The sequence below is a fragment of the Ptychodera flava genome, chromosome 15, assembly GCF_041260155.1.
Source record: "Ptychodera flava strain L36383 chromosome 15, AS_Pfla_20210202, whole genome shotgun sequence".
NCBI classification, from domain to species: domain Eukaryota; kingdom Metazoa; phylum Hemichordata; class Enteropneusta; family Ptychoderidae; genus Ptychodera; species Ptychodera flava.
This window is the reverse complement of record NC_091942.1, coordinates 11,510,032-11,654,210: the sequence shown is the minus strand read 5'-3', so window position 1 is coordinate 11,654,210 and position 144,179 is coordinate 11,510,032. Positions and strand designations below refer to the sequence as shown.

Sequence of the window (144,179 nt, the reverse complement as noted above, 5' to 3'; positions counted from 1 at the left end):
ATCCCACGGTACATTAAATTATCATGAATTGTACATATACCACACGTCGAAGTCATGAAAACCTGCTATTTGTTCCGAAATTTAGCGAGGATTTTCATTGATTTGAGAACGTCTTTTATCTCTCATTACACATTTGAATTAATTGCAAAAGCTGAGTTTGTCAGAAGAGAGCAATTTTGTGAAAGTCGTATTGTATTGTAGACTGTCAGATAACAAGGTCAACAAAAATCACGAAACCTTTTACAACTGTTTTGCCAATATGAAGAATATAAACAGTTTTGAATATATTCAACAAAGGATGTTTACATGTAAGATCCCCAAAGACGATGGTTTTGAGCTGAAATGGTAGCTCAGTCTGTGCTGGAGAAGTATTCAATAGTTATCTGAAATCTTGTGTGTACAAATCAAGGAGACATGCAGGCGATTTACAGTGCTAAGGATGCGACCGAATTGTCTTTTCGCTGTAACAGCAGGTACTTTAGCTAACACGTCGAAAGCGTACAATATTAGATAACGTTTTGGATCACTGGCTGATGTTAATTTTGTTCCAATTTTAAGATTTCCTATGGGCATTAAAATACAAAACCATATGCCAATTATTCTCGTTTATTATTCCTAAAAATTCGCCTTTATTTTCTATTAAAAATCCATAGAAGAGTTATCCGTGTTGTCTGACTAACGTATTTTCACCATGGAGACCATAGGGTAGGATGGTACACATGTGTACAATGCATGTGACAATTTGAATACATAATACCGTTGTATCGGCTTATGGTATTAAACCATGCTGCATACAGAAAGACAGACCTCAAGCAAAAATACCTCCCTAGAGGGTTTAGGCGTATTTGATAACAATTCGCTGCTCCATATGTGAAAACTATGCTTTAAGTGTTTCTTTTAGTTAACATCTTTCTTCTCTTATCGTAATCTTACATGAAACTACAAAATTGAATCTGGAGAGCCTTGGACGAAAACAAAAGGGACTTGTACTTATACCTTTTATTCTGTTGGTTTTGTTGCTATTGATGATGATGATGATGATGATGATGATGATGATGATGATGATGGCGTTGACGAATATTAATGTGAGCTTTTGCTTCAAATTCAAATTAATCTCGAGGATCCACGTCTCGTACTAACATATATCGTTAACAAGTATATTAAAGTTTCCTCAAACATGCCACATAAGTCAGCAGGAATCTTTAACAACTGCAGCGCGAGCCCCAAACACATGCACACACGCACATAGCACATAGAAAACAAAGGGCACAATAACACTTGAATTTTGAATTTGCTGAGATAAGGTTAGTGGGCTTTGAAGAGAATACTCTCAATATTAGGAAGTGGGCAGAAATATGATAGACTTTTCCATATCATCTACATGTGGGTATTTCAATGCTGAAACATTCTGTTTTAAATTGGCATATTTTTGTGAATTCTCTAAAGGACACCACAATTAAGACCTTTGCCACTAACCAGTATCATCCGGTAAAGCGTGGAATTTTGTGTTGTTCTTAAATCACATTTGGCGATTTATTCAAAGAACGTAGATGGTTGTATCTCTAAAACTTTAAACTGTAGCTGGTAGTGCATTATGACTGAAACCTGACGTTTAACGTCAAAGCTTCGTTGCTAAATGGATGCTGACATCCTAGACCTCTTTCTAACAATTGAGTTATCAGCAATCAAGTGACCGGAACCACACATGGTTCTCTACTGCGTCTAGTGTCACCATTGTCCCCATGAATGGCGTCCAGAAATTATAGAACCATAACAGAAAAGGGCTTGAGAACTGTGAGTTGTAATTTATTTATCAGAAACTACGAAGAGTAACTTGCTTTAAATATGTGAACGAAGGGTCATCTTGTATTGCCATTCAATTACGACAACATTCTTACATGCAGTAGATATATTGCTTGAATGTGGAATGGCACTCGATTCTCCTTTTGATTATGGAATGGCACTCGGTTCGCTTAAAATCGATTTAGTGTCTAGAAAGAACTTCAGTCAACTCTATTTGTATGTCTACCTAAACATTAAACATATCTATACACTGGCATAATATTATTTTGTTCGCCATGTAACTGTGTAATTATACTCTCCGATCAAACACTACTAGCACATATTGAAACCAAACCTCAAAATTTGACATTTATAGCTTAGCACCCGAACTTTCCTTTTGTTATGATATTAAAACTTCTCCATCGGACACTCACAGACTGCATGATACATTTCACGCCAAGGAACATTGTCACATCCGTTGTTCTACGAATTTGTGCAATATACCATGTTCACATCAACGGGATAAAGATGCAATTTGCATTAATAGCTATAAAGGTGGCAAGACACACTCACCTCAGATATACATATCACGCTTGAACGCCGTATGTTCACCTTTATCACCATAAGCTGAATATGCACATGCGCATTTCGGTTGTGAAAGAACACAAGTTACTGTATGTAGGGCGTCCATTTGGAACGACACGTTGATTTTATAAGTTATGAATACCAACCACTTATAAAACTGAAAGAATCAGTTGCCACTTTGTGATATTTTAATTAAAACAACCGGTTACAAGGGATCACGCTACTGCAGTGTGACGCAAAACAACGAGTATTATTGAAACGGTGAACACGGACGTCGACGACACTTCGGTTTCGCTCGCAGCTTTTTAAAATGGAATGTTCATCTTGCTCCTGTATGTAACCTTTACATACCCATACAAAATCAAAATGTCGATCTTTCTAAGAACGTAAACAGTGAAAAGGCTCGCAAATTGAGATAATTGTTTCGCGGTTAGAATGAAATAGAAACGGGCGCATTCATTTTCGATTGACTATTGCGGAACCGAGATTTAGTGCAAACGTAACCGTTGGGAATTACAATGAGTGATCTGTACGCAAATTTGACATGACTCTCCTCAATAACACAAACACATCGCGTTTGCTATACACTCATCCCGTGTAAACGATGATGCCAACTTGTACATTCTAGAATATTGCCTAAAACTTCCCCATTTGCTGTGTTTGCCACGCAAAGCCGCATACAGCATTGGCTGAAATCCCAATGGAAGACATCATCATTATTAGAAAACTAAATTGGGTTCAGGATACGCGAATTCGATGGCAATCTTGCTACTTTTCATCGTAAATTTAAGGGATTTCAATGATTCTGGGCCCTCTCCCGGGCGAACAAGACAACTCAAATACTCTCGCATTCATCAACAGCAAACGAAGCCGGGGATCGAATGCCAACGTTAATCCTGGCGTAACTGTCAGGGCACAATCAAGTACGTATTTTGACCATTCTTAGGAGGCGAAATGTGCTTGAGCACATTTTTACTGCACTGTGAACGCAAAACACCAATATGAAGCACTATACAACGGCCACTCAATAACATGACGTTTTTAATACAACCATGCTCGTGTTTGTAGTAAATTTCTATTGAAATCAGAGTCCGTGTCAGATATCAACATCACAGGGAAGGCAAAACTCGGCTGGAGTGTACATTTACATGAAGTGTAGCATGGCCATGTTTCCTAATTTAAATATGTTGAATGCTGCCGTAAATGTCATTCGTTGATTACTGATATGCACATTGTCACATCGACAATAAAGTGTCAGACCAATTAATCCTTTAAAAATGTTCCCTGTGGATAATTACTTGTAAAGGACATAGTTTCTCGTCATGCCACGATTGTTCTGCTAAAAGCATTATCAAATCAACAACAAGGTGATCAATGATTCTTATTCAAATTCAGCGTGACACCAAAATGTTGTCACCTCTATAAATTTAATGATCTCCACTTACTGTAACGCCAACCATATTAGTAATAAAATGCAACAACAGATGTGATATCGTCGACAAATGAAAGGAAAATTCCCATAAACGTAATGAAAACACCGACCATGATTGTAATAATATTGTAACCATAAATGTAATAACAAAAGCAACTGTAAATGTAACGCTAATCAACCATAAATGTACTTTTAAAGTATATAAATAAATAATAATAATAATAATAATTCTTATATAGCGCACATATCCACAATACTACATGTGATCAAGGCGCTTTTTACAATTATTATTACCCCTGGTCACTGGACCTAATATGATACCACTCAACTCCCTGGGGAGCAAGCAACAGCTCACATGTGCAGCCAATAAGCGCAGCAGAGCTAAACATACACATTACAACCACTGTCCTACCAGGTACCCATCACTCCTGGGTGGGGAGAAGCAATGAGGAATAAAGTGCCTTGCCCAAGGACACAACACCATAGCCATGCCGGGGCTCGAACTCGCCATCCTTTGATCGTGAGTCCATTGCTCTGGCCACTGGCCCATGATGCCTCCTCAACACGATCGTCATCGTCACTGAAGAATCTGCTCTTAATGTCTACTTATCAAAGATATAAATGTGTAGATAGTTTTAGTTTCGGTCAGTTAATCGGCATTGCACATACTCAGTAAACACGATCGGAACTAATTTGGGATAATTGGACGGTGAAGTAATGTCGATTTAATCTGCAAATGTGATCTGCAAAATGCTATTCTTTTTACGTTACACGCTTGTTTTTATGAGTAATTTGCAATATTGCAACATTCAGCTATACGGCACCTAACAGTTTTTGAGAAATTTGAAAAATATGAAAATCCAATCATCCCAAATTAGTTTCCATCTTGTTAGTACATAACTTTGATAATATACATCTTTCTAGGTCCATATGGATCGATTAGTAAACAAACTTCACATTTGTAGGATGCATGGGAAATGCATATTTCTCATCTGAATAGCATTCTTCCTGTTTTCAATCAAACGTTTTGATCTGGCATTGAAATTTTTTCTAGTTAAGAACTCTACTTGATAGATTTTTTCGAGTTCGGATAAGTTTTTGACAATTAACTTTGTCTGTCCTTTTGGAATCTCGCTTATTGTTTTGTTTCCCAAACTGAATGACCCATTGAATCTTTGTGTTGCTCATTTGTGCGGTGGTAATATAGACTGAAATTATATACAGAATGTTGTAAAAACAAATCCGCGCTGCGGGAAAGTATGCAATATTAATCGCCACGGTAGTCATATTGCTGTGTTTGTTATTTGCTCAGTTTGTTATTTGCTTAGGTCATTGACAAACAAGTGATCAAATCCAGATTTAAGATTATTTCATTTATAGTTAACTTTTATCACATTAATCGTTAATTTGTGTATTATACATGTATTTAGCGTTGGGTGCAGTTACATTTATGGTTAACTGCTTTAATACATTTATGGTTGATTTCATTAGAACTATGATTAATGTTTTTGTATTACATTATTACATTTCTGTAGAGGTTACAAATGTCTCGGTGAAACCAAAGTCGCTAAGCTTTAAGTCATGTACAACAGTCGGACAATGCTGACCAGCACTCGTAACTGTAAGGAAGTTCATGTCTGAAAATATAAACGCGATGCATGACTTTGCGGTCTGACACCTGTTATTTTCATAATTTCATAAAGTAATCTGAGAAATATATACCTCCAATAAAACATCTACTTATGACTATCCTTCGTTATCAATCGAATACTTGGGGAAATGTCACTCTAAGTGAATCAGTCTACAAAGTTAAGGAAGTTTATCTCGTACATGTATTTAAAAATAAGTTTCATGGATGAAATGGATTCCCGGACCTCTAATATCTGTATTGTTTGCGTTACTATTGTGTTTGAGCGGTTTGATGACGTTACCTTGGATTTATAGCCGCCACAAATTGTTGTGCATCGGTATATAAAGGAACTCAGATAGCATCTTCTAATCCACTTTGCTAAAATCGTTTTTTGTACGGTGAAAAATGCACATCTGCATACCCCAAATTTAACCTCGAAATTTATGAGTAAATGGCAAACGACATCACTGCAACACTTTTTTTCGGATCAATGCATTATCTCAATGGCTTTAGGTATGACCTTTTCAGTAACCTTTCCGCTGTAAGGCTGGAACAATGTTTTGTAACGTCGATGTTTTACCACAAATAAGTGCATTCGATGACATCTGTGGAAAGAGATTGCATAACACTGCTAGCGTTAATGGAAAGTGTTTTGCGCAGACACAATAGCGACCTTTAGGACAGGTTTGAAACAAAAACAACAACGTCACGTTTGCTATTATTGCCCGCAAGCCCCACGAAAGTATGAATAGTGTGTAGATAATGCGTAGATTTAGGTGCAATAACGTTGAATTCCATGCGCAATAGAGCTGGAGTCTCTAAATAATGAAAAGAAGAGATAAATAACTATTCTTACGACTAAAAGGAAAAAAAATTGAACATTTCATAAACTGTAATATATCTGGGGCTTCCCTACCATATTGCCCTGGCGGCGTAGCAACCTTTTGTTGTTAAGTGACCAAAATCGTGTTATACAAATATTTTGACTTCAACAATAAGAGCACTTAAGCAATATCAATAGAAACATCATTGTCCCATACCTATTTTTAAGAAATTCAGGATAATTTGAAAATTCAAAGTCATAGTCTGCAGAATTATGCATTCCCTTTAACATTAAAAACACAGCCACATGTTACACATTTACATATTACCTTAAAGTGATATTTATAGGAGACCTTGAGGTTGACGGGATATAGGATAATTAACTGACAAATTGTATTAATCTAAAATCGGGCTAAATTACTTAACATGTATAACGGACATTACGGCCTTCAAAAGAGATGGTTTTGTCTTCACTACAAAAAAGGGACATTCTCTTTAAATAATTTATTGCTCACAAATTACGATTATAAACTTAATCTATGATCAAAAAATCTACGAGGTAAGGCACAACGGTGACCACACAGTATGGGTCCCGGTCACAAGATCAAAAGCGAAACCAGACATCCTTTACCAGAGATGTTATTTATCTAATGAGGTCCGATCACGCTTTTTACAACGTTGTAACAGATTAATGACTGCGTGCAGAAATGTACATGTCATCTCCCATCGGATAAATATATATTAGTCCGACCTCATCTTCGACGGGACTCGCTTGAGATACATCGCAAACAAATATTCATTCGGAAATGCTCCAGAGCACCTTAACAGAGAGAAAACATGTTGTTTCAATTACTTGAAAAATCTCATGGAAGGTAATTATCAACCAGTTGACATTACTTCGTTGCTCCATACCACCGAAAAGCTGAAACAATTACCTGAGGGAGCGTCATAATTTATGGCATGGGTGCCTGCTGATTTTATTGACCACCCTGCCTCAATCGAGATATATTAGTACCCGTGATGCCCGCGTCTGACCCCTGCAAATATTAACTTTACGTAAACAGAAGGATAACAACTTTTGTATTTGACTTTCGAAATTTGATGGAATACAGCAATATTAAAGAAGCAGTATCTATAATATTTTTGTGCCTTTGTGATATGTGATATACTTCTGTTCTTCTCCTACAGTGTGTTGAATAGTCTAGTATATGACTTTTCAGACAGTGTAAGTGTATGCATGTATGTGTATATATATATATATATATATATATATATATATATATATATATATATATATATATATATATATATATATATATATATATATATATATATATATATATATATATATATATATATATATATATATATATATATATATATATATATATATATATATATATATATATATATATATATATATAGATATATATAATGAGCTGATTCAATTAAAGAAGGTTACTGGTATACTATATTCAAATAAATCGTATACTTCACATTTAGGTAACAAAAAATAACAATAACATTTTAAGTTTTTGTAAATGGCTGTGTTGAAATCTGAATGGCTTGACAAACTTCACAGATTGCTTAACATGAATCTATTGTTGTCTAACTCATCATGTCAAAATTCCGAAAGATAATGATACTTTCCTTTTATTTGATGTTGATCTATGATACATTGTGTGGTTAACATTTACACGTCCATTGCCTATGCTTGTGACTAAAAGTGGCTCAGAGTATTGAAACATTCAAGCTACGGGATTTAGTGATTTCTTGAACTGATGGAGTATCGATTTATTAGTGATCAGAGATTAGCTGGTGTCAGAGTGTCGCGGTTTGTCTAACGCTTTTGTTACCTAAATCACATTGATTACTTTGATGGGTATTTCAATAGAAAATCTGGAATAAGCAACAGAGTGCAAATATCAATGTCGATTCCCACCAGAACTCATGACAGAACCAGGGATTGAGAACTTTGATAACGTTCAGCAAACGAGACATTGTTCCTGAGTCTGATTTATTAGTTGTAGTGAAGATTGAACTTCAGTGTCTCAAATACAGGCTGATTTTCAACTGGTTACTGTTCAGAGTTAAATTGCTTATGATGATGATGATAATGATGATGGTGGTGGTGGCGGTGAGGAGGAGGAGGATAATGCCGATGATGATGATGATGATGATGATGATGATGATGATGATGATGGTGTTGATGATGATGGCGATGATGATGATGATGATGATGATGATGATGATGATGATGATGATGATGATGACATATTGTACATCAGTAGCTTCCTTTTAATCTTGTTCATGTCAAAGACGCAAATTCAAAGTGTTTGTCTATATTTTATTTGCATGTTATGTTTATGTAACATGATGATAAACATTGTAACTTTGACTCACGTGATTCACGTGGTCGAATGTTTGCTTTCTATTCGTTTATCCCTATCTCTTTTGGTTGCCGTTTTTAATGGTTATTGAAACTTTCATTCGTTTTCTGACTCTGCCCGAAGTCCTCCGCCCCAAGGACCATAAATAAGGACGATACCCTAGGTTTTATAAACCCGCGAGAGCATGCCGTTGAATGTCACGTGGTACCATCAACATTTTCAGCTCAAACACACACAAAAAGAACAATGTTACTTCAGTGTTTACTTCCAACAGTCTGACCTATGTTTAGTATGAGTTATTGCTTTAAATGTTATTACAGCTGGTGAGTGTTTACAGTGTTCGAGAAAGATATAGAGATTGAGTCAAAACCATGCTAGGGAATATAATTTCACCAGTTTGGTCATAAATTTACATGTGTCACGAGAAGTCACGTATTGTAACAACAGCTCGATAGTTTGCCGTCTCTATAAACAGCAGAGAAAAAAACTTTCATCGCCGCTTACCGATTGTAAACTTCAACCAGTATAACATCAAAAAACTATGACCCTGGTCTATTTTAAAGTAAGTTTGAATTATTTGAGATACTATTATTAACCTGACTTCATATTAAGTACCCTTCGATTTTACATCGATGGTTTATCTGTAACATATTAAATGTTATGATAAATGTGAAAGTACGGATATTTGGCATCACATTATATGATTTTCTGCATTATTTTCCTGTTTCACATCCTTGATATTGCGTAGTCACTGAAACTCACCATCATCACTGTCCAATTTTTATGGAATGGATATAGTTAGCTTATACATACTTACGTGCGATATAGAAAAAATACCATGCTTTTTACCTATCGTGTTTAAGAAGTTCCTTAGTGGGTGATTTTTTCGCAAGAGAGGGTTATATTGTTCTGACAATAATGGCATGACCTTCTGTAAAGGTGTCAACTCAGTTTTCAAATACTCCGATTAAAGACTTGTTTAGCTGTCATTACTCAAAATACGGTCGTTTCGCCCTGCCATTTGTGCACTTTGCCCGCTTACTTTTCATTCTTGCCCTGGATCTAACGTGCAAGCAATTGAAAGAGATCGTTTCATCGAAGGTAACCTTTGTGATACTGACGACGATTTTAGACTATCCGGTCCCTGACATCGCTCAGATCTTCGTCGAGCACATACCGCCTGCAACAAAGCGAAGACTCTACTCGATTGGACACCTTCAAGTTGACAACAGACTTCGATGCTGCTGCGCGATCTTACCAACTAATAATGAGGTCCCTGTTTTGACAGACTTTTAAAATAATCAGCAGTCAGACATACTGATAACTTCGAGAAACAGAATCGATGATTCGTCTACGCAAAGAATTTTTAAAATGCGTGCATAACACGTTTAGGAGACATAAGAGAAATATTTAAAGTTTGTACGCGCGAGGTGTAAAAAATTATTCGGCTCACTCGATAATTATAACGGAGGTTTATTCCTTACCTCAGTATTCAAAGGTGTTAGCTTGAGTTTCGCACACTTCTCCCTTGATATTTCCAACACAATTACGGCGTTACGTTCCTAACGAGCAGCCGGCGACCAGTGCGAGGCTCTAACTAAATCCAAAATGAGGTCCTACGAGTTGTTGCCGCCAATTAGGTCGGATACACAGGCAAACAAACAGCTCGCCGGCGAGGCGTGAATGTATTACATTTCGTCACGTGATGGACGCAAGTACCGCTGCACGGGATCAAATGTTAATAAGAACAGGTTAGCTATACCTGAAGCAGATAATTTAGCAATTACCTTGTTTTCAGGTGTCAGCCGTGTGTGGCATCAAGGGGTTTGGTTTCAATCTGAGCGGTCAATTAGGAGTTATATGTATACTGATTTCGACGGCATATCTTCTAACTCCAAGAAATGATCGGACATAATGACTTTACGCAACTTCTAACAAATGAAGTTGCACTCAATTGTCATTCAAGAACATCTCATTTTAAGTTTCAAGCCGACGGAGCTCGTCTTGAGCGCTTTATAAGTGGTTGCTGGAGAACCATTAACTTTTTTAAAAGACATTATCTCTGAAGTATGGAATAGATCCTTTGTCTTTGTCGGGCTTTAATTTGATGAACACCTTGATAGAAGCTTTGTCATCATGGATCGTGGATTCAGAAGCGAAGTTGACTTTTACATACAGCGAATCACATTAAAGTTGAATTCATATTGAATGAATTCTGAATTTTTGACGTTACGTATTAGTAATAGTTGTCTCTAGGCTTATTAATATCTTTTACGTCAGAAGAGTAAAATTTAAGGAAGAAACTTTAAAAATGTCTTTATTTCGATGATGGTATTTTATCAAATCTGGGCGAGCCTGATTACCGCATCCCCCGGGCAAGATACAAAATGAAAGATTACAACGTAGGTTCCACCAGAAGTAGGTTCCACCAGAAAACTTTGCAGTTTTACTGGATACTTAGGGGTTCCATTATGTATTCTGGTGCTGGATGACAATGAACACTTTCATGGATTCTACTGCATGTTGTAAGAATCCATAAAAAAAGATTCTGCTATAGCTCTCAGGATACGGAACATTTCACATAGGGGAAATGTATAATAAAAATCAGCAACCATATAAAAATTCTCGGTAAAAGAATTGATAAAAGTCTCTACAGACTATTAAAAACAGTAAAACGAAGACAGCAAAATTAACGTATAAAAAAGCACATTGCGACAAATATTGCGTACGTGCCTTCTTTAAAACATGCATCTTGAATGTTTGTGTAATATCGTCAGTTGAGTTTCACTGTCTAAGTTCAGTCGAAAAACTATCCAATAACTAATGTCAAGCACATGTATGCCTGGTGATTGCAGATCCATGAAACATAAGTAACAGATCTTATTACTTTGTACCTAAAGTAAAATTTTTTAATATATGTGTACACACACACACACACACACACACACACACACAAATATATATATATATATATATATATATATATATATATATATATATATATATATATATATATATATATATATATATATATATATATATATATCGGTGCAGAATTACAGTGCTCGATGCTAAAGCAGAGAGTTATAAATAATAACACAATTACTTCAAGTACAAAGTAATGATATCTGTTACTTATGTTTCATGCATCTTGCAATCTTCGGACAGAAGAAGGTTGCAAGATGCATGGAACTTAAGTTATAGATATCATTACTTTGTTCTTGAAGTAATTTGTGTTATTATATATATATATATATATATATATATATATATATATATATATATATATATATATATATATATATATATATATATATTATATATATATATATATATATATATATATATAATATATTATATGTAAAAACAGACATGTACTGAACAATCTCTAAAAGTCACAACATTGAATTTATCTTATATCTTCACTTACTGCGTGCATATGGAATTGATATGACAATATGCATGCGTAAGAAAATAAATAGGTCATGATCTATCATTTACTGCTGCGCAGAGCCTCGATTTTAGATGAGAATCAGACAAGGTGAGGCTTTGCAAAAACATCGCCTCCCCTATACATCAACCAACAATCAGTGCTAGAGCTGTCTCTATGATAAGCTCTTTGAATCTAACTCCGGAAATATACGTCGTGTTTATTGTAAAGCTTCAGAGTTATTCCGCCAAACAGGAAGCTTTTTAACTTATCTTGCAACGGGCAGTATACATCCATTGCTTATCTTGTCGGGCAGTTTTTAAGGCTTCTCATGACCTGTCGGTGCAGAATAGGGAGTAGACATCATATCAGGCGATGAGTCATCACTAACGGTGTTGTCTTGGAGCTTTTTACCCCATTATGATTAATCGCCCGTCAAAGATTTGAGAAAAAATTCTTTACGAAGAAGCTACAAAGAATCTTTGACAGCCGTTTCTTGCAAAGCCTAGTATCTACATGTACGTAAGCTACAGGGTAGCACTGCGGGTTGAACTTGATATCATGACAGACATACGTCCCGATGACGATAGGCACATCGACAAGACAGAAGGTCGACAAACGTTTCTGTCCTTGTTTTTGAATTAAATATAACAACCAGAAATCGACACATGATAACATTAATTTCACTTTTTCTGTAAACTTCTCAGTAAGTTCGGCCATTATGACGCACAGCTATTGTATAGAAACTATGATTACTTGACCCTCTGGCGTTAGTAAATAAAAGCTAATTGAACATCTAAATCTGTATGTTGCAAAACCAGTTGTCAATAAAAAACTAAATTATGTTTTAATAAATGACAACAAAAATTAAACGATGACTATGTATGTGTAAGAATAGACAATAAACAAGGTCAACATTTGGATGAACCTGTGTCCTGAATTTACCCTTTTTTGACTTGATTTAAAACCCATCAGTTGCAACTGAGGTAACCCGTTGGTATACCGTATTGTTCAATCAGAGGTCTGGACCAAAAGAAGAATTTCGTAATCGTTGTTATATTATACGACTGTCAAACTAAGTCTTGTTTGTGTTTTAATAGGTTTACGGTGGCTTCGCCGTGTTTATTCTGAGTATATATTTAAATCGTCAACGGAATTTCTTCAATCCTTCGAGTCCAGCAAGTGGCAAAAACTTTTTGATTGCACTAACATCCACTCTTCTGTTCCCCGATATCTTAAGCCTTCTTTCGTTCAGCAGTGGCAGCAGCACAAGCCTAAGAACGCTTTGGACTTCAAAGGGATTTACCGCCACTTACAGGCGCACCAGTCAGCTTACCATACCAACGCGTTTAATTCCACTGGATTTCAGTGACCGAGCAGACGCGTTCACGAAGAGACCTCAGGACCGACCTCAGATTACAGACTAGCATTGCAGATGGTGAGGTTATGTTTTAATCTAGGGCAAAGTTCAAAGTTTAAAGAAACAAATAATGACGGTAAAATGGATTTAACAGGCGGTGACGTTAAAAATATATCAAGATGCGAAATTGTGTCTTCTGACTAATTCACAACCTCCGATGTGGTTAAAATTCTGTGCTATTATTTTGACTTTAAAGGAAGGAACTTGGAATGTTATTATTGTGTAGCAATACAAATGTGGCCCATCATAACGGACAGCCCTCTACAGATGAAGTTGTGGCAGCGAAAACGTCACAAGTTGAGTCCTGCGCCATTTCATTACGGATACGTCTTTGCTGCGGACAATTTACCATCCAAAGTGTGTCCTCAACTAGATTTACAAGCTCTCTCTCTCTCTCTCTCTCTCTCTCTCTCTCTCTCTCTCTCTCTCTCTCTCTCTCTCTCTCTCTCTCTCTCTCTCTCTCCCCATCATCACTATTATCACCGTCATCATCATCGTCATCATTGTCATCATAGTCATCATTTTCATCATCATCATCATCATCATCATCATCATCATCATCATCATCATCAACAACAACAACAACAAAAATAGCAACAACAAGACATCAGGATTTCCATAAACAGCTTTGTCGACTTCGCGTTTATTAAACCTATACGCATCTTGTGTAAGTGCAAGTCGGGCTCCTTCGCATTCACTAAAGTGAAAAAACAACGATAAAAATCTTCTGCGCAATAAACATGGATGGAGTATTTTCCCCGAAACCATCTTTGCAGACAGGTCATCGTTTCGATGTACTTTTTGATGCGCCTGGTAACACAGTCAACATATGCGTTACTATATTTAATCTCAGTTCACGTTTGCCTCAGAGTACTATACGTATACTATATATAATACTGAGAAATTTAGATCTTAATATTTTATTTAAATGATGGAAAACTGCAACCCAGCCATGATATGTAAACAAAGTTACATGCACTTACATTTAAGTTTATTTCATCCCTGTTTAACATTATTGAAGGATCAAGGGGAAAATATGAATAAAAGACTGCGACACAAGTCAATAGTAAGTTAAACCCAAACGACCGAGGAGATATAATTACGTACATCCAGGTTGGATTACAAGACGTTTTTACCGCAATTGATCGTAATTGTATCTTTCTATTCGGTGTTATCAATCGCTATCATATTGAACCGCACATTTTGAGATGTCATAGAAAGTTGAAAATTTGACCCTTTTCTCTAAATACCTTTTGTCTCTGGCAATTTTAGTTCTTGTGACCTGTGGAACGGATTATGCATCTACTCTTAGTCTCCCACAGCAACTTTTTGTCTGCTGTATAAGGTTATGTTCGTGCTGAAATTGACAACACTTACCTGCAAACAGCCACGGACCGTAGTACAACGCTATCGCCCTGTGTTAAAGTGCAATGTTTCTCGGCACAGTAAGCCACGCCCACCGTCGCACGCAGGTAAGTTTGGAAAAAGACTTTATATAGATTATGCGGAAAATCAACACCAAATGTATTTTGAATTTTCTAGCCATAACTGCATCAATCGCTGATTTGACCGGCAGGTGTATGCGGAGCAGCAATCATAGCCATATTATGACTGGGTACGATTATTTCCAAACCAAACGCCTGCGGCAAGGTAATTCCAAAGACAATGTTTACTGCTGTCAGACAATTCAAATTTATGATTCCTGGTCTACGAAATCTTTTTGGTTTATTGTTTAAAACATTTAATAAAAAAATTTCATTGGCATTTTAGAATAAGAAGAGTAAATCCGTAATTGCACGAATGAACGGCTGCCGTTGATTTTTCATGTCTTGTTTGTAGATAGCGAATGTGTAGAAACGAACAGCTAAATTAGTTTTTACAGTGCAGCTATTATATCTTTCACCTCGCAACTGAGCTAATGCCACCTTTCGTCAGTTCATGACTTGTCAGCCGAAAATTTCAACAAAAATCTCAATTGTTCGAGTTTGTGGTGAAAACAAGGTAACGGCCATATCAAACAGAAATAGCTTTCTCTAATTTTTTAATGTTATATATGAACACTATGTAACTCGACAGAGGAACTCTAGAATATGCGATTGGTAATATGGGAATGGATTTGTGGAATTTTATCACGTACAAATAGTCGCCCGGGTTGCCTTAGAATCTTAGCTATAGTGTAGCGGAGCAATTTGAAGGTTGTTTGTCGTGGGTGGTACCTTTCTTGATTTTGCGATTTTACACTCGGTGATGAAAAACCACTCGTCACGCATTTAACGTTGGCTTCACGGATATCCCGGGTAGGAACCTCCCCCGAGCAGATTATCGCCATTATTAAGGATACATCTTGAATACGAACATTCAGTGTTCAGAGCATTGCGCGCTGGTTTGACAGTTGATGTGTTTTGAATGAAGGGATTTTACGCTTTTTGTCATTGGTATTAAACTGCAGCTTAAAGTCACGAATTTATGGCAGAATTATTCCGCCCCTGGGTGACGATTTAACTCGTGTTGCGTTTTTTTTTCTGTCCGTGCTGACGCTAATCATGTCGCATCGGTTCTGAAATCATGGGACAGCAGCAATGAAAAATATTTATTTAAAAGGATTTCTCAACTTAATTCTGATGTCGCTACTGCATTCGTCGCATAATAACCCTCTCAGTACGGTAGAATGCACCTCGGGGACAGATATTTGGACTCTCGATGAACATTACTTCTCGGGTCTATCAACTGTGGGGATCATTTTAAAGCTCATGGAGTATGACACTTAAGTTTCGACGGGTTTATTTTAGTGGAAATCTGAAATTGCATTTTCCCTCCGTAGAGTTCAGTAACACAGGCATGACGGCCATATTGAATTTCAATAGTCTATAAGTATTGGGTAATAAATATTTGTGTCTTTACAACTTACTTTCGTCCAGTGACCCCTGATTGTTATTCTTGATTTCAAAAGGGGAATGATTGAAAGTTCTCTTACTGAACGTTAGAGCAAAAGTTTAGAACTCTCAATTTCCAGGCGCGTACGTAACATAGAGTTGCCGTGCATTAAAACCCCTAATGCCATTTAGGCCAAGAAATCTTGGCTAAAACTTCGATCATACTTGATCGAACTGATCGTTGCCAAACGTTCAGATTTCTGTCATTTCCGAAAAGCAAAGAGTTATGGAGATTTTCAGCTGAGAGAAATTTTATCCGTCGTGAGTCACCTGGCGATAAATGATGACAGATGCTCGTAAACAAAACAAAGCTTTGATCATCTCACTGACAAAACATGGTCGACATATGTGGTTAGTATTTATGTTGCAGCAGTCACATGGTCTTGTTTGAGCTCGTGTTCCCTTGCGTTAGGGGCAGGTTAGAAGACACTCGCGCGCGAGTGATAAACAATGGAAAAATTATTGACTCGGATATTTTAGTGAAAAAGTACAACATACTGTGAATAATTGGGCAGCTAATGTCGTAAGTTTGCACTAAAATCAACGTTTTAAAAATCATTATTTGATAATCTGGAGTTTACAAATTACAAGGTAAATTGACGCTATGACAGCCACTGTCAATTTCTGATGGCGTCACTTACAAATCTGTGGCCAGTGGTGCATGATTATGACTTCGATAATTTTATCGCTCATCTATCGTCAGTCACGGTAATTACACAAGTGTTACCCCGCACAGCTTTTCACTTCAATCGGCCTCATCGAATGCGAGTGCCACACTGTACATCCAAAAGACTTAAGCTTGTGTCAAAGTGCAAGTTAAATTTGCCCTATGAGGCAGGCATTCAAGCGGCCAAGACTGTGAATCTAATGACCAATGTCTGAAATATTGTCTTCATGTTTAATGTATATTTTATGTAGATTTCAACGCAAAAAATATCTAGGCTGAAAGTAAATCCACTTTTACTGTAAAAACGAGTCAGCCTCCTAATCTTGATATCAACCCTTTCAGAGTGGACAGACTGGCTTTGGTTCTAGGACACAGAAAACACTTAAGGTCGACTAGCCTCAGGTTAATGTGTAAATAAATGGGACAGTATGTTGTCTTAGGTGACAGTGTAAACAATTCTTTACTCCGTTGTGATAGATGACTAGGATATGAAATCAGATAGACAATGCCCTCATCAACGGCACTGAGCATGAACTCCCCCACGAGGTCCCGACTGTCCAAAACTGTTTTCTTGCGCCGGGAAGAGCAAGTGACTGGCATAAGTTATTATAACTTAGTACAAAATGTTAATATTCTTGGAAGTACTTATTATTGAAACGTTATTTCTAATGCATTTTGTCCGATTACTGAGAACGACGGGGTCATTTCTAATACATAGTACAAGCCTGGCTAGGCTAAGACTTCTGTGTGACGGTTGCACCTGGTTTAAGTCTGTTGCTATCGTATATCAAGTTGTTTTATAAGAAATGTTTAGCAATGAAACCCTAAGTTGAAATAGTCACTTTTGTCAGGAAGCCTGAAATTAACGATAGTAAAACAAGTTGGTGAAAATCATCACGGTCAAAGCCGACAAAAAATCAACATCGCCATGAACTGTGTTTCTGAATCGCTCATGATGTCAACACAGAAAAAACACTGGTGCGAATTTCCAACGTTAACCTGTAATAGCGAACTCCGCATAAGAAAAGAGTTAAAAGAAATGTTTAAAAAGTCGTCGAGGACCGCCTTAAGATTAGGCCTCCGTGTGTATAACATCATGAGCCTGTTTCAAGGAGAGCAAGTTTTCAGTTTTGTTTATGGTCAAGCTAAATCTTCTTTGAAACGAAGAGGGTCCCCTGCATGACTCCTGCTGTGCTGTCCGCTAGCACTGTTCTGTCTTATCTGGTGCTTAGTCTAGCGAAAAAAGGTCGATCTGAAGAGTGATATTTATAAATGCAAATTCTGCCGGTCACGTAAAACTGTTGTTAAAAATGCCATCGTGAATACATCCGATATAAGGTAACTAAAATACATACATAAACGGGGCTAAAGACCAGTCCATGAGCCCTTTAAGCATAATACTCTGAATATGGAGTGTTAATTTCTACATCTACATTTTAGTGGTCGTACTAAAGTACCATCCAGTTAAACAAAAGATAGTTATCATGTTATATCCCATAATACTCCCTGAATTTAGAAGTCTTAAGACACGTGCACCCATCCGTCAACTTCCTTGTGACGGCGCAAGTGGCAATTTCAATGGTAGGGGAATGAGTGAACGACTGCATCGATTGAGTGTACTCCGCTGGGTATCGTTAAATCTGATTCTTGTATGTCATTTACTCCGTCAAAACTGAGCTGACATGTAATCCCCCTGTAGGTGTTTTACTTATAATAATATTTGCACTTCAATTCAACTAATGACATTCATTGGATTTCTGATTAAAGGCGATTTAGAGAGAGCGTCTCGATCAATATCGCCGAGCGGGGATTCAATAATTGGCTACGATGACACCTCGATTGGTGTAGGAGAAAAGCGCCTTATCTATATTGTACTTCATCTCTTCCTCTTCAGAGTGCCAGGTGCTTGCTTAAATTTCAGATATATAGTGTTATATGCGCCTGTACTTACTATATGTATGTATGTATGTATGTATTATGTATGTATGTATGTATGTATGTATGTATGTATGTATGTATGTATGTATGTATGTATGTATGTATGTATGTATGTATGTATGTAATTTATGTATCTATGTATGTAACATGCATGTATCCGTGTATGTATGCCACCAACACGTGCATGCAGGCAGGTAGCAAGACAAACAGCTTCAGGCAGTAGGTTGGTATGTGTTTGTAAAGGCTTGTATTAATTGTTGGACAGATGTATGGATGGATAAATGCCTGACTGCGGGCGTATATAAACAATATGACAAGGTATTTTTAAAATATGTCCTTTGAAAACGCTACTCATGTTTGCGCGATGTAATAGGGCCGTGCCTGGCGATGTGGGAAGAGTACGTTATTCCTTGATTTCAGGAGCATGACAAATGGGGTCATAATTGAAAGTTACCTTGTTTCAATAATACAGGGCTTTCACTTGCCTAGGACCTCTCAGTTGATTTTTTTTTAATATTACCGCGGGGGTAGCATAGCATTCAGAAGCTAAGGACAGGTTCAGGACAAGACTTTTACTTGCACTTGCACTTGCTTGTTTTCATGTTGGAGGCACGCTTCACTCATGAAGAAGTTGGACTAGTCAAAGAGCTCATCAGCTCAATATATGTTGACTCACCTAATTATTACCAACAAAGTGAAGCAACTCACCCTTGACTGTATCATTTTATGTGCTATTAATACGCAAGGTACGTGCTTAGCGCTGCTAATTTTCTTAAGTGCAACAGGGTCAGAACGCTGTATGGGATGGTAGTGAAGGTGATATGTGTCATAGTGCGAACGACTGTGTGTAAGGATGTATACATGTTTACACACACCGACACACAGACACATAAATACTCATATATATATCTATACATATATTTACATATATTCATATATACATATATGTATATATACGAGTGCAATGTATAGACACATAGTAAAATTATATATATTTATATAAAACATCACATACAATTTGATCTACAGTGAGATAGAAACCAGTGTTAAAGCTACAGTTGCACCGTTATAATTGAAAGATTCCATGCTGAAAACACCAAAACTACACTGATGCTGTTAAAAGGCACTTTCCCTCGATATGTATCAGCGGTTATCAAGCACTTGGGCTTTTGGCTAGCAGCTGATCGGAAAGAGCGCATTTGAAAATAGAGTTCCCTGAGGAAACGTAAAGTGGCCAACGCGATCGAGGTGGCTGTGCTTCTGATGGTAGAAATGTAAAGTATGTGTACCTACCTAGACAATGTGTTGTTCCCTTGCGTATCTAACGCTGGCCGTGTTGGTGCAGAATATGACCGGGTTGTCTGCTCAAAGAAATGGCAGCGTTTGTCTATATGATCTGTTCCCAGGAAGCTGCGAAATATGTATGTCAGTATGTAATTCCCCACAGTAGCTACGCTGTTGCTAGCCGGAAAGGGTGAACATCTTGTCTGGATTGATATCGTAAGCGTTTCGTGTCCCGTGCAAGTGTTATCCAAATGGCTGTTTTTTACCAATTAAGAACGAGTGCTGGGTATATCTGTCACACGATATGCGCTATGGATGAGCGTATCACCGAGTCGTATCTATCAACTGCCGGTGTGCATTAAAATAGTTGGCTTCATCTGACTGCATCTCCGCAGTGAACGGTTAACTGTACAGTCTGCTGGAGCGTTTCGGGCTGTCACATCTATCGCTCGGCTGACGTATGTGTGTTGTCCGTGGCAGACTTCGCCAGTGGGGGACACCCAGCACGTGGGCGCTCGCTGCTGCGTACTACAAGTGACGAGGGCTCGTTGGCCGGCTGAAAGTGCTTGCTTGACGTAACGCGAAGGTCTCATGAAACTGCAATCAACGAAATGCAAATCAAATTTGGCTCGCGAGCAGGCGGCGTTCAATATGATAGGGTGCCGTTCCAGATTTCGTAAGACGCCTGGGACAAGTTATTCCACCACGCTAAGTACTTCTGACGATTCTTAACGTAGAAAGCAGGTCTTGTAATTTGTTAAAATGGAATGTTGCATTTTAATCCATCTCTCTTGCAGGAATTTTAATTGCGACATGTCATCCCTGACCCCCTGGGGTGAGGAGGCTTGTTGTTCAGAACTGATACAATCCCACCCTTACGTTGTAGGAATTCCATGCATATTAACTTGTAACAGTTATTTAATTATTATAAAGTCAACATCATCATCATCATGAACGATTTAGAAAGAAAAAAACTTCATTCAGTGAGGGCAGACGCTTATGTATCCGGTATCAATTTGCAACCAGTAATAGCTTGCCATGGACCCTTTTAACCGCACTGTTCCTATTTTCAAACATAAGTACGATTTAATTATTAACATCGCATGCCAGTCTCACTTTGCCCGTAAATAGTTAAATAAACCGTGCGCAAATACTATATTAAGTTCTACAAAGACAACAAGAGCAACACACGTTTGGCTTTAAGTTGTTGAAGTGGGAACGGCTCTCCCCTTTGTTCACAAAAAATTCAGAAACAATCAGTCCCTGGCATACTGTTCGCATAAATACAGAAAACCTTGTGCGTAGTCAGTTCGGTTTAAACCAGGTCCTGCGACGATACCCCTAAAGGAAGTTCGGTACCGGGCTCGCGTTGCTCGAAAACAAGTCGTCGACTATGGTCCAGGCTTATGACATGGAAGCTCCAACTCGATAGCTACCACAGACAAATATGGAAGACAGACTGGAAATGCGGCATGCCTTTTGTTCCATGGTCGTCTCGGTAGACTATTGGCTTTTCATATTAAAATGAGTTTCAAAGGTGTTAAACTTTTTGGAGGCTTTTTTTGTGGTTGATAATTGCAAGAGATTATGCGAAAAATACGACGAGATGGCATCGTACTGCCAGTCGCGTAGCAACCATAATTACTTTGTGAGCTCTCAGGCCAGAAACACTGCTTCACGCCAATCAAAACATAACACGCCAGCAGTTTCATAAACATGTCCTCCCTTGACGCACGTGGTAAAGACAGTATGACTGACCGTAAACCATTGAGTAAAACCAGACAGTATCGATAAAAGACTTTCAAATTTGGTTCAAACACACTCATTATATATTCATAAAAATATGAGAGGAATTTTTAAAACGGTAAAACTCACTTTTCTGAAGCTCAAAACACACCCGTTTTCGCCAGCACGTCAATTCCGCTCAGCACCGCACGACAACAACAACAAAAACTTTGCCGAACATACTTTCGCTTAACAATTGGCGAAAATCCGAAAATTACCGAAGGATGCATGGTCGGAAAAGAGAGGCGAGAGCAAGCTGAGGCAAGGCGAACATGGACGAGTTATGTAACCGCTTCACGCCTTAAACAATACCCGTTGCGAGTCTGTGTCTATATTTGTCTGTGATAACTACATAATGCATAAGTGTACAATCGTGGCATCCGTCGTGAGTAACTGGGCGCACATGACGGTGGTTATCTCCAGCTCTGTGGGATGGGCCGTCCATTCACCTAACTGGCACTGTGAGATAAAAGTCAACGTAATATACAACACATACAAATCATCAATATTAACCTGCCTCTTCCATCCAGCAGAAGATCATAGTGTATGAAATTTTACGATCATTATTCCGACGATCACATTACAGAAAAAAAATCATGCATACTTTCCTCCAAACTTTTAGTTTGTAAACTCAAGTAAAGAACGTAAATTGTAAATTGCTCTCAATAACGAATAAAACACAACCTCTGCAAATCGACATACTATAGCTACTTTTCCTAACCTTTAAACTCACAACAGTTTTATTTGTTTTAATATTATTAACATAGCCGTAATATATACTTTGCCCGGACGCGCAAATTTTTCTGGGCTCAAGAGATATCCACGTACTATGCAGGAATTTATCCACTGATCTCTCATTGGACAGATCTGGTTACAAGTCAAGACAGAGCCCGCTATGTGAATCAATGCAGTCGTTTTTCTCGGCTGTTGCAGCCTATGTCATGGCGATATCTGTATGTGTAATATCTCGGCCAGTGTTGGCGATCAGGCAAGAGTTTTAAAGTACAATTTCTCAAACAACGGAGCCGGTGTCGTGAACCAGACAAGGTTAGTTTTACTTAAGTTGAATCCGAGCAGTAGCATCGTGTAAACTGCCGTTTATCCCGAGATGGAATGCCTTGCCAAAGGAGACTTGACTCTCGAATTTAACAAACAAAATGACCACGATCACTGTCCATGATGCATCGCACATTCAGGCAATGCAGTACTAGCTATCATTTGACAAAACTTTAGTTAAACTTACTCATGCTGAAAAAAAGAAACAAACCATCATGGAAACCACGTGTGACTATGCATCACAAACCGACACATCTGACCTCAGTTGACCTCGCCGATGAACTTTAATGTATATGCCACTTAAAATATAAATAAGAGAATTTCCTTTTACCATTAATGTAATGTACGCAGCAAGAAGTCATATTTGTACCACCGTGTTGCAATGATTGCGGAAGACCAAAGATCATAATGTGTGAAGACCCCTATACATTGTGTCAATATTTCGTCCATGTTAACAATTTGATGCTCGGTCAAAGGTCAATAATTTCCTACCTGCAGTACTCAGATTATCTGCCACTGTCATGACTAACGCTGTCGTTTGTTCTTGTCAAACAGAACCCTAAATGACAGCTTTAAACCGAGAAAATTGATGGGTGACTCCGAATTCTTCGTCAAATTATACCCATACCTGTTGTGTAACAGCGTCTCTGAGCAATGTGCCATGATTGTTGTCAGGAGGTGCAGAGACAGGAGAAATAAAACGCGGGGGCCCCTGATGATGTTGATTAAAGAAGATGTACTGCTTAATCAAACAACACGCTACATCTACCCAGCGACTAATTGACATTCCGAAATACATCAATCAACTCGGAGGCGACACGTGGTGCCAGTCATCCATCAACTGCAGAAAACTGCCCACTGTACGAGTCGGAATGTCTGTTTATCCCATTGTCCCCTAGTACATCGTCACTTGAAAAAGGGGCTTCCGAGTACCGCAATCGACTAAAATAGCTCATTCGCTGATTGGATTTCTGCCGATTACTACTAAGATAAATAAGAAATAAACGGTGTTCTGAACGCCTAGCAAGGCGAAATTTTATTTTTAAAACAACTTTCCAGTAAACTGCCGAGAGGAATCTGTTTGCACAAATTTTGAAAAAAATCCCAAAGTTTGACATAATCCTGCAGTCACTACAAACAAAAGAAGACAAAATAATATAGGTCCTTATCCTGCTAAAGTATGTTGCCGGGAAACACATTTTTCCAATGTTTGCATCTATAACCAACATGTTACCACAGTTCAGTTATTCCTTTATGGTGGAGCTTGTCTTCTTTTGTTGAGAAACATTGAATATTTTAACAAGGTATTTAAATGAAACGAAAGTGTTATTCTCATGTTACCGCAGATAAATATTGTCAGCTGATTTTGGAGCGTCCAAATTGTTGTCAACAAGAAGTGTTGACCCCTACACACGCATGTATGGTCACGTGACCATAGTCAAAGTTCGCATGTTACATTACTTGTAGTTCATCACATGACACCGTTCTTTGGTGAACGATTGAAGATTAGTTTTTCTTTTATTTCCGGATTTTTATGCCATACTGCCATGATCATATTAATTGTTATCTGAAACGCTCAAATTGTAAAACACACTTGCAGTAATGATGGCTTTTAGAAATTATGCTCCATACAAGACTACCGGCTTGAGGCACATAAAAATTGACGATGTTGCTTACAACTGTCGTCTGACTAAAATATAATCGCCGTTGATGGCGCTGATAATGACTTCCGTTGGATGGAAGCCGAGATTCAGTCGGTAAAAATGACACTTTCCATGATTCAATGACGGTGCAACACAACTTAAAACTCTTCCGTTGCATTGGAAGTGTTTGTCCTCTTTATGGGAGATAATATTTCCCTGGTATCGCTTAAAACCACTTTAATGAATTTAAATGAATTAAAAATGGCAGAAAGGTCAAAGGACGCGACGATAAGGCAAATGTCATTGGATACAGATTCCACAGACCGAATACCGTCTTTCATCTATCATTTACCGTGGTTTAACCACCAACCGAGTATAAAAGTTAATAGGAATTGCGAGTGTCAGCTATGTGGTAAAATTGATAATAAGTTCTGGATTTAGTGGGAAAAAACTCACTGTACGTTTGTTTTCTGTTTCGCTTGAATGATATCCCTCTTTTCGTCTGCCACCGACTTCGAAGGAAAACAAAGCCAGGTGATAGCAGAAATGAGACATCTGGAACAAAATTCGGGAGAGATACATTGTGTGTGGCCGCTGTACATTATCATATACCTTCTTAGTCGCCCATGGCGATCGCAGTAAGCATTAAAGTCTCTACTCTGCGCCATGAGTGATATACGCCAAGAAAATGAATGTAAATCCCCCTGATGGTTTATCAGTTCAGTCCCCTGATCTGATGGAGAGGAGAAATTATGCAGAATATTTTTATTCGAGTTTCTTGAAGAGAAATTTTGATCCGTTCAGACCTGGTCGAGCACTCTGGATTTACGGGGAATTTACATGATAGGTAATACTTGATAAATGGTTATTTCCGCCCAACGGTGAGGAATAAGAGCTTACTTGTACAAAAGTAAACAAACGCACACACAAGCGTATTGATTGACGTCGCTGTGCATCGCTCGATAGTTTGCAAAAAATAGACCTTTTGAAAACAAGTCCTGAGACATGACTATGTGAACAAACAAACCAACGGCACGGCAACGACCGACCGAACTGACCTCGCGAGACATTTGCCTGCAACTATCACGAATCACTTTACAGTTAGCGTGTAATCCAAATATTCGACCCTTTCAAATCTTTCATTTCTTGCCCGCCCGATCAATCCATTCACAAGGCCACACGATCTCAATTATTATGATAGGAAGAAGAAAGCAATCTGTGGAAAGACCAGCACATTGAGGAGCAACTTTCCACCATGCCTATATATCTATCGTTTTACACTGTATTTAGGGGGGTATGGGGTACCGCTCTGACGCCAATTTTCATCAACAGACGGTGCCAAGAAATAAGCACTATCTCTCTATTGCACTCCAGGCTCTTGCTACACCATACAGTGTTCACCAAATCAACGAACAAAAAGACATAACACCATTGGTCAGGTACTCCTAGACACCATTCACCGAAAAATACCGTAACGGCATCATTTTGACCTAACCGTTCAAAAACTTGACGAAATTACTGTTTCAACGGTCACGGTTCTCTGCCTTATCTATTTTTAAAAACTATTTTCTTTTTTTATAGTATCGACCAGCGAGCAAGAGGGGCATGTAGTTATATGAAAACTGGTCGTTACAACTCAATAAACTTTCAAGTGTGCTCTTGCTTTCTCTGCGATGATGATAACTGAAAGAAAAGAACACGTTTACGAGCAGTCAAGATGACAACGTGCCCCATAAAAAGTGTAGGGTCAAAGCGAAACCATGAAAAAATGACTCAGTTACTTCTCACGAAAAGTTTTTGCACACGACCACTGAGAAAATGAATCTTCGTTGTATCATTGCCCGGTGTATTGCCTATCCGTTCTATTCATGGCGCCCTCTCACTTCAAACTGGATTTCGTTTGTTTTTTTAGGGATTGCGGTGTATCGTATATCCGTCTCACCACCAGTAATTTGAAATCGTATTGTCGCAGACTTTTTATATGATATACTTGAAGATGGCACACATCAGGCTGGGTGGAGAGAGAGAGAGAGAGAGAGAGAGAGAGAGAGAGAGAGAGAGAGAGAGAGAGAGAGAGAGAGAGAGAGAGAGAGAGAGAGAGAGAGAGAGAGAGAGAGAGAGAGAGAGACAGACAGAGAGACAGACAGAGAGACAGACAGACAGACAGACAGACAGACAGACAGACAGACAGAGATGCATCAAAGGCAAACTAAGAAACTAATGGTAGTTTGAGTCAGTGGAATCGATTGTTGTGTTTAACAGAGCGAACGCTGTGCATGGGTGTAGAGTACAGGAAATGAGGACATGTTTGTGAAGGGATTTATAAGGATGTCATCGCTCTGTTAAATTAATGTTTACATTGAAATTGTTTTGTTGTGAGAAACGTTTTGATTTTGGTCTATAATAGTAGTTGCGGAAATAAAGAACTTTTAAATATTCCAAGTGAAAGGTCGTGATTATAAATATATTAATCATACGTAATGCAAATTAAGGAGATTATACCGTAGTGTGACGGTTCTTTTATATTTTCACTAGTAGTTTGATAATAAAAACACTTTTTTAAAATAAGTCCTGTCAAACTGACAACTGTATCATAAAGGTTTTATATTGTAGTGAGGTCGTGTTTTTGGCTTGTTAGGCCAGATACTCGCTGCGTATGCTGATATAAATTGTTGTCGGAGTAACAAATAGTTGTTAACTGAAATCATTGGTGGATTGCATTGGTTGGGTTATAGATTAAACCCTCCAGTCGACGTCAGATGGAACGACTGCATTGATTGCTGGAATGTGTTATCATCGAAGGATACTGACGTCAACTTGAACGCTGAAGGGCTTTTTATTGCATGTCGTGGTATGGGGGCGCCCTACTCTAACCGTATACAGTGGGCTGAAAGAAATTTATGCAAATATTATTTCAGACATAAAGTTCAACAGCCCGTAACCTATGAACCTGTTTTTAGTTTGTTTTTTTGGTTATTTTATCTTAACGATGTAAATTATGAATGCAAATTTTCGGCATTTAATACCGGCTCATTTCAATATATACTCGTTGATTGATTGTATCTTCATTGAGTGTATTTGAGGAAGAGAATCACTTGAGATATAGAATAACAGACAGGCATGTGACAGCGTAAGTAGCTACATGCTTGAGAAATATAATTTTGGCCATCTGTGTCATATGATTGGCGTCCAAATAAATGCAGCATATCGCGTGTATGTGATGATAAAGGCAATGCTTCGTTTATTGATGATGCCATGGTCCATTTACTCCATTTTGCATTAATTTATGTCCTTCGTTGTCATGGTGATATAGGTTAATCTTTTGAAAGGTGCGATTGCTTTATATTTTATCGCATTATTTTAAAATCCTCTTCCTCTTATCCCGCTTATATCCATTCTGTTATTACAATCTTTTTTTGCTGTGAGGCTTAATCTATTAATTTAAATCAAATATGCAATGGAATTTTACAATCATCAACAATTGTCGCCCAATTAAATCCAAAATATGTATTTCAAAAATTTGCAAAAATGCAATGCTGTGATCATCTGTAGCTTACCAGGACGATAGCATACTACCTGCTCGAAAAAAAATACTTGTTGGATAAAGCTCATTTTGTCGTTGGAAATGCATCAACAATTGAAATCACAATGGTTACAGACCGTATACGTTTCCAATGATTACATAAGTTACCGAAATGTTACAGTACGGCCAAGTCAAATTCAGTAATTTGTCAACCGGATTAGACCCAACAACTAGCGGCACCTAGTCATCTAGCGAAAACATCACAGTCAAAACCGCTCGGAGCAAAGTTACAGCAACTGTTCTGTAACATGCATCCTTCTGCAAGCAATTATTAAAAGAAATAGCAGCTGCGACTAATTAGGAGTACCAGTTCACCTGTCTGTATTGAACAATACACGTCACACGCGTACATCAGGAATAACGGTGAAATCGTCCTCCAATTACAAAGACTTAGTCAGGGCAGTATTGTATAGTTTCCTGGAGTCACAAAAGCGACTGTCACTAAACTTGCTCAGATTCTATGTTCGATTTAAAAGAAATAGTTGAATGAAAAATATGGCTGTAAATTCAATCGGCCTTGAGCACAAACCAATCAAACCATTTCGTAATTTAACTCCTCTCCGTGAAAAGTCACACCAGTTGTGTCTGACTTGTTTTACGCGGAATTTCATCTGGAAGATATTCGATAGCTATTTATCTTCGCAGACAGCTTGAGACACCTCAAACTCTCTGCTGTAGGCCAAACATCAGACTTATTCTTCACTCCTAAAGACTGTCACGTGGCTCATTATAATGAAATTTTTTTTTGATATCTTTTGGCCTTAGTTAGCTTTTGCAATATTAATATCATACTCATCTATTCTTCTGTTGATTCTTGTTGTTGTTATTTTCATTGGTGAATTTTTACAGGTTGTACAGTTCATGTTTGTTTTTGATAGAGGGACTGTGGTCTTGGGCAAAAGAGGATCAGCCTAAGGGATAAACTCTCAACCTCCACCGGAGGTGGCGCTGTGTAAACGTTAGCACTCAGATAAAATTACTTACTTGTTAACTGCTTATATTTTCCCAATTTCCGTTTACAGGACCGTCACTGCTGTCTAAATTCGTGACTAAATAAAGTAAATAAGTAAATAGATTAATTAACCATTCAGATAAATAAATACACATCGAGATAACGTATTTGGAATGATTAATATCCATAGAATAAATATTAACATGTACACTGATCAAAATACTGCAATCACTGACTTATGAAAATGTAACAAAGGGCCCGTCCGAATTTGCATAAACACCATTTCAGAGAGATTTCATCAATTGCTACCAATTTTTCTACTTCGGTGTCACTCTCTTAAACTATTTCCGTCAGTAGTTGAATGATAACGTAAACATATCTGAGGTGCAAACATAGCATTTGAAAACGCCTTTTAACATTTGAAAACGCAAAGCAAACATGACAGTTTGCAGCAAGGTGTCAAATCATTCCGAAAATAACCCTCAGTAAATCACTTTGAAACAGTGTCACGCCTATATACTTGTGTCAATACTTGCCTTGCTGAGCATGATGCGGAAAAATATTAACTTTATTAACTTTGATAATGAAAATATTAAATCAGTATATAGCTGGGAAACATTTTCAGGTAAAAAGAGATTTTTCCAGACTGAACTTGACCATAGATATGAGTATCGCCGCATATACAGTGAAAAGGGGGCATATCGTTCTTCAATTCACTCACTATCAAATATTAAGTAGACACAAATTCGAACAGCAGGCATAACCGAGTAAACGAGAGAGAGAGTGAGGGATAGGGAGGGGAGAGAGAGAGACAGAGGGAGGGAGGGAGGGAGGGGAGAGAGAGAGACATGTATGTTTCTCTCCTTATTTCTTTATTTTTCAATTCATTCGAAATTTGGCATCTAAATTTAAAAATGAAAAAAACATGGTAAACATTATTACAATTGAGATTGATAGTAAAGAAGCGAAGAGGTGACGTGCGAGTGATACCGGATTCTTCCCCACTAATCGCTATTCAGTTAAAAGGAAGAGGGCGTTCCCCCTCCCCCGGTGATTAATCATTTGACTTGCTCAGAGGTACTCGGAAACTTCTTCAAAATTTGACTTCACGGAGACGAATGCTTCTTTTCGACTATAGTAGTTATTTTATTTCTAGAAAGACAAACCTGTACTAGCTATCGTCCAAGATATAACTAGTCCCATGTCTCGGTGTGTCTCTGTGTAGTAGGCCATAGCTTGAGCCAGAGAGCGCGAAAGATATTGTAGAAGCAAGTGGTTTTTGAAACTAACTTAAGGGCATGGCTTCAACCGTACAATAGATGTAATTCCGTAAATACTCGATCGATTAAAGATACACTGTAGATGTAGGCACTTCTGGAAACATCCTCGTAAAACACATAGATGTCGCCGTCAATTATATGTGTCTTTTGTATGCAGTGTGACTTACCATTGAGATCCTTGTAGTTTAATTAATTGTATACATATGATGTTCTGATGTAAGAGACCACTGATTGTATAACCTTGATGTAAGATATTGAGAAAAATTTGAGGGAACGATTTACCTCCGTAACAACATCACAAAATGCATTTTGACTTTATTTACAGATCATGATCATCACATGGGATTGACATATGGGACGTGTAGACTTCTCTTGGGCTTTACCTGCAGTAATTATGATTTACATTGCACATATACATCGCTGTTTTCACTTTAAGGTAGTATGCGTTTCGAATGTGAAAGACTTAAACATTTGCTTAAACTTCCCTAAATGGAACTGGCAATCTTCCTCTCACCAAATCAAGAATTGAAATCAGGGATCCCCGTGCAAATTTTGGTACCAGCGAAACGAATTACCTAAAATGTATCGATATTTGAAAATTCAAAATGGCCGCCATCGCTGTGTTAACTTTATAGAGAAAAATACAATTTTCGATTTTCGAGCTTTAAAATCGGCCCCCACAAGTGTAGATCAGAAAAGATTTGTAAAAGTTTGAGATTCAAAATATCTGTCCTTGAGTTGCTGTCTACCTTAATTCCACCCAACCACGACGCTGTTGATACTGAGTCATAACAAGAGAAACATTGCTTGTTAACTTTGCTTTATCTAGTCAATGTTTGAAATATAAAAGAATTGCCATCACAATGCCGAGTGTTTTTTGTATAGGGATAATCTCAGGAGTCAAGACAGCTGGTTGGGGATGATCCTAATCAAGATGTTTAGAGGTCTGAAATATTTGCCTGATGGCATACAAATGATCCTTTATCTGCATTTGTTTTGCATCAGCTCTTACAAAATCTAATGGCAACAGGGCATCAGTCCCTTTAAATATACTGTACATGTGCCGGTATCACTGTTTGTAGTCACCACCAAGCACATAAACGGTTGGAAATAGATTGGAAAAAAACAAACAAGTAATTTGAGTGAACAGGTCAGACACTGTGGAGCTGTACAATGTTTACAGTCTTATTATACGTATGGTATTTTGGGAAGCTGACCCCTCTCGATGATGAAGCTGAAATGAACCCCTTGGTCCAAATTGCAACGATTTGGCTCGGTTATTGATAGGTGGAAATGTAGATGAGTGGTTTTGGACGTCGATTTGTGAATATTCACAATAAGTTGCGAGTTCGATAAAAATATGCCGAATTCAGTAAGTAGGGACAGGTAATTAACAATAAAAAAGACATAAAACCCCCTTTTAACAACGCCGCTCACTGGCAACGCCTGTTTTATTACGAGTCACCCTCTACGAGTCGACATTCATATTTCTCTGAATTAAGCTCATTTATAAATGAGGTGCCCTATATACTAAGCCATTACAGAAAAAAGCTCCCCTAGCTGTGTAATTTTCTGTTTCATTGCGATAGGGGGCAGAGGGTATTGACCAGAGCTGACGTATAGCGAGGTATCTACCATCGTTACATAGTGCATGATGCAAATTTATGTCTTTTTAAAAAGGCTTTAGAACAGCAATGTCATCTTGACAATAATACGCAAAAGTTTCCACCTTTTTTGGTCTCCTTGTTTCCTCAAGTTTCTCTTTGTTTATCTATTTATCAACATGATGGCTTGCTCTCATTTTATATATACAGAAGAACATTGATTAATGGATAGTTCAAAAAGGTGCATATCTGTCTTTGCCCTAAGCCCCTCACAGCAAGATCAAGTTATGCGTCGTCGGTTGTTTCACGAAGTAAAACATTCAGCAAGCGTGGAGTTGAGAATGTGACAACATAATGACTGGAAGACGCATATAATTACCATCACTGGCGAAAGAAGGCTTCCAAACGCGTACGTGAAAAGTAAGTCTTGATGGATCTCTTGTGGATGAAAAGACGATGAATTGAAAAAAATTAAAATCTGATGAAATGAATATCAATATTAACAGACTTTATTGATAGGTTTGGTCCTCATGAAGGGATAAGTGAAAAGTTGCCCTACGCCATATTCAGAGCAAACGCGCTGCATATGCACCTTTTGGAGAACCAACGTATTTGTACTGGAACTGACCTTTCAGCAACTGTTTGCTGTTATGGGAAAATTTCTGGTCAGACAAAGAAAAATCTATATTTTCTGTGGAATAAACTCCAGAAGACGGATATTTATTTTGGGACCGCAGTTACTACATTGTGGAGCGTTGGACACCAAGGACGCGCTACGATTTACACTGACACGTTGTTGATGTGTTGAATGATGATCATGGTTCACAAGTTCGAAATACGACGATAGGCTGGGTTACCAGAGCGATATATAGCATTATTCGCCATCTGTAGCGAAAGAGCGTTGACCGGCTCTTGTATACGTATGATATTAGTCAGCGCTCCTTTAAGAAACATTTTTAATCGTGTTGTAAAATAAATGTACTTACATTTCCTTTAAAAGATCACCTAAGAGATGAGAGTAAAAATAATTTTTTTATCTAGCATGCCTTTTTAGTTCATGGACCTTACATGCACGTTAGGGGCTCGCTAATTTTAGAAGCAGCTTTTCAGTTTTACAGCACTCAAGCATCATTGGTTCCAAGGTCATCTGATGATCTGTGGAGTTCTTGACAAGACTGGCATCTTGAAAAGCAGTTATATTTTGAGTAATTTTAGTGAGTATCGGACCTTAAAACACGCCTTTCACGGAGTCCCAAACGACCCTCTATCAGTAACCAGAGTAACGACACAGCAGAGTCCCAAAGGAACCTCTCACTAACGACGCAGCTTTGTCTCTCTTTGAAGTCCGCCATGTGATCTGCTTGATACAATAGGATCGGCGAAGCCTGACATGTTTGGCTCAGCTCATCAGTCGCGTGACATACCGCACTGCGCCTCGTGCCGGAATTTTTCATTCAAAACACTGGGACCTTCTCACTGATGAAGGTGTTAACCCAATCGAATGATAAACTTTTAGAGGATAAACGTATATTTTCTCTGACGAAAACGTTGAAACGACATTACTGCTATCAACGTGAAAAAAACACACGGAGGTAGACCTACGGAATTTAAATATAACAACACGAAAATTTGAATGATTATGGATGAAGTGAACCCTAGTGACCTCGAATATAAAAAGATATCAAATGGAAAACAATTGATAATTTCTTACTGATATTAGTGTAAGATACAGCAGGGCTCATTTCATCACATTTTTGAGTCCCGTAGTACTACAATATCTGTTGGCGCCGAGGAGAAAACTAATTCACAAAATATCAGAGGGTTATCCAAGCGCTGTCTCTCAACCGAACAGAAACGGAGTCTGCAGCTTCTGTAGAATTTGAATCCTATACGTTGACGGACTGTAGGGACACAGTCACATCATCAAGCACAGAGGTGTGGACTCGTGCACATCAGGTGACTCGAGCGATTTGTTTTATCACGATTCGGCGATTTCTGGACTCAGGTTTTTAGGATTTTTGTCATGTTTCTGCGAAAGAGAAAAACATCTGCGGCCGGCCGTGCGGCTACGTAGTACGAACACTGGATCATAGGCCCCCTGTTAGGCTGCAATTTGCACTTGTCATGTCGGCATACTTACGAACTACTTGATGCCTTAATACGGTGAAATTTATTGGACACTCGAACTATTATGTCACATGGCTTGTGTGAGCTTGACATTTCGATGAGGCTGTTAGAATCGTAAGTACTTTACACCTGAAGGTGTTTTGAAACGCAGATTGCGGATTGGTTCTCACTTTTGTAGACAGCTGGTGCCTAACCATCTGCAGCAAAAATATATCAAATAAATACTGAAGGTAAGGCCAAGAAAAATAAAAAGATCCTTTCCCATCCTCGCTCTCGTTAATTCAGACCCGCCGCGTCAACCTTTTTTTCTGTTCAAGGGGAAATAAAAAATAAATAAATAAATAAATAAATACTCGGCGATAATGCGTAACACAGTGTGCTGTGAAAAATAGAACCGTAAGCAAAATCATTGACACTAACATTCCATTCAGAACTGTATACATATGTCACTGTTATAATTATTATGCTGTCAAAACTGCATTGTTGCATAAAAGTCAAACCGCAGAAGCGTTGATATGCAAAAATAATAAAGCAACACTGCTGTGCATGTATATCTGCGTGCATTCCTATGTTGTTTTCATGTTTTTTTCCGCGTTCTTGTTGATTGCAGAATAAAAAAATTGAGAGTAAAAATATGTCTAGGAAGATGAGAAATAAATGTTTTATTTTTCTTGGCCTAAAGGGCGACTACATGTTAAACGTATTGAGGAGAGGAGAAAGGGACGACTCTACCCGTTTCACCAATGGTTGTGCCTACCATCTACAAAATGGACGTAAATCTTGGGAAGGATGAACATGACGCAGAGGATCGAATGGTGCAAAGGTCACGCTTCCACGCCTGACATTATATCAAGGGAAACTCAGATATATTGGAAGTCACGGTTGTGTATTATGTTCTGATGATAACACAGTGCACCAGTGTTCGCCAAACACATTGATACACACTGAACACTTCGACCGTCACATGAGAATACAAGTTCAATGTTCAAATGCAACTCCGCTGTCTTTGTCGAATGCAACGTCATCACACAGCTTACAATCGATGCTGAGACGTACGTTGTCGTACCGCAAATACACCAGCTGTCTCCTCCCGTCACTGCATGGCCATTTTGCTTTTGTGGAGAGAAAAATGCGCATCATTTTGAGCTGAGATTAGAAGAAAAAGCGGTTGTCTGATGTCGTAAATGACGCACGCCGCTGCTGTCGTAAATATGTGATTTCAAACAAGCGAGGTCGTAAATGGGTGAATTCCGACGCAAATACTATGCAACCAACAACGAACAGTGCACTGCTCATGCTGCTGGCTATACAACGTACGCTTCAAGGTCAGTGTATTTGAAAATACGGCAGGCAAAGCGCTGAAAATCCTTCGTATAATAATAGATTTGTTGAGTGAACCTCCTCATCTCAGGCACATTTTCCAGAATTTTGAGTGGAGTTCATTTTATAGCGTTGTGCAGACAGACGTCGAGCGGTAAATCTCCTTTGTCCGCAGCATGTTCACAGGCGGTTGGCGTTCGGCTGTGTACGCCTACATCTTCCGATGGTTTTCTTTCCATTGTCAGCGGTGACGACTGATCCTGATCGACCTCGGAGACAGGGGGAATTATGCCGTCGTCGCCTCGGGAAGCCGTATCAAAATGGACCAGAAATCGCCCGTTCCTGCTGTTTCTGTTGATCTTCTCGAACATTCTCTTCATAATCTTCGTCCATCGGCGTGCGAAGGCGACAGTTACGTCCCCCCGTAGTATGGCGCAGCAGTTAAACGGAAAGAGCGCGGCAGCTGCCGCGGCAGATCATCTGGCCTTCGTGGAGGACGCCATATCTGATTTGAAGGAGCAATTAACTGATCTGAAACAAAGCTCGAACATGACTGAGGCGCAGTACAGACAAGTGAATGACTCCATCACTGAATTACTGAAAACGCTTCGAGGACGCGAGGACGACATTTTGTCGATGATAGATGGCAATCCTTATTCACACTACAACCACGTTCAGAGCACGCCGCAAACAAACGTTTTGGTTTTAGCTAGCATGAGAACGGGCTCGAGTTTTATTGGAGAGATTTTGAATAGAAACCCCAAAGTCCTCTACGCATTTGAACCCATTAAGCAGCTAATGCTGAAAGACGGTGCTCCAACTCTGCCCTTTCGTGGTGCGAATCAACTCAGGGACTTCTATGCGTGCGATTTCTCCTCTCCCGACCTGAAAAAGTACTTAGATTTCTATAATTCACTCGCGCCTCCGTCGCGGTTGGATTATGTAAAGGCATGGGTCAACAAAGACAACTGCAAACTGAAATTGAGCGGGTACGGTTGGGAATCATGCAAACGGATCTCCGCCGACGGTGCCACCAAATCCTGTCGAAAGTACGATATCAGGGCCGTGAAAATCATCAGAATCAGAGATCTGAGTATGTTCACGCACTTAATGGCGGACCCCGAGGTTAATCTGAGGGTCCTGAACGTGGTGCGGGATCCTAGGGGTATGATGTCATCAGTGATGCCCCTCCACTTGAATAACTATCAGGTGATAAGCAAGAGGGTAGCAGACAGAGTCCTTTCCGTGGACCACTTCAATAAGAATCCAGGACTGAGGGACAGGTTAAAGGCATACTGCGACAGCATGTTGCGCAACTACCTGCTGGGCCAACAGCCCTGGTTCCCCAGAGGAAGACACATGGTCATCCGGTACGAAGACGCTGCGTACGATCCTAGGGGGATGGCCGCGAAGATCTACTCATTCCTGGGCGTCAGCATGCACGGCAATGTTCTCAGGTGGCTGGACGTGAACACTAACATCGGCGATAATGAGAGAGATTTGAACTACATCTACAGCACCAGGAGAAACTCCGGGCAAACTGCCGAGAGTTGGAGACGGAAGGTGACCTTCGACTTGGCTGAGGCTATTCAAAATACCGGGTCCTGCAGGGAGTTCATGAATACCATGGGATACAGAATAGTCCACAGTGCAGCCGAATTGTTGAATCAATCACTGTCCCTGGTTTCACCTCGTCAATTTTAAGTGCCGTTTCTTCCATAACGTTTTCAGAACTCAGGTATCTACATGGAGGGCGCTCCAGTTTATCTTACTTGCATTTCAAATATGACATCCCGTCAATATGCCCGATTTAATTTATTCAATTATGCAAGGTATACAAAAAGCCTAAGATACTCATGGTGGAGTTACAGAAAAAGTCCCAACATGCACGGCATCATATGACCTGGTTCGTAAGTGTACAATAGGTCTGTTGAAACTTGCTTCCTGTATAGTAATATGAAGTGATCGGCGGATGCTTTGAGTTGTTCGCGCTTCTCTTGAATCAGACGACTCGAAGTTTTCACGTAAGACCGTTGACCAATTTATGATTTTCGGACCGATTGTCCAACAGTTTACTGCGGAAAAAGTCGAGAAAGGAAAACTCAAAAGCGTGCCAAATCCGTATATCATTTTATTTTGATAAAACCAAAGGTTTCTGTGACTGCACTTTATCATCAATTTTTGTCATGTTTTCGATGAAAAAGATTAAAAACTGGCGTTAAAGTTTCTTGTGATTGAACACGTGAATTAATCAAGTTTAAGGAACGCCATGGTGTGCGAATCATGTCAGAAAATTTCAAACTCAGAAGATTTACTAACTTAACTGTGTCCCACGATCTGACATTAACAGAGATGATAAAATAAATTTTCTATTTTCTTACGTCAGATTTGGCGTGTATTTTGCACCGACGAAAAGCCAAAATGTAGAATTTTCAAAATATAGTTTCTTCAGAAATTACGAAATAATCAAATTATCTTCAAAAATCCTTGTTTAGCTAAAATGTTTAATAGTAATATATGATAAATATTTCGAGGTTTCAAAGATTCTGAAGCAATATGTATTACTGATGCAGGCGTCAACAGTTGCTCAGTAAATGCTGTTGTACTGACCGACTTCTTTTACGCGGATTGACTTTTAAACAGATATACTTTGGGGACAAAGGGGCGAATATCTTAGCTTTAATGCAATTACTTGCTGCCGGCGGGTGAAAATAACCGCATTTTTATTGTGGCACGACAAATCGCGATGAGTCACTGAGAAGCTAGATCGAAACCCTTTCTCTGTAATCTGTTTTGGCGTCGATATTCCCCTAAATACAATTCTGACTAGTACATTCGGTTATATATGAGTGAAAACAAATTGCCACGTTCTTATCGATTCATTTTGGAATCCTCGCGGCAATCTCGCCAGAACGCAGTCAGGGAAACATTGTTTCCATAATGACATCCACTCATATTACATATTGCCTAGGATGGAGCAATCATTTATGCATGGCCCTGCATATGATTGATTCGTCAACAAATTACGATTCAAGTGACGCTTCAGCCAGAGGAGGAGCCCAGCTTCTCGAACAAGATCGATCGTGACTCGAGAGATAGTCTGTTACAGCCACCTGTCCTATTTTACAACACTATATTAGGCAGGGCCAAGGACGCGGTGACAATCATACTGCGTTATAAAATCCTCCGCGTATGGAGGTTCTAAGTCTCTAGCCAATTTTAATTTTTTTTTTTGTTTCTCGCGCACAAATACTGTACTTTCTTTTGTATAAATACAACCGGGACTTGACGACGACAACGTGATAAATCACTTTTGGAAAGGTAAATCTGTCAGGCTGAATGCTTCTATACAAGGAACTCAACGCAATATTTAAAGAGAAGTAAAAGAAAGAAATTTTATGCTCTTGTCCGTGTACTTATTTCTGTGCATATTTTGTTTATTCATTAATTAACTGTGCACATTTGTTTATTATATTTCACACACACACACACACACACACACACACACACACACACATATATATATATATATATATGACCTAGTTTATTTTATTTAAGTAATTTGTTATTTGTGTTATAACGATCTGCATTGGCATCGAGCACTGTAATTTTGCACGAGAACATCTGTATACTTATATATATATATATATATATATATATATAATATATATATATATATATATATATACCGTCATAGTATGAAATGTAGTTTGTAAACAAGGTCATGTCAGTATTTGACGTTTATGTTCATTTGTACCTTCCTTAACGTACGACATATGAGCAACACCATGAATAGCAGTGAAGCATTTTACAATCTTTTGATCAAAGGCAAATTGAAATCATATCTTGGGATGAATACAGTTTCTGTGCTGATTTCACATGTCAAGAACGTACATGTACTGAGCGTTTGCAGGTGTAATGTTATTAATTTGACGCGTGCTGCCAAGGAAAATAAGAATATTGTCGTGTCGTGATGAATACAAATTTGAAAGGAGTACTGTTACACCGCGGGCAATTACAGCAGACTCTCTTCATGAATGGCGCCGAGCTGCCGTCATGCCAAATGTCGTTTTCCCCGCGGAAAATTATACGAATAGATCTTATCACTTGCATTGTATAACATCTGGCCCGTTCGCACGTATTTTAAAGACGTCATTACTTCAAGAACAGTCTATGATGCCATTAATTTTATGCTGCCTCTTTCATAGCCCAGCGAATTAATAAATAATTAATTAGGATCATCCATGTTCATCGCACAGTGAAAGCAATTATGCTCATCCACAGCAATACATCCTAGGGACGTGCCATACAGTAATTAGAATAATCCGCCACCGTATCTGTACCATGACTATTTAAAGCCCCACTATAGCTGTAACTCTTGAAATTTGACCTCAAAATATCTTCCTATTGTCTCCTGGTTTTCTCTGAATTCTACCATCTGAAGGGATATGGGCTTTTTACTGCGGCATTAGGAAACTATCTATTTGTGAAAAATTTGACAAGTAAATTTAAATCTTAATGTTCATTTTGGTTTCCCGCCATTTTCAAAAGTTTGTAATATTACAAAGGAAACAATGTACATTGTCACAGTTGAAAACATTCCCCCTTTGCATTACATTGGACTACTCTGTACAGTTTATATGAAGATTTCAGTGCAGATATGCACAGTATCCACTGTTTTTGCTTTCCACATGGGGCTACGATTAATCGCTGTGTAATCTTTATCTCGTTCAAAATTGCATATACAAGAGGATGGTTATTTATATACACACACCTAAATTAGTACATTATCACGAACTTGTTTTGGCTAGAAAATAAAATCATAAAAATAATGCTAAAAGATACAGCTAGTGGGGTTTTAAGTTCATTTTTAGTGGAAAATAAGAAGACCGTAATATATAACAACACGTAGAGTAATCGATATCCTAACTTATCTGCCAAACCAACCTCAATCTTAGAGATTGCAAAAAAATGCTTTGTAATCATATAGCTGTTCTACTCAAAAAAGTCACTCGCCACTCGTTCGGTTGATGCACAGTTAGGCGGACTTGATTATCGGGTGTGTGCATTGTTGTTGGTGACCTAGTTTATTTCATTCGAATGACGAAATCATTTCAACTCATTTCCATGATTTCTAGTGATAATCTGGGGAATGACATCACAAAATCCAGTGGTATTGACAAAGCTGTGATATGATAATAGATGATATACGTAATCATCAAATAAATATATCTAATCCGTGCTGTATCGCAGTGAGAAACGACCCAGAGAGCGGAATAAGGATTTCTAGTGAGCACTAGGAGGATCTCAAATGCGTAGCATAGGTTCATTAATATTTCCTATCATTGCGTCATTGGAGATCATCGGAGTATCCCTGCTGTGCGTACATTTCAGTCTAACTGTGTTTGAAATGCCATGCCCGTGTACATTTCGTTGATCGATCAATCGCTCTGAGGCTTTTGTCTCCCACCCAGCATCGTACTATACATACCTGCATGTGCAGTGGTTGGCAGGTACTCCCTCACATGGTATGATATCCCATGCAACAGATACGTAGATACATACATAGACGAATGTCATATACATACATACATACATACATACATACATACATACATACATACATACATACATACATACATACATAGATGCATATTTACATACATACACACCTATACACATGCAGACAGACAGACAGACAGACAGACAGACAGACACATGCACAATAAAGAACACAATACGTTTACATTTATAAACAAAAATTCAAGTCATTTTCACGTTGGCACATGGAGTATAAAACGGGAGTTTTCGGTCAAAAAACTGAATAGAACGAATAAAACAATGGACAAGGCTTAAATAATCTTGGGGACTTGGAGGAAACAAATAGGTGAGATAGTGCATGTATAACGCCGAAACGCAGGAAATGAGCACATGCCTTGTCTGTCGCTAGATGTAAAAGATATGTGGCCGATAAGGGGCGCTGTTGACTATAGAATCTGGCATCACGAAATGAGGTCCAAATAGATTCAATGGTGTATAAGGTCGTCGTTTATAGGATTCGTCAATCGCCTTCTGTCTTTTGTACCATGACGGTCGTCAAAAATCGTGCCCATCTTTCGTGTAGGGTTTGACTGACATTTGTCGTGTCATCGATGATTAGTGAAAAACAATCTAACTACATACGTAGGTTTAGATTCTTCAGTGCGTAAGAGACAGCGGAGACTCGCCATATGGACGTATAATAGCCAAAATGTTTCATCAGCGTGGTTTACCATAGTGAAATTATCGTCAAGTGCTCACTTGTGTCGCAATGCATCATGCGGTTTGATCACTGTGACAGTACTGCGCATTCAGACGAGATGAGGGAAAGATGAAAAGCAAAGTCTCTACTGTGAAGGTTATTTCGGTTATTACTGTACAGTGATCAACTGAATTTAGCACCATTTCCAAATAAATAGAGAATTCTAACAAAACTGTTTGGAGCGATGCGGGAAAATGCGCAGAAGGCGTGTCGAGCTAATTGCAAGTTTCAAGATATTTTCTAACATTAGAGAGAAACGTTTGCAAGAGTCATTGCAACCGAATACAAGGAAGTTGATAAGAACAATGCTGTACTCCCAGAGGCATGCTCTTGCCTTGGCTATGCGTTACCATTCTATCCTGGCCATTCTCGGCAGTATTTCCTCCAAGCCCATGGAAATGAAATAGAAGTAATTATCATTTTGTCGAGGAAATATTCTTTGAATTACTTATGAGCTAATATTCGTACCTACAGGTAGCGTTCGAGTACCGATGTTATCACACATACGATTGAAAATTATGTTAAAACATTGGGATTCTCTCATGTTTCATATTAAAACAAATTACCAAATATGGTGTCTTTGCCGATAAATGATTCTTGTTTTTCCCTTGTTTGCAAGCAATATTGACACCACATGATGGTGCACCATGCGTGACGGTATCTGCGTATATATCTAAGTTCCCGAAATTTTAGAACGAAGTGTCGATATTTGATGAATATTTGATAAACGAACATACATGATTCACAATGGAAGTGTAATGATATCGTTTACGATATCGTATCTGCACATGAAGTTAGGGCAGAAAGAACACGCATGCGCCTGCCGTTAATAACGTTCTACAGGGAGTTAAAATTAATGTATGAGCCAGTTGCAAAACAACAGTGTTTTCCACGAGGCTTGACACATAGTACTGGTGTGTCAGAAACGGAATACTTTGAACGAAATATAATGATGACATCAATTACGATTTAAAACGCCACAGGGATCGTATCACCGTAATATGGACACGTATGTTTTATCTTAAGTTTCTCGAGAGAAAAAGAAATATAAATTTTGCTCTTGTTTTACTGAACTAATTTCATTTCGAAGTCACTCGGTTGGTTCTGACTGTGACCACGCCCCGTGAACAATGGACTGTTTGTGTACGATAAGTTGCTATTTACTGTAAGAAACTTGATACTACAACGTAAATACTGTCAATTTTTGTTTACGTTTGTCTTTTTTTATCAGGGCAGCCATCGTAAATCAAAACGTGCAATTTTTAGCCGAGGCAGAATCATCATAGATCCTCTCTCTCTCTCTCTCTCTCTCTCTCTCTCTCTCTCTCTCTCTCTCTCTCTCTCTCTCTCTCTCTCTCTCTGCGCGGTGGCACGCTTACCTACAACAGGCTGTGATACTTTTTCCCCATGAGATATCTGTCATTGTTTGACCTTGACGTTGAATCAATATGCAAAATTTTAGAATATACCATGAATCTTCGCTAACGTTTGTAAACTATATCCTGTTCCAGCAATTCAATTCAATGTCGTCGGTTTCCATAAAACGAACACAGCGGGAGATTTACGAGAAAATTCGAAATTTTGGAGTATATTTATCCTGGGGACGGGGCCCGGAAGGGGCACTCACCTCAAATTTTAGCGATGTATTCTAGACAGTTCGAAGTGCAAAGTACAAACTGCAATTTTCCGTAAAATCAATGGTCAAAGTTCTAAATTTTAGTCCAAACACTGGCGCCAAAAATACATTCACTATAAAATGGAGGGTCAAAATCAATACTTAAAAAACAGGGGTCAAAAATCTACCGAAACATTTTATCTTATCTTATTTGCTCGGTCAAAGACTGACACACGAGACTTCCCCAAAATTTTCGTTTATTAGAAATTAACCAACATTGACAATGGCATAAAATGAGGTCAATTGTGATAATATTTGACAATTGTTAAGAGGTCCGAGCGTTTTTAGTTCTCAACAAATATGAAAATCGCATTTTTATCTGAGATGACATTATTATGGAAGATATCAAACTGGCATTGCTATGACAAGTACAATTTTTGCGACAGTAGGTTTTAAGATGTGCCTTCTTTAATTTTCAGATACTTCAATTCGTTCTCTTCCAAGTACATTTTTTACACCGTTGTTTCTAAGTTCACACTTCCACTGTCGCTTGCCGCAGGATTGAGCGGGATAAGTTCAGATCGTTCCAGTAGACCACCGAGCACTTCTCTTTTATTTCGCTTTTTCCCCGCGTTTCTGTTTTGCTGCTTGTTCGCTAGACGCCGCGAACTTTTCTTGTGATTAGGCTTCGTAAAATTGTTAAAATTTTCTGCTCTGTTCCTCTGCACGTGGAAGACATTATTCGGAAGTGTGTCTTCTGTGAAATCCAATGGAACTAATTCGTCCTCGCTGACGGCTTCAGCGTATGTGTTTCTCCGACCACGAGAGGGCGTAACTGGTGACCCGGGAATCGCTTCTTCGCCATTTTCGAGTACGGCGGCAGTTCGAGTTTGTGGGTACGGGGACCTTTTATGAAAGAAACAGACGACAACTCTAAACAACAGCAACTTTCCTCTTCGACCAAAAATTCTATTTTGACATTACAGCTATTTTGTACTGTCAGTACTCCTTCTTTGCGAATAAAATGGTCAGTATTTCCAGAGATGCTAACGAAGCGAAATCAGCTCAGAATTATAATTCTAGTATTGCTCCATATAGGAGCAGCTGATTAGCTATACTCCTCCAGAGCCCGGTGGCTGTGATTGAAAAATTATTTAATAGCGGCTCTGAGCCCAAAGTTACACACCCTGAATGCCGATACCTTATGAAACCACCCAGCCTATTAGTTGCAGTTAGTCCAAGTTATCAGGTAGTGTACAAAATGAAGATCGAAGATCGAAGACCAAAGATCAAATTCAATTCTCATAACACAGGCAAAGATCTGAACAATAAATGTACAGAATATAGACGCTAAACAAACACGACATCATGTTTTACACGCAAGGCTAATCTCCCCAACTTCTTCTAAGTCCCTTCATTTTATTTTGTAGATTAGCCCTACCCAGTCTATACAGAATGAAGTCTTTGTGCACTCCATATAACTACTGCTACGTTTGGCATTATTATATAATTTCAGGCTTTCTTTCCATTTTCCTTTTCTTTTTTTATCCAGATATCAACTTCCTGATACATTCTACGTGAATTCAAACAAATCCGATTGCAATCTGCGTATAACATCAAAAGTTATAGCAGGGTCGTCGTTTTGTAGATCGCCCCACAAAAACTACAAAAAACACATTCGCCCTCTAAGTGCAAGTACGTTTGACTTCCGAATTTTGTCTGTTTACTAGTTAAGACTCACTATTTGATTCTTAACTAATTAAAACAAATTCATTGTGTATGTACTGAGTATCGAATTTGATCTTTAATCTTCGATCTTCGATGATCTTCGGTCTTCGATCTTCAGCCTTCGATATTCGTTTTGTATAATACCCCAGTTCGTACGATATATAGTTGTCGAATAGCATGCAGCTAATAATATAAGACAACGACTTATTTATTTATTTATTTATTTATTTATTTGTTTATTATTTATTTATCTGTCTCTCTATCTATCTATCTTTCATCTATCTATCTTTCCATTTATCTATTTACTTACTTATAGACTGACTGACTGACTTACTAATACTAGTTTGTATGCCACAACTTGCTGTAAAATAAAAAACAGCCAACTGGAAAAGCGATCTCGACTCACCATTGTGACAAGGTTCCTTCCAATTCACGTATTCTTCGCCTTACTTGTCTCAGTTCTGAGCACTGCTTTAGGCATGCTAAGTTATGACACTCCGGTTCTTTGGTCGGTTTTGTTTTCGACATTGACATATTCTGCGCTACTATCTGGATAAGTTAGGAAAAAGGTTAGTAAAAGCGTCAGTATCGACTTCAAGAGATGGACCATCAGATCTATGATTGAGGGCATGCAGTCTGTTTTTTCGCGTTCCAAGATGTGACATGTTGTTTCTGGAGTTAGCATGCAAAGGTTATTTTGGCCAGGAATTTTGCCCTCTCTTTCAGTTTTATCCAATTATAGGGACAGCAGCTTAGAGCTATAACTTATGATGATATTCTGGTTATTTTTGAAACTCTATATTTGGATTGTCCTAAAAACAAGTCCATTTTCTTCGTCTTCTTCCTACAGTGTGTTGAAATTCAAAGGCATAGCCTTGGCAACACAAAGCAGTATTAATCCATTACGCGAAATGCTGTCGTCGATAAATGAATTCTAGTCCGGATATAGATTGATATTCCACGATAATGTTGGGCATTACATATCTGCTTTATTGAAATGTTGAACTCTAGGATATTATGATAAAATTTCGGAAGTAGAACAAGAAACTCCATTTTACGAACATAATATCCAAGTATAGAAAGTAGATCAGAGGTTACAGCAGATGGAGCTGTATACATATTTTGTTTTCGATAGCAGCAATCCGTCATATTTGTATTTTTAACAATTTTTGCCCCTGCAGCAACTTTTTCCACTCTTTCCTAAAGATTCCACCCCTAGGATTCGATTTCTTTGTAATGTTAAGTTAGAATGTCGCTTTGGGTCAAACATCTCAGTTTTTTTAAAGTGACTTCTCTGGTCTACCGCTTGTGGGAGCTCATTTTAAATCACTCGAGGGAGAACAATTTTTCACCGTTGTCGTTTTTCGGAAATCGAAAATTGTATTTTTCCCAATAGGGATCATAGGAATGCAGCCATTTTGATTTTTGACTATCGGTTAAAATGGGTAATATTTTTTCTCTATAACCAAACTTTACAGGGTGATCAGTGATTTTTGTTCTTGATTTTGAACTTGAAAGAGAATGGTTTAAAGTAAAGTTAATTTATTAAAGTTTGAGCATTCAAAAGATTGTCTTTCGCTTTCAAGGCCCAGTTTGGAACCTTAAGGCGAGGAGTTATTCGCTTGTTACTTACGCTTAATGTTCAATATTCTATTTGTTTTCTGAGTGAACCATTACTAGCAAATGATTTGTCATGACAAGGCAATTTACTTTTACAGTGAGGGGTGAGCCATTTTATAAATAAGGGAGATTGTTTATTTTCGAACAAAATGTTAGTCGTTAGATGACAAAAACTATGATGCTTTTTTTCTTTGAAGTACAAAAGCCTGCCTTCGTGATGAATTTTATGATAATGATGGCTTGCATAGAATTGTTTTGTCTCTTCTAGACCAAAAGTAATGCATCATATAGTATAGCATTTAAAAATTCTATCGTAAACGGCTGAGAATACTTTTATCCACTTCATCGAACCCCTTCCCGACATTTCAAATGACTCATCTCTCAAAGAGCCGCAAAACCGACACGTGCTCGACTCAGGGTTATCTGTGGAGCACAAGAGGACTTCAGCCGATGAAATATTTATCTATTAAGACTTAGTGTTTCCTCTCCGACAAAGCTTGTTCAGGGGCAAGGAATTTTCTCGGATCGGAGGCTTAATACAGACTTACTGTGAGAGAAGGTACCCCTGGAGATCAGCTTGGCCCAATGACTCCACAGCAAATATGCTCGTTTTGCGACAAACCATTTCCCCTCATAGTACAGTTAACGACTGACTCAAGGATGATGCATGCAAATACCCGAGATGAAGGAAGATAACATAAAAGATACTTCCGTTATTAAACCGCATTCTTTTTTATATGTTTTGAAACTTTTATGAAGGGATTAGTTGTGTTCCATCCCCTGATTCTACTAAACAATGTCTTTACTTCTAACACTAGGGATAATCGAGGATAGGGTACCTCGATACTATTGATGCTAATCCTGTCGTAATGTATTTTTGTATTTCGACGCTGTGTTATTACTGTTGACCTGGTTCAGCCCAGAATCACAAAACGGTCTCTGCGGAAACCAATTGTCACCTATATATCCCAGTCGTACTGTTGCGGGTTTGAAAAAAAATATCTTCTACTAAAACTTTGCTGACTGTTAACTGCCAGGCTATTATCGTAACCCTACGCAATATAGAAATATACTCTCACTCAGGCCTTTAGTTCAGAATATACGTCACCAAATTATTTTACATATTTTCATTATGCCTAAACAGTTGATCTTCGATGTGGGATAACTAAGAGAGTGGTAGCACACTATAATCAACGGGGTACTATTTTAACCGCAAGATATTGATAGTGAAATGTGGCTAAAAACAGACGTGGAAATATGAACAAAAGAACGGCGAAGTTTGAAAATGGAACAAAGGAGGTGACAAAAGTAAAATTAAAAAGTAGTCCATATTAAAGCAGAACTTTGATAACTGACGAGTCATCGAATGTCGGTCGTTAGAATAAGGTTTATAATTTTTTTTCCATTGTTATGAGAAAAATGGCTTATTCTGGTACAGACCCAATAAGCATAGCCATTTCTTTCTTTTCATCCGCTATAGTACAAAGGCAATACTTACCTGCACAAGCACAGAGAGCGACTGTCGCTTTTTACTGCGGCATCTAAATAAGCGTGTATTGGTGCAGCATTTGAGGCAGATGTGTTCACCTGTAAAGACGACAATGCTGACAAGAATCCCTGCTATTAGGAGGTAGAAGACACCGGCAAAGTTTTCTACACGCAGGGTTTGTCTTGAAGCCGCAGAGTGTACGCCTTTGGTGTCACAGGTACTGTCCATCCACGTGTCGCTGAGTTTCTGCACAAAACCTATGAAGGATATTAAATTGTTGATATTGAAGTATGTATGTATGTATGTATGTATGTATGTATGTATGTATGTATGTATGTATGTATGTATGTATGTATGTATGTATGTATGTATGTATGTATGTATGTATGTATGTATGTATGTATGTATGTATGTATGTATGTATGTATGTATGTATGTATGCATGTATGTGTGTATGTGTGTGTGATTTTATCTGCGTGTTGTGTAACCGCTCCAAAATAGAGAAAAAGTATGCCAAGAAAAATGAACGAGTTAGGAAACATCCAGTCTTTTTTTCAAAACTGTTCTTATCTGAAACGGTCAGGGACATGTGTCAGTCATCGGTCCTAGGGTAATCAAAATATCTGTCGTTCCGTTTTCTTCCTTTCAAAACTCGCCTACATGTACGTAAGAGAAAAACGAGCATGAATGAGAAAATTGCTGAAGAACAGATTACTCTGTCACCATATAAAATTGTCACTACCGATACTACGACATAATTTGGTCATAGTAGCCACTCACCATTGTCTTTGTACATCAACAAGAAGTCATCAAAACGTTCAATCCAGTGGGACTCCTTACTGAACGCGACGGCATATCCCGTGCTGGCATAGACATCGCCTACCATGATCAAATCACAGTGATCGTCTTTCTTTGCCAGGGCGTTTAATACTTCAGAATCGTAAATGAAAGCATCTAACTCCCTGAAAAGCACGAACAAAATTAAATATCATCAAAATATACATATCATAGAAATCGCTTTCAGTAATGTTGTTACTTTCCATTGTATACTTGTCGGAGCTGTTGAATGCGTCCGTCTGTTTGAAAATGTAATGATTACGTACAAATAAGCCCAAAACATACGTGTTTCAAACAAATCCATACAATTGTCTCGTGTGGCTGCTTGTTTCTACGGGCGTTATGGTGAATGAAACCGACAAACCACATGATAACCACAAGATATTGATACCGTACAATCATTTCATAAATATGAAATGGTCAGAGACATATGTCAGTCATCTGTCCTGGGGTATGTATATATATATATATATATATATATATATATATATATATATATATATATATATATATATATATATATATATATATATATATATATATACGGATATATACGGATATATACGGATATATATACGGATATATATATATATATAATATATATATATATGTATATATTTAAAAACTATCTACTGTTGATTGACCAATCAGAGTGCTCAATTCAGGGTGTTTTATCTACTCGTAAAGCCTTGGTCACCAAATTCCAGAAACGAATGACAGCGCCATAGTAAAGTATTGTCCAATCAAAAGTGAACATGTCATATTCTGTAGACATCTGGTACGCTTTTCAAATTTGGAAACGCAGCGGAAACCAGCTGCAACAAAAAATCTGCTGCGGTACAAACATAAACTAATGTGCCCTAGGGCATTTAATGTAATGTGCCCTAGGGCATTTAATATAATGTGCCCTAGGGCTTTGGAAGGCATTGGAAGGCTATTTCACAAATAAAAGTTTTAATTCATATGCTAAACATGTTACATTGACTAAGGCGACGGTTAACACATTGAAAACGAAAATATATCAGATAGGGGCAATAGTTGTTAAGTCGGGTAAAACCCTCATACTCGGGCTCTTCTGCTATATAAAGTCAAACCCTACGATAAAATGTCTCGGCCTGCGGCCTCGACATTTTATCGTTGGGTTGGACTTTATATACCAGAAGAGCCCTCGTACTCGGGCTTTATCCTATACATGTATATATATATATATATATATATATATATATATATATATATATATATATATATATATATATATATATATATACATTACTCTACGATGTATACATGTATATGTATATTTAACTATAAACCGTTCATATAACTATAACCATTTTATTTTATTTGCTCATCAACAGCGCCATCAGGCTGCCACTTACACACTGGCAAGAAAATAAAAAAAAAATACACTAAAATTTAAAAAACAAATAAAAAAGTACGCTAAAAATCAAACAATGACAAAAACAAATTAACATGTCTTTTAAAAGTTGAATGAAATTCTTCAAAAACATCGACATCGCAAACCTTATCAATCAGATCATTAAAAAGTCGTGACGTACGTCCAATCAGACCATTTTTTGTAACATCAACTCTACAATAAGGGATATGTAATAGAGGTCTATGTCTAGCAGAGTACCTAGGTACGCATAGACCATAAAAACCTGTACAATCTGTAGAGTCATAAGAAGATAAGAAAGGCATTTACGCACAAACATACAATCAAATAGTTTCCTACGTAAGAACAAAGGTTGAATTTTAAAAAGATTACAGAGCAAGTTATAGTCACAATTACACCGAGATGAAAAGTCACTGTGACATCCCTGTTTATGATGTAAATATCTAAGCAAACGTTGCTGAATTGACTCAATACGGTTTGCCTGACTCTCAGAAATTGAATTGAAAATGAGTGTATTATATTCTAAAATTTGACACACCATAGTAATAAACAGGTGTCGAAGGGCAGCAACTTGAGTAATCAAATTAAAATTGCGTTTAATGAGACCAATTATGCGATTGGCTTTACCTACAACAGAGTCAATGTGATGAACAAAAGTGAGTTTTTAATAAAAAATGATACCCAAATCCTTAATGTGAGAAACATGATCGAGCAAACAATTATTCACATGGTAATTAAACTTAATAGGTTTCTTTTTTAGGGTGATGGTAAGTACCTTACATTTGCTGGCATTCAAATCTAAGCGCCAAATTTTTGACCACTGAACAAGTTTATCTACAGACTTTTGTAAGTGCTTGCTATCATCAAGAGTTTTAACACGACTGAAAAGTTTGGCATCGTTTGAAAACAGCATAGACGGAATATATACAGCCATCGGCAAGTCATTTATGTATAATAAAAATAGTAAAGGCCCAAGAATGGAACCTTGTGGCACACCGGATGTTATCTGGCACCAAGTCGACGCTGCTCCATTTACTAGGACACATTGCTGCCTATTATTCAAATAACTTTTTAACCATTTCAGAATATTCTGATGAATGCCAAAATACTGTAATTTGTAGAGCAGGAAACATGATCAACTCTATCAAAAGCCTTGCTGAAATCTGTATAGATAATATCAAGTTGCATCAATAGCATTATATGTATATTTATTCATTTATCTATGCATATATATATCTATATATATATGTGTGTGTGTGTGTGTGTGTGTGTGTGTGTGTGTGTGTGTGTGTGTGTGTGTAAAATTAAAGAATTTTTGAAAGGCACCAGGCAGATCTGTGACATAGACAGTGAACGTAAGTTCCAGATAGACTTTTTAAATATGTTTTGACACCTGTCAAAATGTCTGTGTCCAGGTCTGTGTATGCCAATGCCGTTTTAGTAAACGCTGATGAAACCTAATGGTTGACATTTTAAGTCCGTCTACGTCAACCAGTTAGTCAGCCAAAAGTCATTCCTCACAGAAAGGCACCCTCTCTCCATTCTAATCAGCAGTAATCTCGCTTGAATCTCCTTAAAGCTTTATTGGCAAAATAAATGCGTCACGGACGATTTTCATATCTCTTCGCTGAGAACATTTTACGTGTTTCATTACAAATCCTAGATATTGTATTATTTATTGATATATTACAGTTTTTACTTATTTAAACCAAATAGTTAATCCACATGTTTCTTACATAACTGATGCTTACATACAGGGGCTCTAGTATTTACGTTTGACGCCCGGTAGATTTCATCTTTCGAATTTTAGATCCGATTCTTCGAGATGAAAATTGCGCACATCTTGAGAGGTAACGTTCACAGTCAGAAACTTATTAATTGGCAATCTCAGCGTCTGTTGAATATTACTTTATTGCAGAAAGTGTTTATCATATCCAAAGGTTAAATACTCTTATTTTAATTCTGCCTCTCAGCATGCATCATCAGAAATGTAGAAATACATGATATGCGTGGAAGCTAAAAATGCAATACCAAAGTGTACCACGCGTAAAATAAAAAGTTACAGGGTATTTCAACTCCCCCGGTCATCCTGATATGGCGGTAATATCATTTCCCGTTCGATCACGATTCTTTGACTTTGAAAATAGTCTATCGTCACTATATTCGTGACAAGAATAGAGTGTACATGTGATAAATTATAGCATTTTTCCAGAAGCGCCGTTGTACAATGCATTTGTGTGACAAATGTGCTGTAACTTCTTATACAGTTTTTTTCTGGTTTTAAAATTTTGTAGCTGATATTGATTTATCGAGACTCAGTTTCTATGCGGTATCATAAGTCTTGTCTTTCAACGAGGCTTTGCATTGATACACCGGTAATCTTAATGATACAGTCCATTGCGACTTTGTTTCAAAGTTGACGAGCTAAGAGCCGTTGCATTAATGTCGAAGATGCAGTTTCTTTTTAGAAATACAACAAACACGATTGGAACTAATTTGGGATAATTGGATGGTGAAGCAATGTCGACTTAATCTGCAAATGTAATCTCATCTGCTTTTCTTTTTAAGTTACACACTTGTTTTTATGAGTAATTTGTAATATTGTAACATTCAGCTGTACAGCATCTAACACTTTTGAGAAATTTGAAAAACAGGAAGATCCGATTATCCCAAATTAGTTCCAATCGTGTTAACAATAAGACTGGTGTTGACATATTTCCTAGGTTTACAGATACAGACAAAAGATTAAAACTGACAGTGGGGTACACTGAACAGTACAAGGCCCATGCTAAATTCGCATTACATTTTAACATTATTGAGTTACTATATTCGCATTATTCACCAGTAAGGACGCCTTAAGACAGTCACAGTTTTCCAACTTGAGGATGAACATTTGGCCCAGTTTTATTCAGTCTGTCAACGCGTGTTTGGACCTTGTCGTATAATTTAAAATTTATTTCCAATAGTATCTGTTCCTGAAATGTATTTGCTATCGATAGAATTCTATCTACACTGTACCTGACAATTATCCTTTCGTCAAGTGGTCAGATTTTGTTATTTTCTTCTTTCCAAATTTGTCGCTCTGTTTTCTTGTAATGCTGAAGGTCAACGTCTGTCACTGTTCACTGAATGCCATCAGGTCGCTATCTCTCAGCGGGTGGAAATGTTAAAGTGTTAGACTTTTCCATATGGTAACATTTATAGGGGCGTGGACTGTGTACGCCATATATCCCCTTTCGCTACCGTAGCATGACCTCGCGGGGTCACCTGACGTAAATACCTCCACACTTTCCGCCATTCTTGTTTTAAATTGACGTGTTATTTTGTTTTCCCATATTGCGCATATCCGAAAACTATAATATCACTATTAAGGTCGATGTTCGACCTGGATTGGTGATAATTATTCCATCACTTACATGTTCACACATGACCTGTCTGGAATATTTTGTATTTATCGTTAGCAATAAAAGCAGTGTTAAGTAATGTGTTTGACGTAGAATGCGATCATTGTTCGATTACGTAGACACGATCTAGACAGAAAGACATTTCATTTTCAATAACCATTTAAAGATTTTTGTCGGCAGAGTCGGTAATATATTATTCATATTGATATTCATAATAATGCCATATATTGGGGCAACCACTTTAAATTTTGTTATTCCGATTTATGTTGTTAACTATCTAGTTCGACTTGTATCTTGCAGTATGTTGCCAAATTTTCGAAACATCATACAACTTTGTGTCTGATTTGGACTTCGCGTCAGCTCATGTTTAAACCGTTGGAAATTTGGAGGTACGGTATTTCCCCCAGTCGTTATTTTAAAATTTCCGTTTTAGACCCAGATATTTTTCATGGGATGACATGGCTACGAAAGAGAATGTTTCCTGGCTTCGTAGTGCGAAGTATATGTATGGCGAAATGAGTTCACTCGATAAAACAACATGGGGTGTTTCAATCGATAGCGATTGTCAAGCAACAGGATCACCTAATTATCACATGCTTTGAGTTTCAGAAATTTTATCTTTGGCTATGATCCCGGGCCGATCGATTCTTTAAAACATGCTGGCAACGCCACGTTGACTGAATGGTGATAACCATCCGGCAACTCGTTAACTTAAATGACGCATTGTCTCACCATACGCTCTTAGCGTTCCCCTTGGACATGTACAAGGGCAAGGTATTTTTATAAGATTTTTTGTCAACAACAAAGGTTTAAAAGGTAACCAGCTGCCTGCAGAGTCAAATTTTTCTACCTGAAACTAGGAGCCTTATATGAAAGTGGAGAGAACTAGCGGTGAAACAAATGAACAATACTGTGTCAATTTTTGCACCTGCGTTTGCGTGCACTGAACTTAAGATCTTCGAACTAATGATCTGACGATAAATATGAACACAAACATGAAGCAAGCGAATAAGCCGCTATATTAGAATTCATTTGTTCACTCTTTTACGTTACGTCATTTTAGACAACTTGGAAGGCGTAATTTTGTTTTACAGTTATTACGGTGCTTCTCTCATGTCGTGCTCAATCTATAACTGCATTTTCCATAAAGCGCAATACCCTGAGTTAAAAATAAATCGTACGCAAGCCGATAGCTCGTTTTATTTATAAGTACGAAACTACACTAAATTTAGCGATCATAAACCTCCTCTAAATGATTTTTGTGTTCAATATGTTATTTGAATCTACTGTTTGCGAAAATTTCATGTTTATGATATATCTTGTATCGGTATCGTATTAGTATTTAGTGGAATACGGACACTGCACCGAATTAAACAATATTTATTTATTCATTCATTCATTCATTATTTATTTATTTATTATTATTTATTTATTTATTTATTTATTTATTTATTTATTTATTTATTATTTATATATTTATTTATTTATATATTTATTTATTTATTCATTCATTATTTATTTATCTATTTATTTATTAGTTAATTTTTTATTTATTCATTATTTTGTTGGTTAGTTTATTTATTTTTTTTATTTATTTGAAATTGTCACTGACAATTTGTCGTAGCCGCAGCCGCTAATCGAAACCATGTACATGTAACACGGTTGATTCGATCTTCAGATTCGCACATGAGTAACATTGCTTACATAGATTCTATACTTAACATGGACTCGTGTGTATATATGTACCTGTATATCACGTGCATACTCGTGCACACAAACATTCAAATTCATAGATACATAATACATAATACATACATACATACATACATACATACATACATACATACATACATACATACATACATACATACATACACAGCAACTTTGTACACTTGTGTATCTTTTGTTCATCTTCATGTTCCAGTTATCACCACAAGACATGTCCACTTCCCTTCAAAATTTGTTTCCGTATGTATGGTGTGTTGCAGCATAATTATTTAGAGCCAATTAATCATTTAAGTTGCACGTAGTTTAATGACTAGAATGCCTCTTACCCAATCTTGAGTGCCTTGATGGCCTCTGCCGATGTTCGCTTGCTGTATGTTTTCATGTAGTTGTGCATTTCAGGGTTGCTTTTCTTGATCAAAGTTTCCACACTGCTGGAGACGACGGTGGCAAATTTCAGCGGCGGTTGAAAGTTTGTGGGATTCTGGATCTGAAACAAGGAATTCACATGGTATCTAGTAAGCAAATGAGAGATGGATTCAAATTATCTTTAAATATTTAATATTTAAATCGTACAAACATGACATTGTCAGACAATGGTGGGATTGTCTTCTCTGTCTTGACGGGAAGATTCTAAGGGAGGGAATACGTTAAACTTGTTCATCTCATTCTACATTTTAGCGATGGACACCACGCTGTATAGAACATGAATCATGACTGCAAGCCACCTAACCGATGCTAATATATGTGGCCCAGCACTATAATGCTGGGAACATGTCGCCCCGGGCAAGCAATAAACACCTGAAGACACAATCCTACACTTGGGAGATCTTCATCTCCACTCATTTCAGTTAAATGAGTTCCCAGTGCTGTACAAAGCATGAATTATGTAATCAGTTCTGCGGTCATCACATCTGCTGAGAATGAAAAATCCAACCAAATCCCTGAGGAGGGCATTTGTTTTCTTTATGATTGTTTACAGCGGTCGTGTTTTCCACCTCGCCTTGTTGGCGGAGGTAATCGCCTTGGGATCTTATTTTGCAGAAGTTATCTCTCCTTTTCGTATGATATATCGGTTTGTTTCTGTCTTAAGATTTGCCTTTGTGGAATATATGACGTGTATTTCTGTGATGATAAAGAAGCCCGTTGAGGTAGATGGAAAGTTCGTATCGCGACTAAAAGAACCAAGACAACTTTCTCATCTCGCTGGTATCTGGGGATGATGCGCGTCAATCGTTAGCATGCCTTAACAATGCCTTCTATTGCTTTGACGTCACAACGTTTACATCTTTTTGACGTTTATCGGGGCGGTAAAAATGCACGGAGAAAATATCCAATAATTCGAACTCACAAAAAAATGGGATACGGTGAAAACAGTAGCACTTGTTCATCGCTATACATTAATTGATCGTCTACGAGTAAAACTTTTATTTAACCAGGTAAAATTGAAGTGCAGATTATAAAACTGCCGCACCCGATGGCATAATGTTTGCAGATTCTTTATTGATCTAACAGGAGTAGCGGGTTTATCGGAATGTTAGCGTAATCTACTTTTCCTTCTCAGCTGAGTCAACCCACTCACACTATACTGTTCAATTTTCGCGTACATGCATCGTGATGCTTTATGAATGGCTATACTTGATAGCTAAAGCAATTAATAATTGAATAGTAATTGATTAACGAGTCGGTCGAAAAATCCATTCAGAACGTTCCAACAGTTTGGGGAGGGGGGTAACATTTATCGCGTTATATACGACATTACATATGTTCTCCTGGCTCAAAGTCTGAGCAGCACTGATAGGAATTGATCTTGTACAGCTAAAAGATTAATAAGACACACTGATGTTTTTCACCTGTGTTTGAAAAGTAGGATTATACTTTAAAAGTGAACCTCTTGAACACATCTTCCTGAACTAAACATGGGCATAGCGATTGAACGCAGATTTTATACATGCCCTTTCAACATGGTGCAAGATTCTATATTTTAGGAACAAGCAAAAGTGCAAAAAATACTGGGTAACATTGCTTTGATTGAAAAGATTTTGTAATTTAAAAGATCAAAAGACAAATAAGTATGTTGACAAGTAACTTTTTGACCCCAACGCAATATTTAAAACTTGGTATTTTTGCCACGTAGCATACGGTACGCGGCCTTTAAATCGAACTTTCGCTTCTACTTTTGTCTAGGAAAGTTTGAAAGTCGGGCTGAAAACGAGTTCATCATGCAATTTCTTGAACTAGAAAATCAAATCAACGAAAACTTACTTGAAATTCAAAATTACCACTAACATTTGTGTCATCTCAATAAAAAAAGTTCCCTTTCATAATTGTATTTTGACAGCCCATAACATGACACCTTTTGTTAAATTTTCACTGTATTGCTCTTTGCTTCAACCGAAGTTTCTTGTCTTATCCCTAAAGCATGATGGATACCCTGTGTACAGGCCTATGAACAAAACCCACATGTTTACAGTCAGCATTGTTACCGATGAAAATGGAATAACTTCCTGATATTACGATTGCTTTGTAACCAAATAACAAAGCGGCAATACTTACTCTACGTTTGCAAGTAAACGATTGAGTATTTTAGAGACGTATAAAGAGTAGAATAGGAAAATGAAGTAAGTATATACATATGATAAAAACGCTGTAAAAAAATTACATCAAAAGGACCTTCAAAAACACTTAAAAAGTCTCTTGTCTCGTTAATTTGCAAACAAGTCACCCAAATGCTTAAATGTATTCTAACGCTACATGTTAAAACTGTTAGTACAAAGCGTTCAAAACCGCTGTCTCTGTGGGATGGTCTCTTTTGATTACGGCGTAAATAGTTCGTGTCAACCGTGTTACCTTTTTATCCGTGTAACCGGTTACTATACGATGGGTGTCCTCTTGTATCATGTGTGTCACCAAATCAGCTGTGTACATGGCGACGAAAACCAGTGCGAAACACGCCCACATGTTGGTCATGAACTTGGCCGTGTAACTTCGCGGAACGTTGTTGTGCACCGTGTTGTTGAAGAGAATCCCGTAGATCAACCATATGGAACTGCCCAAGGTGAATTTGGAAGCTGGAAGAAAACGTCACGGGTATTTACAATGCCAAATTGTGTTTGTGTCTTGTTGTGGACCAGTTACACATTATCAGATTTCTGTTGAAAACGTGGAAGTTGTTTTGAAATGTCCTCGATATGACCCGACTCATTGCAAACGACGTGACCCGGCCGACTTGTGCGAGTTTACGTACTGACAATCACTCCAATGTTAAGAAGAGAATACAAAGTATATGCCATCGAATATTTCAACTCAAAACTCGCATCCTTGCATCTACTATGCCATTCTATCAGGTAAAGTTTGGACAATAGCTAGATTGCTACTGTAGATGAATTCACAAATTACCTCTACCCTGGTTGAAATCCCGATCGTATCCTCCAGGGCTAAACCATTCGAAGACGAAGACAAATATTGCAGTGATGTTTACTGCTACAACTAATAGAAACACCCAGACTGTTATATGGAAAGAACCTAAAAGAAACGAATAGAAAACATGGTTATTGGTATTAGTTTTAGCCATACGATTATACGAGAACGTGATGCACACCCACCTATACCTACCTATATGTCACGTTACCTATCTACTACCTACCTACATGTACCTGCCTATATGTCACGTTACCTACCTACATCTTCCTTAATCTGCCTACCTACCTACCTACCTACCTAAATACCACCTACCTACCTACCTTCCTACTACATACCTACCTACCTACATGTAACCACCTACCTACCTACCTACCTATCTGCCTGTCTACCTATCTACCTACCAACCTACCTCTACCGATACCTACTTACATGTAAATACCTACCTATACATACCAATCCATAATCCTATGACAGTAGGTCGGAATTCGCAAGACAATAGTTGTAAACATAGACACAAAACAGCACAGAACAGACAGTAAATAGACGGTACACAAACAAAGTCATATTCATGAAAGAAAGATATATGGACCTCTGGCCAGAAGACCAAGAAGCGATGTCAGGTGTTTCGAAATAAATACCTACCTACCTACCTACCTACCTACCTTCCTACATAGCTAGCTAGCTAGCTAGCTAGATAGCTAGCTAGCTAGCTTCCTACCCAACTAGCTAGCTACCTAGATAGAAACAATAGATATAAACATGGAGAAATACATGGATAAATACAGACTGAGAGAGAGGTATACATACAGATAAATATATAATTTGCAGTAAAGTTTAATTCATTCCATATCTTTATGTTTTTGATTTGATTGATCAGTCATGGGATTGTGACCATAATTTGAATCTTCTTAAAACTTCAATTTAAAGTTATCAAATTTCATAGGGAATAAAACTAGCAATAACTATCGTCGCCGACCAGATTTTGATCCATTCACATATATTAAATTTCACGAGCACATATGCAAATTCCGGAATCATAATTGAGTTTTATCTGTAGGGACATTTAAGCGCTCACTTAGGAATGCCCAAAGCTTGTAACTGGCTGATGAGATTGGTTCAAATATATGAGCGTGAAAAATCAATTAGTACTATTATCTTTTGATTTGAAAAGATTTCATCTCTCCATCACCTTGGCAAGTCTTGGATGTGTAAAGCTTATCAACAGAAATAAGTTGAGATTGATTAATTGCATGTTTCACTGGAGCAACTGAAATGAAAAAACGCCTCGCAATTCCTCCATGTCATTAGTGTGACGCTATTATGTGTGTATCCGATAATTAATTTTATCCACAAGGGTATTAAATTTCATTTGCGGAAAGCGCAATGAATCATTTTGAACACAGATGACGTATTTCATCTCAGGTTCCCCTCAAATAACATCATCAGCAATCGGTACGTAATTCAAGGTAAACTTTGACATCTGGTATATCGCTAAAATTTCCAATTAAAGCTTAAGGCTGAGGTCAGACTCGGCAGCACGTGGAAAAACACCGGGAAAACCGTCCTGCCTTTATGATTTTTTTTCGGATCGACTGAAAAAATAACAAACGCTCATATCGTCGTCACTGTAGACATATCGACAATCAATAAAAGCTTTAAAATGAATCTGACGCGTTTTCTATTTATTTTTGACGACTTTCGTCGAAAACGTGGACTAAAAACGACCATTCATGAATTGGAAATCACTAGCAATTTTGCAAAAATTAACACAACGCGAATCTCCAGGGTTGTTTAATCATAATCAGTTTTCCTTCTTGATCTAACAATGCTAGGAACCTGAAAAGATCCAAACAATACTCGACACCGCTCCGAATGGCGTGCTTACCCTCGTTGGCAGACTGTATTAGAAACTACGACAAAAGATAGAGGTACTAGCAAAACAAGTGCTTTCCTAATAATACATCCAAGTGTGGTGTGACAATATATACGTATATTTATGATATTTGGTAAAAATCAATTTTCACGGCGTATAAGTCGACTGAAAATCCCGCGTGAACAAAGAAATTCGATTCCCGATGCAATTGTCGTTGTACCTTTCTCCGTCAAAGCAATTGGAGGGACAGTGTTTTGACCTCTGTATGAGGTCTTTTTCCACTGGTTGTACGACAAACACGATCGGAACTAATTTGGGGTAATTGGATGGCAAATTAATGTCGATTTAGTCTGCAAATGTAAGCTCGTATGATTTTCTTTTTACGTTACACACTTGTTTTTAGGAGTAATTTGTAATATTGCAACAATCAGCTATCGAACACCGAACACTTTTGAGAAATTTGAAAATATGATCATCCAATTATTCCAAATTAGTTCCAATCGTGTTGATATCAGCTCAATGATTCATGGTGACTCAGATGGGCATAGGCTCGCTACAGGGACATTACCGTAGCGATTGCATGATAACGGTTTAATCCAGTATTCACAATTTCCGATTCCCTGTCCCTTACAAAACTTGAACTCGTTCTCGCGCAGTGCCATGATCTCGCTTGGGTGCGTGACTTTGCGAGAAATCAAAACCTCTCGATGAAGCAGACAAACATTTTCGGAACTTTTGTTTGTGTTTAAATCATGTCAATCATGTTCCTGCTATCAGCATGGGATCACTGACGTTGTTGTCTTCGAACCGGTACCTTTGGATGAGAATGGTGCAAACCGTTTCCTCACGGTCGATAGCTCGCTACATGGTCGCTACTGATCATCGACACTTGACATATGACGCTTGGGCACCAACTTTCCGAATTTGTTTCACATTCATCAGAGGTGTTAAGCGGTTCGAACCAATTGTGTAGACAACAATACTTCAAACGTTTGGAGGTGCAGCCACTAATCCACAAAAGGGGTTATACACCTGGTCTCCGCTTTCAATATTCAGTCATTGGAAAGCGTCAGGTTTTAAGTAGACAATATGTCATTATAAAAAGGGTTTGACATATTTCACCAAGTAAAAGTCAGTCTGTTGATCAATAAAATTTAAGTAGGATAAAAATGAATGCTTTACTTCAGGCACAGACGAACATCTCTCTCTCTCTCTCCAGCCTATTCGTTTCAATCATCTTACCTAGGCTGTTTCGTGAATGTTTATAAATTGCCGGTCTAACTTTTAAACTGCAATTATTTAAAGATAATTCATTTCCTACTGATGCAATCCAAAAACTTACTGATACCTGAACCCTCGTCTCATGAAGAATGATATGACCATAAGATATTTGTATCATCATCATCATCATCATCATCATCATCAAAAACAACAACAACAACAACAACAACAACAACAGCAGCAACAGAAACATCAACGTTGCTGCTATTGTTGTTCTCATTGTTGTCGATGCATAAAACGAACATGTTAGGAACACGTATAGGCTTACCTAAAAATGCTGTATTTGAAATTTCACCATCTTGTCTTTTGACCAAAACGCTGATGCCGGTTGATATAAAGGGAGTCGAAAAGTCGACAACATCAGCGCGCTCTGTCGTTATCCTGACGGCACCAATCGCCGCATCGGCTTCGTGGCTGACGATGTCTCCAATCATGCCGTTCCACTGTCCGTCGATTTCGGCGCCGTAGTTGTTGTCTTCAACGAGGTGAAGGTCATAGGTGAAGCCGATATCACGTTTAAGTTGTTCCAGAAGGTCTATGCAAAATCCCAGACAGCAACGTGCTGACTCTTCGCTAAAAAATAAAATGTTATCACGTATTTGTTTCAGAAAGATACTTATATGCTTAGCCATCTATTCATAAATCCATCAATCTATGCATTAATTCATCCATTCATTGTGTCAAACATTTACAGTATCACACATGTTAGAGATAGATGGATTCAGACGCGAAAATATATACATGATTACACATCCATCTTTCCAACCATCCAGCCATACAGCCATACATACACACATGCACACACACGTACATAAATAGAGATATCGATACATACATACATACATACATACATACATACATACATACATACATACATACATACATACATACATACATACATACATACATACATACATACATACATACATACATACATACATACATACATACATACATACATACATACATACATACACAGTGCATACAAATACATACATACATACATACATACATACATACCCACTGGTGAGATTTCTTGTAACACACGTAACCCCATATTCACAGGTCCCTTCGTGTTCACTGGACGGGATACTGAAGACGAACGGCTCCTCAATGATAGTGGTAAATTTCATATGTCTGTGAGGAGATAAACCCTTCGGTGGATTGTGTTTTCCACCTAGCCATACCACGCCTTCCATTACTATACTGCCGTTATACCACATCCCGGCCTTACAGGAAAGTAAAACAAAGTATCAAAATTGAGAAAATCGAAATATTGCGTCCATATCTATGAATGTTGATTTTCAATTAAATGTCTTTAGCCATTTTTGCATTTGCATAGTTACGAGAACCGAGCATAAACGTAATCCATTATTGCAATGTGCAATTGCATCATGGGATCTTCACAATGAACCGCGACACTCCATCCCTTTTTATTCTGGTGACCTTTGACCTCACTGGGAACGTAGTTCATTTGCCAAGACATAACCGTGGCAATAAGTGTTGTTGAATCACAGTAACCATATTCGATACGGACAAAAGTGTTGAGACCATAGAGCAGCAAATAACTAACCGCCAATATAATGCTTTGATCAGTTACGATCATTGCCGAAGAAATTTACCGAATCGCAGAAATATTAACTCCATTGCTGAATATTGTTGTTTTTGTTTATGTTTATTTACATCTTTTCGAATTCTGCTTTAGTTTGCTACTTTTTTCATGTTGTCTACACCATTTTTATCCATACAGGAAATATTTTCCTTCACGTGCGGAGACATCCTCTGTACTGCTTCAGTTTGCCGAACGACTGGGAAAGACCCCTTCTTGCTGACTTATTTCTGTATTCATATGAAGCAGAGTTCCTACAGTCTCTTTACAAAGCAGGGTCTAAAAAACTTGCAAGGCGTTTTAACAACACGCAGAGATATACTGACGATCTGATTAGTCTACACAATCCAGACATATCCAATTAGTTACATCCTGATGAGTTGGAAATCAAAAAAACAACCAAGTGTATACATAAGGACTCAGCTTCATATCTTGATCTGTTCATACAAATGGGTACTTATGGGCTACACACTAAGCTGTATGACAAAAGGGATGATTTCGATTTTGAAATCATAAATTATCCCCACTTGTCAAGTAATATTCCATCTGCACCTGCTTATGGTGTGTACGTGTCTCAACTTCTCAGATATTGCAGGGCTTGTGATTCCTACGCTGATTTTCAACTGAAACACAACTCATTGGCATCAAAACTAGTGAGACAGGGATACACATCAAAAAAGACTCGTGTGGACTTTCAAAAAGTTCTACGGTCGATATGACGACATTGTGGCCAAATATGACACCTCGGTCACTCAAATGATTAGCGACAGCATTCCCGGCTTTGACTTATTACAGTGATTCATATACTGTATCATTTCATACAATCCTGACGGGTGAAGCATGCTAGCAGGGTACGCATACCCATACCGGACACCTGGTACCACCGCTAACTATCAGTGGTTCAGGATGGTCCAAATTAAATTTGTAAATCACAGATGTCCCATGGACCTGGTAATGTATTACCTTGAATGGAAATAATTATTGGACCAGTTTAATGTCATATTACCTCGGTGCAATGACAGGTGATAATATTAATACATGAAGTCAACAAAGTAAACAAGCGACGGGCATGTCATAGGCCCTTTAAGCAGTAATTGAGTACTCCATGCAAAAGAGCACAAACGGTATAAACTTAAATTGCAATACTTCAGATGCAAAGTAATATTTATATTCCTTACCTCTCTCCATTTTCTGTCCTCGTCAAGATTAAGTAAAGCCATTCGCGGGTTGGCAACTGCCCCGTGCTCATCAAAGACAAAGTCTTTGTACGGTACAACTCCGCCACGAAGGCGGTCAAAAAAGTCCTCGCTCCCGTGGAAGCTGTGTTTACCCCTTGCATAACATCCCGTGGAGTCTGCAAGTTCAATATGAGACCCGTTCTGTAGGAAGCCCTGTAGTCTTCTAGCGTACATGAGCGCGGCGTCTTCCAACGCCGTCTCCATGAAGTAGTCCTGCCTTTCGAATTTCACTCCGATGAGACCGACAGGAAAGTCTGCTGGCACGCTGGTGATGGCAGCTTTACCGCCAAAGCTCAGCTCTAAAACTAACCAAATGTAACCTTCTTTCAAGAGCCCGTACTCTTTCGCTGTCCTGAAGACCGTCAAAGATTCTTCGTGCGAGGCAAACAGGATAATTATCTGGCAGTCACCCTCTTTCACTCGCCTCAGCGTATTGTTCACATTGTCACCCGCGGGGTACTCATTTATGTTATCACCCCCGGGGTAGTGCATCTCAAACGTTTCGCAAATTTCCCAGCTGCTGTCGTGATCGTCCCCCTCTCCAATGGTCAGATACTGCAGCTCGCTGAGAAATTCCACGTGGCCCGGTATGAGGCTGGTAATGACGGCGAAGTGGTACCAGTGGTAGAATTCCAGGAAAGCGAGAAGAGCAGCGACCTGTTGTGATATGGACGATCCTATTTGAATGAACAGATTGTGGTCCTCCTATGAAAGAGACAAAATGATAAAATATAATATCTGTTCCATACCAGTCAAGTGTACTTCGTGCTATTTAAGGTAGAACGCACCTCGGGACAGATATTCGGACTCTCAAACTTTTTCAATTCTTTTCTGATCTACCACTTGTGGGGGTTCATTTTAAAGCTCTTTGTGTAAGAAAACTTTTCATAGGCTTATTTTTTCGGAAATCGATTAATTTTATTTTTTGTCCACAGAGTTAACACAGGGATGGCGGCCATGTTGAATTTCAAATATCGGTAAATCTTGAGTAATTTGTTTCTCTAGTTCCAAAATTTGCACAGTGACCCCCTATTTTTATTCTTGATTTTAAAAGAGAATAGTTGAAAGATTCCTTTGGGAAAGTTTGATTCCTTGAGGAAAGTTTGAGCAAAAGTTTAAGTCTTTCACTTTCGAGGCGCATATTACCTTAACATTAAACTATTTTGATGTACAAGAACGTCCATGATAAATTGACGTTGATAGCACTGTCTGGATATCATTGCATAACAATACCGATGGCGCTCCCGTTAGAATGCAAGACTGTACAGTTACATATCAGTCGCTCTGTGTTTGTCCACTATCAATAAATATCACGGTCTGAATCGGTTGTTCAAACCTTTTCTTCGAATGGTCCGTCTAATTGTCTTTATCTTTAGCTTTTTTTCATTTTTTTAAATTTCTTTCCTCATAGATGCTCTCACATGTATTTTAAATGAAATGATACAAATCAGCTGCGTGGGATTTTTCTGAAATTTGTTTCTGTTCTTCACTGAATTAGAAAAAGTCAGTAATTTTGGTCAAAGATTTTGGGCATGTGTTGTACACCAGCACAAACACCAGAACATGTTTCTGTGTAGACTGTGAATAACTTGACAATGCAATACGCTGGTTCAGTTCGTCTTATTGAGTTCACCAACGTGAAACGTCCTTGTATATGTGTTCGTGTAAAAAGCATAATGTAGTGACACAGTAAATAAAAGTAAGTATTTTTGTCCAAACTGCTTTCAGTAATTGAAGGGATTGGTTTACGACAGAGTGAAAAGAAGAAGAAAGTGGGTGCTTGATCTCATTTTTGATGGTGAACGAAACGCAATTTATAGCCGGTTCTGAAAGGTACAACCAGTATTTTGACTTATGAAAGACAGGACGTTAACAAGGACATGGATATTCAAATGCTTTGCCTCCAGCTGCAGCCTGGTGTAAATACCAAATGGTCAAAGTAATCGCAGGAACAATATATAAATTTTATGACTGTTCCATTAAGCTCAGGAGGGCTTTCGACATACTGTTTTGCACTATTGAATCCATTACAAACGTCATAAAATACTGTACTGTTCAGAATCAATATTGAACATATTAAACAAGATCAACTAAGTGTACAGCTGTAACAGATACGAAGGCCTGATTTTCAATCTGGTGCGGGATTAAGGGCGCAATTTCAGTCCCAGGCCATTAATCTGTTAATTAACGACCCGTATGACCCCGAAAGCAGTCATAAGCCCGAGCTTGACAAATCGTATGCAAGCTGCTGCTCTATACAGATTACAAATTTTCCTGTCAAATTATCTGTTTATACTTGAACGACACGGACAAGTGTAAAAAACCATGATATTTGACAAGTCTAACAGGTTACTGATTAGATACGGCGCTTTTAGGAATGGCTCTAAAGCATTCTCAAAAGCGAACATAGTAAATGGTAATTGACTGAATGACCTATAGATGTTACCTAAATTTCGTAAATTCTTGCGAAATTATCACCACGAGAAATTTAAATACATGACAAATTTAAGGCTCGCTTAAAAAAGACACAGGAAGTCAAAATAAACGATAACTACGTAACAAAATAAATTTTAAAAAAAATAGAATATATAGCATATTCAAGACAGATTACTGAAATAAATAATGTGAGGTTTCGTGTTACCTCGGCTAAATGCAGAGTAAGCATTCGTCAGATAAAATGAGAACGAACATAACATCATATAACCTGGCCGACTGGTTTTGTGTGAGGCCTTTCAGCTAGGCGATGTTGCCGTGAGTGTGTGGGGGTTCGAATCCCGTTTGGGTTATAGTAAAAAATTTATATTCTTAAAGTAGCGAAGTTGACGACATCATTCGTTTTATTGTTTCATGATGTCCAGCTCATAAGGAACGAAGAATTTGTCCCTCTTCGCTGCAGCTTAAAAGCGCCATGCAAATTTCAGAATTTAAGTATGATATATTTTAATTTATCATGACACACGGTAGTGTGGCGACCCACCACGGTAAATATGTCTTATGTAAGCGAATTAGTTCATTATTCGCTCTTATTATCATATTTCTCGTTTTTTCTTCCTCGATTATTGAGCACCAATTTTTTTGTCAGTTTGATGCTGTTGTTTTCATTTTTACACGCCTATGGATGTATTCATGTTTCATTTGACCTTGTGACCCCTTGCATCCCTTCCAAAGAATGACGTGTGTCAATATGAAAGTAAGTATATCAACTCATCAGTCAATGATTTTATAAAATTGGACATGATAATAACATCGAAATTAAATTATATCAGCATCTTGTTCAGGTCGTGCACCCTATCAGTAACCTAAAATAACTTGCTTCAGGCCTACCACTTATTTTTGTCAACTCAAAACAGTTGTCTGTATGCAAGCGTTCAATTCTGATGAATATATGTTTATGTGATGTCGACGCCACGGCGATTCCTTCAATTTTACAACATCATTCATGCATGCCTTTATCCCAAAGGAGGTAATAATGATAGGTCATTATTTTGAAGCAAATCATGACATACTATCACCTAATGGATTTCAGCGACAAGGGGATTTACTACTCATCATCTCGTAATGTTAAAAAAAAACGTCCAGGACCCTGAAATGGCGTGCACATCATCAGAAACTCACACATACTATTTAAGCTATTAACCACATTCACCGACGGTATTTAGAGTGCATTAGCGAGTGCATATCTAGGGTGAAGTGGTCAAAACTGAGTGGTATACTCATTGCTGAGGCGATTTATTGCCTTTATATCATAACAATATGGACGTCATATAAGGATTTTTTTCCACCCGTGCTACATCGCGAATATAGAACTGTTATTTTCACGTCTCAACCAATCAGATCGCTGTATTTGAGCCATCGATATACCAGTATAATGTATTAAATTATTAAATGTTATCTCGTAATATTTAATGAATCACCAAGGTCCCTGAAATGGTGAGCACGCATCATTAGAATCTCACGGGTACATGTACATTTTTTGAACGCCAATAACTGCATAATTCCGCGCCGGGTTCGTATGAATATCAGAAGAACTGTTGTCACGCTTGCTGACTGGACAACTGACTCGTCTTAAAGGTATACAGTCACCTGTAATCTATACATGCCCATATATTGTCAAAGGGGCGTTCCTTGGTATTCAAATTACCCATGCGAGGGCGCTGTTTTTAAAAAGCGGCCATCCGCTTAAAATCTGTGATTGGTTGGATATTCTCTTTCCATGGTAACTGCGGCAAAATTGGAACAGGTGACAGTATACCTTTAATTTATAATCTGTTGCAAGATATGCATCGAGTTTAGTGTAAATACAAATGTGAGATCAAATACTATTGCCGGGGAGAGAGACAGACAGGGCGGGGACAGACAGGAACATAGAGAGACACAGACAGATAGACATACAGACAGACAAACTTACAGACAGAGCAATAACCAGATAGGAAGATGAGGAGACAGGTAGATAGACAGAAAGACGACAGACAGACAGACAGACAGACAGACAGACAGACAGACGGACGGAGTAATTATTAATTATATCATAGCTTTGTCAATACAAGTGAATTTGTGACATCATCCCCCCCCCCAAGATTATTACTGACAATGTATTATAAAAAATGTGGCAAAAAATGTTTTCTACATCTTCAAATTCACTGGAATCGCCAAAATCTATAAAACAATAGCGATAATGTACCCCTTCCCGGCCCACAATGGACTCAATCAAACTGTTAACTCCACAATGTACTCGGCTTTTCCTCATACGTTATGTCGTGCAAAGTTTGCTCTCATCCATTATGGGCCGGGGGGTACATTATTGCTTAAATATTATCTCGAAATACTTAATGAATCGCCAAGGTTCCTGAAATGATGAGAACATCATTACAGACTTACAGGTACATGCATATTTTTTGATCGCTATTACTGATTGCATAATTTCTCGCAGGGTTCATATGAATATCAGAAGCGCGGTTTTGCTGACACGACAGATTACTTGTCTTAATAAACTGAGAGATGATGAGACGGGTACACAGACAGACAGAGAAGTTATTATTAAATATTACTTCATAATGTTTGATGAATCACAAAGGTTCCTTAAACGATAGAAGATCACTAGAGACTAACTGATACATGTATATTTTTGATCACTAATGACTGCATAATTCGGCCCGGGTTTATATGAATATCAGAAGCACTGTTGTCTAGTTTGCTGACCAGACAACTTACTTGTCTTATAAACAGACAGACGGAGAGACGGGTACAAAGACAGACAGACGGAGTTATTATTGAATATTATCTCATAATATTTAATGAATCGCCAAGGTTCCTAAAATGATAGTAGATCATTAGAGGCTAACTGGTACATGTATATTTTGATCGCAAATGACAGCATAATTCGGCGCCAGATTCATATGAATATCAGAGACACTGTTGTCTCGTTTGCTGACGGGACAACTGACTTGTACGTCCTAATCTATAGTCTGTTGCAAGATATGCATCGAGTTGAGTGTAAATACAAATGTGAGATCAAATACACATGCCTTGAGTGTGCGGAGGGAAAGATAGAGAGTTGAAGAGAGAGATAGAGAGAGGAGGAGAGGGGACAATAGGGAGGGATAGGCAGGGAGACAGACAGACAGAGCGACTGACAGATAGACAGTTGGAGAGACAGGCAGACAGACAGAAAGACAGAATTACTGATAAACGGTATTGATATGCACACCATACATCATTGCTCGTTGATTTGAAATTGTATCGATCGTGTTGAGACAATGGTCCTAAGTGATTGACAAGTGATGCTTGCATTAAGAAAAGAGTCAGCGTCATTGAGTGTAACTATTACATTTCAAAACCCTTGATTCATCGTAGAGGTTTTATAAGATAACGTCACGATGGATCATACATCTTAAGACGCCCACATTAACGCCTTGTGGCAGACATAGCCTTGTTTTCCGCGTCCCCTGACGACCAAGCTTGATATCGAATCGTCTTCATCGCGCCTTAGTGTCATTTGCTACGTGATTGGTCTGGCTTGGGGACAAAACAAACCAAGTGAGAAATCCCGGGGGACACGCCTTTTACTGAAAATCTATCTCGCTTTATCACCTGCCAAGCGACTAGATGAGACTAAATCAAGAGACGCTATTAAAGCGATAGGTAAATTCCCCTATGATGAAAATCTCCCCCCCCCCCCTTGGGTGATGTTTTAAGCGTGACTTTGTCATATCGGTGACCTTCATCCGAGGGATATCGGTTATCAATCAAATCCCTCTTCTAGGTAAAAAAAGAGTTCAGTCAATACTTTGTGAGAATAAACATCTTGAAAAAGCTTAGAGCTATTTATGTAGCTACTAATTTTCTTACCAAACACAAGAAGAATGCCATTTTGATCCGTACTCTCATTAGTTACCCGAGTGCCGGCGGAGAAAAGGGTGTCTCTGTAGCTATTAAGTGTCTCGCTAAGATAAGATTTGAACTGATTACATGATTTTTTCAAATTTAGGCAATCATTAGCCTAATGACAATGTCATTATTAATCCTGTTTTTCATATTTTTGACTGGCACTTTATGTTTAACAGTCGTTTCAACTCCCTTCTAAAAACATTTTGTAGATAATCAGTCGCCTTTTATTCAGCGATTTTTCAACGTTTTTATTGATGTCTTCTTTCATTCCAGTTTGTCACGGATTGCGGATCACATTACTCTCGTCAGGAACATTCTCGAGCAATTAAAGTGACGTCACCAACGTAGAGAGGAGGACCGCATGAGACCATTATCGTCAGACTATTTGCCCATCATCAACAGCTGCAACTGTAACTGGCCTTGGTTAGCATGCCTCCACTACCGAGGCCATCGCAACTTCGATCTTGTCAAAATCAGCAACAGCGACACTTTATTGCCTGGTATATGAACAGTAAGATCGGCATTGAATTTAATAAATAGAGTATTATGTTCTTTAATATCCGCTGCGCCAAACAAACACCACAGGTCTCAGCTTTGCCGGAAAAAATGATCTGTTCAATGTTAGCACTGATGAAAATAATTAAGGTCATCTTTCCAAATCCTTCAACACGATATAAATGTTCTCAATTGTGCGATAATAACGTTTGTACTGCTGATGGACCGATATCGGAAGAAGAAAAGTCCTTCAAATGCAATCACTCTGTCTTGCATTACATCGCTTGGGGCTATTTCCGCACGATGCGTATTCATTAAAAGATGTTTGTCAAAATATGTAAATGAGTGGATTTTCCCGAGTCACTAAAACCAGAGCAACGCCAACTTTTTAATTAAAAGTTGTGAATATACCCTGACGCAAGTTTCTCCAATATTCCGTGAAATGTTTTATTAACATGTGTATACATTATTGTTCCCATCTTCTTACGAAAACCTTGTTGATGTTTTGGTCTGTTCACGTTGCCGACCAAACACTACCGTCGTCTCGTATCATTGAGGACAAACCGACGGACTTGTTATCACTCCAGACCTATCAAAACATAAAAACTCTTTGAGACCAGAAAGTTAAGTCGCATACATATATGTTCGCTTAAGGTTAAGAGTGAGTTGTTATTCCCCACGTGGGCTTAAACTAAGTCCAAGCAATGACGTCATTTGTAGTCTGAACGATCCTTTTAAAACATCTCGCCTTTAAGTGAAATTCCTATCTTATACCGGAATGAATTTCACACTTGAGGCTCTTCGTGTTTGTCTATGTGTCGTAAAATGCGAGTTTTTTACGACACATTAAATAACGAGCACACCTGAGCCTGTTACGTGCGTTAAGTTCATCACCGTGACGATTTACAACGCCAGATATCGATGGAAAGAAAGGTGCTTAGATATAACTGAAGTCGAATAAGCACATTAATATTATTATAATTGTGTTATTTTTGCCTTAGAAGAGTTTGTTAGTGCGTGAGACCCCTGTTTATTCCGTACAAACTCAATAAGGACACGTGACATTTTTTGTCAGTCAGTGGGCAGCCAGTGTGAAAACATTGCTAAATATAGCTTGCTTCCCAGCCATGGTTCTCAGACGATCGATCGAGCGGCATACATATGCACTATTAAAGTATGATATAACGCATACAGCGGATGACGTGCATAGTGACTTTACGAGGAAGCAGAACAACCTTATACATACAACAGCTTGACGAGCTCACCAGTTCATATACTTCTTTCCTATAACTTTAATTCATTTGATCCAGTTATGTTTGGGAGGCACCGTGGGGCAGCGGTTAAGGTACCGGCCTCACTTTCAAAGGATGGTGTGTTCGAGACTCGGTAGGTCCCGAGTAATCGGACTCATTGTCGAAGGATGGTGGGTTCAAGACTCTAACATGGTGTTAATGCCCTTTAGCGTGGCACTTTACCTTTCATTGGGTAGTGGATTCCGATTATGGGTACGGCGCGCCAAATGTTTCAAAAATATTTATCGATTCAGTGCAAAAATAAACTGTCTTTCTGGACTGAAATAAAAATTCGGTGTCATTACGGAAGGAAATAAGTAAGAAAAGTATAATTAAAAACAAAAAGACAGAAATGAAATTTAATACTTCATTTTAACTTGAGAATATTCTTTAAATCGTAATTAGGAAATAAACAATCATCAACGATTTGAAAAGTCATACATCCATGCGTATCGACATACATACACGTATAATAGTTCGCGTAAAAGGTGCAATTAGTGCTGAGTTTACAAAAAAGTATAAGATGTTTACAGTTGTACGTACACAAAAATCACAAGAAAATCACTAAAAATCACTACTACCACTCGGAAAAAATATTACAAAAAATTAAAATGTGAACCACATACAGAAAATCATTATAAAAGAATCAGACAAAAAAGCCATGCATACATAAAATTATTTATGTACTTAAGAAAATTAAAAAGCACTACATCTCATAAAAAACGTAGTATAGATAATCAAAAATATAATATGAACCACCAGCCGCTTTGACAGTAAAGAGAGAAAATCAGAGAAAAAAATCGGCAGTGATGGCTCTAGACAAAAGTGGACATCATCTACTAAAAAATACTAAAAAAATAAAATAAAAATAAAAAATAAAAAGTGCCATGGACAACAGCAAATACAAAAAAAAACGCGTGGGCCTGTGGAAAGAAAAAACAAATGAGCACTCGCCACAGCAAAACAAAAAACAAAAAAAAAAACCGAGCACTCGCCACACAAAAAACCCAAACGCGCAAAATTACAATTAATTTATTCAAAAAACTCATGGTTCACGTTTCCTTCGATCGATGAATCCCCAACAGCTGGGAATCCGATCACCACATACTCCAATGTTTGACGAAATATTAATTGAGCATTTCAGTGATAACTTTGACATCTTGAAACCTAGCTCTGTTTGGCTGGGCCCTGCCAAGCAGAGCTACTTGAAACCGTACTTGATGAAGTGAAGTGGGCAAGATCACCTAAAGAACGTCCAGGTTAACAGTGAATAGTTCCAGAGAGTCAAGTTAACTGAGCGATTTGAGACAGTCCACAGTTCAGATCACGAGCGAGACGTACAACCCATGTCCCTTCAGAGCAACTCTGCGAACATATGGATGCCTTGGGTGCGGTATGGCAGGGGGCTTACTGCAGGCCTTCCAACGAGCCGCTCTGTCATCGCCGTTACATGATTTCGACACGGTTACGTGTGGTTCGTTACATAGCGGCCACCGCGTTGTATGCATAACACGCGGCGGCTGCTATTACATAACATTCTCCCCTTTTTTTCAATAATACTTTTCTCGTTTATTTTCTTCCGTAATTCCATCGAATTTTTATTTCAATCGAGAAAGACGGTTGCACGTCATCTTTATCTGTACAGACACATTCAAATATTTAATGACACATATTTTCAAATGAATGTTATTTTTATGAAAAAGTACATTAATAAAATGCAATGATATGGACGAAAGAACTTTTTTCTTTATTATTCATACACGTTTAAGAATTTATTGAGAAAGAAAATTTGACAGTTTATTTTTACTCTATGACGATAAATATTTTTGAAACATTTGGCGCGCCGTAGTCTTTCCTATAACTTTAATTCATTTGGTCCAGTTATGTTTGGGAGGCACCGTGGGGCAGTGGTTAAGGTACCGGCCTCACTATCAGAGGATGGTGAGTTCGAGACTCGGCAGGTCCCGAGTAACCGGACTCATTGTCGAAGGATGGTGGGTTCAAGACTCTAACATGGTGTTATGCCCTTTAGCGAGGCACTTTAATTTTCATTGGGTAGTGCATTATGGGGTAACTTATCCTGTAATTGGGCATTTTGCCTGTTGGGTGATGGATTGAATAAATTACTATAGGTAAGCGGACAAGTAGGAGGCGGTTTACGGAATTTAACGGTACAGTTTGCCAGTAAAACTCCGAGGCCCGCAGGGCCGAGGAGTTTTATGGCAAACTGTACCGTTAAATTCCGTAAACCGCCGACTACGAGTTCGCTTACCGTGTTATACCACGACTTTGCCGAGTTTTAGAGCCTTGTTTGCACGCCGAAAGTTTTGATTTGTAATTTTAGTGCAGTGCAAGTTGAAACTTTGGCAGGAAAACATTGACGCGTTTTGACACCTTGTTGAACGAAAGTATAAAAAATAACCCATGATTGGATAAAACAAAGTTGACATGTGTTGCTATTGTAGTGCGATGACGTGGTTGAGCACCTGGTTTGATTTGAATTGTATGAATTATGTTTGATTGATTGGTTGGTTGAATGAAGTGAAAAGGTGTTTGCAGATCGACGTTAGAGTCATGCTTTGCTCATTTGAGTCGAAAACTTTGAGCAGCATACACGCAATTGTCAGTCGCTCTACGTATTTCGATATGGCGGATGAAGTACAAATGAAAGCTGTATCCGGTGCACTTCAACTACCAAAGCCAAAGATAGAAAAGAAAAGTCCCCCTGTCACGCCTGTGCTAACGGCCACAATCGGAAGACCAAGCTACACAGCCACGTCAGAGAAAGGCGCAACAGAAACTGCAAGTACAAAAAAACAATATGTCTAGATCCACAATGACTGTGGTACTGCGTGTGTGTTTGCCTGTAGCTAGATTTAACTTTACCAAAGGCGACTGAAATCTCGACATTCAGTGTTTGACAACTGACTTTGAAGTCTTAAATTTCAGATTCGAATGATCGTGATAACAATAACCTTAACACAGAAGTGATATTTGCAATCAATACCGTTATTTCACGGTGACCTGTAATTGATTTTGAGATGTACAGTCGTGCAAAATTAATTCAGTCCGGTGATATTTTTAAAGTGTCTTTACTCTGTACTTGATAGTGAAATAAATTTCTTCTGGTTAATGTCTCGCATTTTTGTTTTGTTTTTTTTTACTCGTCTCCACGTGACTTTCTTTTGTTTAAAAAGTGTCCATTTTACAAGTTCTTTTGTTTAAAAGTGTCCGATTTACTAGTAAACCGGACAGTTTTTAACAAAAGAACTGTCCGATTTACTAGTAAAGCGGACACTTTTAAACAAAAGAACTTGTAAATCGGGCACTTTTCAAACAAAAGAAAGCCAGGTGGTAATAATAAAATATTCGGTTATGGAAATTAGAAAGCATGGTAGAACAATGGGCACGAGGCGGAGAATGGTATAACAAAATAAAAAAAATATAGATGTCTGTCTCTGACTGCTTTTGTCCTCTCTTGGTCTCTCTATCGCTATCTGCAGTCTGGTTGTCTCTAATTGGTACCTGTGATGGATACGGCCCGCCAAATGGTTAAAAAATATTTATCGTCATAGAGTAAAAATAAACTGTCAAATTTTCTTTCTAAATAAAGTCTCAAACGTGTATGAATAATAAAGAAAAAAGTTCTTTCGTCTATATCATTGCAATTTATTAATGTACTTTTCCATAAAAATAACATTCATTTGAAAATATGTGTCATTTAATATTTAAATGTGAAGACGTTCTCAATCTACAAAGAGAAATTCTTAAGTTTCTATCCTCAACAATTGAGAGATATGATTCACACTTGAAATTTATCTTAAAATCAATATACTTATCCAACTTAGAATATTTCATTATATCAGCCTTCCATGACTGAAAATAAACATCACATATTCTCTGATTTAGAATGTTAATAAATGCATGCTCATCTTCAAAACCTTGGTTTAACCAAACAAAACCAAAACCGTATGAAAATAATAATTGCTTTACCTGTAATGCCCAACATTTACGACCGTTTTCAGCTTCTCTAAACTGGCAATGATAAACTAAACGGTTTGTGTCAATTTTTAAAATTTTCAACCAATATTTCGTAATACGTATATATCTTACACATATCAAATTAGTTCTTCCAAGTTCTCCATAAATAGTTGGGTTCGATGCATTTCTATAAAGCCCAACTGCAAAATTTACGATGGACGTTTTCCACACAATCTGCAATGTGAAAACCCCAAATTTCACTCCCATACATAAGTATAGGCAAAATTTTACAATCGAATATTTTCATCACAATGATCGGATTTACGGACGTAAACTTTGCTAACTCTCTCTTTAAGGCAAACGTTGCTTTAAAGGCACGTTCTGATATTGTTTTTGGGCAGCACCCCAAAGATCACTACTAGAATTCTTGATACCAAGATAACTAAACTTTGAGACAACGTCAAGCTTAACCCCGTTATAGAACCAATTTTCATATTTTCTTAAAGGACCCGCTTTTCTAAATACCATGACTTTAGATTTGTCGATGTTAACTTTATGCTTCCATTTAGATGCATAGCTCGAAAGATTGTTCAAAAGTCTTTTGGTCACAACAATATGTCATACAACATCGAAGAAAGCTTCCGTGACAAGTGCATTAACGTGTCATATGCATTAAGTATACACGTACGTATCTTAATAAAATGTAAAACAGTGTACACTTGATGTGCAAAGATCTGCATTACGTCTACTCATGATCTACAAAGATATACGCTACATATATCAACGTATTGGAATGTTTTATATACACAGAGATATACGTTACGTATGCAATTAATATTGTGTTCCATATACGTCAATATACGTAATTATTACACCTCACGTATTATCCAGGTACTGTGATTGGCTGAGCCTCACTCACGTGATATAGAACAAAAAGTGATAGAACATGGCTTAGGTGATATAGCCCTGTCGCGTGCGCTGATATAGCCCTGTCGCGTGCAGTGATATTGCCCGCTATCACGTTCAGGAATACCGCGCGTCCTTTCTGCGCGTACCACATCATCGCGTACATTTGCTTGGAATTTTCTGTAAAGCAATGAGTTTTGAAAAGGTACAAGAAATTAGCTGGACCTGAAGTAAAGGACATTTAGTACATTAATGATTAAACGAGAAAAGCTTTAACAACACTGTCTTTGTTTTTATAGACGTTAATTTAAGTTGACCTTCAACTTCATGTAGCATTACGATCGAGCAATAAATAGAACGCTCCACTGTGGCGAGTCTCGATCGACACTTGACTGCATTCTAAGCAAAGTTTCGAAAACAACAGTGTTTGTTCGATGTAATAAAATTAATAACACACGCAGCACGGACAAGATCACGATTTGTTGCCTGCCCTCGGGCTGGTGCTCATGACGGTAATATTGATGATACCGTCGCCTTCGGCTCGGGCATCATCAATATTACCGTCATGAGCACCATCCCTTGGGCGGGCAACAGATCGTGATCTTGCCCTTGCTGGCGTGTGTTATTATTTAATTATAATGAACGTATATCAAGCATTTTGCCCAGTGAAGACTGTTTACGGCCGCGTCTTCTATGGCGTTGTACTGGGCACAATAACCATTATCAACGGTGAGCTTATCAGGTTTTAATTTGTAAGGTCGTGTCCCAGTATATTATTAGCTCCGCTCTCAGTGACACGGAGCTTATCAAATAGGTTGATTTTGTTGTCGTCCGTCGTCGTCCGTCGTCGTCGTCCGTCGTCATCCGTCGTCCGTCAACACTTGCCTTCTCCTCTGAAACCGCAAGTTCTATGGCTTTGAAATTTTATATGCAGTTCACTTGGGGTGACCTCACTTAAGTTTGTTCAAATCGTGGTGAAATTTGCATATTTTTTTTTGGAAGGGGGGGGCATTTTCTGCTGTTTTTGGTAAAAAAATCTTCTTCTCTAGAACCGCTTGTCCGATTGCTTTGAAACTTGATATGCAGTTGATTCAGGGTGACTTCAGTTATATTCGTCCAAATCGTGGTGAAATTTGCATATTTGTATTTTTAAGGCAATTTTGTCATTTTTGGTAAAAAAAATCTTTAAAAATCTTCTTCTTCAAACTACCCGTCAGATAGCCTTGATATTTGGTACATAGGACCCTAGGGATGATCTATTTAAGATTTGTTCAAGTGTGCAGAAATATGCAAATTTGCATTTTTAAGGCAATTATTGCCATTTTTGGTCAAAAATTGTGTTTCTCAAAACGTACTGGTCTGATAGCTTTGAAATTTGGTATACAGGTTTCATAGATGAACTAAGTAATAAATATTGAATTTCTGCTGAAATCTGTATTTCTGTATTTTGGGGGCAATTTTTGCCATTTTTTGGTCAAAAAATGTGTATTTCCAAAACTACTCATCTGATAGCTTTGAAATTTTGTATACAGGTTCCTATAGATGAACTAAATGATATATATATTGAAATTATGATGAAATCTGCAATTTTGAATTTTTTGGGGGCAATTTTTGCCATTTTTTATCAAAAAATGTGTTTCTCAAAAAGTACTGGTCTGATACCTTTGAAATTTGATATACAGGTTTCTACAGATGAACTTAGTAATATATATTGAGTTTCTGATGATATCTGTAATTTTGTATTTTGGGGGCAATTTTTGCCATTTTTGGTCAAAAAAATTGTTTCTCAAAAACTGCAAGTCGATAGCTTTGATATTTGGTGTACAGGTTCCAAGGGATTATTTTAATATATGATATATTGAAATTATGGTGAAATCTGCAATTTTTATTTTGGGGGCAATTTTTGCCACTTTTGGTCAGAAAATTTCATTCTCAAAAAACTACTCGTAGATGGCTTCGGTTTACATGTTCTTAAGGATGATCCAATGTGATGTATTCAAATTACGATGAAATCTTCAATTGTGTATTTTTGCAGCTATTTTAGCCACTTTTTTCTGGCAACTGAAATGAGCTATCAAAGATGTGTTAAAAATAGTTATTCTCTACATAAACACAGCGGAGCTATATCGGCCGTAAGGTAGCTTGTTTCTTGTTTGTGTTTTTCGTGTTTCTTGGCCACTTGTCATAAAAGCCATGCAAACAGATAAGCAAAAAATAAATAATAGATAACTGGAAGTAAATAAAGAAATGCATAGGCGTTTACTTACGTAGCGAAACAACGTTTATTGCAAATACACCGATTCAAATAAGTAAACAGTTAAATTACGTCTCTCCTTCGCTAGGCCGAAAATGAATGTTAAAAACGATGAAGTTAAACAACAGTGTAATGGCGGATCTAGAGGCCGGTACGATATTAGTATACCAGACATGGTCAGTATTGTCCAATATCAATAATATGAGCTAGCAATCAGCGAATCCGAACGGTGCCCAAGCGAAGAACGACGTAAGCATTTACTATGCATCGCTCTCATGCATACGCCTCTGCTTTCGTATAAAAAACATTCGCGTAAAGTGCATACTAAAATAACACATAATATTGTGGCACTGTGACCCTGTAGCAAAATGACGCATGAGACGCGATGTGATTGTGTAATTAGAAAGTACCATTGGTACACATGCTACAATGACGTCACATATTTATTTATAGATATTAATATTAACGTTAAATGTGGCTTAAATAGACCCTGTGCGTGGTTTATGGCCCGTATTTAAATAACAAGGTATATGAACAATTGACCTAGCCCGTAAATTAAAATCTGAAAAAAGTGTGCCAAGAGAACGTGCACTTGCCGCGAATAACTGAAGGCGGCTGCATAACCAATATGTCTGCCGTTATCAGAATATTTTCGACGCTAGTGAATACAGTTTCCCAAGCTGTACTTCACTTAAATATGACGCAGGCATGAGTAATATAGGTATATGGATAGAAAAAGACATAACAAATGAATCCGTTAAAGGGACAAAGTCGGCCATTTTTCATGATTTTTGTTTGATACGAGACACTACTTATATTGTTTGACATGTTGAAAGATACTGAATGAATGGGTGACCATGCATATATTCGATCCCGGTTTTAGACACGATACATGAAACCATCGCGGAAATGAATTAATACTCATGACCATTAATTCATTTTCGCGATGGTTTCATTGAATTTGTCTGAAACAGGGGCTGAATATATGCATTGTCACCAAAATATTCAGTTTTTTTCAACATGTCAAACAATATAAGTAGTATCTTGCATCAAACAAAATTCATGAAAAATGGCCGACTTTGTCAATTTAATGAATTATACCACAAGAACACAACATTGTTCCATGGATACCACCACACATAATTATCCAGACTTTGCAAGCGCAAGCCTCGGTCAGTGAACAGAACAGAGGACAGTTTCACTGCAAGCACACTCGGAGTTCATGAAAGACTCAAAGTCTAAGTTAGCAGCGGAGTCAGTGTCGTCATACCATGCAGTATACAGCGGAAGTGAAGTGATAGCTCTGTAGTTGTGTTGAGCAAGTTAGAAGTAAAAATGTGACAAAGATGATGAGTACATATTTACACCATTCCCAAATTTATACATTTATCTTATCCATTTATTGACAGGTCAGAGGATTACACTGAAAAAAATAACAAATAAACTAATTTGTGAGTTAAGGGGCACGTTTTGACAATGCATCTCAATAAAATGGGCACCTGTTTAATATGGGGTCATGATAAACTGAATAGCTACCCGACAGCATAGGGATCGTTTCGTGCAAAACATTCGATCGGGAAATCATTACAGACGAATGCAAGAGCGGAATTACGGTCATAGAATTTATAATGATCTCTAAATGACCTTCGTCATTTGTGCGATGTTCGTGATATTGCTCGGAAAGGTTTTCATTTATGAGTCTTTATGTTTCAATGCCAATGTTTTACCTTGGTTGATGCGCGTATCACCGTCATTTCCTGTCGCCTCCCGGGGTTAATGCAATGTTGACAAAAGTCGCTGATGGAAAGCTGCATGAGCACTTGATAAAACCCTAAGTTCACACATTATTAAAGCCTCGATGATCGGCAACCTGGCGTTATTCAACCGCGACGCCCTTCAAGTCACCTCAGTATCTATACGGCTGGATCAATGGTCATGTGATATAACCCGTGTCATCTTCTACATATCATTCATATGCACACTAAATCCATGGGCTTTTTTTCAAATCGCCCCATCGTGTTTGATTAGTTTGCAGATATTTGTTTTGAAAAAAAAATCAACTCTTCAACTCTCGTACAAGTGATTTTCTATATCATAAATCAACGTGACTGTTAGTTTGCTCAATGCTCCAATGATCTGGACACCTGCACCAGATGTAATGAATACTTTCGTGGAAGGAAGACAATTGCATAAATTGTGTCTTAAAAGCCATGATTACAGCGCACGCGTATGAAATTTGATAAGGTGATTTCAGAAATTGAATTTCGATAAGAGCATTATATCTGACAGGTTTTCTTTCGAAAGTCTGTTGACCTGTAGAAGTATTTACAGCGACGTTAAAATTTAAGACATAAAGCGGTAACAAGAAGTTCTAACACGACTGGAACTAATTTGGGAGAATATGATCTTTGTTCAAATTTATCAAAAGTGTTAGGTGCTAAAGCTGAAAGTTGCCATATCACAAACTTCCCATAAAAACAAGTGAATTTCAAAAAAGGAAAGTATATGAGTTTAAAGTTGCTGATGAACCCTTCAGTGCCGTTATTTTTCCCACCAAAATTTTAGTGTAACATTATACCAATCTTTACGAATTTTCCTGTATTTGTTTTGATAATTTTCAAGCAAATGGACATCACATTTGACTAGCTACAGTTTGTGATCAAAATTTTGGCAAAAATCTGACAAAATTTGACTGGGATATATTTTTTTAAAGGCGACAAAAATTGACTTTGGCGCTCAAAGGGTTAAACCTTACTTATACTCTGATTTGTCAATAAGCCTTTTTTTATTAAAAGATGACTACGATATCCCATTCTCTCAAATTAGTTCCGATCGTGTTATAATCTATACGAAATATGTTTTTTAAACTTCATGCTAAGATTACCAGCGAGTTCTTGAGAGACATAATCTTACACAAGTAAGATATGGAGGTACTTCCGAATTAATTTTATTTCTTGTAGGAATTTCGGAATGATAGTGAAGATGGTTTCGCGCTACCTCTGATTTATTGAGTCCTTCCTTTTTCAACTTGAATTTTGTGTTTGTGTTTTCAAAATGTTTTGAATGTTTGGCCCTTGTATCTTCAAAATATCGATGGAATGATCAGCTGCATATTCCAATATGTAAATACGATATGGGAATGGACTAACCCAAACTAGAGCGGCCGATCGTGTTTGCGATGGTGTCTGACCTTTATGAGTCTGGCATCTGTACCGGCCCGTTAACATCACCTTGTTTTCAAAATTGTATGTTTCAGAAATCATTATGGTCATTTCGTTTGTGACCTTGCATCTACCGACCTTTGCACACAAAAACAGAAAGACAACAGAGTACTTAAAAGATTATACAATTCCAACCAGCAAAGGTTATATGAATATTCTATTGAAAACTCAAACAATGCGAGTAATAATACCCCCTCACTGAGATCGAGAAGTTCCTTTCTTGTTTGACCTTCCATGCTGAGACAATCAACGATTTATGTAATTTTAGACACATTTGCGTATCATATACACGCTGTTCCCGTATTGCAAACTGTTCAACGCAAACCACTGGGAAGCCGCATATTTTGGTGACTGAGTTGACAGCGTATGCGCACTACTGCACTCTCTAGTGATCCCGATGCGAAGTAAATCACATCCAACAATCAGCTGTCATATTTCACATCACGTTAAATCTGAAACTTCCGTTTTAACGTGAATCTTTAATCATTCTCCCGACTGTCGGATTTGCAATATACAAACGTCTTTATAGTTTATGAAAGATCGGTTCTGACTCCTAAGCTTATATACGGTCGTATCACTGACATGTGGATATTTTGGATATACTTGAACATTTTCGTGGGAGAACTCAAGACGCTGATGATACAAATAAGCTGGCTAACACCCCCTCTGATTCTCATAGCACATCTCGTGATGTGAAACCGTATATACTCCGCATAGTAACGTGTTATATCTTTGAATTCTTTAATTTTCGCAAGATCATAGATCAACAGGTCCGTAGCAAAGCTTACGAGTGTCACGGCAAAAATACCTCTGAAAAAAACACGAGGTAGGGGGATAAAATTTAGATGTTTCATGTGATCTTTATCACTCAGCTTTTAGCAATATTGTCCCGAGTATCCGGTTTTGTTGTCTTCCGTATCCAAGCAAAACTGGTCGCAAACGTACGCTGTAATGTTTCACAACTTTCACACCTCTGCAATCGTTTTGTGATTTTCTAACTTGGGTTTGTTTGAGTCTTTCAATGCATGAAACAGATGTCCTCTCGGCGAAATGCCCTATCTACTTCTTTCCCGAAGTAGGCAATGTATCGTTATCACCTCAGAGGAATATCACTTGTGGTAGTTGTCTGGGCGCACACGTCTACACTGCCTAATAGAAATGTTTGCTACTGGGCACGATGCTGATGACTTAAGAAATGCGCATGCGCCCCTGTCGGTGCCGGCACTCTTAGCGTCAAGTGTGCAGTCGGAATATCATGCATTTGATCACATAAAACTTAAACGTTGCAAACTTTTACCTAAACTTTAATATTCCTATTGTAAGAGTGTATAGATTCACAGAGGCAATCAGTCGGGAGGGGGTGGATGGATGGGGGATGCATAAAAAGTAAAGCGATACACATCCACTTCACATCACTCATCGCCCTGTGGATGCATGGCTACCAACAATGATCAAAGGATGTTCTCCACCGATAAGACCGCATGAAAAAAACTGCATCTCATCAATCTAAAGAAATAAATACATAAAGGCATAAACTGATTTAATCTGTAAGAAGGGGCTTGCCCGAATTTTAATTGTTTTTTGTTTGGTTTTACGACCAGAACGTGTCGAGCGTATTCAAAACCATTCAACTGTTCTTTATTGTAAACAAAAAAGCCGTAGACGAGGAGCCTGCGGATGGTCGCGTTGATCGTAAAAAAGGAAAAAATAACAATTGTGCATGCATACCTTAATCTCCATGGTGTTGTCCAGGCAGTTTGATTTTAAATGCCAGATCTGGCGGTATATTTTTAATGATGAGGGTCGCTACATACAAAGGTTCATACTTCTGTTTGTTATTTTTGCACTCGACTAAAAACTATTAAGGTAGGCACATCCACCAACGGCTGCAACAATCGATACACTCATCTTAGGAGATGCTATTTCTACGCAGTTGAAATGTTTCATCGGATATTTTACAAACGAAAAAATTGGCGATTTTACGCCAAGTTCCGAAATCCGAAACACAATATTGATGAGGTGCAACTTGTTCCCTACAAGCACGGAACAGGTTTCTCAACAGTATTTATAGTCCAAGCGCTATTTTTATTCCTGTTGTCAGGCGAAAGCTTCGTTCCAATTTCCTTTTCAAAAGCACCAGCAGTGCAAGCCGTCGCAGGATTTATATTCGGCTGAGCGTTCCAAGGGCAACCAGGTTTTGACGACAATTAACTTTAACTCACTCAACTAAAACAAAAGAGGGAACATTGCATCATTCTTTTTTTTGAAATCGGGCTGATCAGTAGAAGGCTGCCGATCGAGTATTGTCGCAGTTGATAACTTGTCAATGCTTGTTACCTTTGGATATATTTTTAGGTCAATTTGTGACTCTGACGCAATGATTTATGTTGGTATTTAATGGACTTAATCAAGGCAACGTAGTTAATTAGTTACCATTAACAAGCAACACATGTTTGGACAATTGTGCCATGTTTACGTGTTGGAAATCGCTGCACGTCTTTGCAAAAATGTATAGAAATAAAAAAGACAACGAGCAAACGCCACACCTTGTAACAGCGGCGCTTTTTTTCCAACGTCCCGATGGATCAGCCCCATAAAACTTAAGATTTTAGGGGCATTCATCATGAGATGCCGCAGAATGAAATAAATGATGAACTTGCAAATTGATCATCGACCACAAAAGGTCTTCATGCCACCTGTCGCAGGCTCTGTCATGTAGCTGTTCTGAATTCATTAATATTGATACACAAAAAATCCCGATGGTTGCCTTCCCAGGGAAGGTAAGTTCTCGATATCGGTAAGAGTGGCAAACACAACACAAAAATAACAAATTGGAACTACGGTGTTCATGTCGTGTAGAGTTTCGCGCCTATCCAAGTGGATTCATCGCGACCATCGAACGAATAATTAATTAACATAAATTTATTGTATTATCGTGGTCAAAAGGTACTGGTTAAGGCCGCTGTAAGCAACGAGTGTCAATATATTCTTCTCTCGACGTCACTCAAAACTATTTCATACCAACAGATCTTTCAGTGTTGATTGTGTGAAGCTTTCCTCTGAGATCCGAACGAAAACGACCTGTGTTGTTCACGCTCGTGTCTGACCGTTTAGATCCATGGCTGACTAAAAGCTTGTTTGTTAATTGTATTCAGTTTGCAAGTATGTAGTCCTTGTTAAAGAAAGATTAGCATACATTGGTCGTGTCATCTGTTTGGAAATGTTTACGTAGTACCTGTTGTTTCCATACATTGTTGTGCGTTTGGCGTCATTTTGGCAAAACCTGTAACACCGACGGTGAATTTTTCTCCAGGGGGGATGCGCGTTTTTGTTTTGTTTTTTCACTTGCACAAAAAAAGTCAATATTCCCCAAGAGAATCCAGGCTGTCAGTTGTTTTCTTTATGTTTTTTACTTGAAAAGAAATATTCCCTAAGAGAATCCTAGTTCTCCGAGAGGCTGTGACAAGCATGATGAGTTGTCAAATACTGGCACACAAGCATAGAGAATATTAATTTAATAATTTTGGTTACGAATACCGATCGGATTGAAAATTCAAAGTCCCTTTACATATATCTGTTTATCTAATCTATGTGCATAAGGTTGATCGCATTTAGATTTGTTCAAATTATGATGAAATCTACATTATTGTATTTTAAGTATTATATAAATATATATATATATATATATATATATATATATATGTATATATATATATATTTGTTTATGTATGTATGTATGTATGTTGTATGTATGTATATATGTATGTATGTATGTATGTATGTATGTATGTATGTATGTATGTATGTATGTATGTATGTATGTATGTATGTATGTATGTATGTATGTATGTATGTATGTATGTATGTATGTATGTATGTATGTGAACGTACATCTGGCAGCACAACAGGAATAGAGTTTAAAAAACCTACCACATCTTCCACAATACACGTCATTTCTTGATTCACACCAATGATTGGCAATCCTAAGTACCCGGCTGTCATTGTGACGTGCCTACTTGCAATGTAATTGTCCATGTAAGAACCGCCGAACACAGCGTCTATCAAAGTGTGCACACCATGTGGCACAAGTTCGTGACAAATTGTCCTCACTATCTCTATATGGTCGCTCGAGTTGACGATCCTTGCGACCAACTCCAGGCGGTACTCCGGCTGTCGATCGCCGAGGGAGATTGAGGTGTTGCGAACGGTATTTTGCAGGAGGCGCAGGTGATCCTCACTCGAAAGCAGCGCCCCGAGCCGAACCGTCTCAGTCCCAGAGATTCCTGTTTCCCCGTTTGCGGCAGATCGCGGGGTCGCCCTTCCTTGCGTATGCGGGGGTATCTCGCCGCAGTTTGTCAGCGATATCCAGAGCACGGCAGCGATCGCCAGAAGCCATGTACGGTACCAGTTCTTGGTGACCATGTTCGGCCTCCTGTCGGAGTCCATACTTTGGCGATATTCAGCTATTTGCTGAAACTGTCAGGCGGCCATCCCCCACCATCCTCTCCGCAGCTTAATGGCTGAGTAGACTAAAAGACATGACGACCACCTGTGAACGGAGCAACAGAGTCAGTGAGTTTAATTGCAGGTTTCCCCAACGTGGGTGAAATTCACTGTATGGCTATATGCCGCTAAAATTAAAGTTGAAAAACAGGCCAGGCTGAATGTGTAACCTTTGACACAGGGATACGGTCGTTGGAAATAAAACCAACGTGACAACAGCTACCAGCAAATTTGGTTATTTTCTCTAAAATATCAGAGTGTTCGCATGTGCATAAAATCGACAACAGGGGACAAAAATAATTTTGGTGCTCACTTTTTCTCCACATTAAGCACGACTGGAACGGAAGTGTGGGCGCTAATTTAATTTTATCAAAACATCCACAGTGTCCTTGATGGCGTTAGCATAGTGAACTCCACGTCGCTGACAACCTCACAACACCGGGAATTTTGTTGTTTTCCTTGTTCAGAGCCGTTGTTCGTGTTGTTTAAATTGATCACCGAGAACCGCTCACATTTTTTATGACTTTCCAGAAAAAAACGTCGATTGCTGCAGCGTTTTTTTTTAAATAAGAATTTAGGTGTATATTATTATGTCGTTGGCGTAGATTGTAAGCCCCAATAAAAACATTTGCGGATTCTGTTTATTTTTGCCTTATTTTTCCTTTTGTTCATCTCTTATGTCGTTCTCGATGTAGAGCGCTCCGATATAAATGAGGTCACATGAAGGCATTTATTCCATCAATTGTACGTTTCAGTGGTTTTCGAACGATGGGATAGCTATTTTTGAAAATAATTTCGTTAGTTACTGCTCTGCATCTTGAAAATGCCGGAAGAAATGTAAAGCCAACATGTTTTGACACATTCCTGAAGACGTCAACAAATTAAAAAATAGTCATCATGAGACAGTCTTGGGCATCTACCTGATATGCTAATGAGCAACCCAACGGTAGATCATGCAACATCCGAACGAGTGGGTTTGGCTAGTGGGTCTCTCTGTTGTTGTTATTGTTGTTGTTGTTGTTCGCCCAGCTTAATCGATGTATTCATTGCTCTGATAAAGTTTGTATGTGATGTGTGGTAGTGAGTGTACGAGCATGAGTGCTTCATGAACTCTACGGCGTGTAGAGGGGTTGCAGTAACACGATTGGAACTAATTTGGGATAATTGGATGACGAAGTAATGTCTGTTTGATCAGCAAATGTAAGCTCATCTGCATTTCTTTTTAAGTTATACACTTGTTTTTATGAGTAAATTGTAATATTTAACCATTAAGCTTTAGAGCACCTAACACTTTTTAGAAATTTGAAAAATATGAAGATCCGATTATCTCAAATTAGTTCCAATCGTGTTCAGTAAAAAATGTACAACTTGGTTATTGATCCACTTGGTTTTTGAGGGTGGCCAAGCGGCTCTGTCTGTGGCCTCTCCGCTACGAGTGACTGGTTGACGTACGTTTTGAGTTCGAACCCGTTTGAGAACGCCGTATTTGCATGCTTGTATGTGTCCGTGTCAGCTTTTGTTTCATAGAGAACTGTGAAAATTCTACACGAAAGTTCAAGTAATTTTGGTCATGGTAATATATTCGTGCATAAATCTGGATGTGCCATTCATAATTAGATAATCTGCATTAAGTCTTGAAAATGATAAATTAATTTGATTGCCATGGAGAACATTCTTATTACGCGACGCAAACAGTATTAGTGACAGACAACAGTTAGCTTGTGCATGGTATTAGTAGTTTGTCAGTCTACTTACCAGCCTCCGCCGGAAAAAAAGTAATAGTTGGGCAACTTTGCATACAGAACGACTGTAGGCCTGGCACGTTTCATTGACAAATGTTATCCGATGCAGATTTGCATTCACAAATCCGTGATTACATATCACAATTATGTCAACTTTCGTAATCTTCACTGAAATTTGACACGAAGACTGTTGCAGACACGAATGTGTGCATTGCGTTGATAAGAGACAGAGCAATGCAATGTCAACATTTTTGCCCTATTCCCAACTATTCGATCTTTATCTTATCAAATACAATACCATCATTATTTTTCTAATTTTGGGGTAATACATGAAAAGCAAGTAATTGTGTGCATTTTTTTCAAAATTGTAGCAACATATACTGGTCAGCTATAAACTTAAATATGCCACCGTTATTTGGAACAGTACAATTAAACACAAGCCTGAAAAAAAGGACAGAGCTCCACATTTACATGATCAGCCCTTCTCCATTAAAAAATCACATCTTCTTTATGACGACTTTAAATTTCCCTGCTTAAGCTGTTTTTAATTCGAAGTCAATATGTAATTTTATATAAATGTGTTAATACAAAATTCAATGTCTCTATTACAGGGTCTTTTTGTCGACACCCATCGAGTGTTTTAACTTCAATCGTGTCTGTAACCGTCTTTTCGGGTTTACATATAGTTTGCATAATTATTGCTAGACATTTTAGGCGCATTAAACGTTCGGCAAAACAGTACCAGTGTTGCCATTTGACGCCTAAAGAAATATTGACCACATCACGACATGATGACGTTGAACGACAATTAACGATGCACTTCTAGAGTAATATCTTTCATTGTCAATAATTGAAATCAGAATAAATAAATAAATAAATAAATAAATACAAGCTTAGTCATTCTTGATATGTAAATAGACAATCTTCGTTCATACGTACATGGGTCCCTTAAAGCCTCGGAAGCTATATCTCTCTGCTCGATGAGATGATTTGAAATCAAACGTAACTTATGTGAAATTACTTACACAAGTGTGATCATATTAGGTTTTCCATACATTGCCGACGAACGTACAACTTCGATTTGAACAACTAAATAACTGTCGATTACAAATCAAATATGGCCTCAACAAACATACGCCGGAATAAGATCATAAATTCTTTCGACCAAATTCATTACCAATGATTGAAATGATGGCATTTTCAAAGACAATACGATTTAATAATAGGTATCATAAACGTCTATCCAAAGACATGATGGTATAATTTTGGTAGACAAAATACCAACAGATACATCTAACGGCTACTTTGATCCCCAGTGGCGGAAAGGGGATGTGGTTAATCAAGGCCGCTTCATTTGGCACGTTCGGTCTTAGATTTAAGCCTGTGTGTTCGCACTGTTGGCGAAATCAAAGACAGACTTAGATACAATCGTGTCATCCGGACTAAAACTTGACTGTTTGTCTGGCATCTAAAGTGTGATTTACGGTGTACTCTTGCAGGTGAGTTATGCTATCGCATCGCCTTCTAGACTTCAAGCTGTGCTGTCGGGTTATAGGTTATCGACTCCCGACTTCTTGCGGATAATAGTGAGTAGAATGCACAACGACATATGCACGAATGCAGTGAGTGACAATATGATAGGCCAAAATACAAAAAGTTTGTCTCTTGTCCTCACGCTCGTTGATCTAGACTAGCCGCGTCAGTCTTTTTACCACTCTTGCTGGAAAAGATTAAATCATGAGAGTGCACAGAAGGCCATGTTAGTACCTAGAGGAGAAAATGTGTGCGCAGTATGGTTTTAAAAGTGAACCCATTGTCGTTATCCCGCTGTATGTCAGCTTTACCATTGCATTTAATGCATTGTTTTGTTATTTCTTTATGTCGGTAGTTGAGTCTTGCACGCTCAAAAAGCACATTAAAAATCTTAATAATTTTGGCAGAGTCCTCGGATCAGCAAAATGTATACTTTATTTTTTGCGATTACCATTGAAGTACTTAATGTACGAAGAAAACGACTGACAAAGCTCCTGATAAAAACTGTTAATTCCTTTCGCCTTGCCTATCAAAGAAAAACCGTCAAACCCGCCAACATTGTTATCTTTGTTCTGGTACAGAAATGAAAACATTATTTTAATATTTTGACATATCTTTTCGAGGGACGCGTGGTCGCAGCCTGAACCCAATAAAAACGTGAACCTACCGAAGTACGCCATTATCCTTAGGCATGTAATGAGTGACACCATTTGTTTTGGATAAAAGAAATTGCATTTGATATATGAGCAGGCGACCCTCTCAAGGAATCATTGGTCTACTTACGTTAAAGACTATGATTTATTACCGTAGCCATGGCTCCAGGATGTTTCCGTTGGGTTCATTTACAGTAGCTTTTACGTTGATTGGTTTCCGCTATACTTCATTCATTTAATATCGAAATACAATGCTCCTTCATCCAACCCTGAACGCGATAAACGTTGTTTTTATTACACGCTACTTCAGTGAAAGAAGTCACTCGAAAAATTTATTCATCTTTCAAGGAGAAATGTCACAACAAAGCACGTGTTTCACGAATTATCGAAATTAATTTCGTAGTATTTATTGCGATACAGAGGGAAAATGACCTTTTCAAATTTAATAGAGTCCGTTCTAGTAAACGAAGGACAGGGTCAATTAATTTTATTTTCAAATTGTTTTCCGCATTGGCTTGATTGACTGCCGTTGATTTTTTCTCTCTCTATACTCTCACAAGGCCATCGTCGGATTTATTTAAGCGATAATTAGGTTCGGAAATTTCATTTTGTGAGCGCAAGAAACCACTTGCTATGCTGTTACTCTTCCCAGGGACGAAATATCTGACTGACGGTTGAATCCACGCTTATCCGCATTCCGGAAACCATCAAGGCTCCAGAGGGTAAAACGGAAATAGGAAATTGCAGCGGGGTCAAACCAATTCTGAATACCCACAGATGCCGGCTACAGATACAGCTATATGAATGATGAAAAACCATTATCAAGTCTGTTTTTTATCATAGGAGCATCTAAGTGACTCGATCCCTCAGCACACATATACTGTATATGAACACACAATTATTACATTTTTCAAAGGCAGACCGAAGTACCTGAACTATCGTTCTCTGTTCGAAGGCAGGCATTTCCTAACTTATTCCTCTGATTGCACTTACTAGTATAATTTCCAAATTCGAAAACATTCATCATCCTGACGAATAAAACATGAAATTTAATTAGTTGCATCGCAGTCACTGTATAATCTCTGGTAAGTTAGTATGCGCCTCGGAAGTGAAAGACTTAAACTTTTGCTCAAGCTTTCCTAAATGAAACTTTCAACCATTCTCTTACGAAAGCAACAATAAAAATCAGGGGTGACAGTGCAAAGTTTGGAAGTAGCGAACAAATTACTCAACATTTGCGATATTCGAAATTCAAAATGGCCGCCATTCCTGTGGTAACTCTATTGGGTAAAAATGTAATTTCGGAGTTTTAAAAGACTAAGACGATGGAAGTTTTTCTTTCTCCAAGAGCTTTAAAATGAGCCCCCACAAGTAGTAGATCAGAAAAGAAGCGTAGAAATTTTAGAGTCCGAATATATCTGTCCCCGAGGCGCGTTAACGTTCTACCTTAAGAGCGGAGCATTCCGTGTACTTGAAAAGTGATTTATCCGAGAGGTTTTGCTCTTTTCAATTGCAACTGACGATCTGCTACTTTGTTTGTTCTTAAGTGACCTTTGCCCTCTCCTTTGCTTCTCTTGAACCGATGCGCCAGATTACGAATTTACGAGGCATCGACCATTCATCACTGACGATGTGTCTTCTACATGTATCATGCTCGGGGCATTGCGGGCACGCATATCATCTTTTCAGCCAAGTCACAATTTACGACAGTCTTTCAAAAAGATGATTAATAATTTATTCCAGCATCACTATCAAATTTATACGATCAATTGGTAACCTAATACTTGTGCCTGAGTCTCTCAAAAAATTGCTTTTGTATATCGTCAATGTACAATGCGCTTTTAGTAAAATGTTTGACTGTTAGACAATAAATTCGTAAGATTTTGATGTTGGGGCATCTCCACTGATAATAGCATTTCGTTCATTAAGGTAGAATGCGCCTCGGGGACAGAAATTCGGACCCTCACACTTTTACAATACTTCTTTGGTCTGCCCTATATGGTTGCTCATTTTGAAGCTCTTGTCGTAAGGAAAGTTTACACAGGCTTATTCTCATTGAACTCGAACATGTATTTTTCCAATGGAGTTAACACAAAGGTGACAGCCATTTTGAATTCAAGAGTCAGCAAATATTGGATGATTTGTCTCGCCACTGCAATTTGTTTTCACTGTGAACCTTGATTTTGATTTTTTATTTTGAAGGGGGACAACTTAAAGTTTCCTTGCTAAAAGTGTAAGTCGTTCAATTTTGAGACGCGAACTACCTTTTAAGCTGGAACGCGTCTCGGGAACAGATTGTCTGACTCTCAAATTTCTACAATTCTTTTCTGATCTACCACTTGTGGGGGCTCATTTTAAAACTCTTGGAGAAAGAAAAACTTTCATTGACTTGGTTTTTCTAAAATCAAAAATTTGATTTTCCCCATAGAGTTAATACAGCAATGGCGGCCTCTAATATCACAAATGTTGGGTAATTTGTTTCGCTCGATCCAAACCCCTGATTTTTATTGTTAGTTTGGTAAGAGAATGGTTGAAAGTGTCATTCAGGAAAGTTTCAGCAAAAGTTTTAGTCTTTCACTTTTTAGGTGCATAATACTTTTAATCTGTGAATCCGTGTTTGTTTTATGCCTTGCGTCATTAGTCTTATTTCGGGGCAAAATATTATCATAACATTTGCTTCATTCGGTGTACAGAAGCGGCCATTATTCTAGTAAAAATGTCAGATTTCTTCGACTTATCGATAGATTTAGAGCTGGGGAGTTATTTTCCGGCACCATGTCGGTAAATATTTGCTTTCTGAACCATGTATTTACTTGGCGGTTATCGAAGAGGCATATTGCCATTGGTGCGCAAACGTATCTATAGCATCTTCACAACACGTGGCCGTATGATCTTTGGAAGTTGGTTCGCGCGTTGCGGGGATGTGGATATCTAAATATAATTTAAACTTTAAATTTCAAAGTTCTGTCCCGGTAGCTTTCAGCTGTCGACGATTAACCATAGCAATGCGCCTGACGACGAGAAATTACTCTTTAACCACACGTGAGTTGTGTAATAACCATTTGGTTGCTACTCCCGCACATCAATTTCATTCGTCTAAAATAAGGTACGCGATTTTTGATTTACAGTTTGTAGCTTTAAATGACATGTTGAAGAAAAGAGTACATCTGGTGATTGCGAATACAAAAGATCCACTACAGTGTCCTAAATATGTCATCAAATTGTCATACTTTGAAGGAGAGCGCATTTATAGCCTTAATGTAGGGATTACGTGTCCTTATCACCTGCACGCATGAGAGATCCTGAGTGTTCACTAGCTTAGGTGTGTAAATTGAAATGGATACGTCTTGTATGCACCAAAGCACTACGACTACATTCACTGTAATTTCGAGTTCTATATCGTGACTGGGTCTATTAATGACAAATGTTAAATAGTATGATATATGGGAAGTTTGCAAAAGCCTCAGTTTCGCTTCAAGTCTCAAAATGATTCTTTGCCAGTCTGCCCGATTAATGGAATCACTTATGAACATATAGAAAAAGTTAAATTTCTTGGGGTAAAGAATGATCGAAAAGTTAAAATGTCGTTTTCGAGACACGAAATTCAATTTATGCAACACAGATTTGTGGCTCTTTTGTGAGTACGTATATAGTTGTGTTCGACAGAATCAGGCACAACGTACAGGGTCTGACTTAACATTTTAATAGAGATGCCTTTCCCATTTTATATCAGGTCTATGTGCCACTATGTAATGTTTTTATTTTACATGGCGAAACCTTACGCTCTAAAACCTGTTTCACAAAACATATAGCTATATACCTTAGAAATACGACCTTTCGTTTCTGTACTTTGTCAAAGAACAATGTATATTCGTGAGATGTGCAATCAGTCGCCTGTTGTATTACTCTCGTCTCTCTTCGATACCGCCACAAAACAGAAATCGAAATGTTTCTACCTATGGTGAAAAGGCAAAGGTGCAAATGTCACATGGTGTTCATTTATGCGCTTGCGTGCAATGACCATAATTTGCCATAAAAACCGAGGTGTTTAATTTCCGTAGCGACTTTGTCGAAGTTTATGAAGTCGTTAGAACACAATTGAATTCATTTCTGTGTCTCTCGTGCGATCGCAAGCCATGATTCTGATTTCTCATAAAAAAAGGGTAGAAACATTTCCGAAACGACTTGCAGAACTTAATGAACTCGATAGAACACGCGTGAATTCCTCTGTTCTGATGGCTGCCGGGAAGGAGGCATGGTAACAGTGCTGTGTTTCATTGAAACCGTCAAAAAGCCACCGCTCAATTATTTATTTCGCTGTTTTAACAGGACTTCCGTGACGGCATTTCTCAACAATGACTTAATTAAAATGCCTCTCATCTAGTTTTTCAGGAACTGTACATGTACTGTCTTTATTCACGCCACATTGGAATGCCCCAAGGTTAGCCAGCCATGTAGCTTCAATATCCCCAGGGGCAACGAACCGTCAGAGGAGCATGATTATCGCGACAGGATGTCCCTTGCAAGCGAACAGGTGAAGAAGTAGCTTATCTACCCATTTGTGACAAGCAGATATCCCGCTTTTTACATTTTTTTCCTCTCCACAAAGGTGAACAGACAACGATGATCTGTCACGTAGAAAGGACGCCTAGTAACAAGGTCCATTGAGGAACTTTAATACATCGCAAAGCATATAGAGGAATCAGTATTTGTCTCGGCATGAAAGATATCAGCTGCCGGCTATACATTAAGTCGTTCATTCGAGACAATTTATCATTGAACCGCATCCTTGGTGAAGTGTGCTCTCTACAAGAATTATAAGCAGTTGCCTGTCTTCGATAGAAGTACGCTGAGAGTTGCTGTAAAAGCAACATGCATTACTGTCATTTTAAGAAACCGTGCACCCAGCTTAATTATCAAAAATATTAAACTTGACGGTCAAATGAAGTTTTACAGCCACCTTTTGTTACTTTCTGAAAAGAACATATCATTGAATGTGTTTTTCGCCGCTGGAATACTGTTGGCAAAAAAAGTTGACAAATCATTTATTTATTCATGAGGTAATCTGACAGCCCTGCATCGCATGTCATGTGGACTTTGTTAAGACTTTACAAAAGATACTCATAAGGTTTTAATGGAACGACATTATATTACTTCCAACTTGACCGATAGAACATCCAATTCGTCCGGAAAGGAAGCAAGTATGCGAGTGCGAATGTTGCACCGTGTGCATATACACACAAATCACTTGCGGAAGTGGCTGTGAATCTGGCAACACTGTTACTTGAGCCTCAGGCTTTGCGCTTTGTTTTTCCCCCTGATTCGTTTAATTCAGCAAACCGTATTTACAATGCATGGAGAGGGAATCACTGTCAGGCTTCACGGCTTGAAAAAATCATCAACAATTAATGAAGTCATCCTCGTTAAAGTGAAAACAGTCGGACGAGCACCGCCGCGGGACAAAACGGCGACATCGCCGTTGTCACAACTGTGCAAAACAGTCCGTCCCCAATTGAGTGATCACGAACCAGATTTGATCGATTTGGCGCTGCGAGATTGCATGTTTACATTAATATATCTTGTATATGCTCAAATTTGAGTCTTAGCATGTCAGAATTGGTAAGGTTTGATTGAATACCGACAAATACTGTCAATTGAACACTGAATATGGGAACAAAGGAAGCTCAATAGAACTATATGTACAATTAAATGGGGTTTTTCAATAGTTCACAAACGAATTGTGTATTTTGAACAAATTCCACAAATGTGTTGTCTATTTCACGAACGTGTATGGTAATTTTCGTATGATAAAAAAAAAATTACTTAAGTCGATCAGGTTAAGTACATCAATTGTGTCATCTTTAGGTAACTTTACAGCTTCTTCACGATCAACGAGCCATTCTAACTTCAAACAGTGTTTCATGGGGAAAAAACGAATAACCCTTGGTATCGCCTCACCTGAATTCTGAAACAGCTCAATGCTTGGAGATCTTATCAGCCAGTCTATATCTCTGTCTTTCGTTTTCCCACAGAGGGCTACGTACGTGCTGATGATCACAAGCAATAAAAAGCGACACTTCAATTGGTCTCCAATAAATGTAAGCCCGCAACTGTACGCATACCCTTGGCCTGGTTGTCAGTGGCGCTCACACTGGCGTAACCGTCAGTATAACGGGGCGGAATGTTGGAGTGTCGCTTCGTCCGCACGCCTTGTCACAAAGTTAGAATGAATCAAAAGTCACGCACGATGTAGATGCATTGACCGTGAAGAGGCTTCTGGCAAGAACAGGCTGGTGAAAAATATGACGTTTCATAACAGACGTCCCTTGTTCATACATCGCCTTATCTTTGCCCATAACATGACACGACAGCCGTCCTCATTGTCAGTGCGCGATGATCGGTGAAAGTGTGGAGAGACTTACGTGTGACAGGAATACTTATTACCAAATTACCCGCTCAGGTCCTGAATCTCGAAGCAACAGCGTCTGACTACGATTCCCGCGAGGGGTAAGGTTTAGAAAAACAGGTGGCAACTAGCGGTAGATCCTGTTGCAGGCTAACAGAGAACGCCAAAGTCGCCAGTTGACGCCGCCGCACAGTGTGAGATTATTAAAGCCCTCGCGTCGCTTATCTTTCAGTTTATGTGACCTTGTGCTAGCCCATTTTCAACCATATATCAAACAACGACATTGTGTGCCACCTGTGATAGCATTGCGAAAATAATTACATTCGAAAATAATTACATTCGAATCGATGCCGTGATGTTGCTCCGTAATGTATCCACCAGCGTTCACTTCTGACCGACAGCACGAAGTCTCCTCACTGTCAACATCAAATCCAATAGGCTTGCCATGACCCGTGTCCCGTAAAGTGGAAAATCCGAAGGACCACTTGAATGTCCGCAACGTTGATTTCAAATGCGAGCAAGCTAATTCTTTCGCACATGCGCAGGCCAGTCTTTGCATCACACCTGCATAATATTTGTTTTAAAATTTTTATACCATAGAAGGCAAATGCCCTGCTTTTACACAACAATGGAGATTAGTTTCAATCTTTCGAAAGGCGCTCTGTATAAACGCTCACCAGCATTTTATGTCGGGCTTTGCTACTTCATATCTTTCACTTAATGAAGGCATGATGGCGCATGGTATATGGAGACTTATGTACATCAATTATTTAATTAAGGTTGTTGTTATTGTTATTGTTGCCTGAGGATCATACCTTTTCCCCCATGAAATTGACCTACTTGTGTGTGGTGTGCGTGAAAGTTTGTTTGTTTGTTGATGCCCTGTTATGTTGTTGTCATCCTGACTGTACAAATCTAATGTTTAACCCCTGGATTTTGGATACTGGATTGGGATGAATGTGATTACTTTACTTGCATATATATATTATATATATATATATATATATATATATATATATATATATATATATATATATATATATATATATATATATATATATATATATATAGATAGATAGATAGATAGATAGATAGATAGATAGATAGATAGATAGATAGATAGATAGATAGATAGATAGATGTAGATATTTATATATTTATGTATGTATGTGTCTCTCTGTCTCTCTGGCTCTCTGTCTGTCTCTCTGTCTCTCTATCTCTCTGCCCTCTAGCCTTCTCAAAACGTCCGTCGACCATCTTCATCAAATATGTGAAAGGTTTATAGGGATTTAAAACTTCTCATATCTCAAGCAAATTCACCATTTGAAGTCTTCATCGCAATTGTACGAATTTTCTGTCCTTGCTTGACTGGAGGAATGATGCTTTTTGAGGAGAAAGCGCGCCTTGGCTCGTAAGTTCCTAGAGTTTTTAAACTTGAAGTTAACAAAAAATATACCTTGAACTTCCTTGTGCTTATCATAAATTTTAATAATGTCGATAGCATTCACGGTGAGGTCATTTGTAAACTCGTTGTACGATACTCAACATTTTAGTTTGATAGAGTAAAGTTGTAAGTTAATCAGACATTAAAAGATCTCGACAATGTTTTTATCAGTCACAACCGAGGCTACGTGTGTTTGGCAATTTCGTAGCGTGATTTTAGATACTGAGAAATATATGACCTCTCAAATAATGACAGCAATTTGTCCGATGATGACTTTGTATCTTAGATCGAAAATAAATTAAATAATTGTCAATGTGGGAACGGGCAATAATGGGTACGAGACAACATTGCATTCCACGGAAATGAAATCCTGTTGCTCACGTGTTATCAAAATAGGACCGTAAATTCAATTTTGTGCGCTACTCGTCTACTTCGCCAATGCAGCTCCCTTGCACGATTGCCCATAAATAAATAATCACAAGCCGCGAGTTGCTCTTCCCTGCTGAAGACATTACTATGGTTCTCAACCCCAGCTTAGATAATCTTAGCCTCTCTTGCTTTGTTCATTTCTAGGGATTCTAAAAGAAATTAAGGTGCCATTTCTGTGAAAAAAAAACAACAAATGGGTCGCTTAGCCGGCAGGCCGACTCGTTCGCTTTTCACAATGGCAGACAAAACTATACTTTTTGGTCGTGATGCCAGACGTATTTCTGGCTTCTTCAATCTTGGATTGCATGTTTCGCCTAAGCTAATCGCTTAAAACTATTCTACAGGCAGGGTTTTAAGAACAGCTGAGGTATATTTTTCCAGGACTTTTATTTTACCTTTGACTTTATTCATCTTTTATAGAACAATGATGTTGTTTGTATTTTAACCGAAAAGTTGCATTTACACTTAAAAAATATATCATACCTGTGTCATTTAGTTTTGGTTCCACTTTTTGTAATACTCTTATTATTTTTACAGTTTCTGCAAAAGCTATTCTCATCAACCGACATTACAGCATAACAGCATCTTATAGTGACGAACAAACGAATTATTTGAAAAGTCAAGAACATCGGACTCGTGATTGGTGGTTTAAAGGTATACAGTCACCTGTAATCTAAATATGCCCATATATAGTCAAAGGGGCGTTCCTTGGTATTCAAAATGCCCATGTTAGGGCGCAGTTTTTAAAAAGCAGCCACCCGTTTAAAATCTGTGATTGGTTAGATTTTCCCTTTCCATGGTAACTGTGGCAAAATTGGAACAGGTGATAGTATACCTTTAAGTATAGAACCTTATGGCATGCGATAACCTTATTTGTCTGAGAACAGAATATGTCATCATACTTCGGAATTCCAAAGATAGTAGTTTCTTTTTAAGGGAAGGAAACCAATACTCATTATTTAAAAATTGAAAAAAAAGTAGAAAAGAACAGCATACGATGTCATTCAGATACAATTTTTGAAGTAATTGCTGTCATTTGCGATGACCATCGTTTTGAAAAGTTAATGGAACAATTGAGCACATATTACGCAACAACGCCATTACGTAGAAGGATACTTGGGAATAAAAATACAATGGCTGCAACATCTGTTCAACGAAAATAAACCCATGCCCTCGACGAAACAACTTGCAACGTAAAATAAGAAAATTCACCTCATCGAACTACGAGCTTTTTCATGTGCCTTATATTTTTGCGCCTGGTGTCACTTCGCTCAAGTGTTGACAAGCACGTTCTGTTTGCTTTTATTTGAATCGCTCTCCATATAGAAAAGTAAGGCAGCCTACTGTGCTGCAAATTGTCACCCGCTATAGTAGCACGGCTTGCGGATTAAGATAGGGCACGAAGCCTGATTACATCGGCAAAATTCGCGGCTTATTCAACATTACATGTACATGTAGACCCTATACTCCTATTTCAGGATACCATGAAACACATCAGGATCTCTGTAATGGCCCAGTAAGCCGATGCCCACTATGTATAGTGGGTATGTCCAGATAATTTGATACTTTTAAGGTAAAATGTACCTCGGAGACAAATATTCACTCTTAATTTTTCACCATACTTTTCTGATTTGGGGACGAATAGGTTTACTGAGACTGGTTGGTAATCGTATTCATGTATCTGATATGTGCGCCGCTAAGCTTTGACAAGACAGTTAAAAAGGTAACGATTGCAACCGCAGGCAACCATAATGGGAATCTTCATATCTGTTACAGTAACTCGTCTCGTCTAATTAATTGAAGCAGTATTATATTCAGACTCCTGTCGGAAAAGATGGCTCCAGCATGTACATTTATTGCTATGATGAAACATTTCAATCAACTCACAGAAATCTTCAAAAGACATTAAACGTCAAAGCATGTGTACCAGCTTAAATTTATAGCAGGGCCTATTGGGACCACAAATGACCCACTTTCATGTAAAATGATCGATGATGATTGAAGTACATTACAGATTAATGAAAAAATATCCGCACAAAAACATGAAATTACATTTAATCATTTTGTCAAATTGCTTCCGCTGAGAAATATAATAGGACAATTCTCTTGTGCCAATACGACAGGTACTTTTAGGTTTTTGCCCGACAAATAATTAAGATAAATACATGTTAAAATAGTAATCCTTAACATACATAAATACATACTGCACGAATGTATGCATGCATACATACATACATATGTACGTACGTTGGTACATACATACATACATACATACATACATACATACATACATACATACATACATACATACATACATACATACATACATACATACATACATACATACATACAACACACACACACACACACACACACACACACATACATACATACATACATACATACATACATACATACATACATACATACATACATACATACATACATACATACATACATACATACATACATACATACATACATACATATACGTTTTGATATCATACAAAACCTTTGATGTTCATGGGCAAATAAAACCATATAACGAAATAGAAAAAATAAAATCGACCGTTATCATCAAAACATTACTTTGGCGGTATTAGTGTTTGTGCCTGCGTTAAATTAAATACGGAGAATTCTCTTGCCTTCAGGGACCAAGAGAGTTACTGGAGACCCAAAGGATCGCAATTTTTCTGGCCGAAAGACAATCAGTATGTACCTCGGTATTTGAGCATTGCCGATAATTGGCGGAGTGTTTAATGAAATAAGTTTACGCGTAGTTTGTTCTGGGTCGATAGATGTCGATCGGCAACAACTAGGCAGTCAAATAACATTCAATTTATTTAGGGAAATGTTGGGTTAGATCATCGCCTCAATCATCATGGTTGATAATGATGATAATGATTATTCTATATACCTATGCCTATATCGCTTCATCTAACTGACGTTTACCTTAAAATATCAGCCATGCCATATTTCACAGTAAACATCGAGACATGCGCGATAAATGTTATCGGTTTTGGAGTGTTCTCGAACTTCATTTGCAATTTGATGGTAAACAACATAAAAAAACAAAATCGCTGCTGCTCTCCGCCTGCGAAACAATGTCGCCGATGTAAAATATTGAAGGGTTTTGAGGGACATGGATATTTCGGGTTGTTAAATACGGAAATAACATTTTGAATCTTGTCATGGTTTCCCATGGTTTTCTGTTTAACTTGTTGTGTTTTTCAGACAAGCTCTAGCAAACATTCTGCCGTTCGCACGGCACGGTCTATTTCAGTCGGAACATGTAGTGAGCGCGACGCCTGTTGGCATGGCAACTCTCAGTGTAAACAAACAAAATGTCGGCCTCTCTCCGTGTCGTACGACGATCGAGCGCGATCGAAATAAGAAGAGATTTAAAGCTACGTCAGACACTCGACTTCGTCTCTTGTCTGATGCAGCACAAATAAAACTCATGATGATACGTCAAAATAATAACAGGCGATATTAAACACTCAGCGACGGTATACCACGAGATTTTGACCAGTGCACGACATATATGCACGAGCGATAGCGAGTATCGTCACTGGTCAAAATAGAGTTTGTATACCGTCCCGTTGTATACCGGGTGATTTATTGCTATTATATCATAACAGTATATTGAAATTATGGCATGGAACGTCAGAAAAGGGTTTTGCTCTTGCCAAAAGCTCGCGCGTATGCCAACCGTGGTTTATTGCGAATATACCATGGTTCTCTTCACGTCTCGACCAATCAGACGGCTGCATTTGCGCCGTCAATATACTGGTATGATATTATGGGTATTATTATAGATTATTCTATTTTTGATGTTCCCTGCCAAAACTTCAATATACTGATATCATATAATAGCAATAAATCACCCTAGGGACGATATACAACTCAATTTTGACCAGTTGACGATACTCGCTATCGCTCGTGCATATATGTCGTGAACTTGTCAAAATCTCGAGGTATACCGTCGCAGGGTATGCTTTATTGCTTAAATAACATCTGTTGGTGATAGTGATAATCATCAGCAGCAGCAGTAGTAGCGGCAGCGCAGTAGGACATGTTGATCAATATTTTTGATCACAGGGGTATAACTTCTACATATGTACAAAATGATTACATGCTTTATTTCACTCGTGACGAGAAGACATTTCAAAGAGTGGACTCTTCTCCGTCCTTACTCTATCCTTTTGTACAGCGCTGTGCAACGTTCACCCCTGCTAGCTTCACACTTAAACCAAGGGCATCTTATTGGTCTTGCACAAGACTGTAATTATAACAGTAAAATAAGAAGAGGTTTGGTACGCGTGTACACTTTATTTGAATGACCCGCCTCTCTGTCAATTATAGACCTCGCTGTAGGCCAACTGTTACAGCATCCTCTCGGCCTAGGGCAGACATAGCGCAAAACCTGTTGTGTGAACTTAGTTTATATCAGGGAAACCCTTGCTTTAATCAAAGCGTAATCAAAGCGTGCGAATATGATGGATAAATGCAAAAGTGGTTTGAAATATATCATTACCCAGGGATACTGCTACCCACCAAATTAAAAATGATAGCCATAAGTCGTATAATACCAACTAAAATATAAAGGGAGACAGCGTTATAACTGCAATGCCCGAATTTGATGTTAGTTTGAATTATACATGATTTACTGTAAACATGATTTGACTTTATTCGTGTGATGACAACTCACTTAAAAGTAGTATCACTTTAGGAAAAAATGCAGATTCGTGGAACACAAATTGAGGTTTCCAATAAACAAATTATAACGCTAGCTGCTTTATTATTTCCAATGTTAATCTGTAACACGTGTCTTGTACAAACAATGGGCTGCATTGATTGATCAGAACAAACCTTACTTGTTCGTAATGAATGTCGGTTGTTAGCAAACATCTGCGGCAAGCTAGGTAGCTTAATTTAACGCGTCATCAAACAGTGATACTGAAGCAATGTCGCTTTTCTCTAGTTTTGATTTGACCAAATCCTCAAGACAGACATTTTGCGAATGACAAATGCATTTAACACATCAAGATTTCACGATACCTTATCCAAAATGTTGGCGGAACAAATATGCCTGCACAAACATGTACCATCGTATAGCATGGTGATATTGCGCTATAATTAAAGAGATACCAGGTCAAAACGCACAGTTTACTTCTCTGCTATGTATCAGGTATTGCAGTAGCAGTAAACAATGATCACAGCTCCATAAGTTGTAACTTACGAGATAAATGAGGACTATAGTTATGTTGTGTTCGGAAAAACAACGTCGACTGCCTTATGTTCAACATGTCATCTCAGCTCGCGTTGTTGTTGATTTTAATACTGCACTAAATGCTCTGTCATATTTATCAGAGAGTCACGCGGGTCATATTTACAAACCTGTGCTTGAGGGAGGGTAACGTTTTGCAAACTTAGCCTGTCGTTCATACATTTTAAAGCTTTTCACAATAATTCAGTTAGAATGATAAAAGCTGTTCCACAGTACATACATTACACCCCATAGATTTAATACATAAATGTGATCACAGCCAATGGCACGGACAACACTATTATGGCATTTTTATCATCCTTATAGTAGATAGATAGATAAATATATATATATACATTTATCTTTCTTACTATCAATCTATCTCTATGTCTATCTATCTATCTATCTATCTATCTATCTATCTATCTATTTATCTATCTATCTATCTATCTATCTATCTATCTATCTGTCTGTCTGTCTGTCTGTCTGTCTGTCTGTCTGTCTATCTATCTATCTATCTATCTATCTATCTATCTATCTATCTATCTATCTATCTATCTATCTGTCTATCTATCTGTCTATCTATCTATCTATCTGTCTATCTATCTATCTAGCTATCTATCTATCCATCCATCCATCTATCTATCTATCTATCTATCTATCTATCTATCCATCTATCCATCTATCTATCTATCTATCTATCTATCTATCTATCTATCTATCTATCTATCTTTCTATCTATCTATCCATCTATACACTAGTAAAAAATATCCGTTTCTGTGTGATTTTCCCAGGTTTCTTCTGTTTTCAAACCATTCAATGTTATTTTCCAGTATTCCCTATCATGTAGTCGGATTCAGTTTTTCCACAGTGAAATGTATAGAATAAACCCTCAACCCACCCTTCCCTAGCCCACCCCATTCTGTGCAACATTGACTGGTGTTACATACTGTACCACTCCGGAACGGTTAACACAGTTCTCTCAGTTTGTGTAACTATATTATGTAGTTTACCCTGACTCTTCACAGCCGGGCATGACTCATTAATAGCGTCACATCACTGATAAGAAACTTAACAATTTCGCAATGATATAACTTCCATTAGGGGTTTTGCCATGCAGTTAGATTTTTAGCTCCTCTGTCAGCGACGCTGAGCTTATCAATAGGTTGATTTTCCGTCGTCGTCCGTCGTCCGTAGTCGTATTCCGTTGTCCGTCAACAATTGCCTTCTCCTCTGAAACCGCAAGTCCAATGGCTTTGAAATTTTATATGCAGTTCACTTGGGGTGACCTCATTAAGTTTAAATCGTGGTGAAATTTGCATATTTGTTTGGGGCATTTTTTGGTGTTTTTGGTGAAAAAGTCTTCTTCTGTGAAACCGCTTGTCCGATTGCTTTGAAATTTGATATGCAGTTTACTTAGGGTGACTTCAGTCAGATTTGTTCAAATCGTGGTGAAATTTTCATATTTGTATTTTAAAGGCAATTTTGGTTATTTTTGATAAAAATATCTTTAAAAATCTTCTTCTTCAAAACTACCTATCAGATAGCTTTGATATTTGGTACATATGTCCCTAGGGATGATCTATTTCAGATTTGTTCAAATTGTGCAGAAATATGCAAATTTGCATTTTTAAGGCAATTTTTGCCATTTTTGGTCAAAATATGTATTTCTCAAAAAGTACTGGTCTGATAGTTTTGAAATTCAGTATACAGGTTTTTATAGATGTACTAAGTAATATATATTGAATTTCTGATGAAATCTGTAATTGTGTATTTTTGAGGCAATTTTTGCCATTTTTGGTCAAAAAATGTGTATTTCCAAAACTACTCATCTGATAGCTTTGCAAATTAATATACAGGTTCCTACAGATCACCTTAATAATATTTATTGAAATTATGATGAAATCTGCAATTTTGAATTTTTGGGGCAATTTTTGCCATTTTTGGTCAAAAATTGTGTTTCTCAAAAAGTACTGGTCTGATAGCTTTGAAATTTGGTATACTGCTTTTTACAGATGAGCTAAGTAATATATATTTAATTTCTCATGAAATCTGTAGTTTTGTTTTTTGGGGGCAATTTTAGCCATTTTTGGTCAAAAAATGTGTATTTCCAAAACTACTCATCTGATAGCTTTGCAATTTGGTATACAGGTTGCTACAGATCACCTTAATGATATTTATTGAAATTATGATGAAATCTGGAATTTTGAATTTTTGGGGCAATTTTTTCCATTTTTGGTCAAAAAATGTGTTTCTCAAAAAGTACTGGTCTAACAGCTTTGAAATTTGGTATACAGGTTTCTATAGATGAACTAAATTTGATCTTTTGAAATTATGATGAAATCTGCATGTTTTATTTTTGGGGGCAATTGATGCCATTTTTGGTCAGAAAATTTTGTTGTCAAAAACTACTTACCAGATAGCTGTGGTTGACATGTTCTTAGGATGATCCACTGTGATATATTCAAAGTATGATGAAATCTTCAATTGTATTTGAAATCTTCAATTGTGTATTTTTGCAGCTATTTTTGCCACTTTTTTCTGGGCACTGCATTAAGCTATCAAAAATTTCCACCTCCTTCATCAACACGTGTCAAAAATAGTTATTCTCTATAAAACACAGCGGAGCTATATCGGCCGCTAGGTCGCTTGTTATATCAATATTCCCATCTATCTTGAAATATGACTATTTCCTGTGTTACGGATTGACTTCATGCAATGTTATTGCAGGTGGTGGATATGTCCATCATCTTTGCATCATGAAAAACTGATAACATCTATGTAGTATTTTGAAAATCTATGATATAATTAAACTATTAACAGAATCCCCGATACTAAATTAGCTTTATCTGTGCATTTAAGTCTGATTGACAATTTCTATTAATAAATTTGACTCGAGTAGGTCGATAAGAAGTGCATATAGGTACAACAAATGTGATTATGGAGTTTCATCCGAGTCTATTCATTTACAACATATGAGAGTCCAAGAGACATACATTTACATTTATAATTAGGTAGCATGTGCTCCATATTTATAAGAGTGGTATATTGGCCTCTACTATGTTGTAAAAAAATCAGGTCTAATTGTAAAGGATAAGCGAATGACAGGTGTACAAAAGAAGGTGTGAGAACATGGGGTAAATATGACAGTCTATTTTTTGTAAGGTGATACACGCATTTCCAGCTCTCAAATTTACAACAGGTTGAGGTTAATGTTTTACAAAGCGGAAAAGGGGAGGGTCATATTTTAGATAGGTGAATTTCGGGAGGTTAAAATATAACATGATGAAACATTCTAATTTCCTCCGGCCCAGCCCTCGTAATTAAAGCTCCGTTATAGAATAAATAAAATGGGAAATGTTTTCAAAAGCTTGGACTGGTAACCTTTTGACCAAAGTTTTTTTCTATCATAAACGTAAAATGCATTAGATAAGTGAACATTAACAAAGTATTTAAGAATAAGAAACATTTTAAGGCATTATCAATGACATAAATAACTACAAGTCCCACTTTACAACCGCGACAAGGAGAATTTTAAATAACAATATAATGACTAAGTTTCTCTCAGTTGGATTTATAACGGATTTTAGAAGCAAAATTATTTGCAAATTTTGACACTAAAATATACCAACAAGGTCATACAAAGAAAAAAACAAACATGCTAAGAAAATATCAAAAAGGATTTTACATTTAAAAAGACTGAAAGACCCTCAATTTGTATCAATATTTCTCCTATTTTCGTTTCTTTGTAGCATCAATATTTTCATCAAAACCACACTATAAGAAGTACCTGCTCATTTTAAATCGAACATGGAATAAATAGTATCTTCCTATTAATTATTATATAGTTGATATTTTACGTTTGAAAAGAAGGCAAAAGAGACAACTCTACATTTGGTTGGAATAAATTTTCATTCCAACCCTAAACGTTTTACTCAAAAAGATACGATCACAAATCTCGAACAAGGACGACGAAGATGAAACTGTTGTTTCTAATCTTGACTTCATGTTCTGCTCCTGCGAGCTTGTTGTTTATTCTGAAGCGAGCTTGCTTTTGTCTTGCAAAGAGTCGCTTACAAAGTAATTCCACGCCTGAACAGACAGTGGCTAGACGCAAACTACCTTCGCCAGCTCGCATCCGCCAGTCGATGAAAAGATTACCAAGCCATTGGAATGACTGGTAAGAAGAAAATTGAAAAGTTGCGTCTTGAATGAAGAGCGGCTCGAAAAGGCGTTTACATCTTCCCAGTGTCACTTTATTCAATGCGAGCCATTAGAAAGAACCTGCAATCACTCAAATAAATAACGTTCCAAAGGCTTAAAGCTGAACAAGCTTTTTACCTTCGGAAAATAAACCAATATGCGTGAACAACATGATGAAAGTTTGCTTATTGATTGGTCACTGTTGTTTGTATTGAAAGATACAACAGGCCACCAGTTACAGTAGATCATTCGTTGTGAGTTCGAACCAAATTGAAACCACTGTACTTTCTACCCTTGGTTGATAGCTCTGCTGGTGGACAGAATTATCCCCGAGGCCGTCTTTTGTCCAGTTTAAGCGATGTATTCATTGCTTCGCTTCGGTAAAGTTTGTGTGCGAGGTATGATAGCGAGCGTACGAGCGTGAGTGCTTCACGAACTCTACAGCGTGTGGAGAGGTCGCAGTCAGGAAAAATTGTAACAGCTTAGCTCGGTTATTGAACCAATCTTTATTGAGATTGGGGATTTGGCCGATAGGTTTTGTCTGTGACTTCTTTTGTAGGTGACAGGGTACCGTACGTTGTGAGTTCGAACCCGTTTGAAACCACCGTATTACACACAGCCCAGAATTTGAATATCTTGGCAGGATTAATTCATTTAGTCCAAGCAGCATGTTCAACGCTTTAGCAAAGCATACCGATTGACTCCTTACGTAAAAGGCTAGGTTCAGTCAGATTCTATTACACGTGACAAGATGTATACGGTCACGTGAATAATACAAAGCAATTTATGTTCAAAGACTTCACATTTTATCCATGAGCCGCGAGGTAATTTTCAAAAAATGAAAAGGCCAGTAGAATTTGGGCGCCCAGATTTTAAAATCAATCTTGTATACTCACTTCAGATGTATCATAGTAGGATGCGATATCGGATATATATGTAAATCACGATACTGATGGCATCTTCTCGCATGATAAAAAGTCCAAGTTAATCAAAGAACACTTGAGGAGTTTGAATGTCTCGACCAACGCCTCGAGGGAGAGCAGGACATTTCCACATGAGTATACTTTCACTACAACGACCGGTCACCGTACTCTCTCAGGGAGTAGTATCCCTGAGCGAACTACCGCGTCTTGGCATCGAAATTGTGTGAGTGCAAATACTTACAATAATTCCCCCATTCAAAGGAAATGGCAGGTTTGTGAGATTTGCAACATGCAAGGTTAGAATGATTCCAGATCAATTGTGAACTCAGCTATCCGAAACTTTGGTGATAAAATGTTATGGACGTGTTTTGCACGTAAAAAACGCAGCATACGCGATTGTCACCTAAAACACAAGGTATTCCATGTCATGTTCATTCGTGCTCGACGTGAATATGTTATTCTATACTTAATCTACGTTAGTAACAGAGGGTGTCAACAAACTGACGAACACTAAATGCTATACGCCAGATATGGACAAATTATCAAGTCATGAGTGAGAATTATGATTTCATACCGTAGAATTGGAAAATAACATTGGATATTCAGTGCAAAATGCGTTCAAGATTTTATAAATATGGCATTTTATCAGGCAACTAAGAAATTATAGCAATCGTCTTTTCGATGAATGTCCATTGTATAAATGTTTTCGACCAAAATCGTATACAGCCTTTAAACGATCACAGTACATTCCATTAGCAATGTCGGTAGAGGAAGTTTTACGATGAATCCAGCTGAAAGTAGTTCTAAAACGACACAGATTCTGGTTTTTAGTATGGAATGAACAGAAGTGGTTTGGTAAAGTTTTAAAATATTTTTGCACCATATTAATTGTAAGGTGGATTATATTTTATAGATTTACTTTACGTCCAATAAGCTTTTCAAATCATACCTGTTACTCACTGACTAGATTATACTTACTGCTTCACACTTTTCCGCGATTTAGTACAGCTAGAAGATCGTGGAGCTTCGGAAGGGGATGCATGATCACCCAGCATTTATTTGACGGAAATTTAATAAGCATTTCATCCGTGGTATGCATGCCATTGAAGAGACATGTCAATATCAACTGAATTGAAGAATCTTGCAGTATTCACTGTCATTATTCAAATTCGTATGAATAGTGATGCATCAGCGTTTCATGATCATTTGAGCCTTAAGCTTAATATGATAGATGCGTTATTGTTCGATAAAATAGGCTTTAAATAGTACCACGATGAATCAGTATTACATGAAATTTCGAAATTCATACGATTGCAACCAGTTCTGGTTGATTGCATGTGCACAGTAAGAGAATGTGCTTAACTTCACCCCTTCTATTTATAGTGCATCTTATTTAACTCTATATTACTCGAGTCATGTATGTGATCATGTTCAGAAAAAACGGTACTAAGCTGTTTATTGCAAGTGTTATTTTCTCTTAACAAAGTCCAAGTATACATTACTTATCAACATATGCAATTATTCAGAATATTTCCCATGATTCTAAATTTTTTAAGTTCATCATTAACAATAATTGTTTCTTTTCGAACGACGTAGAGTCTTAGCGAGACTAAATAACATTGGGTCCATGTTAAGATGAGAAAATTATCGTATTGTATATGGTTATGGTACCTTCGAAAAAAGGCACCCTGGATAATTGCTGATTACTACCAAATTAAAATGTACATGCAGCTCTTTATTCCTCAGCTGTATACATGCAAGAGTATTCGATTTTCTTTTAGTCGCAGTGCCCTAATTTTAAAGGTAAAATAGCATTTAGTATTGACCAAACCGTCGTATGATAGTTTCATTACAAATCAGACTACCTATCGTAAAAGGGTACATAGCTTCTGTACGTAAAGTGTACATGTGAACAACTACTATTATAGTGGACTGTGATGTATCGTATGATCGATCGACCGTTTCAAGACAAGCTGATTTCTTCCTCAAAGGGGATGTCGGCGGAAGGTTGTGAAATTGTTTTGGTCTCCATAAAAGATGGACCGAAACCAATTCTCCACTGGTTTGGCTACGAATGTGAAACGGAACTGAATTTCCATCAGCTTTTCCGCGATCCGCGATTGATCACCATATTGGGTCTCCACCGGGCAAGCAGGTACTTGAAATGTTCGTTGCTGAATGCCCCAGATAGTTCTCATGTGGTTGAAGTTGCTCTTACTTTGAACAGTGTTTCTGCTACCAAACGATTGGGGCATTTTATAAGTCCGGATTAGAATTCAGTTATCAAAAATAGTAATGGCCATTCGGCATTACACATGCGTAGTTTGTCTTGACAAGCAACGGCACTGATCGCTGAACGTCATTTTTCTTTCATTCATATGCAAAAATAACATTTTTTTCCGCATTTCCGCAAGAACGATGAAAATAAAATCTGCTAGTGTTACAATGGCTACTAAAAGTCACACTAAATCTGCTATTGTTACAATGGCTACTAAAAGTCACGCTAATTCATATGACTTTATGGCTTGACTGCGCACGTAACAAAAAAATTTGTCCGAATTTCAGGAAGCGGCGCGATATCCGATGTCGCGCGTGCAGCTATATTTAGTAGCACACCTGAAATCGCGATCAGCGCTATTTGAAGTAGGATAAAAAACTAGTTGATACACAGAATTCACAGAATTCAGTATAAATAACCAAAAGTTACAGCTTATAGATCATTTAACTCAACAGGAACTGTGAGCAGGAATAGTATTATTTGACACTTGGGACAAGGAGGATTTGTACTCAGGGCTATTATGATTTGTTCAGCTACCCACACTTCTTACTACAACAAATGTAAATATATGAAAGAGACATTATTAGTTTCATCTTATACCAAGATGTTTGGCATTTCTTTTTTGAGTGACAACTACATACTTTGTTATAATCAGTAACTTTTTTGCAGTTTAATATTTGAACTTTTCAGGTTTTGAAAGAACACGTTTTGTTACGTTCTACCTAAACATTTTGAAATTCATAGATGTACAAGTTGTCAAAACAACTATTACTGTTCCTTTTTTTCTCACGTTGTTCATCTCGTTATCTATTTCGCCTGCTTTTACCTGTTGGCTCGTCTTGACGTGCTGAGAGGTACCGATCTTCAAACTATTGACTATACGAGATGTTCAGAGTTCGTTGGTACTACATAGATTGTATTTCTCGGTAGACAAGATTGGCAGGTGCCATCGTCCAAGATGCGCTTCTCCAATTGTCCAAATGCCTTGGACTAGTCTTTGGTCATTCTGCCTAATTTTCTCTCTTGCCCTTTGTATTCCCTTTCTCGTATTATTTTAGAATATGATTTTAAACGTGATCTTTAAGGCTTTCCTCTGCTTTGATCATGCAATAGACATGAATTAAAGATAAAATAATACACCAAATCGTAAACGTCAGTACACGTCTAGATCTCAAATTTTCATGTCTCAAATAATATCCAAATGTGTTGCAAACCCATCATGGGAAGTTCTCATGCTCCTTCATTAAGTGTTGAACTGGACTACCTTTTTTTATTCTAAATATGATTTAAACGTATTCTTATCATAGTTGAGATCTTGTAATTTTAATTAATAATTTTGCTGGTGCCTATGACCAATTAGAACATGAACCTTCGTCAGAGATTAACTATCTCCGTAACACAACCATTTGATTACTCTCATACTGTACATGTGGTACATTATGTACTGGTATGATGTTTATTGTAATTGTTTGCTATGGAATTTTGTTCAGACTCACAGTTACCCTACAATAACTATGGCTGTTTTATTTATATAAGGTGTGTTTCCAAGCATTGTTTTCAACGTGCTTAATGAAGAGCACAATAAACACTGCATTGTAAATGTAATTGTTGAGTATTTATACTTGTGACTAATCAACCGATTGGAAAGGTTAAGTTTATGGATTGATTTTTGTACTGTTTTTTTTCTGTGTTTGTTTGGGGTTTTGTGGGTTTTTGGGTTTTGGGGGTTTTTTGTTTTTATTTTTGCTGGCTGGCTGGTAGGTTTTTCAAAAATCCAAGGATTACAAACAAAGAATTTTCTTTAAATGGCCTTACTGTGAAAAATATGGACACCGTGTCAACCTCATCTTGCTTTAATGTATCTATTGTGCAGTGGATAATGCAAACACCAATACAGGCTTTGAGGGTTTATGCAATAAGCACACCACTGGGAAAGCAATCGAGATTATCAGCTTGGTTATTCGAAACGTATTATTCAAATTCGAATTTGACTTTTTTGTGTGTACAAGTGCTTTTGCTGTCTTTTCTGTGCTGTTTTGTGTGTATGTTTATATAAAAATTGACTGAGTATTATTAATTTTGACCAAGTGTTATTGGATTATAGATATCATTATTTTTCAAATCAAGTATTACAAAAGCATAAATGAGCACTATCACTCATAACTTTTGAAAACAACTACCATTTATACTGACGGAAAGATAAACACAAATCGCAAACAAAGGGAAATTACTTGATGAGCTTTGGAGGTACTTAACGTAAACAGTTCGGATACCTTCTGTAGCAACCATAATTTCATAGAAAAATATAATCTTACATTTTTCGTCTTAGAACATGCGAGGATTCTGGTGAAAATTATGCTAAAATTAGGTTTTTTAATGAAGGAATTATTCGGAGCACACTGACAGAACTTAATTGACAATTGTAACACACGAACAGCTGCCATCGAGGCAACACATGTCATATAAAGCAATGGAATTCAGTGCACATATTTTGAATAATAACCACATCGAAGATGTGTGTCCGGCGTTGTGATAATATCGCCGTTCTACATGGGGAATATTCTAGGAAACGCAGACATGAGAGAAATACTTACTCATTCACCCTACTGCCCACTCATAAAGATTTTAAATGGAAAAAGAGTTGGTATAGAGTTGATGCTGATAGTTGGAGGCCAGCTGACACTACAGAAAATTAGTGAATCCGTGTTCTATGTACATTTAGTCCATGTTGGTTTCGAATCTCGAGGGTTTATGTTCACGTCAAAATTGCAGTTTTTTATGTTTGGAGTTCGTACTTTGACGTTTTGAGGAGACAGTATCCGACTCTTGTTTTACATTGCGTACATGATGAATCTAGGTAACTGCTTTGTGCATGTTTAACAACGTACAGATGTTTCCGGACGTTCGTGAATACTTGTGCATACCAGTCATCGATAATACTTCAACCTCTCGATGAGCAATACTTTCCTTTGATTTTAGCTTAGCCGTATTGATATTATCTGTGTTAGCGGTTGTAGAAACAAATCCGATCTTCCGCATTATAGAATATTGGAAAACACTGCGACGTTGAATGGAATAAACCTGTTTCGCCGTGAGATTAGCGTGCAATCATCAGAGAAGGTTCAATTAGTATTTTTCTTGTGAGGTTAATGCTTTTAATCTCGACATTGTTTAAGTTTGAATCGGAATCCGCTATGGAAATAATCAATTGGGCGCAAATAAGCCAGTAGTAGCATCGAGTTTTAGGGAAAAGTAACTATCATGATTCATTTTGGAAACGGGTTTAATTTCCGTCTTTTATGTGCAATCTGGATCTGGATAGGCTACTGTATGTTGTCGCATCTGTTTCCCATGGTATCAGATGGGAATTTCGAAGTACTTTAAAGAGGCTTGATACGTTGGGAAGAAATATGTTTAAGTGGCTGATATCACGAATACTAGGAAAATGGGGGAAAGTATGAAACATGCTCGCTGTGAATTGGAGAATCATTCTCCGACCGTCGAGTTTGGGGACGCATACATAAAAAGACGATAGGCTGTTTCGTTGACAGTTTGTGCTTAGGTGAAAATGCTCTCTTCGAGCTTGATATACCTAACGCCTTAAATAATGTAGAAGTTGAAAAATCCGCCATGATCTATGGTACATAAGTTGCGTGTCGAGATTTCGAAATCAATCTAACTTGAGCCCGAGAGACGCTCCTTGGCTCCTTTATGTACATAACCTAATGAGTTGTGTATCATAGTAGTGCTAAATCTTCCAAAGGATGGCCACTGGAGAATATATCGCTGTATTATGTCTTTATCAATAATGTCATGTGTTATTTTTAAATTTTGATGTTGACTTTCTACAGAGTTAACAAATTTCTACTCTGAATAACAATCTTGCTTTGATACGATTCATGAGATTTGCTCATCTTGCCGAAATATTTATGGTTTGAAGTTGCAAATATCCATTTGACAGGCCTATGTCAACGTTAACATCTACGATCATAATTGAAAAGATATTAGTGTTTTGAAAGATCTAGCCGTGCTGCAAGGTTCATGGCATTCTATGTCTCATAAGGTAACAGATACCTGGCACTTAAGCTCTTTATAACATTGATAGCAATATTGTATGGATAGACGTTCAAGCTGAATTCGACAATAGATAGGTTTGGCTGCACGTTTCAAGGGAAGATGAACGCATAACGTCACGAGTTTCTGCGATGACGTCATAGACTTGTGCGTACGTTTTCGACGTACACAGATCCGGCGCCACGTATTAACGTGGAGACAGCTGATTTCACGTAAATTGTAAACATGTACATTTATTCTCATCTTTATATAGCAATACATGACATAGATTGTGAATATCTCTGAAATTACCAAACGCGGCGCATTCGGATTCTCAAACCAGATCTGTATGGGTTTTGAGAGCCAACAAGCAGCTAAGCTACATTTCCATTCTATTGGGTAACGTTGAATTCTAGAGAGAGATCATTCCAGCCAATAAACTTCGGGCTTTGTTTGGGATGATGAGAAATGACAGAAAATGTGGCTGGAGCACATCTTTTCTGTAAGAGTGTTTCAGCTTCAAATCACAATTTATTTGGTTCCCCCTCTCTGCTAATATGTAGTGATTATGGATCATGAGTGTTAACATCATGAGGGTACAAGTGTCGATTATACGAAGACAAAATTTCGGCTTTTGCTGAGTATCGTTAAATAGGCCACTATGGATACGAATTCAACTTAGAGCTGATTCAAAAAAGATAGACAAACTAAGCTAACTAGAGTCTTCGGGAAATGAATGGGCTGGATTGTTCTGATATTTAAATTTATGTATGCAAATAATTACTTACAGTTCCTTCAGAGGTTCTTCCTTTGGCGTAAAGTCTTCGAAGCGACCTACCACAAGTTCGAAACCGCTAGAATATCAAGAGATGTTCAATAGATAGATACATACTTTGTCGGGTCTCTGCGCTCATTTGACACATTGCACTGCGAAAGAGACTGCGCAGAAGGTGTTTATATTGCAGTTGGAAGGTATCACAGTGAACCGTTTTGCATACATGATTAGGCTATTCACTGTCAAAGCTATTCTTAGTGTGAGATGTCACACAAAGTCTTGCACTCATTAAAAAGAAAGTGTAGACTGTAACAGTTGGAAAAGTTGAAGAGATAATTACATGTGGATCGTAAAATTATGTCATAAACAAAAAAGACATGTAACATTTAAAGTGAGCACTCAAACCGAAATCAAGACGTTTTTCGTCTACAGACAACAGCTTATGTGTGAACATGAAAAGCTCGCTTCAGGTATTGCATGTCTGTAGACATGTTAAATATTACTTCATAGATATATCTTCTTTGTAGGTTTACGTTACACGACATTAAGTAGAACAAAGATATGTAGAATTAGGTCAGGCGACTGTTAAAAATAGATTTTGCGGCCTATGCAAACCAAGTGAACTCTCGGGCTGTAATCAATGGTAGGCACTGCAACATACATTAGCTATTTACGAGTGTTTACTAACAGAAACTCTTACAAAAGATGTGAAATTTTCAAAGTATCGTTGCAGTTGTCAAGCTCATGCAATTGCCAGTGTTTCATTGCAACTAAACTCGGACTTTCAAGTGTAGTCCTTTTTGAGGGGCAACATTTTCAATATACACAAGAACGTAACGTTTAAGGTCGTTTTTGAAAAGGCGTTTACTAGTTGAGAAACAGTTCGATGAACTCATATACATCTCTTTGCTTAATTGCACCACGAGTTAAACAAGGGCTGATGACATCTTCAGTAATTAATTTCAGCGGGAATAGCACTATAATAGTTATTAATTCGAACACACTCTAAAGCATACTGATGCTTCATTGCGCTTTATTAGAGTTTGTCAATAAAGTAACTCGTCTCGCGGCGAGTACAAAAATGTCAAATAGAGATCAACTCAGCAGGAAACAGAGCTTTGTTAGAAATAGGCTTTTACAGGATGCATATACTTATTAAATATGCAGAGAATTCAGAAAAAAGTATGACAATTGCTACTTTTATTTGATCTCGACGAATAACTTTTAAATGAGCTATTCCATATTCTTCATGACTATTACGTAGCATTTTATCCTATACTCCATCGTCACGCTGTATCTTGTTTGTCATTAGAGGCTGAAGCATTCTGTCGAAATACCAAATTCCAAAATACAGTGTCACTAGTTTCCATCTCAATTATTGAAATACGAATGTCTAGTTGCGGTTCTCCTTTGACATTAATTTAGAAATGCATTAAAAGAAATTGGTAAGTCGACAAATCTAAAATAACCAAATTGAGAGTCGGTTGGGGAATGTTCCAATATTTAATTCTTACTGTTAAATGGGACAGATCAAATATTAAAATATCAAACATTTATTAACGTCAACATTCCTGATATATAACTTCATTCGACCGATAATTTTAAATACATCTCATGTGGAACGTAGCAAAAGCACTATAAAGAAGATATTATCCCAGGAACCGTTAAGAAATCCTTTTAACCGTTGCCGACCATTAATACGCTTATTAAACTTAATGGAGCAAATACGACGGTTTTGATACCACCATTTTAGGGGCAATTTTTAACACAGCAGTAAGAAATATCTTTGACTCGTCCAATCTCTTTAAGTGTGTAGTCGGGTCAACCTAGTCAAGGCGAAAGAAAGATACAGGTTGACACGCATCTTGTTTATGTCTTCAACAGCCCTGAGTTCACAAGACGTTTTCACCAAACCTCTTTTGATGTAAGTACTACGCGCCTCGAAAGTGAAAAACTTAAACTTTTGCTCAAACTTTCCTAAATGAAACTTTCAACCGTTCTCATACCAACTCAACAATAAAAATCGGGGTTCACCGTACATAGTTTAGAACTAGCAAATAAAATTACCCAACGATTTGCGATATTTAAAGTGGCCGCATTCCTGTGTTAACTCTTTGGTTGAAATTACATTTTGGATGTTCGAAAAAGTAAGGCGTTGAAAGTTTTTCTTTCTCCAAGAGATTGAAAATAAGCCCCAACATGTAGTACATCAGAAAAGAATTGTAGAAATTTGAGAGTCCGAATTTCTGTCCCCGAGGTGCGTTCTACCTTAAGATCAAAACTTGTCGTCAAATCGACCCTGAGTAGAAGCTGTTGATAGTCTATGAATAAAAAAGTAATTTATCTACAGAAAACGAATCTGCCATACTAGTCTGATAAGTTATGCCTTTTAAACAAAAATATTTGACTAGACTGAGCGGTATCCATCGGGATCAAGCGGAGGCACATAGCAAAAAAAAAACCAACATCATGGGAGCACATTTCTATAAATTGTTTATAAATAGACACCTCACGACAATCAGAGTATCACGATGTTATAGCGAAGATTGAGTCCATTAAGCGAGAGGTGCAAGTACTCCATTTATATTCAGGCAGGAGTAAAAGTGACATTACTCTACAGGGACAGTACCAAAGAATTCAGTAGTAGTTCTACAATAAATAGGTGAAAATGTTATCAGCAGTATGCTATGGTAGTACTTATTCTCTTTTAGTAGAGAGGACAAGAATTGTGATCGTTGTCTCCAAACATCAAGGATGAGGTCTATTTCTACCGTCAGTAATCTGATCTCGACCAGAGATTGATAAAAATATCGTGTTTGCTTAGTGATTTTCCAGTATGTGCGTTGGATTTTCTCTGGCACCACAACGTCAATGAACGATTGTAAACTAGATGAAACGTTTTCATTTTTTTATTGACCTGGAAGTTCGTCGTCGGCTGTTCTTCACAAAAAATCCAATTAAAGGTGACCACATGTACAGTTATGAAAATTTGGAATAGTAATTAAACGTTTTGTTAAAATCATGAATCTGCATAGAAAATTTTAAAAATGTTAATATCAAAGGTGTAACATCTTCTCTGTACATGTCCGCAAAGCAGGACTTAAAATGCAACCCATAAACGGCATATGTTAACACGAATCTACTGAACAACAGTGCACACCTTGTTGATAGACGGCATAATTTTAAATTCATTGAACTTGTAAATACACTAAGATTTGTGTGCCACGCCCTTCAAACTTTCAGAATAATTACTCACAATAGACCTCGGAAGTTTTATAAAAAATATGTAGTTACATATGCAAATGAGCTATCATCTTCTGTGCAGCTCATTTAACTTTTTGGCACAATTAAATCTGAGCGTAACGAATGTACCCCAGAAGTCTACAGAAATTCTGTGCATTCGGTTTCGATATATTGCCTAATTACAGGAATTCATTAAATATGTAAATAAGTATGCCGTGCCTGTATGTGAGGTCAAACTTTCGGTATTATTATACCTAGTATGACAAATGTACGTTAGAAGTCCATTAATATAGGTACTTTTCATATTAGTGTTTGGTCTACCTTCATGAATTCATTCGCCAGTGAACTGATCAGCATGTTACGCTCATCATATTACAGTAAACTCAACGTAAGTATGACCAACGTACCTCAGAATTTCCATAAAACTAAGCTTACATATATTTGCCTTGTTTGAATTATTGTTAAATATTCAAATGTTTTAATAATCAGCAAGCAAACCTCATCAAGCGTTGCCCATGATAGGAATATAGAGTCATCAATACAATTTGCAGTCACAACCAATTCGTCCATAGTACATTGCAAGTCACAGTACATTGCAAGTCATCCATATTCATTAATTGTGTCAGCCGCTCCTCTACACACAAATCAGATGTAGACATACAGATTTTCATTTGTGAATTTTATAGTTACGAGGGGAACGTAACATGAACACGAACACACAATCAAAAGTAGATATACACACACGCAGTCTCAAAGGCATGGGAAACAAGCCCACCTTTTTGCGATATGCTCAATCTTGGGCAAAATCAGCAAATGTGTGTGATTAAGCCAGAATAAACCGAACCAGTGGTATTGGAAGACCAATGAGGACCATTATTTGAGCCATCCGGAGAGCATGCCAATTAAGATTATAGCAATATGTGACTGCACTAAAAGCCATCCGTTACTTGTTGTTGTCGTAGTCGGTGTCAAAAATAGAAGTGGAAACGCCGGCTAAAAATGCCGCCTACTGATTAGCCAGCCTACGCTATGTAGAGAAAGTCTGCTGCTGCCTCTCTCTCTCTCTCTCTCTCTCTCTCTCTCTCTCTCTCTCTCTCTCTCTCTCTCTCTCTCTCTCTCTCTCTCTCTCTCTCTCTCTCTCTCTCATTCATTTAACATTTTTCATTATCATCATATGTATGAAATGCATCATTACGTTGAATAATTACCTATATGTAAAGTGGCCACTTTTGTGTCCATTTAAAAGCAATCCCCCGCCATACATACTTCAAATTAATTAAGATTAGTAACTCTACGACTTATTCTTTTAGGAAGAAGATATAAAAAGGTCGATCGTGTTAATGAAATTAAAAATAAATCTTGGAGACAAAAGGTCTCAGAAATAGATTTGGAGTAGTAATGAGGGATATAAATCCTTACAGCCATACCCATAAGTTGTAATGCGCAGTCTTTCAATAGATGCGCAATAAGAGTTGTAGTGCAGTAGGTTTCAGTTCATTATCTTTACATAAAATTATATATCTGCAAGGTTGGTGGGTCCCGTGGGTGAATGGGTAACTAGGTATGTTTGTATATATATGTGTACCTATATGTATTTGTTTGTTTGTTTTTTTCTATTTGTATTTACTTACGTATTTATGTATACACAGAGAGTGAGTTTGGAAAATAATTCCTTTATTCAAAGTCATTTCAGAACAGTGAAACGCAGAATATTTGAAAAAGATAGCTTCCCTGTAAACAGATCTTAGCCTATACAAATCTTCTTTAATAGTGTAGATTAACGGAAACACATGTTAACGCGACTGGGTGCTACGAAGTACAAGTGTATGCTAATATTTCTGCTATTTTACGTGCATAAGTTTATGGGAGTCTATCATGCAAAATATTGACAATTTTCCCAGCAAAACAAGCTATATCTGTACATTTATATGTGCTTGACAATATATATAAATTTATTTTGCTTGAAATGGGAAGTAAAACGTGCATGTGTGTACAAGAAATTTGATTTTGCAATTTCACCGAAACGTTGAATCTCATTATATATGGTTGTCTATTAGGAAACTATGAATAATTTTGTTTTCAATACAAAACTAGGTAAATCTGTGTATTTATGTACTCTTGCTTATTGATATTAATGTACTTGATTAGACTAGGGTAGTTACAAGTGGATGTGTGTGCAAGAAATTTGATTTTGGAATTTCACCGAAATGTTGAATCTCACTATACAGGGTGGTCTATGAGAGAACTGTGAACAGTTTTTTTTACCAACATAAAACATAAAACTAACAATATCTGTGCATTTATAGACGTTTGCTAATTGATACACACTTTATCACCAGTCACATATGGTTTTTTTTGGTCTTGTCTTTCATCAGGTTTAACTGTTCAAGGTGTTTCATGTAAGATACCACTGCATCTTCTTTGCTTGTGAAGTATGCATTTAAAAGAATCACTGTATTTCGTCGGTGATTTCCTATTGACGAAATATCACACTGACAATCGAAGGTTTGGACGTAAAATTAGCTTCTGGTAAAAGTGACCCTCCCTCAACATAGGTTTATAAATAATGACCTTCCCCCTCGGACAGTTTTGCAAAAAGTGCCCCCCCCCCCGATTCTTCCGGTCTACCCCCACCTGCAATTATTGAAAGCTCCCTAAAAAGTTTGTGAGTTTGAATATCTAAGAATGGTAGGCCTACCTTGTAGACAAGACAAAAATGTGTTGTAATTGTAGCTTTAAATGACGTTATGGTCTATTCCGCGGATTGTGACAATAATTTGACTATTTCCTAATGATCTTTCGCATACAGGGTCGAATGGTGTCTGTCCCATCAATGAATTACATCTAGGTTTTATGTCATAGCAATCGTGCTGTAATTAGGCAATCTCAGGTTACATAACATCAATCATCCGTCAACCTTAAGACAGAGGAGTTCAGAATAACATGAGATGTGTCACCTTTCAAAGAAGCTTGACCTATGCATCTTGTGTGCACAAATCTATGTTGTTCGTAACCAACTTGGAAACGATAATCAGTCCGGAAAAACTGTAATTTGACGATATAATATTGAGAAAAGCGAACATTCTGTGCATACAAGAACACCTCAAGATGAAAATTTCATGTAAATCTTAATTACCATGTTGCTGTCGTATGTTGTCGTAGTCATCATCATCACCACCATTGTCATCATCATCAGAATTATCATTCTAGTGAAGTACATCACTCGACATCAGCTCTATCAATATTGTTTATGAAATTAATCTCTGCATCAGGCTACATATTAAATTAATCCTTTTAAGATAGTACGCGCCTCAAAACTGAAATAGTTAGCAAGCACTTTCCTGAACGTTTATTAATGAACAATAATTCGCTGTCTTCCAAAGTAAAGGATAAAATCAGGTGTTGTCTTGCAAGTTTTGGGACCAGAGAGACAAATAACGTGACATTTACTGATTTGTGTATTTCAGAATGACCGTTCACGTTGTAACTATTTCGTTTTTCATAAAAATCAGACTGTGAAAACCTCACTCACACCACAAGCATCAAAATTACTAGAAGCCCACACAAGCGATAGACCAGAAAAATATTGTGAACACACGAAAGTCCGAACATCTGCTCCCTTGGCGCATTGTACTATAATAAATGTATGCATTTGTTGAGTGTGTGGGCATTGGTCTCGAACGCGTTAAATTTCCATCGCATGAGTTATGCATAAGCCGCTTACTCAGTGATAGCAAATTGAAGACTAATCGACTTGCGTTCTGACAAATTTGTCAGGCCGCTCAAATCTCTTGCCCTGTTGGGACAACCTCTCAAACATAATGTAAACGTTCGGTAAACGTTGAAATGTGAAACCATCCGATTTAGCCACTTGAAGTCAAATAAGCGGATATACATGTACCAGAACTCTTTCTGACGACGTTTGTTGCCACAATGGAGAACTCAAATGTCCAAGCATGCAGGCCACGAGTGAAATAGTACCTGCAGTTTACGATTAATGGATCTTTAATTACCGCGGTGGTATTAGTAAACATTGGCCATTTATTTTTTAAAGTCCACATATCGTTTTTTCACTGAATTTATAGTGTGCCTTGTCTTATGAGTGTGTTGATTTGTTGCCTGGGTTTGTGAATATCCCTTATTCATATGGGCAGGTATTACTGATAATTTAAGATAAGCTAATTGCTTTAAAAGATAAGTATTCAGTAAGTCAGCACTCAAACTTGAATCACGGAAGCTTAAAATTAAGTTTATGAGTAATGTAGCGATTTTTGCAGTGTTACCTTAAATTGATGTTACAGCCCAAGCATTAAAAGTAACAAAAACAACGTATGTCTCTGTGGTTTGAGACTCTTAATTGTCTCTTACAGAGGGACTATGTTCAAAGCTTACAGCATACATTTGTGGTCGTATTTGATTTTATTCACTTTACTTTATCTGTCTTGGCATATCTTTTATGCGAACTATTGGCTCCCTCTTAGCGTAATTAGGGAGCGTTTACTTATTATGGCCGGGGTGGGCCGGCAAATTCTTCCTGCGCATCAGTCAAAATAAGTGAACCCCCTACCCATTGTACCAAAAATTGATGACCCCCCCCTTTCAAGATGACAAAAATTTCATGACCCCCCTCCCCCACATTGCTTGAGTAAAGCTGCACACACAAACACCTTCGGGGGTGTATGGAGCGATAGAATCCATAAAAAAGAGCTTAGATTTTTTCAAATGACCTTCCTTACAAACTCACAAGGTGTAAATGCTCAGATTTCCCCTTCTGACTTGCTATAATTTTGAAATTACCCCTCAAAGGGGTCGGACAGAAATGACAGGTGGATCGCAATATTTTTGCGCAAGCGTGTGTGTACAAAATTTTGATATTTGGATTTAAAATCAGCTGTTGATAATGTTGATTCACTATACATGGAAATGTATGAGAAAACAATGTCATACTTTTTCAATGCAAAACTATATCTATGCATTTATAGATATTTGATAATTTACATAAATGTACTTAAATGAAACAGGGTTGTTACAACTGGCATGTGGACAGAAAGTTTGCCCTTAAAAATTCAACAAAAATGTTCATCCACTATACATGGGAGTCAATGATAAAATTGTGAATAATTTTTTTCCAATTAAAAACTTGGTATACTTGTGCATATACAGACGTTCAATAATTAACATAATTGTACTTAATTAGAATATGATGGTTAAAGGTGCATATTATGTGTACAAGAAATCTGATTATGCAATTTCACTGAAAATGTTCATCCATTATACATGGGAGTCTATAAGGAAAGTATGAATAATTTTTTTCCAATACAAAAATAGGTAAACCCGTGTATTTATGTACTCTCGATTATTGATATTAATTTACTTGAATAGATAAGGGTGGTAACAAATGGATGTGTTCGCCAGAAATTGGATTTTGGAATAATACCAAAATGTAGATTCACTGTATATGGGAGTCTATGAGGAAAATATGAATAATTTTTTTCCAATACAAAATATCAAAATCTGTGTATTTATAGACATTTGATAATTCACTTTAAAGTACTTAGTTAGTATGGGATGATTAAAGGTTGATATGTGAGCAAGAAATTGGATTTTGGCATTTCACCGAAATGTTGATTCACTATACATTAGAGTTTATGAGAATACTAAGAATAATTTTTTTACAATGCTAACTAAATTCATTTGCCCTTTTATAGGTGTTTGATAATTGATACAAATGTACTTGATTCAAATAGGTATTTAAAAGTTCAGATGTGGACAGCAATTATGATATTGGAATTTCACCTAAAAGTATTATTTAAGTTTTCATGGTACTAGTAGTCTCAGTACAGGTAACTGTTAAATAATTTCCCTGACAAAACTTGCTATATCTCAAATATGTAAGTAATAGGAATTGTTCATTGCCCTCAGTGCAGTTAGCTTGATTTACAATAAGACAAGCCTCAGAGTTGTCAAGTCAAGATGTTCATGTGACAGATAATTATACTTTTGTTCAGATTTACAGTTGAATAACTTCAGAGAATGAAATCATGCAACGAATCATTTTTATCTCCCAGAATACTTCTGAACACTGAAACTGCTTTTTGATGGGACGGATACTTATGAAATTAAGTGACCTCCCCCCTCTGAGCTGTTTGAAAAATACATGACCCCCCCCCCTTGCAGTTTTCAAATTTGAGGTGACCCCCTGGACTTTGTCGGCCCACCCCGGCCATAATAACTGGACGCTCCCTTAGTCCTGTATATTTTCATCCAGACAAACACCGTGGACCACTTTATGTATTGTTGAATCAATCATTTCAGTATCATTAAGGAATTTACTGCTATCTTCACTATCATCATTTAATGAAGCCACATATGCATGTGTATTAGTCTCAATATATTATACAAAATCTCAAGGGCGATGATGATGATCATCATCATTATCATCGTGGTGGTGATGGTGATGGTAGTGGCGATGATAGCGCTGGTGGTGTTGGTGATGGTGGGGCTGGCGAGGAAAGTATAGTATCCCGGATATTTCCTAGATTTACATGTTTTCGGCAAGACAAAATCTAGTGACATTCCACAAAATCTAGGCCTGGTAACCAACAATAACTCTTCAAAGAAGAGTGAGTGGACACTTTTTCCCAACTTTCTGTCTTAAATTTTAAATAACAGCAGTAACACATTGCCATCGACAATTGCCTGTAAAGGTTGTCGAGAAATTTACATCTATGAAATTGTTTACTGTTGTTTATTTGAGTATTTCTCGTTCGATCGTCATTTGACAACAGTATGCTCTAAAATCATCGTTATCTTCTAAATTTCAAGATACATCTTTTTGTACCTAAAACAGCTAATCGAGCTCCTAAGCTTGTTTTCGTTCCACTGCTATGACACTACGCTAGCTTCCCGTCCTACACTTTTTTCAAGTTAAAGTTTGACTTCCATCGTTCGTATTGTGTGACCTCACAGGCTAAGCCGATACCATCTGCTAATATTCATTTGTGAATTAAACAATCGAGTGATAATAAACAGTTGAAAGAGTATTTCTAGTGTTGAACAAAATACTGTAAGATTACCTATTATAATGATTTTGATCACAAAAGATAACCTTGATGTTAATTCCCTAATTTTTGCAATTGAGACGATGCAAGTTCCAAAACAAAGGAATATGCGCTTGGGTCCGCCTTGTTCGTCCATTTTTGACCTTTCTGTTGCCCTTGCCCGTTTATAAAGTTCAACACCAATTGTCGGCACGTCGCCCTGTATTCTTTCATTTCAGTTCTGGCCGGAGCATGGCAAGCAACCGTTTCTCCTTCTTTGAAAATAATAAATTGCCATCGACTAATTATAATTATTTTATACGAAGAAGACTTGATTGAGAACTGAATTAATCATAGTAAATTAAACAAAATGAGAGCTATTACAACTCAATTAAACTAGAAACAGCAGGATTTTGTTATATCTTTTTCATCATCTACTCCCTTCGCGTACATTGATGTTCAATAGTGTGGTCATGCACGAGGTAAAACGACGCAAGACATTAGACACAACACATTTCTCAAAGGCACAAAGTCGTACTTTAATTAGCTTTTTTATTAATTTTGTCTCGTTATGAAAAGTGTTGTTTTTCGTCTTGAAACATGCTGAAATATGTTTGACTGAAAACGACAATCGTCTGGACCATTTTAGACAAAACGAAGCATGGGGTTAGCTTGAAAATTCATGTGCAGAACATATTCGTTAATTTCATTTTCACTTCTGATAAGCTAAATGTATAATAAATTGTATATCCGATTCTTTATCAATGACGATAATTGATTCTGTATTGTTAACGATAACTGATTTAATTCATCCAAATGGAATACCAAAGTCGACCGAAAGGTCATTTTCGATGATCACATCCAGCGCGTACTTGTTCGCTTTCGATGTGTATTACGTGTATTTAGTGTTTATCACTGTTTTCTCCGAAGTGGACATGTGCCGGCTCTCGAAACTGTTATACATACTATATGCACGTGTTATGGATAGTGTAAACTTATTTAACTGGGCCTACTTTCTCTTGATTCTATCAATTCTGAATCGTAACAGAACCGACTTGGGTGGCTATTTTATCTGATCCGTTCCTACCATACACCTGCACCCCCGTACTTTGTGTAACCCCGCTACACAGCTGTCGCTCATTATACAGCAACGAAGGCAAGCTCGAAAGCGCAACAGTTGCGTCGGATTTAGCTCACATTCACAAATTCAGCACGAGTATTAAACAAAATACAGTCAATGTTGATTTATATGTGAATCAACTGTCTTCATAAAAGGCATGAGGAAATCGCCATGACTTACCGGACTTCCTATATCTGGTCCTAAAGCTCAAAGGATGGGTAACCGTCGACGTCCATTTCGGCGCAGGTCAGCAACAGAGAAATGAACCCGATGATGTTATGCACAATGCTACGTTGCATAATCTACCAAATTCTTTCAACCATCGATATCGAAACCAACATTACTGTGTCGAAGCACTAGTGCAAATATGACAAGATTCAGGAGACGAAGACATACCTGAAATATTGAAAAGCCAACACGATATTAGAATGAGATTACTGGAAAAAATCATATTGAATTCCGAATCGTTTTACTAAATTCCGTTCTACACGGTACTTGCCAGCACTAAGCGCTCGCTGCGTTATCATGACTAGCTTCCAAATTTGCATTACGCGACCCCGTGCAATAATCTGATATCCCGTTGGGTTTACTTAACAACGAGTCGATAAGGCACAATTTTTACAGGTCATATTCCTGAAAAATCGTAAGTCTTAAATTTAAAACATAAATTGACAGCCGTCTCTTATAAATATTAAAATGTTTGATGTAATAAACTGATGGAATAACCGATTATAAGGTTTCAGAATTAATTTCAATACATTGAAAACACTGTTTATAGGGGACAGAGTGACAAATATGGCACAGTATGACGATATTGTCACAGTCAAAGTTAATGCGAAGGATAAAAGTTTTTATCGTTCGCGAATCAGTATCTGTCAAAGACTAGTGACTGAGGGACTCTGGCTTGCTATATATACTTGCATTTCACTGACGTCACTCGGCCTGTATAATTCCCTCTGTACACCCGGAGCTACCTTACCATTTCTGTATGATAGCAAATAAACTCACTGTAGCTGTATAATTGAAGGTGCCATTTCGATAGAAATCCCTAACTTTTCAATAGTAAATCAAAAGTAAAATGGAAATAAAACAACAGGACCAGTAACATTATCACTCTTGTTGTTGTTATTGTCGTTATTTGCGAAATCTGAAAATTTTGGTATGCACTATCAATTCCCCATTCATGCATATTATGTGAGTATTCAAACTTTTAGGCTTACTTATTATTATTTAGCCTACTTATTATTAGCAAATAATGACGATTAAATACATCCTAAAACGCAGCTGATATGGAGAATCTTTTGCGTAGTCAATTGAAAGAGAAAGGTAGATAAAACATATGCTACCATCTCGTTTGTAAAACAGCCCATTAGTTAAATATTTTTAACATCATAATTTGTTTACATTTTGTCTTGTATTGTTCGTTGAAATCAGGCATTAAAATGCACCTGTTAATTTGGTCGGTCATGTCCGGCAAATTTGTTTTTGCAGGCACGATATTCGAAGAATTGATACTTACTAATAAATCAGGTTAATTATAGACGGTAGAACCGTCTCGTTTCTACTGTCTGTGAAATAATTGACTTCCGCAAAATGTTCTGAGACTTTCTGAAAAGTGATATCCCTTACGCAAAATGTAGGTCCCAATGATTGTCGACACAGTGTGATCACAACCACACAACATGAAAGAATACCTTACAGAGGGACGGTGTGAAAAACGGCAATTTCAACATAGATGTACGATTGTTACATTTTATAGGCATACTTATTGACGGTAATTTATAAGACACTCGAGTATGGTTGTTTTTAATGTGCGCAGTCGTTTTACGTTTCTGTAGCAATAATGCGCTCAGGCTGCGATTCTAAATCTGGACACCACATGGAATTATTACTGGTACCACATCCATATGATTAACTTTGATAAAAATGTTACCGATTTGCAAAATGATTAAGTCTAGCTACATTGCATAAAATACGCCCATATATATGTTCAGAATGAATAATGTCGCCATCTTAAACCGCGTTATAGGCAAACATTTCACATCCAGAACGCTTAGGATATCGGTGAACAATAAGCTAGGAGTCTAGGAGAATTATAAGTAGGGTGGTGTTTGTGTCGAGGTTACATTGAACTCTGATGAAAAGTTTGAAATGACTTAGATTTTAGACAAACATTCCTGGGGGGCACATAGCACACTTTCTGAATGTGACATTACCTGGTATATGTAATCATTGTTATGGGTGACTGTGTCTCCCAAACTGAAGTAATCATTGGACTTCAGGATATACTTCTATCACACTATTCTACTTATTACAGGAACATGTTGTTCGGTCGAATGAACAGTCTTCCCAAAGTGGTCCTCTAGCCAAAGAGCACTTTCCTCATAGACAGGATGCGTCACAGAGATGAGATGAGAGTATTTAACTCCAAAACTCGTGCACTACGTTTTTGATAAAACGTTTGTGTGACTCATTTAGGAAGTCAATACGAAACTCTATGTGACAAAATTGTGCATCCACTTTCGTGTTCTTGTGAAACCCAGACTCACAGAACATTAGTTCAATGCAAGTACATGTACATTAAAGCAAATGTCTTCCGTAAAACTGCACTTCGTGACCTCTGCTTTTTATTCTTAAAATATAGGAGGAAATGGTTTTGAAGATTCCTCATGCAAAGTATGATTAAGAGTTTAGAAATTTGACATGCATGATGCATATCACCTGAATTGACCCGAAAACCGAAGCGTAACGGACGTTGTTACAACTGATACACTCATCTGTTTTGACAAAGTGGCGCTAACGCAACGCCTGTCAGGAGGGAAAATGTGCTGCTCACATAAGTCTTCGATATTATAACTTTTAATTGAAATATTCTGCATTTACATTCTTTTAAGGTTTCATGAAAGTCAGAAAATCCAACCTATGTTAATCCAATAACCACGGCCGCGGCTATGGGGTTAGTATTCAGGCAAACGTCCTCAGAAGGAGGAAAGTGTTACGTCATGCCATGAGATAAGGGGTGTTTTATCATTGTCTTCACGGTGACAAAATTTGAAATGTTTCGTAAGTCCACGACTTGGGAACTTTTAATCTTTGCAAAGTTTTTACTTTTTCGTCCTGTGTGCCCATCCTAATACACTGTCCAATCTCTGTTATACTATCAAATGCAATTTTATGTTAGCGAGCATTTTGACAACAAAGCGTACTGCGGTATGAAGACACGTTAAAGGACTTTCATAAGGCAGCTACAAATTGACCACGTGAGCAGTAAGCATTAACTCGGAAAAATATTGCTTGACGATCTCGACTTTTCATTGAACTATATTTCGCGCTTGTTGCGAAAATTATCAATTTAATAAACTCACTAACATACATATTCGCTGCATTTTTTCGGAACGTACAAAACAATGATTGTAATTTACCAAGCATTCAAGGTACACTGGACGTTCACATCAAAAAATTGATAAATATATTCAAACTATTCCAAAGCGATGTGAACTCGCCAACCCCTCTGTGACGTTTTGTAATATTCTATTTTAGCATTCCACACTCGTGTGCTATGCCTTACTATTAATTGTCGGCTTGAATACATAACTCATAAAATCACTAAAACAATACTAATAGTTAACATAATTTCTGCGTAACATGTTGCCTGCATCGAAAGGGCAATTCTAAACCAACTGTCAAACATTTGAGTATAGATCGCTTGGCGTAGAATTGGCACAAGCTACAGAAGAGCTTCGTTCAAAATTTCATACACTGAACAGGGATGATGACAAGAGAAACATATTCTGTACACGCTGGTATGCCTAGGGATTCAAAGCACACGTGCAAGTTTTGCCGTAGGCCAACGGGTACTGATCGTTTTAATATCAAGTACCTTTAAAAAGCGATTGTGCAAGAACAAGGCGTAATGGTTTCCGGCCAAACACGAGCCCCTTGCAACAAGTCATATATGATTTTGAAACATGACACAGTATAATCGCTGCGACGGGCCGTCATGCATTTAAAAACATACTAAGTAATGTTTCCTAAGCCGATATCCTTTGCAAAAGTAAAAATCTTGCGAATTAACAAAATAAACCAACGGAAAATCTTCAGCGAAACATATTTTATGAACAGGCAACTAAAAGAACAAAACGTCGGATATCTATATTCCTGTGTCTCAATAACCTTGTTCTCCATGACCAGCAAATGTATTATTCATTAAACCATACTAGTATATATCCATCTGTGCATATTAAATCAGTCGCTATTTGCAGACGCATGAATGCCCGTTTGTCTGTCAAAATTATTTGCAATATTTAATTTATTAGGTGAGCACGAGAGTTATCCATAGGGACATCGGCAAGATAAGGGGACATCTATGTTAGCTTCGTTGACAAGGTCGTGAAATGCAAGTGTATATTCGTTCCTAGACACACAAACGTATATACACTCTCTATCATTTGATATAATATAAAGACACGCATGTTCATATATATATATATATATATATATATATATATATATATATATATATATATATATATATATATATATATATATATATATATATATATACAATGTATAAATGTTATTTAACTAAATATTGCCCGACAAATACAATCGGGTTCGAACCCGATTGAAAACTAGCCGTATTGCTTACCTCGACATATTAGGTCCAATTGTTTCCAGTTTATTCCGTAACACGTTGATAGATTCAAAGCTGTTTATCACATTACTTCATGTCCCACTGTAACACGTTGGGGAGAAAATAAGCCGAGCCGCACGGCACACACTTACATTGGTTTCAGATGAATATTCCAAAGCTAATGCGAGCGTTGGGCGGGGCGTCACACAAGTATGGGTAATTTGAGAATACTTTATGCTCACAGCTATTGGTTGTGATCATGCTACTGCATACGGCATTTTGGATTACTGCTTTTTTTAGAGTGGGATACTCATAAAACATTTTCAGAAATGTCAATATGCCAACAGTTTTTTGCAAGGATACGAGGTGGCCGCTGTTGAGGTCACCTAAGCAGCATGCAACGAACAAACAATACCAACAAAGCAACCTGTGTCCCACATAATAATTTACTAGGACAGACACGTCACACTTCGTCACGTCATTGGTTTGTCTGGTATGGCTATAGTTCGTCGCCGTTCGCAGACATCGGTATAATATTCTTATCGCTTTTTTCATGGCTGGCCATATTAGTTCGATCCACACCATGTATTGAATAACGAAATACTTAGGGGTTCGCTAATCATTTTAATATCAATAGCTTCTCTGGTAATACGTTTTAATAGCTTTATAAGGGGGTGAATGGTAACTTCATTAACCTCAATGCGGCAAAAAACGTACAAGCTGACAGCGTTGCTAATTACAACGTCCTGAAAATTAATAGCGCAGATAAATGCGTACACAATGTCTCCGTAAACAATAGGGTTTTTTGATCTAGTGTCAGGGCAATTACTCAAATTGACAGGTTGTTCTAATTAAAAAGACTAATTCTTCCGATAACGATCACCACTTTATCATTTATATAACAAGTTATAGCAATCCGCCGCTGGATTAATCGTGTCTACGTTTGTTCAAAGCAAGAGGGTGCATTATCATTTCTGTTGGATGGACTTTAAATTACAGGCATCTTACCTTCAATGTTACGGTCATGTAGGTCAGTGTAATCCAACCACTGTGTTAAAAGAAGTTGTGTATACTTTGAGGAAGGTGAAATCGATTTAAAGATCGTTTGAGAAACCCTCTGACGATTCGCGTAACTACTGCTTTGCTGTCATTTATTATTAAACTCCACGCCCTCCTATCAGGATGGTAATGCATGCAAGTTTGTCGATACAAATCACATAGACGTTATATAAATCGAAGCAGAATACAAAATGACGTAATTGTCATGCGACTAATAACGTTTCATATTTTTCTGGTCAACTTTACCTTAACATTTGACATCTTATTTGTCGAATGGCGGTGTCATGGATGAATATTAGCAGTAATAGCTCATTAAATGTGGCAGAGATTTCGAACACTCTATATATCCCTTATATAGACAGTATTTTCGATTTCTCTATACATCATTTAAACTTATAGTATTTCAGATTTCCCATGTATAATTCTGGAAACTGTCAACAAAAACGAATCCTTGTTAAAGAAAAGACGATTTTATTAACATCAAGATGTCAATGGCGATGATATCTGAAAACACAGCGTTTTGTTGAAATGTGTTTAAAACCTGCTTTGCACAGCCAAATACAATAGAAATACCGTCAGTTTTGTTCAGAAAGAGAGTACGGAGAATGAAAGTACAGTGACGAAAATTAACCCGAACTTGTCGGTAATTTTAATCATTCGTGGTAAAAGATGGAAAATCACATTGTCATCGGCAAAGACGTTATTTTAGATATACTACTGTTGCTACTACTTGATATATAAAGACACCGTTTTTTACTTTTGTAACGTTTCGTGCTAATGGCGAACAAGCTACATGTATCTCTTACTTGTGTGTCTCGTGCCAGTACATTACTTCGCGGCTTATTCACGGATACGAGCAATATCCTTCCTCACTCTTAAGCAATACAGTCTATCGCTTGAAAAGATGTCGCTAATTGTTGCGTTATGGTAATGTGCAGAGTCGAATTGACTAAATAATATCGATAAAAAGGTTAAAACATGACAAGAATTTTAAAATGTCGTAAGCATACACTGTATGCTATGTGAAAATGTTCGCTTTATACTTTACTTGTCGATTACGTAGTTAATCTTGCGTCAATGTATAGAGAAATTTGTTTTACCTTACTTGCGAAAACTTCCACGTCACTTACTGATAGCGTAATGGTACAGTTACACTGCTTTGTCGAACAGTTAGTAACGAATTGAGAATACATATGACTCGAACAGTGTCCCATGACCTCAAAAGTGTCCCAGAAAATTCCGATGATTATATGATCCCTCTACTGTATTCAACTTCTTTTAGTTAATTGAAGGAATGTGTTTGACATAAAAATGTGCCAGGTGAGCTTTCAAGTGTTTGTTATTGTACACTTCCAATGCTTTGTCTAACATTTAGTATTTAATTTAGAATTCGGAAATCTATTTGACTCCAAAAGTGTCCCTGTGACCTCAACAGTGTCCGGATGATTTTCATGGTTAAATGATCCCACTGCTATACCCAACTACCCATACGTAATTGGAGGGATTTTTTGACTTTGAAAATGTGCAAGGTGACCTGACAAGTGTTTGTTACTTGTAGGATTATGGTACACTTCCACTGCTTTGGTATTGTATTGTGTTTGTTTTTGCCTGGCTCACTGGTAGCTTTTTCAAAAATCCAAGGAAGGCAAACAAGGAATTTTATTTAAATGGCCTAACTACTTTTGTCTAATTGAAGCAAATTGCTTTTATTGTACAAGTAATAATCCTTATTTTAATATGTAACTTGAATTATTAAACAGCAGTTATAACTTTGACTTCGATGTTGTACTTATCAACTGACAAGCATCCCTCTATAAGCAATGAAACACAATCCATTAACCTAATTAGTTCTGTTCCAAGCTATGATTTTGTGCTGTTTTAAAATTCAGCAAATACTATGACTTCAAAACTGTGCATGACTGCAATAGCATCTCGTTATATGGTAGGAATATTTTTTGAAAAAAGCAATAGCCCTCCTCTGATTATTCTGCCTTGAGCCCAAATCCTGTGTTTTTCATATCCATTCATGTATAGAGCATGACTTCAATATGACGATATGACTTCTAATGCTTCATTTTATAGAGTAGGTATGTTTTTATAGACACTAGCCCTCCAAATTGTTAATTCTGTCCTCAGCCCTAATTTTGTATATTTTGTATCAATCTGCAGCTAAAATTGCATCGAAAATGACCATGCGACTACACAAAAGCGTCAATCTTACGTTAGGTTTTGTCTGATTTTAGTTTAGCTCATATCTTGTCTTAACACATGCTAGACCATCATTATCAAAACATTCTAGTATTACAATAACGTATTCTTTAAAATTTGACACGCTGATCAACAGTGTTGTGAAAATTCATATATCGTAGTTTGTAACATTATCATATATCATAAAAAAGATTGATAGCGACAGCGGTCATCAATCAAAATTATATAGGTTTCTGGCCTCGTTATGTTTTGGTTTTTTTCGTCATGTGTTGTCGACATATATCTATCAACGAAATAACGACAAAGAGTTTCATCCTAAGGTGAGACTGACGTTAGAATCTCAAATGTCATCTTTTGCTTTTCACAAGCTATATTGTTTTACAGGACATCATCGTGTAAAGGGTATTGCCTAGTTAGTCTTAGTCATATTATAGTTTGTATGATAGTTCTTTGCCGATAATTCCAACGATCGCTATTATTGGAAAAGTCGCGTCATGTCTCTCGGACACAGTTATTTTTTTCTTTCATCATCGTGACAAGAATATAAGGCCAGTACATTGTCCAACCGTATGTAGCTATGATGCAATGATGTTTCCTCAGTGAAATCTATTGCAACACCACGGAAACAATCGTTAGATCCGTTGGTTTGACCAATTGGAGTTCTTCTAGTGTTTCTGGGAAGCCGTTATCGTTTGCTTCTCTCTCTCTCTCTCTCTCTCTCTCTCTCTCTCTCTCTCTCTCTCTCTCTCTCTCTCTCTCTCTCTCTCTCTCTCTCTCTCTCTCTCCTCTCTCTCTCTCTCTCTCTCTCTCTCTCTCTCTCTCTCTCTCTCTCTCTCTCTCTGGTCTTTCTATCCGCCTGTCTTTTCTGTCTTTTCTTGTATATGTTCTTGTCGGAGAAAATCTTCGGTAGATTGCTATGCGTGATAATGAAATAAATAAGAAGTTGCCATGGTGGATATGCGTTCAGTAATTTTTTATCATCCGCAATATGATGCAGTCCAAACTGTTATACTGTAGAACAAGGTTTGGCAGAAATGTAAATTTTCTTTCAAATCTTATTTTAACCACGAGCATGGTGTACCAAGTCACTAATGCAAAAAATATTATTTATGCATGATTTTTCATGACATGAACAAACGGTGGTCGCGACATCATCTTATAGTTATCAGACAATCAAAGCGTTTGCCCGCTTTGTGTAAAGGGCGCTCCGACCACTTTAAAGTTACTGTTGCAGAGACTATATTAATAGGGGACGAAATCTAACAGAAAGAGTTGAGTATCAATAACATATCCAATTCATTTCAGACAGGTTACTGCAACTGCTTTGGTATTTTTGCTAACATTCAAAGCAATGGCAAGCAAGGACAGATTCATGCTGGTAAGATTGCGCGAATCAGCCAAAGCCTGCAGAAAATAAACAAAACAGTCATATCCGGCTGCCGTCCTGTGCATCAAAGGGTTTCATCACTGCACTTTCGACCAATGTCGTGCAGAGCTTATGACGATGCTTTATCTGTCTTCATATAACTGATATACCGCTGAGCGCTGCTGAAGTTAAAAAGGGGCATTTCGTCGACGACTGAAATTAGTGAACTAAGTCATGCGGAAAACGCAGAGGCGACCGAGTCACATTTAATTCTGCGTTATTAAGTTTGATCGATGGATAGATAAGGTACTCTGCGACGTTTGAATTCCCATAGGAAAGTAGACAGTGCTACTATCGGTCCGTGTATATACTGCTGTGCGAAACGATTTCACATTCTTCGTTATACGGACTTTATATCCGGAGCTCGTGAAGGGAATGCCAACAAGATCAATCTTTTACCGTTTTAAATTATCGGTGCACTCTAAGTTGAGAAATTATGGGATTGATTGCATGATTGTATTCGCGTAAAGCAATCCACATTTTCCTAACCATTCTCTTGAAATTCAGTTCTAAAAATATACTGTTCGAAATTGAAAGCGGTTGCACATTGCTTGAAGATCTTTTTCGTTCGATTGGTCACTATAACGAACATACTGTAGACAAGAAAATGAAATGTTCGGTTAATTTGCTGCATTTTGTATTAGTCCGTTTTGCAGTGTGATGAAATTTGAATACCCAAATTAATATCACTAAATTGATTCACTTAATACCAAGAAAACACAATGGATGTTTTTTGGTTCACATCATAATACCAAAAAAAGCTGATTTACCAATAATAAAAATGTTTGACCGGGTAATTGAACGGGTTTACTGCTTCAAATATTTAGGGGTCCTTCTCGACGAATTTCTGAACATGAATATACACATTTGTAATTGTTTAACTAAAAGATTTCTGCACGTCTCGGTATGTTACGTCGTATCATATCGAATGTCGGCATTAAAACTTGCACTTTGATGTACAACTCTTCGATTCAAACTTTGATTATTGTGATATTATTTTGGACGGACCAAACAAAATTGATATCGACAGGTTACAGTCATTTCATCATAGAGCAGCCCGTATTATTCGGAATGATTTTACGAGAAATGGGCATCATTTTGTTAAAGCTGGGCCGCAGCTACTGGCTACTTTGGGCTGGAATACAATTGAGTCCAGACGTCGAGGGCATGTGTGTCACATGATGTTAAAGTGTTTAAAATCCAATCAAAGGGATATTGTTCCTCCATAGTTTGATTGTTTCGATTGTTATAAACCGACACATCAATATCAGACAAGAAATTCCCATGGATTTACTATACCATCCTATAGAACAACTACAGCATGTAATTCCTTTATTTATCATGCAATTAATTCTTTCAACGGTTTACCTGATGTTTTTCACAAGAAACCCACTTTACGGCAATATAAACAAATGCTTAAGAAACATCCTCCGATGTGATCATGTGAAGGTTATTGCGGTGTTGGTGAATTGGTATATGTCTCGCCTTTTTGTTTGCTACGTGATTTAATTTTTCTATCGTGTTACGTATTTTGCCTTTTTCCCTTTCATGTTATTCGAGTTTTATTTCTTACAATATTTTATTTTATTTTACACCGGTCCTCCCTTAGAAATCAGCACAATTCTGACTGAGGAAGCTAACCAGTATAAATCTTAATAAATAAAATAAACATTAAATAATGTCTAACATGAGAATTTCCCTGCCATGTTTTAGCCGCTAACTTGTGCGTCTGTGTACACATCGTCTAAAATGAAAACAGGCCCAACATGATAGCCAGATTAGGGTTTATCAGTGATGCACTAGTCAATATTGACACAGACAAATATAGGCAGACTGGAAACGCGGCATGCCTTTTGTTCCATGGTCGTCTCGGTAGACTATTGGCTTTTCATATTAAAATGAGCTTCAAAGGTGTTAAAATTTTTGGAGGCTTTGTTTGTGGTTGATAATTGCACGAGATTATGCGAAAAATACGACGAGATGGCATCGTACTGCCAGTCGTGTAGCAACCATTGTTACTTTGTGAGCTCTAAGGCCAGAAACACTGCTTCACGCCAATCAAAACATAACACGCCAGCAGTTTCATAAACATGTCCTTCCTTGACGCACGTGTAAAAGACGGTATGACTGACCGTAAACCATCGAGTAAAACCAGACAGTATCGATAAAAGACTTTCAAATTTGGTTCAAACACACTCATTATATATTTATAAAAATATGAGAGGAATTTTTAAAAAAAGGTAAAACTCACTTTCCTGAAGCTCAAAACACTCCCGTTTTCGCCAGCACGTCAATTCCGCTCAGCACCACACGACAACAACAACACAAACTTTGCCGAACATACTTTCGCTTAACAATTGGCGAAAATCCGAAAATTACCGAAGGATGCATGGTCGTCACTCTTCGGAAAAGAGAGGCGAGAGCAACCTGAGGCGAGGCAAACATGGATGGGTTACGTAACTGCTTCACGCCTTAAACGATACCCGTTGCGATTCTGTCCGTATGTTTGTCTGTGATATTGAAAAACGTGTTCAGCATCAACTTCATCTATCACCCATGGATCAAATCCAATGTTCATTTTAACCATAATGTCATATAGGGCTCAGCCCTTGGTGGCGCGCCAAGGGTAAAGATTAGAAAGCTTATTTGCATTAATTCATGATTATTAATAGTAAGGGATAAAATATAATTTATTGTTACTTGTTATATACGTTTTTACGATCACTATGCCAAGTTTACCCTCTAATGAAAACAGTTCACACACGTACATAATGTCAGACCCTGCAGGTATAGATTTTCTGTACAATGTATACAAATGTTGGACATAAATTGGTTATTTTAGCATGATAATAACCTATTATGTTTAACAAGAGACGTAATGTGCCATCATTATCGTTGCAATACGATGGTTTCTACCAGGCGCCAAATGTAAAATAATTATTTTACACATTAGAAGAACATATTCATACGAAAAGGGTGTATTTGCATGCATTTATCAATAAAAACTACTATAGCATAAGTATAAATAAATCAATACAGACATAAGTAAATACATATATGAGTGAAAAAAACATACATATATGTGAACCAATTCACACAAGACCTATGAAGACAGACATATACATACATACGTGCATACGTACGTGCATACATACATACATACATACGTACGTGCATACATACATGCATACATACATACATACATACATACATACATACATACATACATACATACATACATACATACATACATACATACATACATACATACATACATACATACATACATACATACATACATACATACATACATACATTCATACATACATACATACATGCACTCACGCACGCACGCACATACATACATACATACATACATACATACATACATACATACATACATACACAAGCCCATATGCACTCATGCACGCACGCACGCACATACATACATACATACATAGCCCATATGCACTCATGCACACGCACGCACATACACACAAACCCACACACTCATATACATACATACATACATACATACATACATACATACATACATACATACATACATACATATACATACATACATACATATATACATACATACATATACACACATACAGGATCGAAAAGTTTACATGAGGGGAACGAAATACGCATGCGTATATCCACTCGCACACACACACACACACACACACTGCTACTCGGAAAAGTTTACATGAGGGGGAACGAAATACGCATGCGTATATCTACTCGCGCACACACACACACAACACACACACACACTGCTCTGAAAAGTTTACATGAGGGGGAACGAAATACGCATGCGTATATCTACTCGCACACACACACACACTGATCCACGCCGCCCTGGAAGATATCCTATAATGCATTGCTGTAAGCCCAACGCCTAAACCGGAAATAGGCTCATTTGGCGTCAAGACACCAAGGCGAGCGGACCGGCCTCGCTCATCCGATCTTGCCGCATATGGCAAGCAATTGCGATAATGACGAATGCTTTATTTCCAAAAATCAGTAAATGACATGCTTTATCCATCCGTACTTCAGTGAGACACGTTCCCCAGTCAGTAAATGACAATGGGGCCGGGGTACCCCAGGCCTCCCACAAGTATCAGAGTGTTCACAGCCCCGTGGATAGCTGTGATATCGCAGCGGTACTCGTGGCGAACGCGATCGAGTCATTGGGGTCATCGCCACAGGCGATGACCCCAAACCAATGACCCGAGCGCGTTCGACACGCCACAAGTACCGCTGCGATATCACAGCTACCCCGTGGATTGTTGTAGCGATGCCAGCAGTTTTTCTCACAGAAACAAGTTGCATAATGTACTCAGTAAAACGTTGTCAGGTATATGTAACATGAAAACTGACTGAGGTCGAAGTGACCATGGATGTAAAAAATAGATACATCCATGAAGTGACTAAGGCACCGGGATTGATTTGACCACAAACAACGACAAGAGGGTGTGAATTACTTGGGTCGAAACGGACAGGGGTCGAGGTGACCTGCTGCCCCGGTCCTCAACTGCAGGCCTGACGGCCTGGCTATGTTTACATAAGGCGTCCACATTTTAGAAAATCACTAAAAGTAGGCAGAAAGAAAGCCCCCATTACGTGAAAACGCTAGGGGTCGATAGGGGTCGGATGACAGTTTGACCATGGATGTAAAAATAGACTATTTTTTACATCCATGGTTTGACACATTTCGTACCATTAAGAGTCGAATGATACTACATTGACCGGGTTGACCATATGACTTTCATCAAAAAACGTCCGGGAAAAGTGAATACATTTGATGTTTGACCAAACTTTACAAAGCATCAATTTTTCGATCAAAAAATTCACGCGTAGAACTAATGAAAATTCGTAAAAAATACCACTGCCTTGTACATCAGGCACTAAATGTCGTAGGCGTGAAAATGAGTTTATTAGAAAATACACAGTGGCTCTTAATATTAGTTTGAAAATTCCAGTTCTCCGTACTCCGTTGCTGTCTAGTTCCAGTGGGCATACTTGGCATTCCAGACATTCATTCCCTGCTGAGTGGAGCTACGTACGATCCTGAGTAAAGTAAGCAGAGAGTTTAGAGAGCAGAGAGTTTAGCAGTAAAGCTGTTGTTTTAGTTCCAGTAAGCTGTTGCTGTTATTCCTGTTGAATGCTGTATTTAACCATTAAAGAATATAAGCCGAATGGCAGAGGGCTGTAATACACGACTCCCAGTGTTTTATTGGCCTGGGTTGGGCCGTTAACCCCAGCAGAACTTCGCCGGCAGGTACCATTAAGTCAGAAACCCTTACGGGGCCTCTAAGCAGTGTAGTATTACTCAGGCCGGCTACCACTTCACCACTGTGTAAAGCCCTGTACGAACCCGACTCACGACACAAAGGCAAGAAAGAGAAAAAGTGTCACACATCTTTGTCATCGTCACTGGCCTTCGACGCCGCGAGGTACGTAGAGTCCGAGTTAGGAGTGAGCTCCCCGGT

General features: G+C 37.7%; 3 protein-coding genes across 5 annotated transcripts in view; 1 reads left to right on the top strand and 2 right to left on the bottom strand.

Annotated features, from left to right (window-relative positions):
- The window catches only part of LOC139151160 (glutamate receptor ionotropic, NMDA 2A-like), a 182,297-nt gene extending 161,520 nt beyond the window's left edge, over positions 1-20,777 (bottom strand). Inside the window, exon 1 of the mRNA XM_070723751.1 lies at positions 20,323-20,777. The gene's annotated coding sequence lies outside the window, so the exon portion shown is untranslated. The remainder of the gene's footprint in view (positions 1-20,322) is intronic.
- A 15,315-nt stretch (positions 20,778-36,092) lies between these two features.
- On the top strand, positions 36,093-37,367 carry LOC139152244 (carbohydrate sulfotransferase 1-like). The gene has a single exon (XM_070725386.1). The coding sequence runs from the start codon at positions 36,093-36,095 to the stop codon at positions 37,365-37,367; it is 1,275 nt and encodes a 424-aa protein (XP_070581487.1).
- Positions 37,368-43,819: 6,452 nt separating this feature from the next.
- LOC139151159 (glutamate receptor ionotropic, NMDA 2A-like) lies at positions 43,820-134,133 on the bottom strand. Of its 3 annotated transcripts, none has more exons than XM_070723748.1 (13): positions 134,001-134,133; positions 129,533-129,748; positions 87,669-88,287; positions 65,143-65,907; positions 63,376-63,584; positions 62,624-62,928; positions 59,178-59,303; positions 58,629-58,849; positions 56,108-56,268; positions 49,197-49,378; positions 48,426-48,673; positions 45,714-45,856; positions 43,820-44,485 (listed from the first exon to the last, which is right to left on the bottom strand). In XM_070723748.1, the coding sequence occupies exons 3-13, from the start codon at positions 88,182-88,184 to the stop codon at positions 44,092-44,094; spliced, it is 3,270 nt and encodes a 1,089-aa protein (XP_070579849.1). In that variant the 5' UTR covers positions 88,185-88,287; positions 129,533-129,748; positions 134,001-134,133; the 3' UTR covers positions 43,820-44,091. The 3 variants fall into 3 exon arrangements, with proteins under 3 accessions (XP_070579849.1, XP_070579850.1, XP_070579848.1); XM_070723749.1 differs by lacking the exon at positions 134,001-134,133 and adding an exon at positions 117,963-118,028 and having other exon boundaries at positions 129,533-129,642; XM_070723747.1 differs by lacking the exons at positions 129,533-129,748; positions 134,001-134,133 and adding an exon at positions 98,128-99,099.
- Between the last annotated feature and the right edge of the window lie 10,046 nt (positions 134,134-144,179).

Excerpts from the sequence above, each read along its gene's own strand:
- LOC139152244 (XM_070725386.1), top strand. The coding sequence starts at position 36,093 with ATGGCGCAGCAGTTAAACGGAAAGAGCGCGGCAGCTGCCGCGGCAGAT.
- LOC139151159 (XM_070723748.1), bottom strand. The coding sequence starts at position 88,184 with ATGGACTCCGACAGGAGGCCGAACATGGTCACCAAGAACTGGTACCGT. Across the intron at positions 58,850-59,177 it reads GGATTTCAACCAGGGTAGAG|CTTCCAAATTCACCTTGGGC; the intron begins GTAATTTGTGAA and ends GTTTTCTTCCAG. Across the intron at positions 56,269-58,628 it reads CCGGTTACACGGATAAAAAG|ATCCAGAATCCCACAAACTT; the intron begins GTAACACGGTTG and ends TCCTTGTTTCAG.